This window comes from Poromitra crassiceps (assembly GCF_964638095.1).
Source record: "Poromitra crassiceps genome assembly, chromosome: 1".
NCBI lineage: Eukaryota > Metazoa > Chordata > Actinopteri > Beryciformes > Melamphaidae > Poromitra > Poromitra crassiceps.
The window spans coordinates 63,296,472-63,440,650 of record NC_139623.1 but is presented as its reverse complement, the minus strand read 5'-3'; the positions used below and the strand labels follow the sequence as shown (position 1 = coordinate 63,440,650).

At 43.9% G+C, this 144,179-nt stretch overlaps 2 protein-coding genes across 2 annotated transcripts in view; one reads left to right on the top strand and one right to left on the bottom strand.

Moving 5' to 3' along the window:
- LOC310789804 (cilia- and flagella-associated protein 70-like) overlaps positions 1-12,368 on the bottom strand; it is a gene marked incomplete at its 5' end in the record, with an annotated part of 125,897 nt that extends 113,529 nt beyond the window's left edge. Inside the window, 3 exons of the mRNA XM_083651483.1 lie at positions 711-809; positions 10,651-10,834; positions 12,297-12,368. Coding sequence (XP_083507609.1) covers positions 711-809; positions 10,651-10,834; positions 12,297-12,368 — 355 coding nt within the window. The remainder of the gene's footprint in view (positions 1-710; positions 810-10,650; positions 10,835-12,296) is intronic.
- An 18,239-nt stretch (positions 12,369-30,607) lies between these two features.
- On the top strand, positions 30,608-137,316 carry LOC310786409 (lymphocyte cytosolic protein 2-like). Its single transcript, XM_083647616.1, has 22 exons — positions 30,608-30,654; positions 30,809-31,171; positions 34,149-34,211; positions 44,539-44,585; positions 56,849-56,917; positions 57,046-57,074; positions 75,836-75,876; positions 76,066-76,264; positions 84,732-84,832; positions 86,265-86,322; positions 98,666-98,743; positions 98,940-98,965; positions 101,655-101,674; positions 111,623-111,748; positions 113,721-113,745; positions 113,843-113,858; positions 116,665-116,743; positions 119,080-119,129; positions 120,437-120,585; positions 124,372-124,446; positions 132,881-133,030; positions 133,335-137,316. The coding sequence occupies exons 2-22, from the start codon at positions 31,094-31,096 to the stop codon at positions 133,458-133,460; spliced, it is 1,605 nt and encodes a 534-aa protein (XP_083503742.1). The 5' UTR covers positions 30,608-30,654; positions 30,809-31,093; the 3' UTR covers positions 133,461-137,316.
- The last annotated feature ends 6,863 nt before the right edge of the window (positions 137,317-144,179 follow it).

Here is a 144,179-nt window from a genome sequence, read left to right as displayed (position 1 = left end):
GAAAACTAATGTTAAATAAAGTTTGACTGTGCTGCAGCTAAATGGTCAAATATGGCTGTCTGCTCGCTGCCCAGGCACTGGGCATACTGTAAGTATGTACTTAACTAACTTCACTTAACCTAACTAACTATCTTGTGTGCACAAGATTGTGAGACTAAACTCCGGCTGACACCCTAAAAACCTACAATCTGCTACAGAAAGATTTATATTAATATTTTATTAATTGGCCCCTGGCCTCCTGTCATTTTGCAAAAGTGGCCCCTGGGCAAAGCAAATTGAGTATCCCTGGTCTAGATTAAAGACAAATCACACTGCCGCTGTGCCGCAGGATCGATTGAATTTAGCAGTAGTTAGTGGAGCTCGCAGGCTAGCTAGCTGGCTAACAAGCTACCAACCAACTGCTAGGCCCAGGCCAGCTTGAACCCCTAATAAGTTATTTCATTCATCATGTCCGTATTGCAATCGATTGTGGGTAATTAAATCAGTCAAATGTGATGAAGTCTGCCCCCCATGTGGAGGAATTCCGCTTGAGGCCCCTTGTGGACTGATGGAGCCCTCAGCACTCAAGTTGGTGAAGTCCGGACATTTGGAGTCAGCACTGTCTGTGTGTGTGTGTGTGTGTGTGTGTGTGTGTGTGTGTGTGTGTGTGTGTGTGTGTGTGTGTGTGTGTGTGTGTGTGTGTGTGTGTGTGTGCGTGTGCGTTGTCTTACCATGCAGCAGAGGCAGCAGGTCGACAGCAGCTTGGCCCAACACGGCCATCTTCTCTTCCTTGTGTTTCTTCTCCTTGGGCAGTATCTCTGTCAGAGTCACTGAAGACAGGACCAGTCATACACATACATAAGAAGACAGTCACATTAACCATATAATATATACATACATACGTACATACATACATACATACATACATACATATACATACATAAGAAGACAGTCACATTAACCATATAATACATACATACATACATACATACATACATACATACATACATACATACATACATACATATACCATGGTCTGGGTGAATACTCGATTCTGATTGGCTGCAGGGTGTCCATTAAAAAGTGATAATGTACAGTTGGTAAAGTCATTCAGCCAAATGGTCTGTTCACCATTCATATCAATGCGCCATAGTTTCAAAAGTGTTATCAAGAGAGCAGTTTGAGCTCTATACCCCCGTTAAGGGTTAATATGACACTTTTGGAAGTTGAGAAAAAAAATTAGTCGGTCAAAGTAACTACCGTAAATTCCGGACTATAAGGCGCACCGGTGTATAAGCCGCACCTTCAAAGTTGACTATTTTTTTCTTATATAAGCCGCACCGGACTATAAGCCGCGGGTGTTTTAATGGTATTTTTTGTTTTTTTTACAGTGCACACAGTGTCCGCGGTGTGGTGAAAAGAGGGCAAGAGAGGAAATTAAAACAGAAGTGGATTTATAGTTAGAAAGAGTGCTAAAGAAGAGAGAATTCCGTTTTTTATTTTTTTATTTTAGTTACTCACAGTACTATTGACCAGTCCAACTCAAAAGATATTCGGCAGTTTCACTTTGAGCTCTTGTTCCGCCGCTGTCCATCAATGGTTATGACGAGTCTCGCTGGGTACAGTACGCCAAAGCGATATCCATTGACTTTAACCTTTTCGATGATGCTGTTGTATGTTGCGCGTTTCTGTTGCACCAACGCGGAGAGGTCCTGCCGGACGAAAAAGCGCGTACCCTCCCAGGTGAGGGGCTTCTTCCCCGCAGCCTGGAGGATGAGTTGACGGTCGGGCCAGCGGAGTAGGCAGATGAAGATGGCCCTCGGTGGCAGGCCGGGGTCTGGACGTGGCCGAGGCGCCCGGTGTGCCCTGTCCACCTCTGGTGGTTTCTCGCCTTCCTTCAGGTCCAGGATGTAACACAGGATTTTGCCACGAAAGCGTCCATGTCACCAATCTCAGCTCCCTCTTTTACATTGATCAGGCGAATGTTATTTCTTTTACTCCTGCTGATTAAGTCATCAACCTGCGTGTGCAGCGTTTCGATGTTTTTGCATTTTATCCACTTTCGGACTCACTGTGTTGTTTTTGTCCTCCAGTGCGCTGATGCGCTTTTCCGCATTAGAAACTCTGTTCACGGTTGCATTATTTTCTTTAGTGAGTGAGTGGATGGACTTCTGCACGTTTTCAAACTTGTTTTCAAGCTGCTCAAACCTCTGAGCGATGTCGGACTTAATCGATAGTGTTTCACGGAGTAAAAGTTTAGCCCAAGCCGTGTATCTCCAGCCTCCAGCAGGTGAGTCATTTCCTCATTCATGGCGGTGATTGCTTCGTCTTTTTCTTTCTGCTTACCTGTGTTGTGTTATGTTATGTTATGTTATGTTATGTTGTTAAAAGAGGGCAAGAGAGGAAATTAAAACAGAAGTGGATTTATAGTTAGAAAGAGTGCTAAAAAAGAGAGATTTTTTTTTTTTTTTTGGAAAAAATCCATAGATAAGCCGCACCGTTATATAAGCCGCAGGGGCCAAAAAAGGCCAAAAAACGGGAAAAAAGCCGCGGCTTATAGTCCGGAATTTACGGTATTTAAATCACCCGTGTGCTCAGTTTATCAAAAATAACTCTTATTTACAATTTTGATTTTCGTTTTGGAGATTCCCTCTCCTCCCTCTCCTGAGAGAAGCCGGCTCTGTTCTGGTCAGCTGACAGAAGCCGGGCTCTCAGCTGTCAACTGTCAAACCCTCTGTTCACAACTTGCAGCAAACAGCAGCCAGGTGCTCTGGGAGAGCGTGCGCTGCCTCTTATCACTGATACAAATCAAGTCAAAGAGGAAAAAGACGAGATCAACAAAAACAAAACAACGAAATGGGGAGTTAACAGCAACACACTGAGAGACGTCCTTGTACAAAACATACCTGGACTCCAACATACTGAAAGCAGATAGTTTTCACTCCTGCCTCGCGCCATTTACGTCTTATAAGACCCGCAGACGTAAACGCAATTCCCTGGAATGCGAGTTTAAACGACCCAGTTACATGGCGTTGCATTCTTAGACATTGACGTTTTATTTTGTATGTTGTTACATAGGCTACAATTGGCCAAATTATTAGTTAGCTTGATTCTAGAATTGTGCCAGGTGTAGAAACTAAGCAGCCATTTTATCCAATGATAGCCTAATCTTGAGGGGACTATTTTGTCTCGCCGGTTCTCAACTCATATTCAAGGTTATGAAAACTAGATTTTGATTGCAAAATCCATGGAAATATAAATGAATGGTCTTGTTTTGTTTCTTTGGCAAGTGACCATGGTATAAGCGGGTTAATGCACTTTGAGGTGTCCATTATCACTTTTTAAGGGACGACGTGGAGGCGTGAACCGTCCGAGGTGAAGCCGAGGATGGTTGCCTCCGCAACACCTCGTCGTGCATTAACCCTTACATACATACATACATACATAAGAAGACAAGTCACATTAACCATACATACATACATACATACATACCATTGACAGTAAATATATGGACCACCTTAGCTATATGTTTTTGACACAGCAAAATTAAGCTCATTTCCCGATATTGTTTGATTTCGTTTGATTGGATGAATGGATTTTCCTGTTGCATTGTGGGAAATCTGTTCAAACCTGGAGCCGGGAAAACAGGAAAGGGCAATGGACGGGACTCGGGGGAGGGTTTCCTCCGCCACGGCATCCATCTTGTTCATCTTGTTTTCCCTGCTAGCCGTTAGCTTGGCTAACAAATGTTGCTAACTTAATTGCTATTGCTAGCCTTGCTCCATTGCTCTCATAGTGAATACAGTAGCCCGAAGAAAAAACAGAGTATTATTTCCTCCAGACCTCGCGCGGCATCACCAGCCTGCCGCTTGCATCTTCCACAAAATCGAGGTAATCTTATTTTGTTTCTTTTTTTTTCAATAATATTTTTATTCAATTTTAAATTTTACAAGACAGGACAACGACAAAGACAAAGACAAAAAAAACAAAAACAAAAAGACAGGGCAGCTTAAACACTTCACAAAGACATAGATGTGGACAACAATAAAGAAAAGGATGGACAGATGAATGATAATACGATAAAATAAATTAAATTAGATGTACAAGGCAAAAGGCAGTGCTCAGGTGGCAGTATCACTTCGGTTGAGGTATCCAATAGTCAGTGTCTCTGCTAGGTTAGGGTCGATATATTTCAGGTAGGGCTCCCACACTTTATAAAAGACATCGGTTGTTGAGTGTAGCATACATGTCATGAACTCCAAAGGCATAAGCTGCATAATTATCTGGTGCCAGTTCCTCTTTGTTGGAGGTTTGTCTTTAATCCAAAATAAAAGAATATTTTTTCTAGCAGCAAAAGTTAATAAATTAAATAGCTGTTTGTGATGTTTATAAACGAGTTTCTTATGGGGAAGACCAAGAATAAGGCTGACAGGGTCTGGGTCCAACTCCACACCAAAGATGACACTCAACTGCTGCACTATGTCTGACCAGTATCGTTCTATCTTAGGACATGACCATATGCAGTGAGTGTAATCTCCGACCTCTATCTTACACTTAAGGCAGAGGGGAGACAGGCTAGCATTCATTTTATGACGAAGGCTGGGTGATATTTGCAATCTATGTATAATTCTTAGCTGCATCGACCACAGTCTGTTGCACAGAGATTCTTTTGGCATTATCAAATATATCACACCAGTCCTCGTCATCAATCTCCACCTCAAGGTCCCTCTCCCATATCTGCTTGGTGGCCAGGGTGTTCAGAGTAGAGGTAGACCTTAATAAGCTATAAAGAAAACCAATAAAACCTTTACTTGGACCAAGTGAGAGTACCCTTTCGACCTCAGAGGCTTCTATATTTGTTGTTAATGTTGTACGCCGGAGTATGAAGTCCCTCACCTGCAGAAACCGAAAGAAATTTTGGTGTGACAAATTATATTTTTGCTGTAACTGGTTAAAGGACATCAGGATAGGGCCATCAAATAAATCCCCTAAAACTAGTAGCCCCCTATCCTTCCAAATGTTAAAACCAAGGTCACTAAGACCTGGAGGGAAGTCAGGGTTCCCCTGAATTGAAGTAAGAGGTGATGTTAGTTTGGTTCGGCCCTCCATCGATCTAACCAATTTCCATGCCTTTAGAGCAGGGATGTCAGAGATACGGCCCGCGGGCCGGATCCCGCCTGCGGGCAGGTTTCATCCGGCCCGCGAGATGTTTTGGAATATTAAAAAAATATATATATATATATATATATTATTATTATTATTATTAAATTCGCACCCCATTATCATGAACTACGTGGGGCTAATAAGCAAGCTAAGAGTTCATTCATAAGTTAATTAACCTGCACTACAAGGAAGTATGTCAGTAGGTCATCAGGTGTAAACAAAGCCGCCATGATGCCACGTTGGAATTGAATCGCGCATTCAGCTACCTACCAAAAAACAAAAGAATCAACAAGATCAGGCGCGGACTGCATAATCCGGCACGTCGGGCAAATGCCCGGTGGCCTGGCCTGGCCACAGTCAGGCCACTCACTGAACAGCAGGCCAGGCGCCGCCTACTGGTTTACTAGTGGTTTTATTACTTTATTCAGGGTTAAAGTGGGTGCATCTCATTGTAAACTTGGACTTGGCCCAAATTGGGCTTCAAACGGCCCAAATTGGGCTTCAAACGGCCCAAATTGGGCTTCAAACGGCCCAAATCTGGCTTTAAACGACCCAAATTGGGCTTCAAATGGCCCAAATCTGGCTTCAAACGGCCCAAATTGAGCTTTAAACGGCCCAAATTGAGCTTTAAACGGCCCAAATTTTTCGACGCCGGCACGCGCGTCGGCCCGTATCGGCCTGGCCTGCTTGGTATCTAATGCCCGGCCTGAATTATGATCCCAGTCCACCCCTGAACAAGATGCTGTCGAAAAAGAGAAAGGTTGACACGGAATGCAGGCAGTTTCAAGAGAAATGGAAAGAGCAGTATTTCTTTTGTGAAGTAAATGGGTAAATGAGTCAAATTGATTTTTAGTAAAAAAAAAAATCCGGCCCCCATGAGGTCTCAGTTGAACAAATCCGGCCCTCTACCTAATATGAGTCTGACACCCCTGCTTTAGAGTATTAATAACAATTGGGTTTTTACACAGGCTTTTTACTGAAGCAAGGTTTCTAAGAAATAACAGGTTTCTGAGCGGACAATCACACTGAGCGGCTTCAACATCTAGCCATAGAGACTCTAAGAGGACTGGTCTCCCCTCAGCCACTCTTAATCTTATTTTCTAACTTAACGCTAATTGCATAGCATGACATTAACGCTAGCTACATGTCCATTTGTCATTACAGGAGGACGTTAGACTAGAGTAGCATAAGTTAACGTTATACAACGTTAAACAGTATTGCATGCTGCACAGATTCGGACGTAGACAGAAAACAAACGCAGTTCTGTTTACCTAGGTTACCTCTTTGAGATGAGGCAGACTCAAAGCATACTCATATGATCTACCAGCTATAGCGTTATATATCTAGCTAACGTTAGATGAGGGGGAACAAGGGGGTTCAACTCCTCTGGATAGTTTATCCACCTCTGCATTTACAGTATTTACCAATCGCACGTAGTGTTGGGTAAGCAAACGTTAACGTTATACAGTGATTAACAGTGTCTAATTCGTTTCTTCCAGGGGTAGCCGCCGTCCAGTACCAGATGGGACACACACAACAGAGGATCATGATTTGTGAAGATCAAAGCTATAATATTCTGTTCTCCTGAGATTAACGCTAAACTACACAACAGAGGATCATGATTTGTGAAGATCAAAGCTATACTATTCTGTTCTCCTGAGATTAACGCTAAACTACACAACAGAGGATCATGATTTGTGAAGATCAAAGCTATAATATTCTGTTCTCCTGAGATTAACGCTAAACTACACGTTACTGCTGATCAGTTGTTTCAACATAGGAAATTGCAATAACACACAAGCCAAATGCTGACATGAGAGATTTGCTTTGAACAATTGTAGCTAGTATCTGCCAGTGACCGGAGAATATTGTTATATTTGCTTGTTTTAATGCTTTTAACAAAGATAGCCTTGTTGTATATTATCATGTATAAGATTGTTGATGTCGAGTGAACACAAACCGAAGATTGGACCAGAGGACAGGACGACGGAGAAACTTAACCGACCAGCAGTCTGAGTCTGCTTCAATCAACGAATGCTTTATATTTATTGAAATGAAATATGGTGATATCTGGTGGTCTGAAATTACTCTCTCTAGCTAGGCTAACTGGCTCATATTATGTCATATTATTGTAACGTCTGAATCAGCGTTTCATAACTTTATAATAGCCTTACGTTTATAGCCTGGATGACGTTAGCTAATGCTACCCATCCTTCCATTGGTGTTACACGTTATATTTTTAACTGAGCTTTGCGGAATTACCTCAACACAATTGTGTATCAGCTTTAAATGTCCAATATATACAGCATTAAACAAACGACCAGCAGCATTCAAATGTGCAAAAACGTTATATTTATTGAAATGTGATAATGTCACAAGTCACATTACATAACGATATAGCGTTAGGTGTTCTTTTGATCAACAGACCTTTACTTTTAATCTCTGGCTACGTTGCTAGATAGTTAGCCGCAGATCAGCTCTGAAGCCCCAACTTGTATGGTCGCTGCCCGTCCACTAAAACCCGATTTCGATATAGCGTTTAGGTGTTCTTTTGATCAACAGACCTCATAACGGGGATCTATACTGTTACGTGTGTCTACTAAAATCATTAAAAGATCATAAAGGTAACGCTGTTATTGGTATTTTACTTTTAATCTCTGGCTACGTTGCTAGCTAGCTAGCTAGCCTGCCTTGGCAACTGTTTGGGATCATCTGGTTTCCTGTGGCTGGTGTCAATCAAGGAAAATCCCGCCCCCAAAGTTACAATTTTTATCGGCTCTTTTACTCGAAATGGGACCATAATTTAGAAAACGGAGCCCAGGAGAGCATGAAAAAGACTTGAAATTGTTTATTCAGACCATAAGATCATTCGGAAAATGTTTATTTAAGACACAGAACGAGAGAGAAGTCGGCTCATTTTTACATTGGAGCCAATGTACGTGTCGTCACTTCCGGACCTGACGTGCGCCCCCCTGCGGACTTTCGAATTGATGGAATTTCAGGACTGGCCTCATACATTCCCTAATTCTGTTGCCCACTGATAGATACATACATACATACATACATACATAAGAAGACAGTCACATTAACCATATAATATATACATACATACATACATACATACATAAGACAAGTCACATTAACCATACATAGATACATACTAGGGTTGGCACGATGGACGATGGCATCGACCATCGTGATGGGCCGACCCCCCATCGACCTCTGAGCCTTCTACATCGGATCATCGTAATAATTATCTGTTCGAATAACATTTTTGCCGTTTTAATAATAAAAAATACCAAGTCCACTTGACACACAACAACAACAACAAAACAACAAAACAACTGACTTCTCACGCGCGGGGGACGCCCGGGCGGCATTAAACGAGCGCACCCAGTTCAGACTCTGGGAAGCCCTACTCATTTCCCTGTGCGTTCAAACCGGGGGGGAGGGGCCTAGCCTAAATCTGGTCCACACAGCTCGGTGCACACAGCCCGTGCTCACATACACAGTCACTTAGAAAGTTCAAAAAGGAAGTGTAGTTCTAATGGTCCGAGTTAAAGCTACAATATGTTAGGTATGTGTGTGGACGAGATTCACCTTGGCCTCTCCCACAAGGAAGTGAGAGTGGAGACAGAAGGCGCCGTGGCTGTGGACGTGGCTCCTACGTCGGTTAAGACCACCAGTCTTCAGAGTGCACTTATGCCTGTTGCACCAACAGGGCTTACGTCTGAACACTACACCCGGTCGTAGCGATGCGCGTCCATGTGAAAGCATGGGAATGCCCACTGGAATGCGGCACGCGACCTGTTTAGAAGAGTGTGGTGACGTCAAATGACGCTGCGCTGATGGGTAATCGGCTGTAGTGTGGCTAATGTTAGCGGCTAACTGTTACTTGTCGTTACTTTAAATGGCAGTAAAACGCCACTGAATGACCAAATTGATTTAACTTTTAACCATTTCGATTTCCACTTTCCATACGGACCCCCAGCATTGGTTAGTTGTTTATAACGTGACTATATTTATAACGTTTATAACGTACTCCGGTTTCCAGTTTATAACTCGGGTCTGAATACAGCCAGAGTGACAGCACGGCTGTATTCAACCCTCAATTATAAACCGCAAACCGGAGTACATTATAACGTTATGAATATAGTCACGACGTTAACAACTAACCAATGCTGGGGGTCCGTATGGAAAGTGGAAATCGAAATGGTTAAAAGTTAAATCAATTTGGTCATTCAGTGGCGTTTTACTGCCATGTAAAGTAACGACAAGTAACAGTTAGCCGTATCAGGCGGAAATGACGACTAAATACATACAGTCCGGAAGTACAATCAATAATTTAATATAGGTCTATACAGGAAATGCGTACATGTGTAAGCCCACGGGTTAGAGAAGGACATGAAAATACTGTTACAAAATACATGTCATGTCATTGAGTTATTGATTGTACTTCCGGACTGTATGTATTTAGTCATCATTTCCGCCTTACACAACACAACGCTGATGAAGGCTTGACGCTGAAACGTTCGTTGTGTGCCGTCCCAGGTAGGGATGCAGCGGTATACCGTTTGAAGGTATACCGCGGTTTGAAAACGTCGCGGTATCAAAACCACTAAAATTTGCCGTCATACCTTCCCCACAGTATCAGCTGTTTCCCCAAAACAAAGTGCCCAGGTCGCTTGCAGAGTGCAGCTTACGTGGCCCCTCCCCCTGGCTGCATGCCTACCTAGACTAGAGCACAGTAGAGAGGAGCCGCAAGGACCCCCCTGAACTTTCCCCCATCTAAAAAGACGACGTCGGCTGTATGGGAATATTTCGGCTATTGTAAAAACACAAATGGTCTGCAATACCGCGATACCGTGAAACCGTGGTATTTTTGTCCAAGGTTATCATACCGTCAAAAACTCATACCGTTGCATCCCTAGTCCCAGGTGACTTACGGTATTCAATTTCTCAAAGGACATTTTTGAGTGCTGGCCTACTTCTTCTATAAACATGCTAACACAAAGCTGGTTGCGAGAGACCTGCAGAGCCAAGCTGAGTCGCCCGCCTCGACCCCAAGCAAGCAGCAAAAGCTTGCTTTTCACCAGGTATCAAAATCAGAGATGAACAGGCTTGTTGCCTCCTACATGGTAGAGGAAATGTTGCCAGTTTCAACAGTAGAATGAAATCGCCATTTTTCAGAAACATATTACAGATGGCAGGGAACGGACAGCTACCATCAGACAGGAAGAGTTTTGCAACCTACCTTATTACGATAGAGATTTGTGCTAATATATGGGCATATATGTAAGGTTTAATGTTGTATTGTTAACTGGCAAATTACGTGACAATGCATCTCAGGCGATGTTACGGAGTAACGCAAAAGTAATGTAACGAGTAGTGTAACAAATTACTTTCTCCAGGGAGTAATCAAGTAAAGTAAGGCATTACTTTTTTTGAAAGTAATGTGTAATGTGTAATACATTACTTTTTTGAGTAACGGACCCCAACTCTGCTTACGTATGACAGGCTTGTGGGCAAGATTGTCGAGGGCCTGAACGCCGTCTGAACAGAGGAAGCTGCAGGCAAAGTGGTAATCCACGCTCCTCTCGACAGACGCCTCCTGCTGCCGTGACTCTCCCAGCACCACACCATCCAACTCAGCCCGCACAAAGCTCTGCAGGCTGTCTGCTCTGTTGCCCCGCTGAGGAGAGGTTCAGATGAGAGGAGAGGAGAGGGGAGAGGAGAGGAGAGAGTAGAGAGAGAATGAAGTGAGAGAGAAGAGGAGAGGAGAGAGGAGAGGGAAGAGGAGAGGAGAGGAGAGAGGAGTAGAGAGAGAATGAAGTGAGAGAGAAGAGGAGAAGAGAGGAGGAGAGAGGAGTGTGTTAAGATGAGAGAAGAGAGGACAGAAGAGAGAAGAGGAGAGGAGGAAGTGAGAGAGAAGAGGGGGAGAGGAGAGGGGAGGAGGAGAGAGGAGAGGAGATGAGGAAACTTAACATCTATTGCAATTCTCAGTGCCATAAATCCTAACTCTGAATAAAGCGAGTAAATATACAGTAGCCTACTGTATAGTAGTATACTTTTATTTAGAGAGCATATATTCTAGTAGCTATCTTTTTATGACTTTGTAGGTTATAACTCTTGAGTGATCCTCTTTGTTTTTATTGGGGTATTATGTTTGTTTGTCCTGTAAGTTGAGGAGTGATATAATGGCCAGCCTCCCCTCCCTACCGTGAGAGGAGTCTGGCGCCACGGAAACAGGCAACTGGGATAAGCCCTCCCCTGCTCTACAGCTGCTCTCCATTGGAGCGACTGTTTCAGTGTCTGCCGGTCGTGCCGTATGTCCGCTCCCGGCTTATTACAAGCTCTGTCATTGGCTCCGACCATGTCAATCAGAGCGGCTTCCGCTCCCTCCTCCCTGTGTGTCGCTCACTGTAAATAGTGTCCTGCCGCCTCAGTGAAAACAGCTAATGCTAACTAGCTAGCAAGCTAACGGCAGAAACCTACACGCTAGCTCGTTGCTACACGCTGAAAACGGCAAGTTGGATTGTTGGAAACTATTTTCCAAGGGCACTGCCGCTAAGCGCCGCCCATCGCAATCCCACTATGGAGACCTGCGGTGCCAGAATCCTCTCCCGGTAGGGAGGGGAGGCTGGCCAGCGAGACTAGTAAAGTGGTGGTTGTCCGCCGTGTTTTGCTGATCCTGTCGCATAATAAACTAGAAAACTAGAAACTAGAAAACAGATCTGCGCCAGGACCGCGTTTTCCCCCAAGCTGACCCATAGACCATGTGTATGACGAGACATCGTCTGAATGCAATGTGTTAGTGAGTGTTGTCATACTGAGATGCTATTGTAAATCATATATTGTTATTGTTATTGTCTGCTTTTATTTTAGTGTTTTGTTTATGTATTCATGATGGGTTTATTGTATGTGTTGTAACCCACGTATTTATGTGTTTTTGTCAAGTTGTTTATTGTGCGTTTGTGTTAGAATAATTGTTTCGTTTTTTTGATTAGGGGATGCGGTTACGCGTAGAAAGGTGGGATTGGGGTTTCTCAAGGGCAGTCTGACTGAGTGTATGCCTGTGTATGTTTTCATAACACTGGGCCAAATAACCAGTCTCTATTTATGTATTACTAGTGCAGTGCCCGTTCCCCCCAAACCTTCCCCCCTTTCAACACCCTGTGGGCGTCCCCACCCCCCACTGCACTCCCGTCAGGTCCCCCTAAGTGCATTCCGGAAGTTTGAAGTCGATCCGACAAACGGTTCTCGAGATCCGCGAAGGACAGTCACAGACATACAGAAGTCGATCGGACACAGTCCTGGAGGTACGTGAAAGCTGTGGTGTTATAGGTTGAATTGCACAAAGTTTACCACTGAAATTTCTGGGGTTCCCAGCAACGCCCCCAGCAAGTTTGAAGTCGATCGGATGAATAGTTCTCGAGATACAGTAACCCGCTTTTTGTGTTGTAGTAGGTAGTAGTAGGTGGCACTATGACTATGCATAAGTCCAAATTGCATGAAATGCTGCACCGCACTCCATCCGGGTCCGAGCAGCACACCCAAGTTTGAAGTCAATCGGATGAATGTTTCTCGAGAGAAACAGCTTTTTGTGTTGCCAGTAGGTGGCGCTGTCAAATTGCAAGAAACTCAGCAGTGCAATACATTGAGTTCCCAGCAGCACACTCATCAAGTTTGAAGTCAATCGGATGAACGGTTCTCAAGATAAATCACTTTTTTTGTTGCCAGTAGGTGGCGCTGTGCCGAATTGTACGAAATTCTGCAGTGTACTGTGTGGAGTTCCCATCAGCGCACTCAGTGCATGGAAACAGGTAACTGCACTCCGTCACTTACTCCTTAGCACACAGTTTGAACACCAACGGTTCTCGAGATATGGAACGCACTAGCCCCATAACGTGACGCCAGCTACTGTACTCCGAGATATTCTCGTACAGCAGTCGGCGTCACACAGAGTTAGAATCCTCAATAGGTGGACAAGGCTGTTGAAAAAGCTCTCCTACCCGTAACCGACCTCCGATTGCAGATCCGAAGATAGGATCGCCAGCCTAGTGAAGCCAGTAAGTTCGCCGGGGCGGTTAAATGATACTGCTGCGTGAAACAACCGTTTAGAAGCAGTCTTTGCACAGCCTGCACTGAATTTACAGCAGGGTGTGTTTGATCTCACTATCATGGTGGAGCGCTTGCACGCGGCGAGCAAACAACACATGCGGCTGACGGCTGTCAGTGATCAACGCGAATCCAGCACACCTGGGAAACAAAACATGTCATGAAATACTCAAACTCCCAAGGTTCCTGTCGGCACTAGGAAGCTTCTCCAGTCCTCAATAAGGCACAGGCTGTGCAGCAGTATCATTTAACCGCCCCGGCGAACTTATTGGCTTCACTAGGCTGGCGATCATATCTTCGGATCTGCAATCGGAGGTCGGATACGGGTAGGAGAGCTTTTTGAACAGCCTTGTCCACCTATTGAGGATTCTAACACTGTGTGTGACGCCACTGCTGTACGAGAATATCTCGGAGTACAGTAGCTGGCGTCACGTTATGGGGCTAGGAACGCACAGACGTACAGACAGACGCGGCCGAAAACATGATCTCCTGGCGGAGATAAAGATTGTGACAAGTCCTTCCCTCTCGCTTGAGACCAACACGACACAAGTCCTAAAGGTCTACGTAACGTTCTCTCGGACTCTTTCTGCTAGCTATTAGCTAACAGTTTAACATAACCCTGACAGTTTTAACGCTTCTGAAAACTAAACAAGCTTACCAAGTTATTACCACGGACAACAGTTATCTTCACAGGTACGGTTTTATCTGCAGCAGTTAGTCCTGGCTCCATGTTGACAAACAGAGAAATAACGTGCTGTATGAAGAGTCGACTCTATAACACAGAGCCCGTTTCCATGGCAGCGGTGACACTGGTGCTGTCAAACATTTCCACACGAGGTGTGACAAACTAACTTGCTGGTACTGCTCGTCTTTGGCTGCTTCTGATTGGTCAGTCTAGAGGTACATCACGTTTCTCTAAAACACTATTGGCTAATGGGGTAGCTGGGCGGGACTGAAGTTTTTGGGGTCTGACCGGGTCTGACACAGTGCGCTGGAGAGTTTTGGGTCAGGTCGGTGTGGGCGCTTCTGTCTGCTGTGTTTTGTAGCGGCTAGCTACAAAAAGCAAGCCAAGTCTACAATATTATAGCACTTTATATTTAGCAAGACAAATGTGTAATAGGTGTGTATGTAAGGCTAAAAGTGGCATGCTATGCTGTCGTAGGAGAACATACGCCAATGCCTGTTGTAGCCTGTTGTAGTTGTAACCGGAGAGTAGGCTACATACAGGGAGCTCCATCCGTGTCCATTCATCGCCACACTGGGACAGTCGGCGCTGTTTTCATCCATCACCAGCACTGAGGGAGACACCTGTGGCAATGAGTGGTCATTGCAGGTGACATCCAAACAGTGTTGCATTATGTGACATTACTAATGTCACATAATGCCACTATACAGCAAAGGCTTCCATCAATGGACCATATCCTCAATCAACATTGTGAGTGACTCTTAATTTTATGTTTTTATTTAGATGAAAATCTTTGAGATTATAACAGGATTGTGAGAATAAAGTCAGAATTCTGAGATTAAAGTCAGAATTCCGAGTTACTGTCAGAATTTTGAGAAAAAAGTTTGAGTTTTGAGATAGTCAGAATTCTCAGAATAAAGTCTTTATTCTCAGATTATAGTCAGAATTCTCAGATTAAAGTCAGAATTCTGTATACTACTATGTGACATCACTGATGATGTCACTGATGACATTATCGATGGTGTACCGGAATTTGAATGTTGCGGGTCCCTAGATTTTTGCCACATCAAAGTAGGGTCACGAGCCAAAAAAGGTTGGGAACCCCTGGGCTACTGGGAAGCAAAACACAGTGGCGATTCTAGAGTCTGTAGGGGCCCTAGGCAAAAATTCCCTGGGGGCCCCTCCATCCTCATCACCATCATTTTATTAATAACCTGACACCAATGAAAAATACATCAATATTATCATTGGAATTCCTCAAGTTCCTAGGACATATTTTATTAGCCTATTCATAACTTTCATACATGGTGCAAAGTTAACTTTTTCGTCCACCGGCCAAATGTCAAGTGAATGTTCAAATGTTGCAGCCACTCAATGGATTAGCATTGTTTGTTTTTGGCTGGTGGTGAGTGAATCAAATCTACCTACCAGCCACTTGCAGATTTATATTTTATTACCAGCATTTGGCTGGTGAGTCGTGGTGCTAATTGTGTGCCCTGCTTTCATAGCAATTAATACCTTAACTATTAGCTTAGCCAGGTTTGTAAGTGCCAAATGTGTTTCTGTGCTGTCGTATTTTTATTTGTCCATGGGGTGTCGCTGTGCCATGTTACCTGGGCTCAGGTGATCTTATATAGGTGCTGCCTTCACCTCTGCTCACTAGGTGTTTTGACCCGGAAGGGCAAATGGTTTTTGACCGTGTCACTACCAGCAGCGGGAACATTTGTTTGGTGCGCTGTTTCTGCCTTTACTTTCTGTGGAGAATAACTTTGCTGTATTCACATCGGTGATTATGGAATAAATGGATGGGTTCCGAACATCAAGGACAAGCCTTCTTCGTTGTTCTTATGCAGCACTCAATGCAATGTTATCGTATTACATCAGCTGTAGCGAGCGCATCAGCCAGGTCATCCGCGGTCTAAGCACCTCAGTAGCCTACAGTATCAGACTGGGCTCCTTTAACAATAGTCAAAAACCTTGCACAAGTAAGAACTTTTGTTTTGTTTGTTTAATTTACCGTTTAGTAACGTACGCGAGAGGATTGGGAGAGCTGTCGGGACAGCGCCGAGTTAACGTTATGCTGCCGATAGTTGCTTGGACTTTTATCGGCTAAGTTATTAAACTTGAAGCTACATTGGAGGACGTCAGTCGGCCCGGGGGAGGACCAGGAGAGCTGTCCGCTGGGAGCTGCCTGGACTAGCCAACGGGGGAGGACGCCTGCAGCCATTCCATGGGGGGCGAGGACGCAGGAGCTACGGGGCTAGTGCCAAGCTAGCATGGAGCATCGTACCGATCGTACCACGATCGTACCAACCAGCATCATCATCCAACGGCGCCCAACGCATTGGTATGGATGTATGTGTAGCGCTACACTAATGGCCATTTAATGTGTGCACACAGGGGGAATATAAAATCCAATGCATTGGTTGCCTTTGCGGTCGGCATTTCGAGACTTTCAATTGACTTGCTCGTTGAGCGTGAACTTGTGACTTTTTCGTGACCGACTCGTTACTGCGTCAGCATGGCTGATGTGAACGCGCCCGCGGAAGGGGCTGTCGGGACTTGTGTGCGAGCCAAAGCTAGTAAACCTAGTGCTAGTGTGACTGGCGGTGTTGAGCCACAAAGGGAAAAGCGGGTGGTTACTAGGCCTGGGCGATATGGCAATTTTTTTTATCACGATATGGTTTCTTATATCGATCGATGTCGATATTTATCACGATATAAATTTATCAATAATACTAATTGCACATAAAAAGCCCATGAAGAATTTTAGGGGCACAATTAAAATTCAATGCAGAGCGATATAGAATGTATAAGATACGACTCTATTAATCTCTGACCGGTTACAATTAAGTTGAATTCAATTCAAAGTATTCTCATGAGAGAGGCTCAATGCAGCTCAATGGCTATTGTTGTCATTAAATGATAACCCTTTATTTAGTCATCTGTTTGTCCATACTATTCACTTATGGCTTTTTAACTCATTCACCGCCAGTTTAGGACTGCCAATATTTAGCACAGGCCAAAGATTTTCATAATTGTTGGTCATCTTTCAAGACCCACAGTAAATTATCTATTAGCACCAGAGTGATTTGCAATACCTCAAAATGAAGATGTACGTGTCTGGGTTCACCAGGAAAAAAAAAGTGAGCTTTTAGCATGTTCTGTACTCTACTTATAGCCATTTATATACACCCTGTTTTCAGCCAAAAAGTCTCTGTGAGAAAAGAAATTGCAGAAAATGGCATTTATGTACACAGCACACAATATCAGGCAGAACTCGCTCTCAATTCTTTTATTTTGAACTGTATTGACATCAGACATGTAAATATTATTCATTATGACACAAATGACAAAAAAATATATATATATATATATATATATATATATATATGAAGTGCTTTTTTTACATTCAACAATACAGTTTGCTCAGTGTGAGTGAGTGTACAGACAGACACACAGACAGACAGACAGACAGACAGACAGACAGACAGACAGACAGACACACCGACAGACAGACAGACAGACAGACAGACAGACAGACACACACACACACACACACACACACACACACACACACACACACACGATCCCCCTTTTAGATTTCTAACCCCACTTAGGATAAGCAATAACCACGCCCTGTGGCGCTGGGATTGGCCAGGAGCAACACTGGAGGGCACGCAGCCCAGCGATTTCATGAACCAACTGAATAGCTCTTGAGAAGGACAGCGGGCTGCTGTGACTGCCGCTTCTGCCTTGTTAGCTGTTTGTGTGTTTATTTTGTTTTCTTCTGGTCCACCCGTCCTCGTCCATGTCTCCCTGTCATATCCTCTCTGCTATTTGATCGTTCCCGTTTTCCCCTCGGCTATTCAACACGTCCTCACCGCCCTCGCAAACTGATCGATCATTTCCTCATTCCTCCGATGATCAAACACATCTCTTGATTACTTTCTCCCGTTTTCTCTCTGTGTGAAAGCCATTTATGTGGCGAGGCTGTGTGGAGGAGGAGAACAGCTTCTCCTCCTCCACACAGTTGTGACTCCGTCTCGTCTCTTTCGGGCTGGCACATAGGAACGGGGACCAGGATCGATCATGTTGGTCACGGGTTTGACTACTGCGGTTTCGATGTCCGCTGCTGTGCAGCAAGTCGATCAGCTCTGCAGCGCGGCGAGGGGGCATTTCAATGGCGTTTCTCCTCTGCAACAAGGAAGCGCGTTTCCTTTCCACCTTCTTCCTAATTTCAAACAACAGCTGCGGTATGTGTTTGATAACGTGCTGTCGGCTTGACTTTGAGGTTAGGGACCCGAAACTATGTCACAGGCTGGGTAAGTGTTTCAACTATGCGCTGCACTCATAAAAACAAAAACACGTCAAACACGTCATTGGCGGGGAGGGCTATTTCTGATAACACGTCAAAGACGTCATTGGCGGTGAATGAGTTAATGTAACTTGATCCATTTGCATTTTCATCTTATTATAATTGTTCTATGCTTGTTACTTGTTTTCCCTTATACCAGAGGTTCTCAAATGTTTTTCAGCCAAGGACCCCTTACAAGATAGAAAATATACCGGGGACCCCCTCATTCTGATTTGTGATTTTGGGCTAAGCTTAATTGTTTCCACGGTAACGTGCTTGACTTTTAATTTGATAGGTTTGTTATTAGAATGTAATCCATGAACCATTTTAGATTTAAAGCATAAACTATTTTCGTTGAACTATGAAGATTTTGCAAAAAAATATATATCTATATATATTTTTTTATTACATTACATTTACATTACGTCATTTAGCAGACGCTTTTGTTTTGTCCAAAGCGACTTGCAATATCACAATTTGTCAACAGTAGCCTACAGAAAACCACTATGCAACACAATCAATGACAGCCAAGATATTTTGATAGACTAGCACCATGTAGGAAGTAGTTTCAGAAGGAATAAGTAACATGTAGCATTTTTTTTTAATAAAAAAAACAAAACATTTTTTTTTAATAAAAAATAAAAAAATGTTTTACCTGAAAACTTTTCGCGGACCCCCTGGCAAAGTGCCACGGACCCCTGGGGGTCCGCGGACCCCCATTTGAGAACCACTGCCTTATACCACTGGTCTTTGGTGTGCTTATTCTGTTGTGTGTATTGCATTAAAACAACATAATGCAACGTTACGTTCATTGCATTAATTACATTCATTGCATTAAATTAATGCAATGAACGTCTTGGTCCAAGGCTAGGTGTTGATTATGCAGCTATAGTTAGCTGCTGTTGGTTTGATAAAGGAAGCAAAGACTGTTTAAACCATAGATGTGTAATGCTATTCGGATAGCTGCTATAGATGGTCTAACAGATAGCATAACGTTAGCAAGATTGTCAAGTATGAAGATATTAACGTTAGCGCGTAAGCTAACGTTAGCGTTAGCTAATGCGATGTAGATGCTAATTTGATAGCATTCATGACAGCCAGCTACCGCTACCCATAACCAGAACTACTGTCTGCTGCAGCTTTATCTCCCGTGTACAAATCAATTCCATCTGTTTATGTTACTCTTGCCAGGCCAGGCTCTAACTGGTTAGTAACAGCAACTCAACTCAGCCAGCCGACTGCGAGGCTCTGAGCAGAAGGGATTCTTCCGCAAACGCGTGCATCACATGGTTTATTTTCCATTGATGCCATTGGTTCCACTCAGTGTTGCCTTCAAATACCCCCCAAAAACGACACGTTATTCACAATAAGCATTGCTTTGCTAAGCTGCGGTCATGTTTCTGAGGGGTTTTGAACGCAACACTGAAAATATTTTTTATCGAAATTACAGCTCATAAATTTATCATCGTTATCGTGGCCGTTTTTTTTGTGAAAATTTTCGACATCGTTTTATCGCCCAGCCCTAGTGGTTACACTCACTGCAAAGGGGCTTGCTGACAAAATTGATAAGCTTCAAAAGGACAGAAAATCTAAGCTAAATAAAGCAAGCTCCACAAGAAACACAATTGATGGTCTTCTGTTGCATGATGATGATGATGATGATGGTAAAAGGCAGGTGCAAAATGCTCTTGGTGAATTGCTTGGTTTATGTGAAGATGCGAAATCTATTCATGACATTCTGTTGGGTTTATTGCCGCCTGATGAATGTGAAAGGCATGAAACATGGTTTAAGGCTAAAATGTATGCTATGGATGATTGTGTGTCGGGTGCAAAAACATGGCTTTTACACCATGAAGGTCACACAGGTGAACACGAAAGGTTCAATCACCAAGGGCCTGGGTGTGAAACCGTTCTAAAACCAGAGCATGCACATGAAACTGTTGATGATGGTGTTCAGGCTCATGACAGTGCCTCCAATCATAGCAGTCATAGCAGTAAGCGCTCCAGAACCAGCAAATATGGATCCTCCATATCCAAAATGCTCTTTCAGGCAAAGGCTGAGAGAGCGGCACTTCTGGTCCGGGCTGCAGCCTTAAAGGAAAGGCATGCTCTGGAGGAGAAAGCCCTGGAGCTAAAATGGAGACAGGAGGACGAGAGGAGGAGACAGGAAGAGCTGGATATTGCTGCTAAAATTGCAATACTAACACCAACTAAACAACAACGACAGCAACCACAGCAACCACCACAACAACAGCAGCAGCAGAGCAAAATAGCAATAACCACACAGCAGTTTCATCACCATTCAACAACTTCACAATCACAGCTTAAAGAAACATCCAACCACCAGCCTACTTCACCCACCACATATGCGCTTACAGGGGCCGGTAAGGAGGACCAGTGTGTTCTGTCCGTTTTCCCTGTAAAGGTGAACCCTGACTTTCATATTCTTCCAGATGTGATCACACAGAGAAAAATGCCAGTCACCGCTCCCAAGGAATGGGAGCCTTGGGAGATGAATGGCAGCGGGAATGGCCCGTGTGCCAGTAGGACGGTGCTGGGAGGGGTCGTGAATGGGCCGCTGAATGGAAACAGTGGTGCCTGGAAGGCGGCGCTTCCTTCTGTCATGACCAGCAGGATCTGTGTGTGTGACCTGGGAGACAGGCCGCCCAATCAACTTGGTCAGGAGAAGGTGAAAGAGCTGATGGAGAAACCTCTGGAGGCGGCTGAGTTCGATGTGGGATTAGAAACGAAGCTGTTGGAGCAGAAGGCTGCCGTGGAGGGGGAACAGAAAGGAACGATCAGCCTAAGCAAACAGTGACTGAGTGTGAACACCAGAGGATGGTGAAGCTGTGTGTCCAGCATGAGAAGCTCAGTCAGGCGAAGGCAGAACTCTCCCCTGAGGTGAGGGAGAGCATGGAGGCTGCACATCAGGCAGACCCGCAGCAGGAGCGGGAGGAGGCGGCTCTCGGTGAGGTCCAGGCCTCCATGAGGGAGGAGAAACCGCAGCAGGAGCGGGAGGAGGCGGCTCTCGGTGAGGTCCAGGCCTCCATGAGGGAGGAGAAACTGCAGCAGGAGCGGGAAGAGGCGGCTCTAGATGAGGTCAGGGGCTCCAAGAGGGCGAAGTGGTGCCAGGACCACGCAGTTCTTCAGGCCAAGCCACAGTTTGGACTACTGAAATACTGCAAGGTGCGAGTCATGCTGGAGGAGGAGCTAAGTGGAACCTGCCGTGACAGGGAGGCCGTTGGCCGTGCTGTGGAGCAGCTCATTTCCAGTCATAATGCAGTGCTGCAGTAGAAAGAGCAACATGCACGCCCCCCAGAAGGGAGAAAATGCAGCAAAGCATGTTGAGAAGAGGAGGTGGTGTCTCACTGAAGAGCTGCAGACAAGAATGACTGTCTTTGTTGAGTAAACATCACAATGCAAAACTGCACGGAATGCACAACATGATAACAGTAACAAAACACTTGGTACATGAGTGGAAACATGTATGTGCTATATTTGGCTGTGCCATACTCTAATTTGGTGTTTTGAAAACATTTGGCTCCTTTTTTGTTGAATTTTGTTTGAATTGTTATTGTCCTCCTGCCACTAACAATTAGGGGCCGGTGTGTAAGTGCCAAATGTGTTCTGGTCATATTTCTGGTGGATTTGTGTGCTGTCATATTTTTATTTGTCCATGGGGTGTCGCTGTGCCATGTTACCTGGGCTCAGGTGATCTTATATAGGTGCTGTCTTCACCTCTGCTCACTAGGTGTTTTGACCCGGAAGGGCAAATGGTTTTTGACCATGTCGCTACCAGCAGCGGGAACATTTGTTTGGTGCGCTGTTTCTGCCTTTACTTTCTGTGGAGAATAACTTTGCTGTATTCACATCGGTGATAATGGAATAAATGGATGGGTTCCGAACATCAAGGACAAGCCTTCTTCATTGTTCTTATGCAGCACTCAATGCAATGTTATCGTATTACATCAGCTGTAGCGAGCGCGTCAGCCAGGTCATCCGCGGTCTAAAGCACCTCAGTAGCCTACAGTATCAGACTGGGCTCCTTTAACAAGGTTAACTAATTTATTCAGTATCTCCACATAGGTTGCTATACTAAAATAACAGCTTTCAGTTATCTGCCTAATCAGTATCTGCTCCACTTGTTTTTTCCCCACATCCTCTTTTTTTGAAAGTGAAAGTGAATTCACACGTCATTCAAAATCATCCAGGCCAGGGGATGACATGGAGCCCCTTTAGGGAGGTTTCAATGCCATTGCAAATTTTTCATTGGTTCTTTTATGGATAGGGGTTTGTGGTCACTGCTGTGGAGTAAAGTTTGGCCCAATTCCAATCCGCCCCCTTACTGCCTCAAGCCCTTAGAGGCGCGTTCACGTGAAGGGAGTGAGGGTTTAGGGATGTCCCACAGTGAAATCGCAAAGTGAATGAGGGCTCGGAGTGAGCCCTTTCTGCCCCCTTACCGTAAGGGAGCAGCTATGGCCACTTACGGAAAGGGAATTGCCCACAATGCATAGCGTTGTGACGTATAAAACGGGGAAGGCTGCAAATATCTGTCAAAAAAATAAAACTACACGCGCGAAACGAACGCGGTGTTTGCGAGTGCGCTGGAATGCCTTAATTGACAATGAAACATTACATTAATAGGGATTTCAGATTAGACAAAAATATTATATCAGAGGAATGCAAGTAGTTATTTTACACAATCCTAGAATAATCATCGATCATTTCTATTAGGTCTACAATTGCAATCCACAACTATTTTGATGAATGAGAAATAGTTTTACCGAATCTGTATTGTACAGTATTGACATTGTGTATAATGTTGGGTGACATGTCATTATTATGCTTATTTTAATTATAATTACACATGTTGCAGATTGCAGATTTTGCAGTAGGCTACATTTATTTTTAAATGACCTGTTGTCCACTCGGAGCCAGAGCCTGGATGAGAACAGACTCATCAGGGAGTCTATTCCTCAAAGTGTCTTGACAATAAACAATATATAGCGAACCCCAAACGTGCCAGAGTCAACATCATCTTGTCAAGTGCAAAGGGCTTTGCTGTCCCAATCCTCTTATTTATCCAATGTGGATCCCTTCCACACTTGATGACTCAACCACTTTCAGATGGCGGCCATTAGAGGGACTGAGGGTTCAGGGCTTGAGTGTTTAGGGGGCGGATTGGAATTGGGCCTTTGTCAGGCCTCAGGGGGCCCTAACGGACTGGGGCCCCAAGCAGTTGCCTGCCTTGCCTGTTCACAAGCTGCCCCTCTGGCAAAACATGTCATGAAATACTCAAACTCCCAAGGTTCCTCTCTGCACTTGAACGCTTCTCCTCTCCTAAATTCGATTTAGTAAAAAAAAAAAACTATTTAGTCCTCAAAAACGTGTAACTTCTACTGAAGTTGTGAAACTTATCGGAAGAGCTCAGGCTGTCCAGACATGAACACTCATTCCACTCCTCCAGATGCCTGAATCTTCGTGTCTATCAACTGGAGCATCCCACCAGGGTTATAGAATGCACATCCAGCAAAAGTGGGTAAATATTGATATTGCAGGTTACTTTTATGTAGTTGGTTACTTTTTATTTATTTATTTATTTATTTCTTCTTCTTCTTCTTCTTCTTCTTCTTCTTCTTCTTCTTCTTCTTCTTCTTCTTCTTCTTCTTCTTCTTCTTCTTCTTCTTCTTCTTCTTCTTCTTCTTCTTCTTCTTAATAATAATAATTATTATTGTTATTGTTATTGTTGTTATTATTGCAGACAATTATTATGTCATGAGGATGTGATTTTGGAGCAGTTTTGCCATGAGACCTCAGTGCAGACAACATGGAGGGAAGTTAAACATTGTTAATTTGCATATACTACCGATTTTGATAAGCTGGTTGAAAATATTATTGGCAAAGTGGCCCTTTAGTACACTTGAGTAAATGTACTTAGTTGCTTTCCACCACTATTGTTATGTTAGTTTGTTTCATCGACCTGCTTGCCGGCAGCTTGTGTCTGCTCAAGGAAGCTGCTGTCAGCTGACTCCTCTGTGTAAATGAAGAGACATGTTCAAACGTCATTCTGATGTCTGGCAGAACAAACTTCCCCTCTGATCAACAGGAAATACAAGAGGAAGTTAGCTTTCTTTCCTCTGAATGCTTCTCTGGCTGCTGATCACTTCCTCTAAACCAGCTCTCAAACTTTTACACATCAAAGACCCGTAAACTGACAAATGAGACCACGGAACCCCATTTGATAAGATGTTTGCTTTTAGATGTTTGATTACAGAAAGTGTATGACAATAAGTGAAAAAGGAATAAAAAGCTCGCACACTGCAAGGGCTCCTAGTTTGTGTTTTTTATTTCAAACACCCAACAAAAAAGTAATTTTTTTGTTGGGTGTTTGAAATAAAAAACACAAACTAGGAGCCCTTGCAGTGTGCGAGCTTTTTATTCATTTTTCACTTATTGTTCACCTTTGAGCTCAGCACCTGCCCAACTTGGATTTTGGATGTGCGTGTATCCTCTCTGAGAAAGTGTATGACACTCATGACCAAAACGGTCATCCTTCGGTCATTGTGTTACTTATGGAGGGAACTATAGTGAAAATAAATTATTCCCTGTTTGCTGGGGTCCCCTTTCAAGGACCTCTGGTGGTCCCTGGACCAGAGTCCTGCACCGGGTCGGGGTTCCGCGGGGCCCCGCCGGGTACCCGCAAAAAAATGCCGGGGGCGGGTGTTATTTTGTCTTCATTTTATTTGCGGGTTCGGATCTGGGTAGAATAAACAACATGTGGCCCGGGTCGCGGGTGTTGTATAATATATGTATTTTTATTTACTTTTTATATAACGATAATAATTCAGTCAGTGTGTAACTTCATGTTTTGTCTCAGTCTGACCTGACGTCTTTGACCTCAATCATTTCCGCTGGTCCTTTCCTTCCGGGTCAGCTCTCCCTCGCTCCGGTCAGGTATAAACAGAAATGACCTAGACCTATGCTAGCTAGCTTGTTGCATTGCATGACAGCTAGCGCCAGCAAGGCTAGCATGTTTCCTTTAGCTGCTGCCTGGCCCTGGCTGGCCTGCTGGCACTGGCACCAGTGACAAAACACTGTCAATGTGCTTAATTGTAAATAACGTTATGCAATGCCTGCCGAGTCCGACTGCACTGACCACCGTTGTTGGCTCTCGTCAGTGACTCGGCCAGAAAAGACCGCTATTCGCTTCCTGTGTGAATTGTGAAACGATCGCAGTTACTTTGGTTATGTTCACTTCAAAAAAATATATATATGCGGAAGCGGAGCGGGCGCGGGTCTCATGTCTGCGGGGCGGGGTGGGTTGCGGTACTGATTGATCATATGAGCGGGTTCGCGGAGCGGGGCTGGGCGGAACCGGGTCTTGAAAATCAGGACTCTGCCCTGGACCCCACATTGAGAACCACAACCTTAAACTTAAGATCAGTAAAGTGTGGCACAATGCAAAGTCCAACTGTGACCTGCATCACTGTTTACATGCTGGAATCTGTTATCAGTAACACAATTTACTCCAACTCAGTGTAATCTGATTACTTTCCATCACAGTTTGTTACCAAATCAGTTGACTATGACAGGGATCCCCAACCTTTTTCATATCAAGGACCCTTGATTTAGTACACATTAGGCCCATGGAGCCCACATTCTTGATGAGATTGTATGTCAAATCTGAGAATTAGTTTTCTTAGATAGATTTTGTCCAGAATTCCATCTGTATTATAGGAAGATAACAGTGCAACTATGAAAACAGTCATTCTTATACATTTTCTAATTGTGTTAACTTCTTGTAAATGAAATACTTTACTTGACATCCTACATGGACTTTTACTGTACATGGTCAATTTACATGGACATTCTCCCACAGACACAATCTCCCTACCCCATTATACATCACGTAGGACTTACTGGACATTTTACATGTGTCTCTCTCCTCTCTCTATCTGGCTGGGTGTCTCTTAGGGATGCCGATGCACCGATGTGAAGATGTTGGCCGATATCGATAACATAACATTTGGAAAAGCCCGTAAATCATAGATGTATCACAATGTTTCCTCTCAATGGGAACATTTTGGCTCATATCGATAACCGATATTAACATAGCAACATCGGACCGATGCGATATGTTAAAAAATGACTAACATCTGCCGATATATCGTGCATCCCTAGTGTCTCTCCTCCTCTCTGGCTGGGTGTCTCTGTCTCTCTCTCCTCTCTCTCTCTCTCTGACTGGCTGGGTGTCTCTGTCTCTCTCTCTCTCCTCTCTCTCTCTGACTGGGTGTCTCTGTCTCTCTCTCCTCTCTCTCTCCCTGGCTGGGTGTATCTGTCTCTCTCTCCTCTCTCTCTCTGGCTGGGTGTCTCTGTCTCTCTCTCCTCTCTCTCTCTGGCTGGGTGTCTCTGTCTCTCTCTCCTCTCTCTCTCTGGCTGGGTGTCTGTCTCTCCTCCCTCTCTCTGGCTGGGTGTCTCTGTCTCTCTCTCCTCTCTCTCTGGCTGGGTGTCTCTGTCTCTCTCCTCTCTGGCTGGGTGTCTCTGTCTCTCTGGCTGGGTGTCTCTGTCTCTCTCTCCTCTCTCTCTCTGGCTGGGTGTATCTGTCTCTCTCTCCTCTCTCTGGCTGGGTGTCTCTGTCTCTCTCTCCTCTCTCTCTCTGGCTGGGTGTCTCTGTCTCTCCTCTCTCTCTCTGGCTGGGTGTCTCTGTCTCTCTCTCCTCTCTCTCTCTGGCTGGGTGTCTCTGTCTCTCTCTCTCTCCTCTCTCTCTGGCTGGGTGTCTCTGTCTCTCCTCTCTCTGGCTGGGTGTTTCTGTCTCTCTCTCCTCTTTCTCTCTGGCTGGGTGTCTGTGTCTCTCTCTCCTCTCTCTCTCTGGCTGGGTGTCTGTCTCTCTCTCCTCTCTCTCTCTGGCTGGGTGTCTCTGTCTCTCCTCTCTCTGGCTGGGTGTCTCTGTCTCTCTCTCTCCTCTCTCTCTGGCTGGGTGTCTCTGTCTCTCTCTCCTCTCTCTCTCTGGCTGGGTGTCTCTGTCTCTCCTCTCTCTGGCTGGGTGTCTATGTCTCTCTCTCCTCTCTCTCTATGGCTGGGTGTCTCTGTCTCTCTCTCTCTCCTCTCTCTCTGGCTGGGTGTCTCTGTCTCTCTCTCCTCTCTCTGGCTGGTTGTCTCTGTCTCTCTCTCCTCTCTCTCTCTGGCTGGGTGTCTCTGTCTCTCTCTCCTCTCTCTCTCTGGCTGGGTGTCTCTGTCTCTCCTCTCTCTGGCTGGGTGTCTCTGTCTCTCCTCTCTCTCTGGCTGGGTGTCTCTGTCTCTCTCTCCTCTCTCTCTGGCTGGGTGTCTCTGTCTCTCCTCTCTCTCTCTGGCTGGGTGTCTCTGTCTCTCTCTCCTCTCTCTCTCTCTGGCTGGGTGTCTCTGTCTCTCTCTCCTATCTCTGGCTGGGTGTCTCTGTCTCTCTCTCCTCTCTCTGGCTGGGTGTCTCTGTCTCTCTCTCCTCTCTCTCTCTGGCTGGGTATCTCTGTCTCTTTCTCCTATCTCTCTCTGGCTGGGTGTCTCTCTCTCCTCTCTCTGGCTGGGTGTCTCTGTCTCTCTCTCCTCTCTCTGGCTGGGTGTCTGTCTATCTCTCTCCTCTCTCTCTGGCTGGGTGCCTCTGTCTCTCTCTCTCTCTCCTCTCTCTCTCTGGCTGGGTGTCTCTCTCCTCTCTCTCTCTCTGGCTGGGTGTCTCTCTCCTCTCTCTGGCTGGGTGTCTCTGTCTCTCCTCTCTCTCTGGCTGGGTGTCTCTGTCTCTCTCTCTCCTCTCTCTGGCTGGGTGTCTCTGTCTCTCTCTCTCCTCTCTCTGGCTGGGTGTCTCTCTCCTCTCTCTCTCTGGCTGGGTGTCTCTCTCCTCTCTCTGGCTGGGTGTCTCTGTCTCTCTCTCTCCTCTCTCTCTGGCCAGAGCCAGATTAACACCCCCAGGGGCCCCGGGGCACTGAAGCTCCCAGGGGCCCCCCTACCCATCGTCCGGATGTTTGGATGTTTTTTCGCCATATTTAGAGGAATATCTCATTTTAAATTAACATTAGTATTATACTGTTATGTTATTATTCAGTTTCTGAGATTCAGTTTCTCACTCACTCATAGGCGATTCTAGGCTTTGCAAAGAGGTAGCACCAGCAGGATAAAGATATTAGCCTGACTGGGGGGTTTCTGCCCCCCCTGGACAAAGAAATTTTGTACATTTTAAAGTAAAATGCATGAATCTGATGCACTCTGAGAGCAAAAGGAAGAGGCTAATCTTCACATTAATATCCTCTTCACTGTGCTGTGGCTTTACAATGATGAAAAAATAATTTACATTACATTTCCAATACAAAACAGCAGAGGGTGCCGCAGCACCACAAGCACCCCCACTTCCCGCACCCCTGGTCACCACTTGCCCACAGGCATCCAATGAGACTAAATCATCAGACTTAATCTTCTTGGAAACACATTTTATTTGTCCTGATTGGTCTTAGATTTGTGTCAAAGTTCTGTGGAGCCCAACATGAGCCCGACCAAAAAAAATAAAAAAAATAAAATTTGGAGGGCCCCTTCACCCCGAGGGCCCCGGGGCACCTGCCCCGGTTGCCCTATGGTTAATCCGGCCTTGTCTCTGGCTGGGTGTCTCTGTCTCTCTCCTCTCTCTCTGGCTGGGTGTCTCTGTCTCTCTCTCTCTCCTCTCTCTCTGGCTGGGTGTCTCTCTCCTCTCTCTCTCTGGCTGGGTGTCTCTCTCCTCTCTCTGGCTGGGTGTCTCTGTCTCTCTCTCTCCTCTCTCTTTGGCTGGGTGTATCTGTCTCTCTCTCTCCTCTCTCTCTGGCTGGGTGTCTCTCTCTCCTCTCTCTGGCTGGGTGTCTCTGTCTCTCTCTCTCCTCTCTGGCTGGGTGTCTCTGTCTCTCTCTCTCCTCTCTCTCTGGCTGGGTGTCTCTCTCCTCTCTCTGGCTGGGTGTCTCTGTCTCTCTCTCTCTCTCTGGCTGGGTGTCTCTCTCTCCTCTCTCTGGCTGGGTGGGTGTCTCTGTCTCTCTCCTCTCTCTGGCTGGGTGTCTCTGTCTGTCTCTCCTCTCTCTGGCTGGGTGTCTCTGTCTCTCTCTCTCCTCTCTCTCTGGCTGGGTGTCTCTCTCTCCTCTCTCTGGCTGGGTGGGTGTCTCTGTGTCTCTCTCTCCTCTCTCTGGCTGGGTGTCTCTGTCTGTCTCTCCTCTCTCTGGCTGGGTGTCTGTCTCTCTCTCCTCTCTCTGGCTGGGTGTCTCTCTCTCTCCTCTCTCTGGCTGGGTGTCTCTCTCTCCTCTCTCTCTCTGGCTGGGTGTCTCTCTCCTCTCTCTCTGGCTGGGTGTCTCTCATCTCTCTCTGGCTGGGTGTCTCTCTCTCCTCTCTCTCTCTGGCTGGGTGTCTCTCTCCTCTCTCTGGCTGGGTGTCTCTCTCTCCTCTCTCTCTGGCTGGGTGTCTCTCTCCTCTCTCTGGCTGGGTGTCTCTCTCTCCTCTCTGGCTGGGTGTCTCTGTCTCTCTCTCTCTCTCTCTCCTCTCTCTGGCTGGGTGTCTCTGTGTCTCTCTCTCTCCTCTCTCTGGCTGGGTGTCTCTCTCTCCTCTCTCTGGCTGGGTGTCTCTGTCTGTCTCTCCTCTCTCTGGCTGGGTGTCTGTCTCTCTCTCTCCTCTCTCTGGCTGGGTGTCTGTCTCTCTCTCTCCTCTCTCTGGCTGGGTGTCTCTCTCTCCTCTCTCTCTCTGGCTGGGTGTCTCTCTCCTCTCTGGCTGGGTGTCTCTCTCTTCTCTCTCTGGCTGGGTGTCTCTGTCTCCTCTCTCTCTCTGGCTGGGTGTCTCTCTCCTCTCTCTCTGGCTGGGTGTCTCTCTCCTCTCTCTCTGGCTGGGTGTCTCTCTCTCCTCTCTCTCTCTGGCTGGGTGTCTGTCTCTATTCTCTCTCTGGCTGGGTGTCTCTCTCTCCTCTCTCTCTCTGGCTGGGTGTCTCTCTCTCCTCTCTCTCTGGCTGGGTGTCTCTCTCCTCTCTCTCTGGCTGGGTGTCTCTCTCTCCTCTCTCTCTCCTCTCTCTCTGGCTGCGTGTTTCCTGTATTGTTTCAACACAGTTTTGACTGTCAGAGTGCAGCAGCAGCAGCAGCAGTGCCGTTGAGCCACAGCAGAGTGGGTGCAGCTCTGTCTCTATTCCGCTCTGTGGTGAGACAGAGAGGGGGATGCTGCCTTCCTTCTGTCACCCTTCTCTTCTTCTCAGCACTGTCACAGCGTTCACTTCCTCTGAGTTAGAGAGAGAGAGAGAGAGAGAGAGACACACACACACACACACACACACACACACACAGATAGAGAGAGCGAGAGGGAAGCCATTTTCTTTCCAGTTTCTGAGAAACATGTATGCTTGTGCTTTTCTTTCTTTCTTCATTTTACTTGTGATTTCCTGAAACTAAAAGAATTCCAGGACCGAACACTTGAGGAATTACAAGCGGTTGAAGGCACCTCGACAGCGTTTTCTTTGCCTCATCAGAAGTTTGGTTTTGTGTTTGCAGGAGTGAGGTGAAAGCCAGGCCCGGCTGCCCCACATACAGCATCAGTCTGTGAAGAAAAGGCTCTCTATATGCCTGGAGATCTCAAACCTAAAAGAGCCAGACTACAGAAGTAGAGAAATCACCAGCTGCTCAAGCTTGGACTCCAGTCCCCGTCACTCAGATGGTGATCGCCTTCTGGAAGCAGACGGCTTGTGACAGGAACGTGACAGGAACGTGCTTCACCGGGCTGACTCGGAGTCTCCCTTGGTGTGTATGTGACAGAAGGAGAGACGAGGCGAAGGCAGGATGAGTTTTGGAGGAGTGCCGCCCAAGTCCGAGGTGATGGGCTGGAGTGTTGCCCAGCTGGCAGATTACCTGAAGAGGGTGAGAGCTTCCTTATTATTACACCAGAGGTTCAGAGTATTCAGCAGGGCGAGAGAGTACTCAATCATCCAAGTAGAAGTAGGCCTACCAGTGGTGGCAAGTACCTACTGTACTGTCTGTACATTTACTCTGTATTTAAGTACCATTTTGAGGTGCTTGTGTTGTACTTTACATTTAGTATTTACCATTTGATGCTACTTTATACTTCCACTCACTCCATTTCAGAGGGAAATATTGTACTTTCTACTCCACTGCATTTATTTGACAGCTTTTCAGATCAAGATTTAACACAACATAACCCTAACCCTAACCCAACACAACCCTAACATAACAAGCTTTTAAAATACAACCCAGTGTTAAAGATGAACCCAGTGGTTTAACACAACATAACAAGCTTTTAAAATACAACCCAGTGTTAAAGATGAAACCAGTGGTTTAACACAACATAACACGCTTTTAAAATACAACCCAGTGTTAAAGATGAAACCAGTGGTTTAACACAACATAACAAGCTTTTAAAATACATCCCAGTGTTAAAGATGAAACCAGTGGTTTCCAACCTTTTTGGCTTTTGACGTCTTACGCCCCTGAAAGCGTTAATTGACGTGCCTGTTTTGACGCACGTCAATTAACGCTCCTATAGCGCACTACAGAAATCACATACCAAATACCAACAGCACAGAATCAGCAGTGTTTTGGGAAAAGGTCACTATTTATACAGTAGGTAGGCAGGCACAAGTTTGTATGCTTTACAGGTAGGCTACTCCCATTCGTTTTCTATGCTCCCAAGTTTACTTGGCTTCTGGCTCATACTTATATTTCAATTAAAATATTTTTGTGGATACAAATTTCAATGACTGATGAATAAACAGTTGTTATCCTGTAGTTTTGAGCCCCTGTCAGTCAGAGGCTGTTGGAATCACCCTACCTGTCTGTTGTGCATTCAGAGGGGAGAGAAAAAAAGGCTGTACTGTAGGAGAAAATGAAGCAATCCAGTCCAAACTTTCGCCAATCTAATCTCATCATGCAAGTAATATGCTATATTTGCTAGCTGATGTGTTAAGAAGAACATTCTCACTTTGTTCAGACAGTCTTGCTATAGTGTATAGCCTCGACGCGAGATATAGTGTAGCATTATATTTTACATGCTTGCTATATTTTAAACTGCTGTGAGATTGTTTGAGGAGCATATGAGAGACAGGCGGTGATGAAAGTGGCCGCTGCACAGAGAGAGGCACACGCAGAGAGAGAGACAGAGAGAGAGACAGAGAGAGAGACAGAGAGAGAGAGAGAGAGAGAGAGAGACAGAGAGAGAGAGACAGAGAGACAGAGAGAGAGAGAGAGAGAGAGACAGAGAGAGAGAGAGAGAGAGACAGAGATAGAGACAGAGAGAGGCACACGCAGAGAGAGAGACAGAGAGAGAGACAGAGACAGAGAGAGAGAGACAGAGAGAGAGACAGAGAGACAGAGAGAGAGACAGAGAGAGAGACAGAGAGAGAGAGACAGAGAGAGACAGAGAGAGAGACAGAGAGAGAGACAGAGAGAGAGAGAGACAGAGAGAGAGAGACAGAGAGAGAGACAGAGAGAGAGACAGAGAGAGGCACACGCAGAGAGAGAGACAGAGAGAGAGAGACAGAGAGAGAGACAGAGAGAGAGACAGAGAGAGAGACAGACAGAGAGACAGAGAGAGAGACAGAGAGAGAGAGACAGAGAGAGAGACAGAGAGAGAGAGAGAGCGCTTTTGTCGGTGCTGGGTCCTCATTAGACGCTCCAAAATCGAAACAAGTTCAGAGTCGGCGTCAATGTAGTTTGCCGCGCCTCATAACACTTGTAGTGTGTTCAGCCATTTAAAACAACAGTCAGACACTTCCAGAGCGTTCAGGGCTTTACACAAAGCAGTGTGTAGTCGGGGTCACATTTCAGATGTCTATGAATTGTTAATAGTTGCATCAAATAGTAATTTTCCCCTCTAAAGCTCACATGGTTTCATTTCAATAAATGTTCAAATGATCCAATATTTCAGCCAAATACAATAATCCAGAAAAAGTTCTAAAGGGTGTGAGAGCATCAGAGGTCCACTCCAGAGCATTCAGCGGGGGAGAGAAAGAGTAGGCTACTAAACCATCCTCCTCAAGTAGAAGTAGGCTACTGTTACCATACTGATATTTTACTGCAGTAGAAGTAAAAGTACTGGTGTGAAAATCTACTGTACTTAAGAGTAAATGTTCCCGAGTACCACTTTAGAACAGAGAACGTTGGTAGCTGTGATCTTTTCCATGTGGGTCTAACAGGAGAGATATCTATATATCTGTCTTCATCAGCTAAGTCTTTAGTAGGACATAGGAATAAGTAGTATTTGTAGAATCAGAGAGGTTATTTTTGTTTTAAAGAAGGAGATTGTTACATGATAGGCAGGTTTATATATTTTATATTAAAATGTGAATATCGACTTTGAAGTAGTACATTTGCCCTGCTCATGCTCGTCTTGCCCTTCACATCTTTGTGAATCGTGACATCAGCAGGTTGAATCGTGACATCAGCAGGTTGAATCGTGACATCAGTAGGTTGAATCGTGACATCAGCACAGGTTGAATCGTGACATCAGCAGGTTGAATCGTGACATCAGCAGGTTGAATCGTGACATCAGCAGGTTGAATCGTGACATCAGCAGGTTGAATCGTGACATCAGCAGGTTGAATCATAGTTGTGTAGTTTCTGGATTTGGCAGAAAGTTGTTTAGATTCACAGATGTCGACTGTTAATGTGACCACCTGAACACAGTAACGGTGAATGCCTTTTGAGTCTGAACAAACAAACTGTGGCTCTGTGGATCTCAGTAGCCAGATCAAGGCACTAACACTGCCAGGGTCAGGGGTTCAATTCCCACTGGACCACCCATAATAAACATGTTACACTAGTGCTGTACAGTGCGTCCACTCCATATTAGACACTAACTGTCCTTTCTGTCTCTCTCCAGATGAACCTGTCTGGCTGTGACAAAGTGGTGATTAAATACTCCATGAATGGTTCCAGGTTTGTGGTAAGTCTGTCTGCATTCACCTCACATTAGTCTTTACCTGAACGTCGTCATCCAGTGTCTGAAATAGGGATGTACCGGAATCCGAATGTTATTTGGGAAAGCACAATTAATCAGATGGATATGGAGATTTCTTCTAGCTGAAATATTATTCAGGAAAAAAAACACAATGTTTCTTCAAATGGATTCACATCATTGTAGATGGCCACAAAATAGAAAAATGCCCATTCTGTTTGCAACATAGACCTTTGATTTGACTAACTAGTGGTTTCATTGACATTACTGACAAGTGATCTTTATTCTCTAGTCGCCCCCACCGAGTCAGGTGAGAGAGATGAGAAGAAGGCTACAGTATGAGCATGTGGAAATTTATTTCAAATTCATAATTAATTATATGCCAATATTAAATAAATTTGATGCTTTGAAGGAATTGCATTCACAATGACTATTAGGTTAGAAAATACATTTGCTGTTGCCTGCCTACCAACACGAGGGTTGCAGGTTCGAGCCCCCGTGTTGCCTCCAGCTTGGTCGGGGGCGTCCATACAGGCACAATTGACTGTCTGTGGGTGGGAAGCCGGATTAAGGGCATGCGTCCTGGTCACTGCACTAGTGCCTCCTCTGGTCGGTCGGGGCACCTGTTCGGGGGGGAGGGGAACTGGGGGGAATGTCTATTTATATGTATGATGGTCCCATGATTACAGTAAAGAACGTCCTCAAGTATAATCACTTTTAGGTGTCCTGTTTGAAAGGTTGTCTCCAAAACACAGTTTACACAAACAAGAAAATAATAATAATCACTATACCCTCGCCTACCACCGCGGAGACCTGGGTTCAGTCCCCGGCAGCGGTACTTCCAGCTTGGTCAGACGTTCCTACAGACACAATTGGCCCTGCCTGCGGGTGAGCCTGATCCTCCCACGTGCTACGTCCTGCTGGTGAAACTCCTCGCTGTCAGGTGAAAAGAAGTGGCTGGCGACTGCACATGTAATGGAGGAAGCATGTGCTAGTCTACAACTCTCCCCAGATCAGCAGAGGGGTGGAGCAACGACCGGGACAGCAGGGGGAATTGGCCAAGTACAATTGAGGAGAGAACATGGGGGAAATGTGAAAAACCAAAAAGAAAAAAGAAATTACATAATGTAGAAGTAAAATTACTGGTTTAAAAAAATATACTTAAAAAAGTAAGAAAGTATTTTTTTTAAATGTTCTCAGAGTAAAAGTTACTTAGTTTTTGTGGGTGGGGGTTATATAATCTCAAACTAGGTTATTTTTCAAATTTTCTTCAATTTCATCTTCAATTTCAACCAAATCTGATGGTTGGATTTCTGCAGAAGTGTTTTCTAACTCATCCATCTCATCTCCTTTGTGATTAAGTGCCAATGTATTATTGCTGTCTGTCTGTCTGTCTGTCCTGCTGTCTGTCTGTCTGTCTGTCTGTCTGTTCTGCTGTCTGTCTGTCTGTCTGTCTGCCTGTCTGTCTGTCTGTCCTGCTGTCTTTCTGTCTGTCTGTCTGTCTGTCTGTCTGTCTGTCTGTCCTGCTGTCTGTCTGTCTGACCTGCTGCCTTTCTGTCTGTCTGTCTGCCTGTCTGTCTGTCTGTCCTGCTGTCTGTCAGTCTGCCTGTCTGTCTGTCTGTCTGTCCTGCTGTCTGTCTGTCTGTCTGTCTGTCTGTCTGTCTGTCTGTCTTTCCTGCTGTCTGCCTGTCTGTCTCTGCCTGTCTGTCTGTCTGTCTGTCTGTCCTGCTGTCTGTCTGTCTGTCTCTCTGACTGATTGACCACCGTCCACCTTCTGGTGGAGTGTTGAATCCCAAAGCATTTGTTATGACTGATGTATGGTTTGCTCTATACTCACTTGTCATCCAGAGAGGTCTGATGATCACAGAGAGGTCTGATGATCACAGAGAGGTCTGATGATCACAGAGAGGTCTGATGATCACAGAGAGGTCTGATGATCACAGAGAGGTCTTAATGATCACAGAGAGGTCTGATGATCACAGAGAGGTCTGTGATCACAGAGAGGTCTGATGATCACAGAGAGGTCTGATGATCACAGAGAGGTCTTAATGATCACAGAGAGGTCTGATGATCACAGAGAGGTCTTAACTCATTCATGGCCAGTTTAGGACTGCCAATATTTAGCACAGGCCAAAGATTTTCATAATTGTTGGTCATCTTTCAAGACCCACAGTAAATTATCTATTAGCACCAGAGTGATTTGCAATACCTCAAAATGAAGATGTACGTCTCTGGGTTCACCAGGAAAAAAAAGTGAGCTTTTAGCATGTTCTGTACTCTACTTATATCCATTTATATACACCCTGTTTTCACCCAAAAGGTCTCTTTGAGAAGGCAAATAGGAGAAAAACGCCTTTTTGTAAAGAAGACAATCTCAGGCAGATCTCGCTCTCAATTCTTTTATTTTGAACTGTATTGACATCAGACATGTAAATACTATTCGTTATGATACAAATGACAAAAAAAATAATATATATATATATACACATGAAGTGCTTTTTTTACATTCAACAATGCAGTTTACTCAGTGTGAGTGAGCGTGAATGTGTGTGCGCGGGGCCCATGTGTGTCTCTTTAGATTACATTTCGTCATTTAGCACACTTTTATCCAAAGCGACTTACAATGTCACATTCTGTCAACATTAGTGGAATCAACTGTGGAACATCATGTACACAGATACACCCTTGCAGCAAGCAGTAGAGTAACATCAATGTTTTTTTTTTGTTTTTTTGTTTTTGTTTTTTTTGGAGGGGGGGGCGGTTTGGGGTGAAGAAGGGGGGGAAGATGCTAGATGGGGGGAGGGGGTTTGGGGTGGAGAGGGGGGGGGAAAGATGCTACATCAAAATGACAAAAAAAAAAATATATATATATATACACATGAAGTGCTTTTTTTACATTCAACAATGCAGTTTACTCAGTGTGAGTTAGCGTGAATGTGTGTGCGCGGGGCCCATGTGTGTCTCTTTAGATTACATTTCGTCATTTAGCACACTTTTATCCAAAGCGACTTACAATGTCACATTCTGTCAACATTAGTGGAATCAACTGTGGAACATCATCTACACAGATACACCCTTGCAGCAAGCAGTAGAGTAACATCAATGTTTTTTGTTTTTTGTTTTGTTTGTTTGTTTTTTTTGGGGGGGGGGGCGGTTTGGGGTGAAGAAGGGGGGGAAGATGCTAGATGGGGGGAGGGGGTTTGGGGTGGAGAGGGGGGGGAAAGATGCTACATCAAAAGGGTTAGTTCAGGAGGGACTCAAGTGGAGCTTGAAAAGGCGAGTTTTTTTTCCAAAAGGTGGACTCACTGAAAACTAATAAAAAGTTGAAAAAAAAGATGGGCAGGGATTCGGCCGTCCTGACCTCAGTGGGGAGTTCGTTCTACCACTGAGGGGAATTTACTCTTTATAGTTCAGGGTGTCATGGTAGACCTCAAAGCAGGGGACCCTGCACAAGGGGATGCGGCAGAAGTGGCACTGGAAACGTGTCTCCTTTCTCTTTTTGTTGCCCAGACACACCTTGCATTTCTTAGCTGGGTTGTCATTTTTGGGGGTGGGGTCATTCCTGACAGGGAAATGCTTTGCCAGGTTGGCAGACAGCCTACTCGGACGGTCAGCGTAGGGAACTCTATGGAGCTTTGTGGCAGTGGTCCACGCCTGTATCAGACTCTCCTGGAATGCATACATGGTCTGTACTGTGCCCTGTGGGTTTTTAGCTCTGTATAGGACGAAAGCGTTGTGGAGGCAGATTTGGAACATGTACAGAACAAATTTAGTTGTCCATTTATACGACTTCCTGATGAACGGGTAGTACGAAATCATTTGATCCAGCCTATCAACACCGTTCATAGACTGGTTGTACTCTACCACAGAGACAGGCTTCTCCTTCACCACCTTCCCCCTCACACCTTTCTTCCACGTCAAGACCTGTCTCATCTCGTTCTGGTGAAATGTGGATACCATTCTCACAACATTTGTGTCCCGCCATGCCAAGCACAGAACCCGGTCAGTGTGGAAGGCAATTCTGCCCCCTGGTTGCAGGGTGGCCTTCTCAGCATGGTGTACAGCTGGTGGTTCTCCTCTATGCTTTCGCAGTGTGCCACATACATGTGTCCCCAGATCTAGCAGGATATCACACATGTTTACAGAATTATAAAAGTTATCCATGTACAGTTTGTAGCCCTGCTGTTCCAGCCCCAACAGGAGACCACACACTGTATCTACAAGAGATTTACCGTCTCCACAATAAGGCATCAAATTATAACAAAATCCTGTCTGGGACTCACATAACACATAACTTTTGATCCCGTAACGCACAGGTTTCTGTGGGTTAAAAACTTTGAAGCTCAATCTGCCTCTCCACAGTAAAGTTCCTTCATCTATTGAGATGTTCTGGCCTGGCTGGTAGAGTTCCTGGAACTTGTTCACTAGCATGTCTAAGACTGGGCGGACTTTATGCAACCTGTCATCATTGTTTCTCACTGCTGTGTTGTCAGTAAAATGCAGGAAACGCAGTATGATCTGGAACCTGTTTCGGGACATTGTCTTTCCAAAATAGGGGGTCTCCAGCACCTCGTTCGTGGACCAGTAACTCTCCAGGTCAGGCTTTCCAATGAGCCCAGTCAGGAAGAGGAGCCCTAGGAAGGCCTTCAGTTCAGCAATGTCAACAGGATTCCATGCATCGAGCCTGACACTCGTTGCGCCAGCCTCAATTGTCTGCTGTGCATACAGGTTGGTCTGGTCCACAACATACTGCAGCAGCTCTTCAGTCAGGATGAGTTCCAGGAAATCGACCGGCTTGTCCGACTCCAGCGCAGCAGCACTGTTGAGCAGGCCAGGAACAGCAGTGAACGGGATGTCTTCTGGCTCCCACGGCACTTCATCCATGCAGTACCATTGCTGCTCTGGATACAGGATAGGTGTTATAAAAATATAGAAATACAAATACATTACTATAGCACACTCACACACACACAAGCTTGTAGATCAGCTATATTGGGCAAAGAGGGAAAATGAACATACCTTTGGTGTCTTTCTTTTTCCCCTTCTTGGGTTGCTGTCCCTCCATTGGCTCTCCATCTGCACCACGGCCTGTAAATAAAGAAATACATACATTACAATACAATTTACAACACACACACAACATGTATAATTGTGAGCTTGTAGATCAGCCATTTTGGACAAAGACACAAAAGAGGGAAACAAGATCTTACCTTTTGATCTAGGTTGTTTTTTCTTTGATGTGGGCTCACTGAGTTGTGCAACAATCGGCTCCTCAGGCTCCTCATCTGAAATAAAAGCAATATATCCTCAGTAAACTATATAATCACATTTAGTACAGAGAGACAGTGTATTGTACTAGTGTCTCAGTAAACTATATAATCACATTTAGTACAGAGAGACAGTGTAGTGTCTCAGTAAACTATATAATCACATTTAGTACAGAGACAGTGTAGTGTACTAGTGTCTCAGTAAACTATATAATCACATTTAGTACAGAGAGACAGTGTAGTGTCTCAGTAAACTATATAATCACATTTAGTACAGAGACAGTGTAGTGTACTAGTCTCAGTAAACTATACGATCATAGAATGCAGAGACAGTGTAGTCAGTAGTCACACACACACACACACACACTGATGACATCATCACTGGGACTTTGTGCGTGAAGCTGGTACTGGTACTGTCTGTACAATATGCATATATCAACAACAAAATTACTCCTTACCACGATCATCAGGGTCCTGTCGCATTGGATTCCAGTCTTCCTCCCCCTCGACATGGACAACTGGCAACGGTGTGACCATCTCCTCTTCAGATGAATGGGAGCTTGATGGCTGAGAGTCAAAGTCACTTTCCATGTAATCCCGGGGCGTCTTTGCACGGCGCAAATGCGCCCTGGAAAATGGCTCCTCCTGGGGAATCATGTCTGTTGTTGTGTTGCCCTCGATCTCCTCCTCGTCACTAAGTTCTGACTCCGTCTCGTCTCGCAAATGCGCCCTGGAAAATGGCTCCTCCTGGGGAATCATGTCTGTTGTGTTGCCCCCGATCTCCTCCTCGTCACTAAGTTCTGACTCAGTCTCGTCTCGTTCGGGCTGGGACACAGGAGGCTTGGGTTTGGGACCAGGCGCTGGAACCGGATCGATGGTGGTCACGGGTTTGACTACCAAGAACATATCATCCAGTGTCCGCTGCCCAGCAGCAAGGCCAGCAGCAAGGCGAACAGCTCGGGCACCGCCGCGCCGAGGGGCGATGCGGTGTTTGGTCTTTCCTTTTGCCTTCACCATGACTGACTAGACTATGACTACTACAACTAACTAACTAAACTATACTACAGACTATACTACAACTAACTAACGCTAACTAAACTGACGACTATAGGCTACTAGCTACTGTAATCTCTTCAACTTCAACTTCAACTCAACTCAGCACACTGTCACAACCGTACACAATGGCGTCTCTCTCCTACTCTGCAAAGAGGCAGCGTTTCTCACGGCTTTTGTCTTCTTGCCTCCTCCCCCATTTAAAAAAAACAGCTGCGGTATGTGTTTGATCGCGTGCTGTCGGCTACCCTTTGAAGGCAGGGACCTGTGTCTGTGTCACAGGCTGGGAAAGTGTTTGCTGCACGCGCTGCACTAATAAAACCAAAAACACGTCAAACACGTCTTTGGCGTGGATGGCTATTTCTGATAAGACGTCTTTGGCGGTGAATGAGTTAATGATCACAGAGAGGTCTTAATGATCACAGAGAGGTCTTAATGATCACAGAGAGGTCTGATGATCACAGAGAGGTCTTAATGATCACAGAGAGGTCTGATGATCACAGAGAGGTCTCATGATCACAGAGAGGTCTTAATGATCACAGAGAGGTCTGATGATCACAGAGAGGTCTTAATGATCACAGAGAGGTCTTAATGATCACAGAGAGGTCTGATGATCACAGAGAGGTCTTAATGATCACAGAGAGGTCTTAATGATCACAGAGAGGTCTGATGATCACAGAGAGGTCTGTGATCACAGAGAGGTCTGATGATCACAGAGAGGTCTGATGATCACAGAGAGGTCTGATGATCACAGAGAGGTCTGATGATCACAGAGAGGTCTTAATGATCACAGAGAGGTCTGATGATCACAGAGAGGTCTGATGATCACAGAGAGGTCTTAATGATCACAGAGAGGTCTGATGATCACAGAGAGGTCTTAATGATCACAGAGAGGTCTGATGATCACAGAGAGGTCTGATGATCACAGAGAGGTCTGATGATCACAGAGAGGTCTGATGATCACAGAGAGGTCTTAATGATCACAGAGAGGTCTGATGATCACAGAGAGGTCTGATGATCACAGAGAGGTCTTAATGATCACAGAGAGGTCTGATGATCACAGAGAGGTCTGATGATCACAGAGAGGTCTTAATGATCACAGAGAGGTCTGATGATCACAGAGAGGTCTGATGATCACAGAGAGGTCTGATGATCACAGAGAGGTCTGATGATCACAGCTCTTCCCACACACAGGATAGCCCCCCCCCCCCCCCCCCTCTGTTGCGAGTGGTGACTGTAGGTATACTGTAGGTTGATTGCAACCACGTGATTCCGATGATGACATTGCTGGGTGGCAGCTCTACTATGGAGAATTGAGAAAAGCTGCTGCATCATCATCAGCTCAATATGAATTAAATTCACAGTACACCAGCTGTGTATATATGTATACTATTTGGGGAACACATTTAAATTCAGACACTTGTGAACAATTGTTACCCATGTGGGGTGTTATGGCTGTTACACAACACACCACATCCCCTTCATGCTCATTGCCACAGGAAAAAAAGACGACCACAGCAGAATGTCGGCTAGCTGTTAGCTCGGTGGCCATAAGTGTCTATATGGGCTCTATCTGCCGACAGGCGCTATCCCCTAATAGCGCTTGCGCACCTGTTTGCGCGTGCCTTAAGTCACGGAAGATAGCAGTCCGCCTTGCGCCGTCCGCCAGGTGTTATGGCGAGTTTTGCACCCCCACGCCGGCAGCATCCCCACATCACAGGAGCATATTGTAATGATTTATACAGAAATGTAACTGTTTAAAAGTGATATGATTGTCTGGTAGACGTGACCTCCCTGATTCCTAAGTTAAAACAGCCCCGAAATATGTTGGGGATGCAATTCTCGGCTGGGATGCGGAAAGGTTCGTGTCGCAGACGCAAATTAGAGCTGTGCCAAAATCATCTGCACCCCAAAATGCTTACACAAACGGGATTTGGGCGGTCTTAACTACCAGAATTATTCACAGGCATGGCCAGGCAATGCTGGGCATTACATCAATCAAAACCAATCAGATTGCCGTCTTGCAATGGCTGTTTGCGCGAGGCAATATGCTGTAATTCTCTCCATGCGTAATAGAGTGTACTCACTCGTGCGAGGACAGAGAGCGCTTATTGAAAGATCGTCTGTGGTGCCAGCGACCCTCCGGCTTATGAAGGTAAATAGCCTATGTCCATTTTCCCACAAGTGTTCTCAATTCATTTCCCTCTTTGCAATGTGATAAAAGTTTCTCAGTGAGTTATAGTTGATTGCCTCACTGAATTATCTGCTAATACCCAATTTTAGCAGCATAATTTGATGTCTTGGCATGGCAAGGCTGTGCTTAATGACATATCCAAAAGGAATTCCACTTTCCACTCCGCAAATACCTCTCTGTGCTGGGAGCGCAGCCGTAATCTCCCTGCACCGCACTCAGCGCAGAGTGCAGAGGACATTGGCCCAAAAAAAAGGAATTCCTTTTGGATATGTCATTAAGCACAGCCTTGCCATGCCAAGACATCAAATTATGCTGCTAAAATTGGGTATTAGCAGATAATTCAGTGAGGCAATCAACTATAACTCACTGAGAAACTTTTTTTTTTTTTTTTTGATATTTCATTTGAGTTAAATTCAGATTATTGAAACTGGATTAGCCTGACCAGTTTTACTTGTTTAACAAGCTGAAGCATATGCTCTGCCTGTAATTCAAGAGAAGTCTGCCTTTTCATTTCATATTTAATTTTAGTTCAATTCAGATGATTGAAACTGGATTAGCATGGCCCCAGTTTAATTAAAAGTTATGACCAGTTTAACTAAAAAGCATATAGCCTGCCTGTGATTCCTTTTTATTTCATATTAGTTAAATTCAGACTATTGAAACTGGATTAGCATGACCAGGTTAACTTGTTTTATTATTATTATTATTATTATTATTATTATTATTATTATTATTATTATTATTATTATTATTATTATTATTATTATTAACTTGTTTAAAAACATATAGGCATGTAATTCAAGATAAGTCTGCCTTTTATTTCATACAGTTCAAATAAGACTTTCTGAGCATGACCAGTTTGACTTGTTTAAATTTAAAAACATATAGGCCTGTAATTCAAGTCTGCCTTATTTCAATTGGTTTTTAGCCCTAGTTCCACTTCTGTTGCACTTTTTTTTTTAACAGTGCATGAAGGCATTGTGTATTAAATTAATACGCTATTTTTTGTGCAATAAATTTGAGTGGTTTAAAAAAAAATCTGAAATTTGGGTCGCGACTTCATGACAAGGAAAATAGTGGGTCCTGAGGCTACACCAGTTGAGAACCACTGATTTAGGATATTCACATTTGTTTGTAACTGGGTTTGGGCCGAAATCACGTTCTAAGTTTTAAACGCGCTGTGTGACTGCTCACGGTGCGGCCACACTTGTGCGATGTTTGACGCAGGCTGTCGCTGCTGCCCATTCACTTTGTATTGGATCGCATAGCCAGGTATCCCAGCACGCTTTGCAAGGCATCGAGCGGTGGACGGCAGCGACGAGAGGAGGGGCCATCTTGAAATCGACCAAATACAGCAAGACAGCCAATCAACCTGCAAGCACCAAGCGATCAGCAGGCAACAGCAGGCGTCTACATGAGACAAACGTGGCAGTAGTCTGGCCCGGAGCGTTACTGTGGCTCCTCTGTGGTGCGGAGCTGCCCAACCCCGCCTCCCTGCACTGGTCTCTACAGAGCAACAGGGAACACACGCACAGACAGACAGCCTCACTAATGAGCGTAGGCTAGCTGTTAGCTCGCTGGCCATATGTCTATATGTATCTGTTAGCTCGCTGGCCATATGTCTATATGTATCTGTTAGCTCGCTGGCCATATGTCTATATGTATCTGTTAGCTCGCTGGCCATATGTCTATATGTATCTGTTAGCTCGGGGGCCATGTAGCTTGTGGTGAAATGTGATACAGACTAAATGCACTAATGTGATGTACGTTTGCTGAAAGTTTCTTCTTCTGCCACTTGTAGAATATGAGTGAGAACGACCTCCAGAAATTCCCCAAACTCCACGCTCCGTGAGTACTAACTACCTGCTGATTCAGATTTCTGAAAATTAGGGCTGGGCAATATATCGATATTATATCGATATTGTGATGTGAGGCTAGATATCGTCTTCGAGTTTGGATGTCGTAATATGGTAAATATGGCAAAAGTGTTGTCTTTTCCTGGTTTGGCTGCATTACAGTATGTCATTTTCTGAACTTAGCAGACTGTTCTAGCTGTTCTATTTTTTGCCTTTACCCACTTAGTCATTATATCCACATTACTGATGATTATTTATAAAACATCTCATTGGGTAAATATTTTGTGAAAGTATAGCTACAATAGCAAAATTCCATATTGAGGTATTTGGTCAAAAAAAATTGTGTAATTTGATTTTGTCCATATTGCCCAGCCCTACTGAAAGAGGTGTCAAATGTATTTTCACCTATTCTTGTTATATGGGTTGAGACGTAGATCCTAATCAAACAAGAGTGGTTAGGGTTAACCCAAGATGAAGAGTAAAACGCTGCAGACAAAGCGAGAGAGTGACAGTGAGCGAAAGAGAGAGAGAGAAAACAGAGAAACAGACAAATACATTGAGAAATAGAGAGGAACACATAATGTAGAGCAGGGCTATTCAACTGGCGGAACTATTCAACTGGCCGAATCCGGCCCACCATTCAAGTCAGACCAGCCCGCGGATGAGTTCTAAAAACAAAAAACAAAAACAAAAAAAAATAATTACAATTAAACCTCATTTACAGTACTTATTACACCCGACTGGTTGTTTTTCAGATGTGATCTAGCTAAAGTGAGCTAAACAAGTCAGATCCACTATAAATGTTTTTCAGGAGATGGCACTGTGATGTAGCGAATCAAGAAAGATGCATTATAAATGGTTTTTCAGGAGATGCGTGCTGTAGCTAGCTAGGTTCTAAACAAGAAATATGGTTAAAATGTTTACAGTAGTTTTCCTTTCTTGTTGCACTACAATGTTACAATGCTGTGAGACGTAGCTAAACACAAAAGATGCAATATTAAAGCAGCTACGAGCAAGATTTTCGATTGTTATTAAACATTCTAAATTGAATATCGATGGCTCACATCTGACCTCTAATAGTAGACGAGACCAACGCCAAGTAGTCTCGCTTGAACGCCGAGTGAATCGGCCAGTGTTGTCTTGATGATTAGTCTGTCTGCGGCCGGGGCAGATCAGGAAGTGAAATTAAATGGTGTGCGGCAGCCACTTCGGCCATAACCACAAAATTTCAAAATTACTTTCAAACAAACTGTTAGAATATAACGAGAGATGTTTGCGAGAGTAGAAAGCCCTTTGATCCTTCTTGTTTTGGGTCTGTTGCTAGGCAGAGCGAAACGGTTTACGGCAGCTGTAAACAGTTGCTAGGCAGAGCGAAATGGTTTTACGGCCATAGCAACAGACCCAAAACAGCTGTCCTGGCTACTTTCTGCTCTCGCGAACATCTCTCGTTTATATAACAGTTTGTTTGAAAGTAATTTAGTAATTTTGTGGTTATGGCCAAAGTGGCTGCCACAAACCGTTTAATTTCACTTCCTGATGACACCGGCCCGCAGACAGACTAATCGTCAAGACAACACTGGCTGATTCACTCTGCGTTCAAGCGAGAGTACTCGGCGTTGGTCTCGTCTACTATTAGAGGTAAGATGTGAGGCAACGATATTAAATTTAGACTGTTTAATAACAATCGAAAATCTTGCTCGTAGCTGCTTTAATAGTTTTTCATGAGATACCCAGTATTTAATACTGTGCTAGGTTCTAAACAAGAAATAATGTTTACAGTTGTTTTCCTTTCCTGATGCACTATACATTTTTACAATGCTGGGGTGTAGCTAAGAGAGGTCAGATTTTACCAAATTACAGTATATTTCAAATGGCTGACATGTAGAATACTTAGATTTGTTTCAAATGTGTTTACTTTTGGGGCTTTAACACGGCTTTTGTTGCACAGAAATTAACCACTTTTAAACGAAAATTTAGCTACTTTTGCAATATAGTGAAATACAAGTTTTGAAAATTGTGGTGGCGCGTCAAGTGTACATATAATGGGGAATGGTCCGGCCCCCAGCCCCTTAGGTTTCTGACAATGTGGCCCCCTGAACAATTTAGTTGAATAGCCCTGATGTAGGGAGATAAACGAGGGAGACAGAAAGGAGAGATAGATTGTACTCATACTCAATTGGGGAGAAAATGGGGGGGGGGGGGGACAGAGAAAAATGTGGTACTGAGACCGCAAACTCTTTATATTTGCACTTGAGCCATGGAGGAAGTGATGCAGGAGGAAATATAGAAGAGATGGATGACATGTGGAGCAGAGAACAGGACGAGAGAGAGAGTTGAGCTTAGGTGGTGGAGAGTCAAGTAACTGCAGTATAGCTGAATGCATTCTAAATATGAGGAAACATGTAAGGGGGCTTTGATTGATCCTCCGATGGCTATCGCTGCTCATTCTAACTGTTCAGTTCTTCTTTTGATTCCAAACAAATGTATAAAACGCATCACTTCCTGTGAGGCTGAGGGGTTTTTCCCAGTAAAGAGCGACCATGCAGACAACACAGAGTGGAAAAACTTTGATCAACTGGATACTGTAGGTGGAGTCAGTTGACTTATATCTAATCAGTGACAGATTACAACACTGACATTTAAATGAAAATGTCACAGATTATTTCCATGGAATATTTCAACACAATGTGTCTGAAGTAACAGTACTTTATTCAACCGTGATGCACCTTAGCACCACTGATAAAGGAAATTTAAAGTAACATTTATCCTCCAAACAAGAGTGCAGTGCCAGTATTTAGTTAACTTGGCATTAGAATGAAGCATCATAATAAACATTTTATGGCACTGCAACCTCCACTATAGCCACAACTGACACCAAATCAAGGACAAAATGTCAAACGAACCACCACTACAATATAAAAATGTATTGTTACAATAACAATAACGGTAACAACCCATTTTCTCTCCCAACTCGTCACTGACGTTTGGTCAGGAGCCCTTGACGTCACTTTTTTTTTACAAACTGGGTCATTTTTCAACTTGCAGGGCAGTCCAATAGACTTCTTTAGAACTCCCACAACATGCAGGGCAGTCCAATAGACTTCTATAGAACTCCCACAACATGCAGGGTAGTCCAATAGACTTCTTTAGATCTCCCACAACATGCAGGGCAGTCCAATAGACTTCTATAGAACTCCCACAACATGCAGGGTAGTCCAATAGGCTTCTTTAGAACTCCCACAACATGCAGGGCAGTCCAATAGACTTCTTTAGAACTCCCACAACATGCAGGGCAGTCCAATAGACTTCTATAGAACTCCCACAACATGCAGGGTAGTCCAATAGACTTCTATACAACTCCCACAACATGCAGGGTAGTCCAATAGGCTTCTTTAGAACTCCCACAACATGCAGGGTAGTCCAATAGGCTTCTTTAGAACTCCCACAACATGCAGGGCAGTCCAATAGACTTTTTTAGAACTCCCACAACATGCAGGGCAGTCCAATAGACTTCTATAGAACTCCCACACCATGCAGGGCAGTCCAATAGACTTCTATACAACTCCCACAACATGCAGGGTAGTCCAATAGGCTTCTTTAGAACTCCCACAACATGCAGGGTAGTCCAATAGACTTCTATATAACTCCCACAGCGTGCAGGGTAGTCCAATAGACTTCTATAGAACTCCCACAACATGCAGGGTAGTCCAATAGACTTCAATAGAACTCCCACAACGTGCAGGGTAGTCAAATTAGACTTCTATAGAACTCCCACAACGTGCAGGGTAGTCCAATAGACTTCTATAGAACTCTCACAACATGCAGGGTAGTCCAATAGACTTCTATAGAACTCCCACAATGTACAGGGTAGTCCAATAGACTTATATAGAACTCCCACAACATGCAGGGTAGTCCAATAGACATCTATAGAACTCCCACAATGTGCAGGGTAGTTCAACAGACTTCTATAGAACTCCCAAAACGTGCAGGGTAGTCCAATAGACTTATCTAGAACTCCCACAACATGCAGGGTAGTCCAATAGACTTATATAGAACTCCCACAATGTGCAGGGTAGTTCAATAGACTTCTATAGAACTCCCACAATGGGTAGTCCAATAGACTTCTATAGAACTCCCACAATGTGCAGGGTAGTCCAATAGACCTCTGTAGAACTCCCACAATGTGCAGGCTAGTTCAACAGACTTCTATAGAACTCCCACAACATGCAGGGTAGTCCAATAGACTTATCTAGAACTCCCACAACATGCAGGGTAGTCCAATAGACTTCCATATAACTCCCACAACATGCAGGGTAGTCCAATAGACTTCTATATAACTCCCACAACGTGCAGGGTAGTCCAATAGACTTCTATAGAACTCCCACAACGTGGAGGGTAGTCCCATAGACTTATATGGAACTCCCACAATGTACAGGGTAGTCCAATAGACTTCTATAGAACTATCACAAGGTGCAGGGTAGTCCAATAGACTTCTATGGAACCCCCACGACACGTGCAGGGTAGTCCAATAGACTTCTATGGAACTCCCACAACGTTCAGGGTAGTCCAATAGACTTCTATAGAACTCCCACAATGTACAGGGTAGTCCAATAGACTCATATAGAATTCCCACAACGTGCAGGGTGCTCCAATATACTTTTATAGAACTCCCACAACGTGCAGGGTAGTCAAATTAGACTTCTATAGAACTCCCACAACGTGCAGGCAGGGTAGTCCAATAGACTTCTATAGAACTCCCACAACATGCAGGGTAGTCCAATAAACTTCTATAGAACTCCCACAATGTACAGGGTAGTCCAATAGACTTATATAGAACTCCCACAACGTGCAGGGTAGTCCAATAGACTTCTATAGAACTCCCACAATGTGCAGGGTAGTCCAATAGACTTCTGTAGAACTCCCACAATGTACAGGGTAGTTCAACAGACTTCTATAGAACTCCCAAAACGTGCAGGATAGTCCAATAGTATCACCTAGAACTGCCACAACATGCAGGGTAGTCCAATAGACCTCTATAGAACTCCCACAACATGCAGGGTAGTCCAATAGACTTCTATAGAACTCCCACAATGTACAGGGTAGTCCAATAGACTTATATAGAACTCCCACAACGTGCAGGGTAGTCCAATAGACTTCTATAGAACTCCCACAATGTACAGGGTAGTCCAATTCACTGTATGTAGCCCCGCCCACTTGACACAGTTGTGTTATGACTTCCTGTTCAAAACACCGTCTGTTTTACCTGCTCGCTAGTACTGTACTGTCAGTGGAAGTGTAAACACAATAGGAAGTAACTGGCTGACCCCTGTGTTGGAACATAAGGTGAATAGACTTCTATAGAACTCCCACAACATGCAGGGTAGTCCAATAGACATCTATAGAACTCCCACAATGTGCAGGGTAGTCCAATAGACTTCTGTAGAACTCCCACAATGTACAGGGTATTTCAACAGACTTCTATAGAACTCCCAAAAGGTTCAGGGTAGTCCAATAGTCTCACCTAGAACTCCCACAACATGCAGGGTAGTCCAATAGACCTCTATAGAACTCCCACAACATGCAGGGTAGTCCAATAGACTTCTATAGAACTCCCACAACTTGCAGGGTAGTCCAATACACTTCTATACAACTCACACAATGTGCAGGGTAGTCCAATAGACTTCTAGACAACTCCCACAACTTGCAGGGTAGTCCAATATACTTCTGTAGAACTCCCACAATGTGCAGGGTAGTCCAATAGACTTCAATATCACTCCCACAACGTGCAGGGTAGTCAAATTAGACTTCTATAGAACTCCCACAATGTGCAGGGTAGTCCAATAGACTTCTATAGAACTCCCACAATGTACAGGGTAGTCCAATAGACTTATATAGAACTCCCACAACGTGCAGGGTAGTCCAATAGACTTCTATAGAACTCCCACAATGTACAGGGTAGTCCAATTCACTGTATGTAGCCCCGCCCACTTGACACAGTTGTGTTATGACTTCCTGTTCAAAACACCGTCTGTTTTACCTGCTCGCTAGTACTGTACTGTCAGTGGAAGTGTAAACACAATAGGAAGTAACTGGCTGACCCCTGTGTTGGAACATAAGGTGAATAGACTTCTATAGAACTCCCACAACATGCAGGGTAGTCCAATAGACATCTATAGAACTCCCACAATGTGCAGGGTAGTCCAATAGACTTCTGTAGAACTCCCACAATGTACAGGGTATTTCAACAGACTTCTATAGAACTCCCAAAAGGTTCAGGGTAGTCCAATAGTCTCACCTAGAACTCCCACAACATGCAGGGTAGTCCAATAGACCTCTATAGAACTCCCACAACATGCAGGGTAGTCCAATAGACTTCTATAGAACTCCCACAACTTGCAGGGTAGTCCAATACACTTCTATACAACTCACACAATGTGCAGGGTAGTCCAATAGACTTCTAGACAACTCCCACAACTTGCAGGGTAGTCCAATATACTTCTGTAGAACTCCCACAATGTGCAGGGTAGTCCAATAGACTTCAATATCACTCCCACAACGTGCAGGGTAGTCAAATTAGACTTCTATAGAACTCCCACAATGTGCAGGGTAGTCCAATAGACTTCAATATAACTCCCACAACGTGGAGGGTAGTCCAATATACTTATATGGAACTCCCACAATGTACAGGGTAGTCCAATAGACTTCCATAGAACTACCACAAGGCGCAGGGTAGTCCAATAGACTTCTATAGAACTCCCACAACGTTCAGGGTAGTCCAATATACATCTATAGAACTCCCACAATGTGCAGGGTAGTTCAACAGACTTCTATAGAACTCCCAAAACGTGCAGGGTAGTCCAATAGACTTATCTAGAACTCCCACAACATGCAGGGTAGTCCAATAGACTTCTATAGAACTCCCACAATGTGCAGGGTAGTCAAATAGACTTCTATAGAACTCCCACAATGGGTAGTCCAATAGACTTCTATAGAACTCCCACAATGTGGAGGGTAGTCCAATAGACCTATGTAGAACTCCCACAATGTGCAGGGTAGTTCAACAGACTTCTATAGAACTCCCACAACATGCAGGGTAGTCCAATAGACTTATCTAGAACTCCCACAACATGCAGGGTAGTCCAATAGACTTCTATAGAACTCCCACAACGTGCAGGGTAGTCCAATAGACTTCTATGGAACTCCCACAACGTGGAGGGTAGTCCCATAGACTTATATGGAACTCCCACAATGTACAGGTAGTCCAATAGACTTCTATAGAACTATCACAAGGTGCAGGGTAGTCCAATAGACTTCTATGGACCCCCACGACACGTGCAGGGTAGTCCAATAGACTTCTATGGAACTCCCACAACGTTCAGGGTAGTCCAATAGACTTCTATAGAACTCCCACAATGTACAGGGTAGTCCAATAGACGTATATAGAATTCCCACAACGTGCAGGATGCTCCAATATACTTTTATAGAACTCCCACAACGTGCAGGGTAGTCAAATTAGACTTCTATAGAACTCCCACAACGTGCAGGCAGGGTAGTCCAATAGACTTCTATAGAACTCCCACAACATGCAGGGTAGTCCAATAGACTTCTATAGAACTCCCACAATATACAGGGTAGTCCAATAGACTTATATAGAACTCCCACAACGTGCAGGGTAGTCCAATAGACTTCTATAGAACTCCCACAATGTACAGGGTAGTCCAATAGACTTATATAGAACTCCCACAACGTGCAGGGTAGTCCAATAGACTTCTATAGAACTCCCACAACGTTCAGGGTAGTCCAATAGACTTCTATAGAACTCCCACAATGTACAGGGTAGTCCAATAGACTTATATAGAATTCCCACAACATGCAGGGTGCTCCAATAGACTTCTATAGAACTCCCACAATGTGCATGGTAGTCCAATAGACTTCTATATAACTCCCACAATGTGCAGGGTAGCTCAATAGACTTCTATAGAACTCCCACAACATGCAGGATAGTCCAATAGGCTTCTATAGAACTCCCACAATGTGCATGGTAGTCCAATAGACTTCTATATAACTCCCACAATGTGCAGGGTAGCTCAATAGACTTCTATAGAACTCCCACAACATGCAGGGTAGTCCAATAGACTTCTATAGAACTCCCACAACATGCAGCGTTGTCGACTTCTATAGAACTCCCACAACGTGCAGGAGAGTCCAGTAGACTTCTATAGAACTCCCACAACGTGCAGGATAGTCCAATAGACTTCTAGCCTATAGAACTCCTATAACATGCAGGGTAGTCCAATAGACTTCTATAGAACTCCCATAACATGCAGGGTAGTCCAATACACTTCTCTCGAACTCCCACAACATGCAGGGTAGTCCAATACACTTCTATAGAACTCCCACAACATGCAGGGTAGTCCAATACACTTCTATAGAACTCCCACAATGTGCAGGGTAGTCCAATACACTTATATTAAACTCCCACAACATGCAGGGTAGTCCAATAGACTTCTATAGAACTCCCACAACATGCAGGGTAGTCCAATAGACTTCTATAGAACTCCCACAACGTGCAGGGTAGTCCAATACACTGCTATAGAACTCCCACAACGTGCAGGTAGTTCAATACACTTCTATAGAACTCCCACAACATGCAGGGTAGTCCAATAGACTTCTATCGAACTCCCACACCATGCAGGGTAGTCCAATAGACTTCTATAGAACTCCCACAACGTGCAGGGTAGTCCAATACACTTCTATCGAACTCCCACACCATGCAGGGTAGTCCAATACACTTCTATAGAACTCCCACAACGTGCAGGGTTGTCCAATAGACTTCTATCGTACTCCCACACCATGCAGGGTAGTCCAATACACTTCTATCGAACTCCCACACCATGCAGGGTAGTCCAATACACTTCTATAGAACTCCCACAATATACAGGGTAGTCCAATAGACTTATATAGAACTCCCACAACGTGCAGGGTAGTCCAATAGACTTCTATAGAACTCCCACAATGTACAGGGTAGTCCAATAGACTTATATAGAACTCCCACAACGTGCAGGGTAGTCCAATAGACTTCTATAGAACTCCCACAACGTTCAGGGTAGTCCAATAGACTTCTATAGAACTCCCACAATGTACAGGGTAGTCCAATAGACTTATATAGAACTCCCACAACGTGCAGGGTAGTCCAATAGACTTCTATAGAACTCCCACAACGTTCAGGGTAGTCCAATAGACTTCTATAGAACTCCCACAATGTACAGGGTAGTCCAATAGACTTATATAGAATTCCCACAACATGCAGGGTGCTCCAATAGACTTATATAGAACTCCCACAATGTGCATGGTAGTCCAATAGACTTCTATATAACTCCCACAATGTGCAGGGTAGCTCAATAGACTTCTATAGAACTCCCACAACATGCAGGATAGTCCAATAGGCTTCTATAGAACTCCCACAATGTGCATGGTAGTCCAATAGACTTCTATATAACTCCCACAATGTGCAGGGTAGCTCAATAGACTTCTATAGAACTCCCACAACATGCAGGGTAGTCCAATAGACTTCTATAGAACTCCCACAACATGCAGCGTTGTCGACTTCTATAGAACTCCCACAACGTGCAGGAGAGTCCAGTAGACTTCTATAGAACTCCCACAACGTGCAGGATAGTCCAATAGACTTCTAGCCTATAGAACTCCCATAACATGCAGGGTAGTCCAATACACTTCTCTCGAACTCCCACAACATGCAGGGTAGTCCAATACACTTCTATAGAACTCCCACAACATGCAGGGTAGTCCAATACACTTCTATAGAACTCCCACAACGTGCAGGGTAGTCCAATACACTTCTATTAAACTCCCACAACATGCAGGGTAGTCCAATAGACTTCTATAGAACTCCCACAACATGCAGGGTAGTCCAATAGACTTCTATAGAACTCCCACAACGTGCAGGGTAGTCCAATACACTGCTATAGAACTCCCACAACGTGCAGGTAGTTCAATACACTTCTATAGAACTCCCACAACATGCAGGGTAGTCCAATAGACTTCTATCGAACTCCCACACCATGCAGGGTAGTCCAATAGACTTCTATAGAACTCCCACAACGTGCAGGGTAGTCCAATACACTTCTATCGAACTCCCACACCATGCAGGGTAGTCCAATACACTTCTATAGAACTCCCACAACGTGCAGGGTTGTCCAATAGACTTCTATCGTACTCCCACACCATGCAGGGTAGTCCAATACACTTCTATCGAACTCCCACACCATGCAGGGTAGTCCAATACACTTCTATAGAACTCCCACAACGTGCAGGGTAGTCCAATAGACTTCTATCGTACTCCCACACCATGCAGGGTAGTCCAATACACTTCTATAGAACTCCCACAACGTGCAGGGTAGTCCAATATACTTTTATAGAACTCCCACAACGTGCAGGGTAGTCCAATAGGCTTCTATAGAACTCCCACAACATGCAGGGTAGTTCATTAGACTTCTATAGAACTCCCACAACATGCAGGGTAGTCCAATAGACTTCTATAGAACGCATACGAACGTTGTGGGCGGGGTGGTGGATGGACGTATAAGTTTGCCTTTGATGCCGACGACTGGGGTTTGATCCCCAGCATGTTCAAAGAACATTCAACCTTAACACATGTTGTTGGCTACAGTCTCATGGTGTTGAAAAATGATGAAGGGCAGCAGGGCAGATGCTTAGTATCAGAGTGATGTAGTGCTGTGTCAAGAGCGTAGAGCTTCATATCACTGGCGCCGGAACAAGGGGGACATGGGGACATTTTGTCCCCCTTAAAATTTGGTCCCCCTAAATTTTTTTTTTTTTTTTTTTTTTTTTTTTTTTTTTAAATCTGAGGGGGCAACTGCCCCTGACGCTTAGAGCCCACTTTACACTGTTTACACAGCCTGTGATGCTTGTTAAAGCCGTGATCGTTGTGGGATTATTACACCTGAGACAGACAGACCCAGGGATCAAGTTACAGAGAGCCCACTTTACACTGTTTACACAGCCTGTGACACTTGTTAAAGCCGTGATCATTGTGGGATTATTACACCTGAGAGACAGACAGACCTGGACTCTGTACTGCACTCACTGTCATTGGCTGCTGCTATAATCGTATACGGTTATTGTTATTTTATTTTTGTGTTGAGATGACAAGTTTTGCACTGTGTTTCGAAGTGATAATAATAATAATAATAATAATAATAATAATAATAATAATAATAATAATAATAATAATAAGTTCAGTGTTTCTGCCTGTGTTGCTGTCTGTTGTAGTGTAATTATAAAATGACCTAAAGGGAGAGCAGGTCACCAAGTGAGTGAGAAAAGGAAAAATACTGAATAATTACATTACTACAGTATAATCCTAATGTTAATTTAAAATGAGATATTCATCTAAATATGGCTAAAAATCATCCAAACGTCCATAAAAACGTCAATTTTTCGCCGCCGCCCTTATGGCGCCGAAAAAGCGGCGCCCTTTGGGCGCCATCAAAAAATAAATAAAAAATAAAAAATTGTGTCCCCCTTATTGCAAACTTGTTCCGGCGCCACTGCTTCATATACTGTAGTAATGTTAATTTTAGTCATGTGATTTGAAGTAATGTAAATTTAATTTGTCTCTGTTCCAGCTCTCATCCCCTCTCTCTTGGGGGCACGGTGGCGCAGTGGTAGCTGTCGCCTCACAGCTAGAAGGTCCTGGGTTCGATTCTCACCTGGGATGCTGTGAGCGCTGAAGGAGTGCGTGTCCCTCCGCATGTCCTCGAGTGCCCACCGCCCGGGTGGGGTCGTCAAAAGGGCCTTTCTGTGTGGATTTTGCATGTTCTCCCCGTGCCCCCTGGGGATTTCCTTCATATAGGAACCCCTCACCAAAAAAACATGCAATATCCTGGTCGCTGAAGTGGTGCCTCCTCTGGTCGTTCTGGGCACCTACTCGTTGGAATAGCGTGATACTCCCACGTGCTATGTCCTACCGCTACCGGTGAAGCTTCCCCTGTCAGGTGAAAAGAAGCAGCTGGCTACTGCCCATGTCTCGGAGGAAGCATGGAGCCAGTTTTGGCTCTCCCCAGATCGGCAGAGGGTGGAGCAGCAACCAGGATAAATAAATTAAAATTAGCACTAATGGGGGATAAAAATGGGATAAAAAAAATCTGGGGGAAAAAAAATACTTAACCTCCCTCTCTCTCTCTCTCTCTCTCTCTCTCTCTCTCTCTTCAGTATGGTCTCTAAGCTCTCCACTGAGATCAGGAAGAAGGAAGAGAGGAGAGGCCTCGGACTGTTTAAAAAGTAGGCCCCTCTTCACTTATCAGCTACTGCACTTTGACAACAGAAGAGATTTAGTCTCAGCTTGCAACTCTTGATTTCTCTCGCTCTTTGTGTTTGTTTGTTTTCCACCTCCCCCTCTCTCCACCCAGAAACACAGCGCCCAAGTATCACGAACCAGGTAGGAATGTTTCAAATGTTACAGTCTGCAATAGAGAGCCAAAGGCATGCCCCTTCCGGTAGGGTTAGGGTTAGGGTAGGGCCCTATGCGGGGCAGCGTCTGAAGAAATCTGAGTGGTGGTGAATGGCGAGAGTCAATAATTTGTTGATCCCTTTTGAATTGTGCCATGAGGAACACATATGATGTTTGTCAATTTAAACGATAACTTTGCAAGTCAAGAAAGTGGCAGTTTGTGGTAAAACAGTTGCACCATAGGTTATGAATCAGAAAAATTACACACAACCAGTCGCATAAGTGACGTCTCCCGAGTCCCGACGTATATTGTGTGAGACAAGCGATGTAGTCAATTGAGCGGTTTCATACAAAACTAAATGTTACATTTCAGTTTTGTCACGAACCGGATGTAGTCAGTGACAAAAGGGAGTCCACACATGAGTTTAAATACCAAAAAGTAATTTATTGTAAACTAAATAAGTCAAAATAACCCCAAAACCAACCCAAACAAAAGTATCAGTATTGGAAAATGGTAGGAATCAGTCATGTTTGCAGTGTATGCTGCCCTGCAAAGCTAAAAGGGGGTAACTAAATTTTTGTCAAAAATGAGTTTTTGTCATTTTTGGAACATTGAAGATCTGCTTTATCATGTGGAAAAATATCTTGAGTCAATTGTGTTGTTTTTTGGAGAAAATAGGGGGTCATATTTACAGTAACTTCCAAAAGCCCTAGAGAAGCCAAGCAAGACTGAGGTAACATCAGTTACGGTTGTTTGCTTTGGTTTGACTGCACTCTGAATGCTCTGCCCTGCAACGCAAAAAGGGGGTAACTCACCAGAATGCTCAGGTTGAGTTGAGGTATGAGTTACATTACTGGTCAGGCCTAATGTCATGATTGTGACATCGGACCAATACCACCCCCACCCACACAGACACCCACACCACCCACATTAACTCCCAAGGTTGTCAGCTCATACGGCATTAACCCCCTAACCCTTATACATTAACCCCCGAGGCACCTCATATGACATTAACCCCTGAGGCACCAGCTCATACCACATTTACCCCTGAGGCTCCAGCTCGTACAACATTATCCCCAGAGACGCCAACTCATATGACATTAACCCCCGAGGCGCCAGCTCATACGACATTAACCCCCGAGGCGCCAGCTCATACCACATTAACCCAGATGCGCCAGCTCATACAAATTTAACCCCCGTGGTGCCAGCTCATATGACATTAACCCCCGAGGCGCCAGCTCATACCACATTAACGCCGAGGCACCGCGCATATGAAATTAACCCCGGAGCTGCCAGCTTATACGACATTAACCCCCGAGGCGCCAGCTCATACCACATTAACCCCGAGGCACCGCGCATATGAAATTAACCCCGGAGCTGCCAGCTTATACGACATTAACCCCCGAGGCGCCAGCTCATACCACATTAATCCCGAGGCACCGCGCATATGAAATTAACCCCGGAGCTGCCAGCTTATACGACATTAACCCCCGAGGCGCCAGCTCATACCACATTAACCCCCGAGGCGTCGCTCATATGAAATTAAACCCAGAGGTGCCAGCTCATATGACATTAACCACTGAGCTATCAGCTCATACAACATTAACCCCCGAGGCGCCAGCTCATATGACATTAACCACTGAGCTACCAGCTCATACAACATTAACCCCCGAGGCGCCAGCTCATATGACATTAACCCCTGAGGTACCAGTTCATACAACATTAACCCCAGAGGTGCCGCTCATATGAAATTAACCCCAGATGTGCCAGCTCATACGACATGAACCCCCAAGGAGCCAGCTCATACGACATTAACCCCCGAGGCGCCAACACACAGACACACAACGGGCCAACAAGAGTCCCACCAAACTAGGCATGAAGGATGTGTAGAGGCCTGATAATCTAGTTATATTATATTTATACGTATATTATATTAAGCATAATTGTGCCATGAACATGAGACTTCATGTCTATGTTATCATTATTATCATATATACTGGTTTTATATAGTGATAAACAACCAAGTAAAGGATCAAATTGAAGTTACTGTGTTTTTGCTTGGCATCACCCCTTATTATTTTGCAGACAATGCAAAGGCAGAGTAAGGTAACTTCCAAATAAGGGTCAAAGGTCAAGTTTGAGCAAAAAAAATTATGTAGATAAATAACTACATTAAATAAACAAATAATTAACTCATTTCAAGTTTTCTTCCTACATTACATTTGGCTGGACAACAACAAAACTTTAAAGTCATTTTTCTCAGTTCTACACTGAGTTACCCCCTTTTAGCTTTGCAGGGCAGTATGGATGAGTGAAGTATAGTGTGTGTATGTGTATGGATGTATGAATGTAAAAGTAAAGTATAATATGGCAGGACCCTGAGACCTGGGACCAGCAGCTCAGATGAGGAGGAGAGAGAGAGAAATGTCAGGTAAGACATGTTAAGTCCTGCCTCTCTAACCAAACCCAGGTGAGGAATATTGGGCTGACGACCTGCCCCACTCTGCCAATCACCTCCACTGATGGGAGGTGTCAGCCACAAACAGGCAGAGGGGGCGGGTCGTCACACCCCCCTCCTAAAGAATGTGGTTCCACCAGATCCAATGCTTCGATACCAGTCTGGATTTCATACAGACGTAATACTTTCCCCTCAACACGATCTGTTTCTAAATCAGACTTAATCGCCATTCCCCTTGTGAAGCAAACGATACAAGTTCCAGGCTCTAAAAATATTAAAGCCGCACTCCTTAATGTTAGGTCGCTGTCAAATAAATCTCTCCTCATCAGTGATCTGATTACCAGTCATAATCTGGATTTAATGTTCCTCACCGAAACCTGGCTCGATATGAACAACAGAGTGGCTGTTCTGTCCGAATCAGCACAGCCCAATTATAGCTTCATTGACACTCCCAGAGCTGATAAGAGGGGGGGGGGGGAGTAGCGATTGTCTTTTCTGATATGTTTCAATGTAAGCAGGTAACATTTGGAGACTTTCCATCGTTTGAATACGTTGCTGCTATTCTGAAATGCTCAACCACTGTGTTACTGCTGAATATCTATAGACCACCAAAATACTCAGCCAGTTTTCTCGTTGAATTTGCTGATCTTCTCTCCTTAATTTTCATTGAACATGACTGTATATCTATTGCTGGGGATTTCAATATTCATATTGATAACCCGACGGATAATTTTGCCAAAGAACTGAATATCTTGCTTGATACTTTTGATCTGTCTCAACATGTTTCAGGGCCTACTCACAACCGAGGCCATACCCTGGATTTAGTTATTACTAGGGGCTTCAAGTCCTCTTCTGTGTCGACTATTGATGTTGCGTTGTCTGACCATCTCTGCGTCTTTTTTGAAATGGAAATCTCCCCTGAGATCATTAATAGGTCACAAACCGTTAAAAGACGAGACATTAATGCAGGCACCAGCGCGCTGTTTATGGAGACATTTTCTTTATCTCCTCCCACATCAGCTTCTGTCAATGAGATTCTTGATAACTTCAATTCGACAATTCTGAAAACTATTGATAGTGTGGCGCCTGTTAGATTAAAATTGCTGTCTGGCTAAATTAAAGCACCCTGGCGAAATTCTGCATCTGTTAGATGCAAAAAGAAAGATTGCAGGAAAGCTGAGCGTAAATGGCGGAAAACTAATCTTCACATTCACTATGATATTTACAAAGAAAGCCTTCACTCCTACAACCTCGAACTGAAAAGGTCGAGACAATCGTTCTTTTCCGAGATAATTAACAAAAATGTGAACAATGCACGCACTCTATTTGCCACAGTTGATAGACTGACTAATCCGCCTCTCTGTTTAGCACCTGAATTCCTCTCCACTGTCAAATGTAATGAGTTTGCTGCCTTTTTTACGGATAAAATTATTAATATCAGGCAGGCTATTAGTGGCTCCACACCAAGAAATGCTGTGACATCATCCTACCCGCAGATCTCCAGTTCGATAAATTTGTCCCAGTTCAGCGTTATCGACCACGACATCTTAGAGAAAACTGTGCAAGGCCTTAAATCATCTTCGTGCTGTCTCGATACCCTTCCAACAAGCTTTTTTAAAAGCGTTTATAACTGTCTGTCGTCGGACCTATTGCAAATAGTTAATAGATCCCTTGTGACCGGCACTTTTCCTGAGTCCCTGAAAACTGCAGTTATTAAACCCCTACTAAAAAAGCGCAGCCTTGATGCATCGGTAATCAGTAACTACAGACCAATATCTAATCTCCCCTTTATAGCCAAAATAATTGAAAAGGTTGTTTACCTACAACTCAATAGATTCCTAACCTCAAATGATCTCCTAGATAAACTCCAATCAGGCTTTCGCCCCCATCACAGCACTGAAACCGCGCTTACTAAAGTCATAAATGACATCAGAATGAACACAGACTCAGGCAAAAATTTGATTCTAGTGCTACTGGATCTTAGCGCTGCATTTGACACTGTTGACCACTCAATTTTATTGGACAGACTGGAAAACTGGGTTGGGCTATCGGGTACGGTCCTCCAGTGGTTCAAGTCCTATCTTCAAGACAGGAAGTACTTCGTCTCCATTGGCAATTACACATCTGACCTAACTAGGATGACCTGTGGGGTCCCTCAAGGATCCATTATGGGGCCCGTTCTCTTCAACCTTTATATGCTCCCTCTAGGCCTAATTATGCAAAAAAACAAAGTAGCCTATCATAACTATGCAGACGACACTCAGTTGTATATAACTCTTTCCTCAGCTGACTATGCCCCCATAGAATCATTGTGCCAGTGCATTGATCAAATAAATAACTGGATGTGCCAGAATTTCCTACAGCTAAACAAAGACAAAACTGAGGTCATCGTGTTTGGCCCCAAAGAACAAAGGCTTAAAATCACTGCATGCCTTGAGTCTCGATCCCTGAAGCCTAAGGATCAAGTCAAAAATCTTGGAGTTATTATTGATTCCGATCTCAACTTTAACTCCCACATTAAGTCAATTAGAAAATCTGCTTTTTATCATCTTAAAAATATAGCAAGAATTAGGGGATACATGTCCAGACAGGATCTAGAAAAACTAATTCACGCCTTCATTTATAGTAGGTTAGACTACTGCAATAGCCTTTTTTCTGGTCTCTCCAAAAAAGAACTTAGGCAACTTCAACTCATTCAGAATGCTGCTGCTAGAGTACTAACGAAGACTAAGAAAGCTGATCATATCACTCCAGTTCTTAAGTCCTTACATTGGTTGCCAGTGTGTCAGAGAATAGATTTTAAAATACTGTTATTAGTCTATAAATCACTCAATGGCCTAGGCCCAAAATACATAGCTGAATTGCTCCCACGCTACGAACCATCTAGAACTCTTAGGTCAACAGGGTCCAGCTTATTAACTGTCCCTAGGATCAAATCAAATCACGGGAAGGCTGCATTTACCCACTATGCTTCTGCTAGCTGGAACAAATTGCCTGAAGACCTCAGATCTGCCCCAACCTTACTTACTTTTAAAAATAGACTAAAGACTTTTATGTTTACCGTCGCCTTTAACTGCTGACAGCTACTATGCAAACCCAATGAGTCCTCTATAAGTTTTAGCTCTTTCTGCAACTGCTGCGCCTGCTGCCTATTGCACTTTTTTATACTCTTTTTTTTTAAGTTTTGTTGTGATGCTTTTAAATGTCCATTTTATTTCTTCTTTTGGTTTATTTTCCTGTAATACACTTTTTATACTCTTTTTTTTAAGTTTTGTTGTGATGCTTTTAAATGTCCGTTTTACTCTCTTCTTTTATTTTATTTTCCTGTCAACCATTTTATGTGAAGCACTTTGAATTGCCTCTGTGTATGAAATGTGCTATACAAATAAACTTGACTTGACTTGACTTGACATAATCTAAGAAAAAAGGAAAAACAAATCAATTAGACTTCATATTAAAAGTTAAGTCAATGTAATAAACATATTCAACTTCACACCAATTATTTTAGTGAACATGTTTAAATGTTGCCCCCTGCAGCTAAAAAGCTACACAACATTACACCCAATATTCTAATAAACAAAAAAAATACCATAATTAACTCCCAAAAACCAAAACGACTGCCCAGCATAACATTAGCAAGATCCCCAGTAATACCTCTAGTCTCCTCCACCACACCACCCCGCTGCCCCTCTATCAGCAACCTTGGATCCTAAGGAGCAAATTAAGAGAGAAGGAAGACAGGACAGATTAGCAGAGTAGAAAAGTAGACACACTCAGAACAAGCAAATAGAACTAGGGCATACGCGAAAGTGCATCCGCTATCACATTCTCTTTACCTTTGATATGACGGATATCTAAATGAAAAGGCTGCAAAAATAATGCCCACCTCATGAGTCTCTGATTGGGATTTTGGAGTGACCGCAAAAATGTAAGGGGATTGTGATCTGTGTACACAACTAATGGAGTCACTCCTGACCCCAAGTACACGTCGAAATGCTGCAAACCCCATATGAGTGCTAGGGCCTCCTTCTCGATAACAGAATAATTAAGTTGGTAAGTATTAAACTTTCTTGAGAAGAACGCAACCGGCTTTTCGACCCCCTGCTCCCCTGTCTGCAAGAGGACGGCACCTGCCCCCACATTGGAAGCATCCACCTGCAAGGTAAATGGATCATTCAATCTTGGAGCAGCCAACACTGGTGCCGAACACAAGAGAGCCTTTACATTTGCAAACGCCTGTTGACATCTGTCAGACCAGATGTACTTGGACTCTTTTTTCAATAGAGCAGTCAACGGTTCCACCACGGTTGAGAAATTTCTACAGAAGACTCGATAATATCCGACCATGCCCAAAAAGCTCAATAGCTCTTTTTTTGTGGCTGGACGTGGATATTTGAGGACTGCTTCAACCTTAGCCTGTGACATACGCACAGTACCCTGGCCGACCACTCTGCCCAAATATGTGACTGTGGCCCTCGCAAATTCACATTTTGCCAAATTAATGGTCAGCCGTGCCCAGATCAGTTTGTCAAACAGTGCTTGAATACGCTGAACGTGCTCAGACCATGTATCACTGTAAATGACGACGTCATCAAGGTAAACCGCGCATCCCTCCAGACCAGACACAACCCGGTTCATTAAGCGCTGAAATGTCACGGGCGCGTTTCGTAGGCCAAAAGGCATCACAGTATAGTTGTACAGACCAGATGGCGTAATGAATGCACAAATCTCCTGTGCTCTTTGAGACAGTGGGACCTGCCAGTAACCTTTTAGTAGGTCAAATTTACTGACAAACTTTGCCGATGCCCACTTGGTCTATACAGTCTTCCATGCGAGGAAGAGGATACGCATCTGGCTTCGTAACGTTATTAACTTTACACGGTCTATACGTATGGTCAGGTTTCTTGACCAACAGACAAGGTGACGCCCAGCTCGAGCAGGATGGTTCAGCAATGTGGTTATCCAACATGTAATTCACTTCTTGATCTAAATGTTTGCGCTTGTCAGGCGAAACACGATAAAAGCGCTGCTTTATCGGTGTCGCACCCTCCACATCCACGTCATGTTCAATAAGATGTGTGCGAGAGGGTACGTCCGAAAACAGTGAAGGATAACTTTTGACAAGAGCACTTAACTCTGCACGTTTAGAATCATCCAAATAAGATAATACCTGACTCAAATTTTCCAAGGTCTCTGAATTTTTCAACCGGCCTTGCAACACCCCATCAGGAATGGAGACCTCCATGGTACTGTCCTCAAACAGACCCTCCGGTGAGGAAGCCAATGAAACTGTAGCGGTGCAGAGAGAAGTATTAACATCACTCTCATTTCCCCCCTCATCATCTGTTAAACGTGAATAATAAGGTTTCAACAGATTTACATGACATAGCTTTGTCTTTTTTCTACTTTTTGGCGTTGCAATGCTGTAATTCTCACCAGACACCTGTCGCACCACAGTGTAAGGACCTGAGAATTTAGCTTCAAAAGGAGAAGTGACAATAGGTTTAAGAAGCAAAACCAGATCACCAGGCATAAACTGTCTAGGCTCTGCCCGCCTATCATACAGACTTTTCATTCTTTCCTGTGATTTACCCAACTTCTCTTTTGCCTTTTCAACAGCCAAAAACAGCCTCTGTCTGAAACAATTCACATAATCCAGAAGCTTTTGAGGGGGTACTGTCATTTCCCAACTGTCCTTTAAGACAGCCATGGGACCACGAACCTTGTGACCAAACACCAACTCATTTGGGCTGAAACCTTTCCTGCTTTCCTGCACCACCTCTCTGGCTGCCAATAGCAACCAGGGAAGTCCCTCCTCCCAGTCGCCGCCCAGCTCTGTACAATAAGAACGCAACAAGGACTTCAACGTTTGATGGAAACGTTCTAGCGCTCCCTGAGATTGTGCATGATACGCTGAAGCCTTGTTATGCTTAATTTTAAGCTGCTGGAGGATTTCCCGAACATTCGAGAGGTGAAATTAGACCCTTGGTCGCTCTGAAGTATTTTTGGAACCCCAAACACAGAAATAAACTGTGTCAAAGCTTTTACCACGGACTTGGTAGTTATTGTTCGGAGTGGATACGCCGCTGGGTACCTGGTTACTTGGCACATGACTGTAAGCAAATACTTGTGTCCCTGCTTTGAACAGGGCAACGGACCAACACAGTCAATAATCAAATGCTCGAACGGTTGATCAACCGCAGGAATTGGACAAAGTGGAGCTGGATTGATTGACTGGTTCGGCTTGCCGGTCAGCTGGCAAGTATGACACGTTTTGATGTATGCAGAAATGTCACGCTTTAAACGGGGCCAAAAACAATGGCGCAGCACACGATCGTATGTCTTTTTTACGCCCAAATGACCAGCCAGATTGTCATGACTAGTCTGCAAAACCAAGTCCCGAAACTTTGATGGCACAACAAATTGAAAAACAGGATCGCCGACAAACGTTTCTGCATGAGGCACCCACTTCCGAAATAACATACCATCATGGAGGAAATAACCATGCGCAGAGCTAGTTATTACACTAAGTGGCAACACTTTGTTAAACAGCTCTGTCAAACCAGAATCATTTTTCTGCTCCGCAACCAAATCAGCATGTGACATTGACTGGAACTGCTCAGGCAAAGTCAAATTTCCATGGGCAATCTCAGTATCTGCCCCCTGGGTGGTATTTAGCACAGCACTAGCCAGGGTCATGGCACGCGTAACTGCGCAGGCTGGATACACGATGACGCCATCGTCAACACTTTCCAACTGTAATGGACAAGGCAACTTTCTAATGACGACATTAGGCAGTGACCCATCACTCCTTCCCCGCAGCCCAGCAAGACTGTTACCCAAAATGATGTCGACGCCAGGAACAGGCAGCTCAGCGCGGACCCCCATCTGGACATCTCCAGTCACCAAATCTGATTTGAGAGACAATTTGTGAATAGGAACAGTGAAGACAACCATCCCCATCCCCCGGATTAGAATTGCATCTTCTGTGTCAGTGTCAGATGAAAACGGTAACACAGACTCACGCACAAATGAATCTAGTGAACCAGTGTCGCGCAAAATCTTTACTGGCACCCGTTTATCACTCCCAACCAAAGACACAGAACCGTCAGATATGTATGGGCCATACTCGTCCAGACATTTCTGTTGTAATGGCTCCACGTGTTGTGTGGACGCTGCCAGTGAACTTAGTGACTTGGCCAGTGCTACAGGTTTTACCTGTGCGTTGAATTTGGTCTTTGATTTAAGGATTAGACATTCGCTTTTCCAGTGCCCGCTGCCCTTACAGTAATTACACGTCTTGCCTGGTGCCGCTTTGTCCCGTACGCCATGATCATTTTTATAAAAATTTTGCTCTGAGACAAACTTTGGTCGCGGAGAAAACTGTGTTTTATCCGTACCTGACCCACCAAAGTTACCTTTGTGAATCAACACATACTCGTCCGCCAAGACCGCTGCAGCACCAGGACTCTTTGCCTTCTGCTCTGTAATGTAAGTGGCAACATGATTAGACACAGAGTTTTTAAACTGTTCCAAAATCAACATATCACATAGTTGATCAAATGTGTCAACATCCGACGCCGCGCACCAACGACCGAATTGAGCACACAAATCACGAACAAATTCCACATGAGATTGTTTATCTCCTCGCTTCCAATTTCGAAAACGCTGCCGATACGCTTCTGGTACCAATTCATAAACTCTAAGCACCGCCGTTTTAACCCGGTCATAGACTTTGCAGTCAGCGGGACTCAAAGCAGAGTACGCCTCTTGGACTTTACCAGTCAGAACGCATTGTAGCATTAATGTACGATCTTCGTCCGGCCAGTGTCTAGATTCAGCAATACGCTCAAATAATGAAAAGAATGTGTCCGGATCTTTTTCATTGAACTTTGGAATCAAACGTAAATTACCAATCACATCAAAAGATGAAGTTTGAGCAAACGACTGTCCACCGTCACTAATAGATGAACTTGATAGTTTACCCTCTCGAATTAAACTCAGCTTTGTACGCTGCAAGTCCAATTTGACTAACTCAGTTTTTTGTCTGAGCTCCTCTAAAGCCAATTCTTTGTCATGTTTAATTCTTTCACGTTCCAATTCCAACGAAAATTCATGTTTATGTTTTAACAACAAAAGCTCTTTTTGCTGCTCAAAAGTCAACCTAGCACCCGCTAAAGAAACTCCTCCAGACTGAACGTCAGCAGGCTGAAGAATCCCCTTTTCAAACAAAGCAGCTTTTAAACTGTTTTTAACAGACTCCTTTTTTTTATCAGTTATTTCTATATCATACTGCTCAGCAATTAACACCAACTGGTCCTTAGTGCACTGCTCCAACAGCTCTAATGAAGGAGAATCAACAAAATCAGAAACAATTGCAGCCATATTTCCACTATACGCAGCCTACAAAATGAACAAGTGTGATCACAAAATTAGTAAGCACAAGCAGTGTTGAAAACATGACAATAACCCAGATTGGGGTAGCCAAAACAAAATGGAACCTCCCCAGAAAACATCCTTTTTCATACAGTTTGGTGGCGGGCTTTTTAAACACTGCTCCAGTAAGTCCAAAATCAGACCACTAAGAGCCCTTTACGCAGAGCACGGAACTCTGCACAGAACAGCAGGAAGGCCCTCAGCTATGCTGATCACCCCCCTGGTGCTCTGGGTGTGTCCCCTAGACCCCCGTGGGTCTTTTTTACCGCCGTGCACAAAAAAGGGAAATGGCATTGGTTCCAACAAGTTACGCCATCCCAACCCACATTACCAATATCACACTTCAACACTTACCTTGCTTACCACAAACCACCAAAAACAAATCAAAACCCACCGTAATTTAAATGAACTCTGGGGACAAAACAAATGCTCCTCTCCTACCTCCAAATTGCCAATCAAACAAACCTGCTCCCAAAATCAAGAAACACAGGTCAAATCTCGCATGTGGTGCTCCCAACACTGGCAAACAATTAGTCTCCTACAAGCACACCAGGTGCTACCATGCAGTCAGACTACAAATATTTGTAACCAATTAGCTCATCTAAATAGATGAACCAAACAAATTCCTTACAGGAACTCAACAAATACCAGCAAGAGTTAACCAATAACTCAAGAGTCTGAGTTTAACCTGCACCCAAAACAAACCAAATAAGTCTCCAATGAATAAATTAAATTGTAACTTAGCATTAGAACCGACGAGCCCCCATTTGTCACGAACCGGGTGTAGTCAGTGACAAAAGGGAGTCCACACATGAGTTTAAATACCAAAAACTAATTTATTGTAAACTAAATAAGTCAAAATAACCCCAAAACCAACCCAAACAAAAGTATCAGTATTGGAAAATGGTAGGAATCAGTCATGTTTGCAGTGTATGGATGAGTGAAGTATAGTGTGTGTGAGTGTATGGATGTATGAATGTAAAAGTAAAGTATAATATGGCAGGACCCTGAGACCTGGGACCAGCAGCTCAGATGAGGAGGAGAGAGAGAGAAATGTCAGGTAAGACATGTTAAGTCCTGCCTCTAACCAAACCCAGGTGAGGAATATTGGGCTGATGACCTGCCCCACTCTGCCAATCACCTCCACTGATGGGAGGTGTCAGCCACAAAAAGGCAGAGGGGGAGGGTCGTCACAGTTTCACAACAAACTGTGACTTTCTTGACTTGCAAAGTTATTTTTTTAATTGGCAAACATATGTGTCCTTCATGGCACAATTCAAACGGGATCAAAAAAGTATTGTCTTTCGGCGTTAACGACCACTCATATTTTTTCAGATGCTGGTTCATATGCTGGAGCAGGAATAGGTGTGACTTTTGGCTGTTGATTATGAACACTCAACCAGTGTTGATGTTCTGCAGACTCAATTAGATCCACTCACTTTCATTTTCAAAAACTAGTTGTAATAAATAAAGCAGTGAGGCAATATATTATCCTGTTAGTGTTCATCTGCTGTTGAAGGTTGAAAACCCATGTGGTACATAGTGCTACATAGTGAAAAATTTCTATCAGTAAAGTATTCCTTTTAAAGCAATACAAAGCAATTTAATTGACCCTCTAAAAGGATATACCGTAATTCTTCCAATAAGATATAGATAGATAGATAGAGTACTTTATTCATCCCCGAGGGGAAATTCTGGCGTTACAGCAGCAGTAGCATCAATGACAGCAACAAGAGCATCAATGACAAGAGCATCAATGACAAGAGCATCAATGACATTAAACAATTAAACAATAAGAAAAACAAAGTTACACAAATAAAAAAAGTTACACAACTAAGGTAAGGTGCAGAAACAGCAGTATTAAAATATTGCAATAAGAAAAGAAACAAACCAATACGCGAAAATATACAATATACAATATATACCACTTTACTTCCACCGCCTTTACATCTTACGTTTCCCAGAAACTGTAGGTAAATTAAATCAAATCAACTAAATACTCCTAAATAGTATTGAATAATACTATTATTTATATTTCTATTATTTCTATAACTAAACTAAAGCTGTACAGTTTGTTATTTATATAATGATTGATATGACTATACATACTATACATAGTGAGTGTGCAATGTGGGCATGTGCACAGTGCATTGGATTCAATGTTCAGGAGGGCGGGAGGGGGCGGTAGGGAGAGGAGGGCCCTCCTCTCTCTGCGTGTCCAGGAGTTATTGTAAATTGTTATTGCGGTGGGTACGAAAGACCTCCTGTAACGCTCCTTGCTGCAGGGAAGCTGACGGAGCCTCTGACTGAAACCGCTCCGTTGTCCAGCCAGCAGGTCGTAAAGGGGGTGTGTCGTGTCATCCATGATTTTGAGTATTTTTTGTAGCATCCTTCCCTCCACAACCACCTCCAGGGGCTCCAGAGTGGTCCCCAGCACAGAGCCCGCTCTCCTAAAAAGTTTGTTCAGTTTGTTAGAGTCGCTGGCTCTGATGCAGTTGCCCCAGCAGGTGGCTGCAAAGAGAATTGCGCTTGCTACCACAGACTGATAAAAGATATGCAGCATCTTGCTGCACACGTTGAAGGATCTGAGCCTCCTCAGGAAATAGAGTCTGCTCTGCCCCTTCTTGTAGACAGCCTCGGTGTTGCATCTCCAGTCCAGTTTTTTGTCCAGGTGAACGCCCAAGTATTTATAGCTGTCCACACTCACCACCTCCTCACCCCCGATAAGGGCCTGGGCGCTTATTATGCTAAATAAACTCGGACCTCAGGCGGTAAAAGGAAGACAGGCGGCTATTAGAGACAGGCGGTTATTTTTATTTTCACAGAATTGAGCCAGGTGATTATTATTTTTTGAACAAAAATGCCTGCTCAGCACAAAATAAAGTGTAATTTGTAGACATTCAAAATGCTGTAGGCAGTGAGGCTAGGCTATACACACAGCTAAAACTGCAGTAGTAGTGCAACATACTTAGTAGTGCAACAACAACAAATAAAAATAAAATACCTACGGTACCCTACCATCGGCAAATAAAAATACTGTACAATAAAAACTCCAATCCCACAACAATAAAAGTACTGGTAAAACAAATACAAAACCCCACAACCACACCAAACACAAACAAATTTAAACTTCTCAACTATCCTCCTCTTCCTCCTGCTCCTCCTCCTCCAATATTGTGTGATCTATAGCCTAAGTGATGTTACCAATAGGCTACAACTTAAATATAGACTTGTATATATAGCCTATATAAATATTTTCGCCCCGCTGCTATGTGGAGTGTTTGGTGAAAAAAGGAAAAATCTAGCAGACGATGTCTCTTTAACTGTAGCCCGCCGCCATTCACCATCCGCTGCAGCAGCATCCCGCGGCGGCGGACGGCCGACAGCGCTTTGACGAGATCGAAATGGCAAAGCACACATTGCTGGGCAAGTTCTTTTTTAAACGTAATGATGGTGCAAGTAGGCTACTTCAGCCGAGGCCAGAAAGACGACAGAATAGCGTCACGCTCCTGCTACTCCTGAAGAAGAAGACACAGAAGAAACACTGCGGCCGCCGCCGCCGCCAAAGGCAAAAAAAGACAAAAGATGTAACCCAGAATGGCAGGAGAAGTTCCCATGGGTTAGACTGAAAATGTGGATGTAAAAGATAAAATGTTCTGCAGCATCTGTGAAAAGGTGTGTAAGAAAAACAGCTTCACCAAAGGCTCTATCAATCTGAAAGCATCTGCACGCACCACACATCCGCTGCTCATAAACGCGACAGCAAAGAGCCATAAAACAGAACACTGATAAAGCCACCAATTCGAGTAAAGAAGACGCCCTTATATCGATAAAATACATTTATTGGATGATTGCCTCATAGCCTTTGTTTTTGTGTTTTATTGCTGTTTAAATGTTATTTCTGAATGTAAATTCAAACTCGAACCGAATTAATTAATTAAATAACGAGCGGTGATGCTTGCCTCGCTCCCTTTGCAGTGCAAGCACCGCAGTGTATAGAAATAATAAACGTCAACAAAAATTTTAAAATGAAGATTTCGTTTGCTAAAAAGATGTTATGTATTTAAAACATGATTACATCAATCTTTTTTTGGCTGATTTAGCTGAACTCAAATGGCAGGTCGCAGTGTTTGGGGGTGTGTGTCAATATAACGAAAAAAAAACAACGTAACCAAAAATATTTCATTTACCGCCCCGGCGGCTAAAAGAGTTGGACCCCCGGCGGGAAATGGAAGACCGGCGGCAATTAGAGTACCGGCGCTTATTGGAAGAATTACGGTATTCACATAAATTTGTCCTGGAAGAATCTTGAGTTGTAGATGTTAATAAACTTTCTGGAAATTGTATAACTCATCCTATTGAAAATACAGCTCTGATTCACACTGATTACACACAGTAAAAATTTCAAAATGAAAATTTTTAAATGGTGGTGAGGGGTGAGGCAGATTGGAATTTACTTCTGCAAAAACAAATTGGGAGGAGAAATAATATCATTGGCTGTGTTAGACCTCAGCGTCTAAATAGACTGAAGCTCAGTGAAAAAGACAAGGTAAGCGAGGAGGACACTAATATTATGAACCCTAACTCAAAAAATACAATTTATCCATCCATAGTACTAAGTTATTTCGGTTAGCTAGCTGAACTACAAGTCCAAACTAGCCATACTAGCCTATAGCTATCGAGGTCATCTAGTTAGCTAGCTGCTTACCTTCAACATAATGATGCCGTGGTTATGAATGGAAAAAAAAGTAATTGCAATAATAATAATAATAATAAAGGTAATAATAATAATAATAATAATAATAGTAATAATATAATTTGCACCAGTTTCTTCTTTACCATTCTAGTCTAGCTAACTTACACACTGAAGAAACTGTTGTGATTGTCCTCACTACTGACTGCATTTAAACGGACATGAGTATCCTGTTATGATCGGGTTTTTGAAGTATCCCGTTTTTGTGTTTAGGCATGTAAACATCATATCCCAATTTCAGAAACCAGGATAAGCCCTTATCCCGGTTTTGAGAAACCCAATTATGCTGGCTGGAGTACTCTAGCTGGAGTAAAGAAACCGGGAGTGCATGTATACGCACAAACTGATTTCACCAAGACCAAAATTTCTTCCTAGTATGGGCTGGGAAAAGCCCGCCCGAACTCATTTGATTGGTTGCTGCAATTGCTTTTTCCTGAAAACGTGCGGCAAGTAAAAAAGATGTGGTTTAAGATTAGGGTTTCCTCATCTAACCATGACCATAACCAAATTGTTGTACTTGCCTAAACCTAATATCTAACCCAGGGGATCCCAAACGTTTCTGTCCAAGTATCACTACGTACCAAACCAAATTTCCCAGGGACCACTTCCACTGCATATACCAACCCCCCTCCCCACCCCACCCCGGCAATAAAATAAAATTTGCTGATTTAACCATGCAATAGCAGGAAAAATGCTAAATGACAATGTAAGGCTACTAGCTGGTTCAAAATGGACACACACCTGCCAACATTAGGCTGTGAAAAAGAGGACCCCTTTGAAAAAGTTTTTTTCCTTCGCCAAACTGTAGCCTAATTTGGAGTGTTATTTAGCTACCTTCCTGACAAGCTAGCATGACATGATTGGTATAAATCAATTCCTTAAGTCTTATAGTTTCATATAATACCAGAAATTTCACTCTGGCTTTAAAACTGAGCCTGCTGCAGCCTCTGAAAGTAAATGTTAAAAATTGTGATATTTCCCAAATATCGTGATATTTCTGAAATTCGGTCCAATCCAGCTACTCCTCAGGGTTAATGTATTATGTAAAAACTGTTTACTGTTCTTTTTTATTTTTGTAATTCACTGGCGGACCACCAGGCGGAGGCCCGCAGACCACTCCACAGTTTGGGAACCAATGGTTTAACCCTAATGTTTTCTAAAGATGTGTGTGGTTGAACCGGGAATCGAACCCCAGTCCTCAGATTAGAAGGCAAACACCTTACCCTTAGCCATAGGACCAAGGACACCCTGAGCTGTACTTTTTTCACACCCTAACCTTGTAACCAATCGTAACCAATTTCTTTTTTACTTGCCACACGTTTTCTTCAAGAAGAAGTAATTACGGTGACCAATCAAATGAGTTCGGGGGCGGGGTTTTCCTGACCCATACTAGTAAGAAATGTTGGTCCAGGAACAACTGTTACTTGGTGAAATCAGATCGTGTGCATGGATGCATGTATACATTTTATTCAAACACCTGTGGAGGCGTGGCTTCAGCCAAGTGACGTCATGCAACATAACATTTTAAACAAGGGCAGGCAACAAAAGCATCTCAGTGAGTTTTGTCTTTCGGTGATTAAATAATTAAATATACTTGGTAGTTTAGATGGGAGAAAGCATTGAAATGCTCACCTATTCAAGTCTGTAGGATACTAGTCTGACTGCCTGGAAACAGGCTGCAGGACTAAGCCCTCGTTCACACCATACACCGAAGCAACGCTCAAGCCACGCTGAAGCCATGCAGTTTCATTTCAGCATCCTTGTTAACAGGCGAGACCGTTCCCACCCACACACCTGCCACGCTCAAGCCACGCTGAAGCAATCATTCAGGATTCTGTTCTATTTTCCAAGCGTGAAGCGCAAAGCTGCCCGGCATGAAGTCAATACAAGTTGTGGGCAGGGCAAGGCAGCGCCGAGCGAGGCGCTGAGGAAAAGAGAGTGGTTCTTGTGTGACCGGTTTAGCGTGACACTCAGCTTCTGTTCAGCGCAGCTTCAGCTCTGCTTCTGAATAGAGCTCAGCTGAATATGAGAGATGATGAGATGAGATCAACTTTATTGTCCCCTGGGGGAAATTTGTCTTGGGCAAAAAGTGCATATAGCCACATCCCGACTTAACAAACAGACCACATACAAACAGTCAACAACAAAGAACATAGAGACACTCAACAAACAAAGGATTAGCTTTTGTTCACACCATACGCCACGCTGAAGCTACGCTGAAGCCCCACAACTTCATTTCGGCATCGTTGTTAACAGGTGAGACCATTCACACCAGCCGCATGCCACGCCATGCTGAAGCTGCGCTGAAGCGATCGTTCAGGATTCTGTTCTATTTTCCAAGCGTGAATCGTGAAGCTGCCAGGCATGAAGTCAATGCAAGTTGCGGGTGGGGGCAAGGCGCGCCGAGCGAGGTGCTGAGGAAAAGAGAGTGCTTCTTGTGTGACCGGTTTAGCGTGAGCTCAGCTTCAGCGTGGCTTTGGCGATATGGTGTGAACAAAGGCTATGCTCTGCCATTGGTGTGGACCGTTTGAGTACTTTTGGTGGATGGTTGTAAAGATAACAATAACAATAGCCTTTTTTCCCCGCTAGCCCAGAGTGGAGGTATGAGCAGCCAGACTCTCTCCCGGGGCAGGAAGATAGTCTGGCAAGCAAGACTAGTAGTATACAGACAGGACTGATTGATTGTGACTAAAATGGAAGATAGAAGTAGCGCGCTGCTGTGCATGAACAGGTACAGAGCACACACCACAGTGAAGAGGGAATTCCAGAGAATTTGTAAAGTGTTGTAAACATCACAGGTGCCTCTGCAAATAGCATGCAGTAATCAGTAACCGGGATACTAATATTTATCATATACAGGGATGTGAATAACCAGATGTCTCTGTGTAAACGCCATATCCCCAATATGATCAAAACCAGGGTAATCTCATACTGTAACTGGGATACTCAGGTCCATGTACTGTAAACACAGTGATTGAGGTATAATCAGATTATTTCTGTCTCCAGAATTGTTGATATAATTCAAACTGCAGTGTGGGAAAAGTTTGTTCAGGCAGTAGCAGGCTGGTTGGATGGTTTAACTGCTGCCATCTTCTCCGCAGACACTCCTACAGAGGACCACGGCTGGGGCGAAGACGAGTTTGTAAGTGTCATTCTTGGGATGTACCTCTCTCTCTGTCTGTCAGTCTGTCTTTCTTTATACAGTACTCATCCATATGTCTATTGCTCGTCTTTCTCTCTGTCTCTCTGCCTCACTTGTTGGTGTCTCCATGTCTCTCTCTCTCTCTGTCTTTCTGTCGTCCATCCCCGGTCTCTCCCTCGCTCCATACAGGAGAACTACAGTGATGATGACTACGAGGAGCCGGATGATCAGGGGAGTGAGGGAGACTACGAGCCCCCGACCGAGGAGATTATGGACAGAGAAGAGGCGGAGGACAACGACTACGAGCCCCCACCCACGGAACTTCCAGAGGACCTGGCTCACAAGTCGTGCGCCACCCTGCGAGACATGGGAGACAGCGAATACATAGGTAACCCTCGGGAGGGGTGGGACTGAAGTAGCACCCAAAATGGTAGAGAAGTGGGCTTGGGAGCAGAAGTTCTCGGTTTTGGCTGACAAACTGTGTGGAGAAAGACTCTTCCCTCCTTCAACAACTACTGCCACTGAGCCCATTACATTACATTATTTCATTTAGCAGATGCTTTTATCCAAAGCGACTAAGTACATTTTGTCAATTTTAAGACAGAGGATCTTTAAGTTCGTCTCCTTGTGTGAATGGAAAAAAGAGAAGTCCCATAGTATCAAAAATGGTGAACTTAAAGATGTCCCAGCCACACTGTTCAAGGTGAAAAATTTTAAAAGCCTTTATTGATAAGCCATAGCTAATCAACGCAATCAATCAGAGCAAATCAAGGCGTTTCAACTCAAAGAGCCTTTGTCAGGGTGTACACAAATACAGCCAACAACGCATTCCGCATTGTAGCTTCATCAGGTTTCGCCAACCTGATGAAGCTACAAGAAACCAGATGAAGCTACAAGAAACCGATGAAGCTACAATGCGAATCGAGTAACTGTTGGCTGTATTTTACTATACAGAACAAGTCAATCTAACAATCCTGGTGTGCGCTAGATCTCTCCATTGTTCCTGATTAGCAGGAGTGTGTTTATGGGTATGATGGTGAAACATCTGGTATAGAGCTCAACAGTGACAGCTCACCTTTTCTCAGCTCCTGTTCTATCAGATAATTCCCCATTCATTTTCTCCATAGATGTTTTGAAAAATCCTTATATAAGGAGTTTTAAGCCTGGAACCAGGCCAACCATAGTGACCATAACACTTTTGACTTGGAACAAAAAGAAAAAGCGTGAGCCCACAAACCCCCCTCCCCCTTTTATGCCTCCGCCGGCGATAGCCAGGCCGGAGGCATTATGGATCCGGGTTGTCCGTCCGTACGATGTTTGTTAACGCGATATCTGAGGAATGCCTTGACGGATTTTCATCAAATTTGCCTCAAACATCGACTTGGACTCGAGGATGAACTGATTAGATTTTGGTGGTCAAAGGTCAAAGGCCAAGGTCACTGTGACCTCTCGAACACCATTTTCAAGCTTGTTAGCGCAACATCTCAGAAATGCCTTGCCGAAGTTTCATCAAATTTGCCTCAAACATCGACTTGGACTCAAGGATGAACTGATTCGATTTTCGTGGTCAAAGGTCAAGGTCACTGTGACCTCACGAATGCCATTCCCAAGTTTGTTAAAGCGATATCTCAAGAATGGCTTGATGGAATTTCTGCCAATTTGGCTCAAACGTCGACTTGGGCGCAAGGATGAATGGATTACATTTTGGTGATCAAAGGTCAAGGTCACTGTGACCTCTCCAACGCCATTTTCAAGCTTGTTAACGCCATATCTCAGGAATGCCTTGACAGAATTTCATCAAATTTGCCTCAAACATTAACTTCGCCTCAAGGATGAACTGATTACATTTTGGTGGTCAAACTTCAAGGTCACTGTGACCTCACGAACGCCATTCCCAAGTTGGTTAACGCAATATCTCAAGAACCGCTTGATAGAATTTCTTTTGATTTGGCTCAAACATTAATTGACTTGGACGCAAGGATGAACTGATTCCATTTTGGTTATCAAAGGTCAAAGTCACTGTGACCTCTCGAATGCCATTTTCAAGCTTGTTAACGCGATATCTCAGGAATGTCTTGATGGAATTTCTTCGAATTTGCCTCAAGCGTCCACTTGGACTCAAGGATGAACTGATTACATTTTGGTTATCAAAGTTCAAGGTCACTGTGAGCTCACACACCCAATTTCCAAGCTCTGTAATGCAACATCACAGGAGCGCCTTGACGGAATTTCTTCCAATTTGCCTCAAATGGTGATTTGGACTCAAGAATGAGCTAATGGCAGAGGCATAAGTCCGCGTTGCAGTCGTTCTAGTTTATTTTTTGATTTTGCTCCAAGTGAAAATGAATGGGGAATTCTCTGGTGGACCAGGAGTTGAGATAAAGTGGGCGGTCACTGTTGAGCTCTATAGAGTCCCACAATTGACCTATCGCTAAGTCCCGCCCCAAATGCAGACGAGCCAATCACAGTGCGTACCAGCTCCACAATACACTCGGACAACCTGAGCCTAGAGTGCCATAGAGAAGCACTAGAAAGCGTGATTTTCCTCTGGTTTTATGGAGTTTTATACATTTATAAGTTTAAGAAAATGGTCAAACGATGTGCATGGGGTAAATGCAACACTGATATGAGCCGAGGTATCATAAGAGGATAGGCAATGGGGTATATTTTATCCCGTTTCCCAAATTTCAAAGCTAAGGCCGCACCCCTGCCGAGAACCTCTGACAATGGGAAACGGACTGGAATGTAGACCATTAGTAGAGACCATGGCTGTGGGGTTTGCGTATAGAACACGTATCATATCAATAAATCTTTTCCCCAGTCCAAATTTCTCCAAAACTGCCCACAAATACTGCCACTCGAGCCTGTCAAAATCCTTTTCGGCATCGAGTGACAGTATAGCCAGCACATGGGGTGTCTAGTTGTTGTGTTTCATTTATCACATGTAATAATCACCGAATGTTGTCTGCAGCAAGACACCCTTTCATGAAGCCCGTCTGATGTTTATGTATTAATTTCCCCATGTCTCTCCAAGCGTCGCGCTAATACTTTAGAATACAACTTTTTGTCTGCGTCAATCAAAGACACCCGTCTATAATTGGCACAGTCATTATGGTCTTTCCCTTTTTTGGGAATCAGAGAGATTAACGCGGCATTGATGTGTTCATGAAAAGAGCCCTTTTCAATAGCAGACAAGATTGATGCGAGTAAAACAGGTCCCAGAAGATCCCAGAAATGTAGCAGGAACTCTGGAGGAATGCCGTCCAGGCCCGGCGATTTACCCTTATTAGTTAGTCTCAATACAGCCTCCAGCTCCCTTAAGGATATGGGTCGGCTTAACTCTTCTGCTTCCTGTTCATCTAGAGTGGGTAAGTCCAGTTTATATAAGAAATTATTGCATTTATCCCGATCAAAGTTAAGTGTTGATTTGTACAAATCACTGTAAAAAGAGTGAAACGTGGCATTTATCTCTTTTGGATCAGATATACAAGTCCTTTTGTGGGTGATCGTATCATGTCTATTGAAGCTCTGGATTCATAAGCTGTTGTCTTCTGAAATCAAACCCACCCAACTGAAAATCATGAGCTTAGCTGTAACTCTGTCACAATGAAAGCACAGGCTGGCTGACATCAAGCAGAATACTTTATTTGCAACAGTGAAAATGCACGACTGAGAATCCATTTAATGACTGACAACAATGCTGGTCTTGGACGTTGTTATCTGCAATCGTGATGACAGCGAGATGAGGCTTCTCCCTCTTGCATTGTGACCTGTAAACACTCTCACCCACCATATCTAGCTTTACATTTTGTACATATCCCGCCATGTCATAATGAAGTCCTTTTTGATGGCTTTGAGGCGATATCAGGTCTTTCTGTCTCCAAAAGTGGTGTAGAGCCTCTTGAGGTATAGCATCACATTGACGGCTGCCATTGTTATTCTAGTGTCAGCGTGCTGTTTGTTTGTCTGAGTGAGCTAAGGGGGCGTGGCTTAGCGATAAGTGAATTACAGTAAAGAACGTCCTCAATTATAAAACAGCTCTCTCATATAAAGCAATCTGATTGTTTCACAGCCATGATATAATGAGCGTATATCACGGCTGGGGCCGCAATCACCGAATCACTCCGCCTCTGAGAAAACAAAATGGTAGCCTGTTAGCCTTGCAAACAGGCTGACTCTAGTAGCTAGTGTTTACTTTCGTCTCCTGGCTGCTAGTGACGTCATCATCAGTATACGACAGCTAGCTAACCGCAAGCTAGCTAACGGTGATAACAATGTGGAAACATTTAAGGTTAACTTCGACTTCTGGGGTGGCTTAACTATGGACGAGTGGATTGAGCAGTGCCTACCGGACACATTATCTCCAGAAAAAAAGCCACCTGCTAACATGCACAAGCATTAGCCAAAGTTAGCTAGCTAACGTTAGCTGTTTGTTACCAAGCTTGTGTTGCTAGCTGTAGTAGTTGACGTTAGGTTCAGCAACTGTGTCGGCTGGCAGGGAGCCAGGAGGGACTTTTATTACGCGGAACCATATAGTCCATGCGCGGAACATTATGGGCCTGTCTGATTCTCAAGTGAATATATGAAATATAGGTGGCATTTCTAGGTAAGAAGTTGTAATTAGACTGTCTGAACAGTTTGATACATAATTTCACTGAATTTGCAACCTTTCTAGGTACCTGGTTATGGATAATTTCCGAGGAACCATACCATGCACACTTTGGTGGGTTAGGGTATCCCATGATACCTTGCGACCCTTACAACCGACGAAGAAGAACGAAGCGAGTCCAAGCGAGCCCCTAATGGCGACGCCCACAAAGCCGACCACATCAGAAAAAAGTGAAACAATGTTGGCTAAATAACAAACATATTTCACTTTCTTTTCGTTTTTATTCTAGGATAGTCAATAACGTCAGCTTTTACTTAAATTTAGTGCCGTCAGGTGTTTGTACAGTGTCAGGAAAGTCACTTTTGAACAATAGTAGGAAGCATCTTACCTGACGGTGTTCTGGACAGCAGCTGCTAGTTAGGTTGCTAATATAATTAAGCAATATAGCATGAGAGCCAGTGTGTTGTGGCAAATATATCCCGCTGATCAGCTGTTATCCCACGAGGCCGCAGGCCGAGTGGGATAACTGCTGAGCAGCGGGATATATGCCACAACACACGCAGCTCGAGTGCTATATTGCTTTTATAAAACGGTTTCCAAGTATGATAATATAATAATAATAATAATAATACTATAAGTCCGACTGGCATGGCATTCTGATAGAGTCAGTTGAAACACTACTGTAAGGCGGGACCGCAAGAACGTGCGGGTGATTTGATTGGATCGTTCTGGAGACTGAAGTTGACATTGGCCAATCCTGGCGCTTGCTGAGAAGCTGAGAGCTTTCTGGAAAGCCCGACACGCAGCTCGAGCGCAGCGCTGCATTCTCAGCGCTTGCTGAGAAGCTGAGAGCTTTCTGCAAAGCCCGACACCAACTAACGTTACGGGGTTAAATGCGGGGTTAACAGCCTTTTTTTTGCAAAGAAGACATTAGCCCGCGTCTATTCTTGTACAAAACATAATTTTCTGCGAAGTATTAGTAAAGTTATAAGCGAAGATCGATTCACAAGGATCTGACAGCTGTCTCCGCCATTTGTTTTTTCTACATTGTCATTTGAGGTAACCAAAGCCTTTTAGTAAGAGAGTTGCCATGGCAACTCATAACCCATGGCCATGGGTTATTGGAGTGGGTTACGGGATTTATACAATGGCTGTGAACCAATCAGATTGCTTGATTTGAGAGAGCCGTTTTATAACTAACGTTAGAGAACTCGCTCCGCCCGCCCCAAAGCAGGACTACACAGCCAGGATGATAGCACCATTGCAAACCTTCAAGTGTAAGTGGAGTTCCTTTTAACTGTGCTTTATTAAATGATAAGCTGTCATTACTTCCCATTTGTAGCGTTTGTAACATTTTCGTTCGCTGGGTTTTAAGTTTTTAATTTGAAGGCGGAAAGGGGAAATGGTGTATTCGTTGATTGAATTGACACTGGTCTGTCAATTCTATCAGTTCATATGTACCATTTCCCTTTTTCACCTTCAAATTAAAAGTGTTCACGGTAGCCTGTGAAGCCTCGACCTTTCTGGATTATAAAAGTAGTATAACGTTAGAGAAAACAGCCCCCAGCCATGCCGTTTTATACAAATTTATTGCCAAATGCTTTGGGATTCAACTTTATCAATCTTGGTCAGAAAAAATCTTGTATATTCAATGGAAACAGCACCAGTGCGACCTGTCGCGTGCAATGCTACCTTCAAGCATGAGGACGTCTGAAATGAGTTATTTTTCATCCACCTATATTAAAATTAGTTACCTAGTTAATCAAGTATCTAGTTAGGTAGCTAGGTGATAGGAGCTGACTTGAGTTACAGACAGACCCATTGATTTATGAATAACAGCCATTTAAATTGGAGTTCTTTATTACTTTCATATTGCCATACTTGGTAACCATTTTATAAAAGCAATAGCTCACTTCAGGCCGTGGTATATGCTCATTATACAACACCTAAGGGTGACCCATAGGTGTTGTATAATGAGCATATACCACGGCCTGAAGTGAGCTATTGCTTAAGTATATTATGGCTTTTAGGTGTGTGAAAGGTTGTCTCCGGTGGGGTATGAGTCCTCGTCGCTGCACAAATGCCTCTTCTGGTCGGTCGGGGCACCTGTTCGGGGCGGAGGGGAACCGGGGGGAATAGTGTGATCCTCCCATGCACTACATACTGCCAGTGAAACCCCTCACTGTCAGGTGTAAAGAAGCGGCTGATGACTGCACATGTATCGGAGGAAGCATGTGCTAGTCTCCAACTCTCCCCAGATCAGCAGAGGGGATGGAGCAATGACCGGGACAGCAGTGGGGATTGGCTGAGTACAATTGGGGAGAAAAGGGGGAAGGGGGGACAAAACTTGAACATCAACAGTCGGTGTGTGTGTGTGTGTGTGTGTGTGTGTGTGTGTGTGTGTGTGTGTGTGTGTGTGTGTGTGTGTGACCTGAAAGGAACCTGTTGGCCTGGGGGGGGGGATTGATATTGCAATATTGTATTGATCTTTTAAAATCCTAATACCGTAATAACATAATTTATCATGACTTAAATATCTAGATCAGTGGTTCCCAACCTACGGTACGCGTACCGTAGGTGGTACTTGCGCCCCCTGCTGGTGGTACTTGGAAGGCTCTGTGAAAAAAAAAATATATATATAGTTTTTGTGCAAAATCCATGGTGGTCAGTAGTTTTCAAACATGTGAAAGTGAAATAATTATTATTATTATTAATATTATTGGCAGTGTTTCTCAAGGTAGGTGGTACATGTACTTGCGCCCCCCCCTGCTGGTGGTACTTGATCCCTGGAATCCCAATGTTTAAATTATGAAATAAACCCAACTTTAAAATCAATTGTAAAACATGTTTATCTATCAAAATAATACTACGAATGAAAATAAACTTGTGATCATTGAAATTGAGGTTTATTTTGTTGTCTTGAGATTTAGAAACAAATATTTGTTTCTGACGGACACTATACCTGTTGCGCATGCACAATTACCTGCCCGCCCCGCATGGTTACACAAGTGGTGAACAAAGACGAGGAGGGATGCTAAAGTGGATCAAAACGGGAGGGAATCGTAAAAGAGCTGTAGTAGAGGAGAGCAGCAATGATGAAGCACAAGGAGGTGAAGACAGCAGTCAACCCAGCACAAGTGCAGCTGCTGCAGGTTGCACATATGCTGCAGGTTGGAATAAATTTGCCTCCTGCGTGAACTGTGCATAGCTGAATAGACTGTATTTTAACGTCGGTCATAATGGTACTTGGAGAGCCAACTACTTTCTCAGGTGGTACTTGGTGTAAAAAGGTTGGGAACCACTGATCTAGATAATATCGTATCCTGGGGCCTCTGGTGATTCCCACCCCTACATCCTACCTGTAAGGAAGCTTGTGGGCTTGCCTCGGGTGAAGTGTGTAGTGTGCTGGATCGTAGTTGAGGGCTCACGGGCAGTGGTCGGTCAGAACCACAGAGATGTCGGTCCTCGGACGCGGTTGAAGGAAGGTAGGACATATGAAGTAGGATACCACTCGTGACCTGGCTGGTTGTAAGGCAGCCAGTCACCAGGACCTGGCTGGTTGTAAGGCAGCCAGTCACCAGGACCTGGCTGGTTGTAAGGCAGCCAGTGACCGGGACCTGGCTGGTTGTAAGGCAGCCAGTGACCAAGTGTGATCGGTCAGAACCACAGAGATGTCGGTCCTCGGATCCGGTTGAGGGAGAGGAAGACATTATGAAGAAGAGGAATACAGCGTCACAGAACACCTTGTTATATAACCCCCCACATTTGGTGTATGACATCGTTGGTGATGTCACAACGTCCAGGGAGCTATGACATCATCGGTGACCCCGTAAAGTCCCGTCTGCCATCACAGTCAGCCTAGACCGCCTGACATCGCCGATGACCTCACAGGTGAACTCTGACGTCATCATTGATGATGTCACGGCGGTGTCATCGTCATTACGTCGTTGGCGCGTTGGTTCATGGGCATCAATTGCCCCAAGAACGGGCCTGATGGTGGGCCATTACAGACCGTTTTCTACACTACCTATGAGTTTTCTTTTGGGGTTTGCAATTTGCAGTTTAAAAATAATATAATATATGCATATCGCAAAATGTTTAAAATCGCAATATTATCCTATCATGACTTAAATATGGTGATAATATCGTATTGTGGAGTCTCTGGTGATTCCCACCCCTATGTTAAAGTGCATGCTCTTATCTTTACCCTGTGTGTGCGTGTGCGTGTGCGTGTGTGTGTGTGTAGATAACAGGAACCACCACGTGTCGTGCAGAGATCCGCCCGGTCCGCCCCCTGCGGTGTGCCCCCGCCCCCCGGGCCTCACCCCCTCCACCACGGCCCGGCAGGTGAGTGAGCAGAAGACTCAAATCATCATTTTCTATTAAAGGAAGGCTTTGCCGATTTTCAACCCACTTTGTATCATTACAATGTCAGTAATATATGCAGATGGAAAGCCTTTACCTTGTCTTCATGTTTTCCTGTGCCGAGAGCTCTGCAGTTTATTCCAGGTCCTTCCGTATCAGAATGACGTGTTACACGTCATTCTGGACTCTGAAGGGAACAGATCTTGCTCGAGGCGGCTTATGTAGGAAATCCACTAGCCGACTTGAAATCTTAACTGTGATTCTGAAAAGACTGGGAGTTTACACTACACGACTGGTTCATTAAGACTTTTTATCACGACTGAAAAACTCACTGAAATACATGACACGACTGGAATCACAGATCAAAATACACTACCTGACTGTGCGCACAGCAAACTCACGTCTTTCATGTTATAAGACGGTATCGTCTTGAACCCACAACACAAATAACCAGCAAACTGACGTGACCATAGTAACTGTAGCCGAGCGTTAGGCTGTGCCTATACTTTGCTATAAAAAGCCAATAAACGGAGGCAACTCCACTCTTGTACAATCTCAGCATGAGACGTCAGCTTTATTTCCCATCCGCGTCTAGCATAACATAGCGTCAAGTGCCCCGACAACAACCACACACACTTCCGTTTCCTGTCTTCAACATAAGAGCCTACGGTGCATAGCTGTCTAGAACATAAACAAATTATATAGCACCTTCATAAAAAATAGCTTACACTAACCATACGGAAGCTAGACATCATTTTAGTTTCAAAATAAAAGCGCCAATGTATTACTGCATGACTCTTGTAGTGTATTTTAGGTATTACAGGGCGGCTGTTATTGTTTATTTTAATTGTTTTAAGTATGCGCACATCCACGGAGAATCACATTGAAAGACTTAACGAGCCTTAATGACTTGCAGCTGGCAGGGGTGGAGTTTCTGCAGGCAGACAAACTGAAGATATTTCTCCATATGGAAAACAATATAGAGAAGGTAAACACTGTCCATCTACTCATAGAGTACCGCAGGGATGACGTATTTTTGTAGGCAGAAATCAGAAATCGCTGCCATTTTGGTTCGTCAGTGGAAAAGTCTATGGGGTTTTAGAATGGGGATTTCATTTAAATGCGTCCAATAAGGTCTGTGGTTAACAAAAGTTTATGGGAACATGAATTTGCATTCAGCAGGATAATCTTCACAAACGTTAATCGCTTTTATGCCTTTTGAAGCGTATGTACATCACCTGAAGATCAGATGCAGTTTACATCAGGTCATGTTGTAGTCAAACAGTTCCCTCTCACTGCCATTTGGGGCTGCCAATGTGCAAAGTTACTTAGTGCAGCTTTAAGCCACAAATTCTAGTGTGTGTATGTGTGTGTGTGTGTGTGTGCGTGTTTGTGTGCGTGTGTGCGCGTGTAGCCAGCGGAGCCCTCGCCATCCAGAAGAGACCACTCCCCTCGGAGACCGCCAGGAAAGAGTAAGTACCTGCTCTGAATGACAACTACAAACTACCAACACCTTCTCATCCCAGGGCATCAAATTCCACCTCTTTGTCACGACCACTGACATCACTTTTTAACACACTGGGTACCCTTTCTCGACGTTTTTTGATGCCACCACCGGAGGCTATCTTTATGAGAGCGTAACGGTTATGTTTAGACACACAAAATAACTTGGTTAAAGTCCAATCTTATGTAAAACAATATTTTAATAAAACAGAGTCCCCACTAGGCTTGTCACGATACTAGAATTTCAACTTCGATATTGATACCCAGCAAAATATCGATACTTGATACCATTTTCTATACCACGGCGAAAGAATTACAACACATTTAGCTTTCATTTCTTTTTTATTATTAAAACATGAGAAAAATATGTTATGAATTTGTGCAAAATAAACCCTGCTGTAAAAGACAACAATATATAGCTATTTTTAATTGTCTTAAGTAGTGTGTATGTGTGGGGGGTCCATCTTCCATGTTTCATGTACAATTTCCCCCAAAGCCTCCATCAAGCTGGCCCTACCCCTCCTGCCCCGGAACCTTATGTGTTTGATCAATTTCGGGTAGCCCTAAGCCTATCAAATCAACACTATACTAAAAAAAATTCATTAAAACACTTTGAACACCACAATGTGTCAGTTCAATCGGTAAAAAACAAAACAAAAAACAGGGCTGGGCTAGCTAGTGATGTGAAAATCGGCCCTAGCCCGGCCCTAGGGTCAGGCTGGGCCCCGGGCCCCCTCGGGCTCGGGCCAGAATGCAAGGCCCTATTTGGCCAGGCGCGGACTGGCTAATCAGGCGCTTCGGGGAGATGGCCGGTGGCCTGGCCTGGCGTGGCCTGCAATTTTTTGTTGTTGTTGTTTTTTTTGTTGTTTTTTTGCAGGCCAGGCCACTCCCTGAACAGCAGGCCAGTATGTATAAGTGTTCCTAGTTGCACAGATTGCAGGCTGCAGGCAGGGAGGAATGAGTTAACTTTTCAGTCAGAAGCTGCTGAAAAAAGTTTTTTTCGACTGTAATTGCGTTGTATCACACCACTGAGTTCAGTGATTTTTTTTTTTTTATACTTTTTATTTTCATCTTTTCACAAACAGATAAATCCACATTTTTTTTTTTTTTTAGGAAAAGGAAACCAAAATATACATATAAACAAGAACACAAATAAGGAAAATAATATGAGTGCGCTGACAGGGGGGATAAACCACAGTTTCTCTCTCGATGGGGAAATCTTCTTAGACCAGTGACCTATATATTCCATACTCCACTTCCTCCTTGAGTCGAAGTGGGCATTTATTTATTTATTTTTACTTTGTTATTATTCAGTTATTCCTCTTTTTTCTTTTTAACTGATTTTTTTTTTTTTTTTTTTTTTTTTAACCATTTCAAGGACAGACAAGTTTTTTTTTTTTTTTTTTTTTTTTTTTTTTTTTTGGGGGGGGGAAAGGAGACCTGGATACTCATGTAAAACAAATAAAAGAAAATAATATGTGTGTGCTGACACTGACAGGGTGGGGGTGGACAACACCTGATGGGGGGGATCTTCTTAGACCAGTGACCTATATTTATTCCACTTCCTCCATAAGTCGAAGTGGGTATTTATTTTTATTCTTTTTTTTTTTTAATATATACTTTTTTTTTCTTTTTTTTCAATTTTTCAATTTTCCATTTTTTTTTTTTTTTTTTTAATTAAATTAGGTACTTATTATCTTCACCATTCCAAGGTCAAACACTTTTTCTTTTTTTTTTTTTTTTTTTTTTTAGGGAAAGGAGATCCGGATAGACATGTAAAGCAAATAGAGAAAATAATAAGTGCACCGACACTGGCAGGGGGAGTGGCCAATAGTTACTCTCTCGGTGGGGGAGCCTTTTTAGACCAGTGTCCTATAAGTATTCCACTTCCTCCATGAGTCGAAGTGGGCATTTATTTTAGTCCTCAGACGTGCAGTAAGTTCCTCCATTGTTTTGATTTCCTCCACAATACTGATCCACTCCCCCACTTCGGGGGGTTCCTCCTTCAGCCATCTCCTTGTGATCGCCTTCTTCCCTGCCAGTGTCAGTATCCGGAACAAACAAAGGTCTCCCATCGCAATGTGTTCCTCAATTTTTCCCAAATAAATAATCTGTGGCTCTTTTGGAAAGTCATACCCCATAACCCTCTGCATAACTTGAGTGATGTCCAACCAGAACCCCTGAATCTTTTCACATTCCCAGAATATATGAAGATGATTGGCATTTATCTGTCCACAGTTTCTCCAACATATCTGTTGTTCGTGTGTCTGTCTGCTTTTGATCTGTGGTGTAATAAAAAATCTCATTATATTTTTCCATCCGAATTCTCTCCATCCTCTGGATCGAGTAGACTTATGTTGTGTGTCACACATAGAATGCCAATCATCTTCTGTTATATCAATATTCATTTCTTTCTTCCATCTCTCCATGACATATAGTGTGTTGTCCCCAGTCATTTTTTGAATAATTCTATACAATTTGGAGACAATTTTTGTTGGTGTGTGTTTGTGGGCCTCCATCAAAAAATTAACCAGCCCATTTCCCTCTTCAGATAGGTGTTTCTTCACCCCTTGATCATAAAAGTGTTTCAGCTGTATATATCTATATCTATCCGACTCCCCTAATTCTAGTTCCCTCTTGATTGAAATAAAAGAACAAAACTCCTTTTCAGTTAACATGGTCCCAATCGTAGTCATACCCTTCACTTCCCACCTTTTAAAATTCGCATCCCATTTGCCCGGTGTAAAACCATATGATTGTGAGGGCCAAATTAAAAGTTTGATGTCTCCCTCCATCCTAAATTTTCTCACCACTTCCCTCCACACATCTATAGTATTATCCAGGACCATATTCTCTCCCTTTCTCACCATCCCTTCTCTCTCTCCCAGCCTAGTCTGAGGTTTGCCCTTACCCACTTTCATCTCTATCTCTTTCCACCTTGCTTCATAATCAGGTGTACACCAGTATACCACATACCTTAACTGTGCAGCATAGTAATATTTTCTCAGGTCAGGCAGAGCCAAACCTCCCCTTTCCTTATTGATCTGTAATGTTTTGTACTTCACTCTAGGTCTGGCGCCCGCCCATATGAAACGAGAAATCTGTTTATCCCAGGCCTTGAATTGGTCTTCAGGTATCTTAACTGGGAGAGAAAGGAATAAATATAGCAGTCTGGGTAGTATGTTCATTTTGATGGTCTCTATCCTTGAACTAAAATCTAAAATCAAAGTTGACCACTTGGACCAGTCTCTCTTCAGTTTTTCATTGATTATTGTGTAATTCCTGTCATATAAATCTGTCAGGTCTCTAGTCATAGTCACCCCCAAGTATTTAATTGCATCTGCCCCCCATTCCAGTCTAAACCTTTGTTTAATCATTCTACTGGGCGTGTAGTTTATGGAGAGGATTTGCGTTTTGGAAACATTTAACTTATATCCTGACATTTGACTAAAGTTCTCTAGTATCTTCATCAAGCTGGGGAACGTTTTATCTGGGTCTTCGAGGAAAACAATAACGTCATCAGCAAATAGTCCTATCTTGTGTTCCCGATTCGACACCGTAATGCCCCTTAATTCACTGCTATCTCTAATCAGTTGTGCTAATGGTTCTATGTAAATCGCGAAGAGGGCGGGGCTAGTGCAACATCCCTGGCGTGTCCCTCTAGTCAGTTTAAACCTGCCCGTTAGGTGCCCGTTAATCTTTATTCTAGCATATGGACCGTCATACAGTGCCTGTAGACACTTAATAAACTTATCGTCAAAGCCAAGTCTCCCCATTGTCTTGAATAAGAACCTCCAGCTGACCCTGTCAAACGCCTTCTCCGCGTCGAGACTAATTAGAGCTGCTTCCAGTTGGTGTCTATCTATATGGTCGATGATATGAATTGAGCGTCTAATGTTGTCCTGAGTCTGTCTGCCTTTTATAAAACCCGTTTGGTCTTCGTCTATTAATCTAGGGAGGAATTGTTCCATTCTCTTCGACATTATAGAAGTAAACAGCTTATAGTCTACGTTTAGTATAGATATGGGTCGGTATGATTCACAGTATTCTTTATTCTTACCCTCCTTAGGAATAACTGAAATTATTGCTTCTTTCCACGAGGGAGGGGCCTCCGCCTTTTCGAGTGTCCAGTTAAATGAATCCACCATAATCGGGACGAGGTCTTCTCTAAAGGTCTTATACCATTCGTTTGGGAATCCGTCACTACCTGGGCTCTTGCTAGCTTTAAGACGTGCTATGGCTGCGTATATTTCTTTAGCTGATATGGGGGCTGTTAAAACTTCATTTTGTTCCTTCCCCAAGGACGGGAGATCTAATCCTGCTAAAAACTGATTTACGTATTCCCCCTCTACCTCTTCCGGCTGGGCATATAGTTTCTCGTAGTATTCTCTGAATACTCTTTGGATCTCCTCGGGTCCGAATACTGTTGTGTCCGTCCTAGGGTCTCTAATCTTATGTATTGTCCGTCTAGTCTGTTGGTCCCTCAGTCGCCCTGCTAATATCTTCGTCGCCCTAGGTCCCGCCTCGTAAAATGTCTGTTTGGTAAATCTAAGCTTTTTCTCTAAGTCCTCCCTCCCTAGCTCCTCTAGTTGTTTTCTAATCTCCCTAGTCCCCTCCAATGCCCCCTCATTCCCCTCCAATAGCCTCCCCTCCCACTTTTTAAGTTGCCCCTGTAGTTCATCATATTTCTTTCTTCTACTTTTATTTATAAATGCTGTCCTCGAAATCAATTTTCCCCTCATTATAGCTTTTATCGTATCCCATAGAATGGTCGGACTAACCTCCCCGTTATTATTATCTCCAATACATTCTTTAATCTCTTCTCTAATTTGTTTCTTGTCTTCCACCCTGTTTAAAATCCCCACATTCAACCTCCACAAAGTTTCCCTCTTCCCAATGTTTAATTGTATAGTCATGTATATCACGTTATGGTCCGAAATGTCTGCTGTCCCCACCTCACATTCTAGCACCCTGTATCTGTCCTCCTTATTCATAAAAAAAATGTCTAGTCTCGCATGAACCCGGTGAGTCAATGAGAAATGAGTGTACCCCCTCTCCCCTTTGTGCATTTCCCTCCACACGTCTACTAGCCCCGCCCCTTTAATTAGAACCTTCAAATCCTTTGATCGCTGACGATTATGTCTCCCTGCGCTCGTTGTATCTAGAGAATAGTCCAGTATTGTGTTCCAGTCTCCTCCACAAACCAGGATACCTTCTGCTTCAGACTTTATAATATCAAACAAAACCCTTAAAAATGTTCTATCGTTCTCAGGTGGGGTGTATGTGTTGACCAGTGTAACTAAAACATTTTCGATCCTACCCACTATTAAAATGTATCTACCCTCTTTATCACTAATCTCCCTTATTAACTCAAAAGAAACCGAATTTGAAATCAACGTCGCCACCCCCCTCCTTCTGCTGTTCGTACATGAACTAAAGAATGCATTCCTAAAACCATATTTTTTCAATTTTACATGTTCTTCAAGTGGCATGTGCGTCTCCTGCAAAAACATTACCTGTGTTTTATCTTTCCGTATTTTGGCTAGAGCCCTGCTTCGTTTCACTTTGTTACTTAGGCCATTCACATTTAATGAAGCAATTTTCAATTTAAGAGACCCCATCTAACTTCAGAAAAAGAAAACAGATAGAACTTGTCCCCCTAATCACGCACTTCAAAACTTCAAACATCATAACTGTATCTAAACAGAACAATAACAATGTCATAAGGACTCTGACGAACAAACAAAACTGATTTAAAGAAAACAGAATCAAACCAAAAATGGACTTCCAAATGAGAAGGATATGACTCCCTCTCTACCTTGACCTCGCCGGTAGGTCTGTGGGGAAAGGCTCCTCGAAGAAGGTCCCCGCGTGTAGGTCGGCTATCCAGGTAAGACGCCCGAACAATACCGACCTCTCAGTCCAGCGATAAGCGCTCCTCCTCTCTCCTCTCTGCGATCAAAAGAAACAAGCCCCTCGGGCCCTGATTATCTCAAGCGACTCTTCATTCAGTCTATTTTCTCTGCTGCTCCCAGGCGCGACGGTACTCCTCCAGCCTCTTCTCCACTCTTCCGGCCGCCCCTCTCTCCTCTCCTCCGCTCCCTGTCACTCCGCGCCCTTCCCTTCTGTTGGGACGATTTGGCGCCACCGTCTTCTCCACCGTTATGCTCCTGGCCCCCAGGTCCTCCTCCGCCTCCCGTGCACTGGCGTAATATTTTGGGTTTCTCCCCTCGTCCCACATGATCTTCATACCTGACATTGGCGTTTGAAAGCGTATTTTCGCTTTCATTAGGGCTCTCTTGATGGGATTGTACATCATCCTCTTCTGGACCACCTCGACTGGGAAATCGTGGTCAAAATACACCTTTCTTCCCCTCATCTCAATGTTCCCTTTCTTCCACGCCTCCCTTATCACCTTGTCCTTGACTCTGTCCTCCTGGAAGGCTACCACAAATGCTCTTGGGCGTTCTCCGTCGGCTGGCTTCGTTGCAAATGTGCGGTGGGCCCTCTGTATATTGAGGGTTACGTCAACCAGTGCTGGTATTTCCTTTTTCAGAAAATCCTCCATAAACTTCAGCACTTCCTCCTTGTCGGATCCTTCCCCCCCTTCCGCTATTCCACTTATTCTAATGTTGGTCCTCCTATTTCGGGTCTCAATGTCTATCAACTTTCGCCGCATAGCGTCACGTTCTTCTCGAGCCTCACGTAGTTCTTCAGCCATGTCCGCCGTCCACCCCTCTGTTTTCTCGGCCTGAGCCTCCACTACTCCGACGCGGTTCGCTAGGCCTCGGATTTCTCCCATTGCCTCTTCATGCATGCCCGTCATTTTACGCCCCAATTGTTCGTGCATCCGTTCATTCTGCTCACCCTGTATTTTAATCGCCTCCAGCATATTCTTCTCCATTTCTTTCATCGCCTTCTCCATATTCGCCCCGTCTTCCTCCTCGTTAGTTAGGTCCGTGGGTTGGCCGGTAGCTCGGGAGCTAGCTTGTATGTTTGCGCAGCTCTGTGTAGCAGCTAGGTTAGCTCCTGGGTTGGCTAACGTCTTCTTATTTTTATTTACTTTGGGCGCGGGCGATTCAGTTTTATTTCCTTTCCGCAATCGACTCCTCCTCAGTCCTTCTGCCATCCGCCCCTCTATTCACTTTATATAATTCGCATTTGAGTCTATTAATCGCCAAATTATGGGTCTGGCCCGGGAGCTGTCTCTCTCACACAGCCATCTCTACTGCGCTCATACCGGAAGTCCCTGAGTTCAGTGATTTTTAAACTTTTTCATATTAAGGACCCCTAATTTAGAGCCACAGACCACCATTTGATTTTGTCTCTCAGACCCAAATCTTATTGTCAGATCTCTATTGTCAGATTTGATTTTGTCCAGAATTCCATGACTATCTGTATTGTAGATAGAGATAACAGAGAAACTACTGTAGGATCAGAACAGTCATTCTTCTACATTATTTAATAAAGTTAACTTCTTGTAAATGAAATAATGGTGCAATTTTAACAATTTATCAGTTAACTGTGGATCCTGGAACCCTCTCTAGGACCCCTGGGGGTCCCCGGACCAGATGTTGAGAACCACTGGCTTAGTTCATGTTTTGAATAGCTGACAGCAGGCTGCTAGATTTGGGTCAGATGTTTTAGCTCAGGAGAACTTGGCAGTGTTGATATGTTTTGTTTTTTTATATTTTATTTTAAATTTGTAGAGAACAATATACAAACAAGACAAACAGGCTCAGACACAGGAAAGGAAAGGAAAAAAACAAAACAAACATACATCAACATTGCAACATGGCGCTATCAGCCGCATAAGGTGCTTATATGTGCTTATATATATTTAAAAAGTGCATGGGGTCCCGCGCAAAGGGTCCATGAGACACCAGCTGGGCGAGCCATCCGTCACCTCTAACCTCAGTTACTGGTCATTCTTAACCTCATCAAAGTAGGCCAAAAACGGGTCCCAGATAGTTGAGAACCTTCCAAGCGTGTTGGTTCTCAGGGACCTGAGTTTCTCCATCTGAACAACAGAGATCATGTCCATCAGCCACACCTGAAAAGAAGGTGAAGAGGAGGACTTCCATTCCTTCAGAATGAGTCTTTTGGCGACTTTTGTTGTCTTTTGGCGTCTTTTGTTGTCCCCAATGTCAGAGATTGTTGCACAGCTGTACGGAAGTTCAGTGAGGACTCCGAGCAGCCGAAGATGGCAAGTTCTGCCTCCAGTTGTAGGGTTATTTTGTAGGCTTTAGAGTACCAGTCAAATATTTTGGCCCAGAATCCTGTTAGTGAAGGGCAGAACCAGAAGGCATGAGATAATGTGCCCTCTGATACCTGGCAGTGTTGATATGTTAACACATTGAGTGCCAGCCATTTTTTCAATCCTGTAGGTAAGTTGTGCCAGGGGTGTTTTTGACGATTCTGGCTCATTTTACAACAGCCGAGGATTCATTTCTGTTAAGACTTCGTGAACACCAATCATCTAAAAAGAACTACGGTAATAGAATGTGTGCTTTCTCTGTCTAAAAGAGTTAGTTTGTAGAGTTAGTAGTTATGTAGATATTAGCCGTTGAATACAGCATGGTTTTGGCCTCTGGGAAGGAAAGCTGAGAAAAATGCAGTTTTGTGCAATTCAATCAAACAGCCAGAACAGTCACTTTAACCATTTATTTTTGGCATCAGTGAGACATCAGACATCTGAACAATAGTTGTTTTCAATAATGGAGGAATAATACAAATAATAAAATAAATAAATGTCAAAATAAATACAAAACAAGAGCAGACCACAGGTCACTCAGCTTTTTTTTTTTTTTATAGGTTTTTTTTTTTTATAGGTTTTTTCGGTTAGTGATCAAACCGGTTTGGGCTCGTACACCGAATCCAGAACTGCTCCAAAATGTAATGGGTACTTCCTTGGCCCATGTTACACCCATCCATAAAGTTACATGAAAATCAGCAGGTACTTTTTATGTATTCCTGCTAGCTAGCAAACAATCAAACAAAGAGCAAAAACAATCCCTGGCAGGTTTTTTTTTTTACGACCCATGCCTACTCAGCGCCAGCGCCGCTGAGCAAGGTTCTTGTCTGAGTGGTACTCCTCATAGCAGCTACCCCTGTGTAATGAGACCCCACATTTGACACACATGTAGCGTGACTCTCTTCTAAGATTTTTCTTTGCACACATGCTACACCTCCTCGTTGGGGCATCTTTTTTGGGTGTGGCTGGTATGAGGACCATTACATGGCCCGCTAGATTGACCTCCAGCCTGCATTGAGGGTCCAGGTATGGTCGCCGGCGTGGTTGGTCACTGCCCCCCGCCCCCACCTCCTCCCTGCCACCCCCCACCTCCTCCCCGCCAGCCCCCACCTCCTCCCCGCCACCCCCCACCACAGGTCTGGTCCATGCACCGACAACACTCAGGATGAAATCCAGCAATGTTTCACACTTTCTCTGGCGTTTAGCTGGGTGTTTAGCTTTGTACAGAACAAAGGCGTTATAAAAAGAGATCTGAAACATGTACATGACAAATTTGAAGGGCCACCTGGATGTCTTCCTGGCAAACGGATAGTATGCAATGTTCTGATCCAATCTGTCGACCCCATTCATGTACTTGTTGTAGTCTGCCACACACTTGGGTTTTGTGTGTGCGACCCTCTCTCTGCTGCCTTTCTGCCTGACCTGCACCGTCTCCATCGTGTCGTCGTGCAGCGTGGAAACCATTTTCACGATTATTTTATCTCGCCAGGCCAGAACCATGGTGCCACCATTGTGGCGCATGACCGTTTCCCCCAGCTTCACGGTGTGGTTGGTGACCATGGTAGCAGGTGGCTCGCCCCTGTTCTTCCTCAGAGTGCCACAGACATGTGTCTGACACTCCAGCAGCTGTGCACACATTCCAACAGAGTTGTAGTAGTTGTCCATGTACAAATGGTACCCCTGCCCTGCCAAGTCCCCGAGGAGGAACTCCACCGTCTCGCCTAGGGTGGACCGCTCACCACAGTACGGCTTCATGTTGTAGCAGTAACCTGTCTGGGAGTCACAGAGGATGTAGGACTTTATCCCATACTTTATGGGTTTCTGTGGGTTGTACACTTTGAAGGCCAACCGCCCACGCCACAGGAGCATCCCCTCATCAATACTAATGTTTTGACTCGGTGTGAACATGTCTCTGAACTTTTCTAACAGGTCGTTCAAAACTGGCCGGACCTTGAACAACTTGTCTGCACCATCAACATCAAAATTGTTACTGAAATGGAGGAATCTTGTTAGCAGTTGAAAGCGGTTGCGAGACATGGTTTTGTTGAAGTGGGGGGTAGCAGTCAGTTCATTTGTGGACCAGTACATGGCCAGTTTAGGCTTCTGGACGATCCCAGTGAGGAAGTATAGTCCCAAGAAGCTCTTGAGTTCTGCCACTGTAGTGTCCTTCCACCTCCCAAGCCTTGAATGTGGCAGAGCCTCACTGACCTGACTGATGCACTGGTGTGCATACAAGTTAGTTTGGACTACAATAGCCTGGAGCAGCTCATCGTCCAGGAAGAGCTGGAAGAAGTCAACTGGTTCAGCAGCACCACCACTATGAGGACCCGGTTGTGCTGTGAAGGGGATGTGGGTTGGCTCCCAGTCAACGTCACTCCAGCCTGGACCTGCAGGCCGTTTCCCACTTCCAGCTCCACTGCCACAATCTGCAAATTATAGAAATACATAATTACCATAAAATAGTGTTTTTTATATGTGTGGTACTGAATGCTGGCTGGAACCTGTGATGTGAAAATAAACCTGATTCTGAAGTGTGCTCTTACCCATTTTCCTGGCACCAGAGGCTGTAGCACCAGTACCGCTACAGCTGGCTGCCTCAGGCTCATCTTCAGACTGTTCAGAGTCTGAAATAAAGTAAAATGAATTGACTGACTGCTGGCTTTTGTATAGTCATAGTAATTACATTTCCACAAGTTACACAAGTCATCTCAAACATCGTCTTACCACTGCTCTCTGGAGCTTCGCTCCTCGACGGGGCCCACTCCTCCTCAGAATCCTCCGCGTCTGGAGAAGACTGGAGGTCACTCGACTCGGACTCAGTCGTGAGCCCTGCAGCCGCAGCCGCGACATGCAGAGGCTCACCCCGTTCATCATCCGAGACCTCGGAATCGGTCTCCGGCACAAGCTCGTTTCGGACGGAAAAGAAATCAAGCAGTGATCTCTGATCGGCCGATCGCTTGCGTGCAGCCGCCGAAGACCGCTTGCGTTTGGCCGGCATGGCACAAACACGCCACCCGCTCCCAACTAAACTGAAATAAAACAACTACTGCTACGACTAGATCAAACTGAACTGAAATAAGGCTAATCTACCGGCTACCAACTCGATCAAACTGAACTAGAATAAACTGAACTAGAATAAAGGCTAAATACTAAAATGAACTGACGCTAACGCTAAATGTGCTAAGCTAACTACAATGAACACTAACTGTAACTACCCGCTAACTAAGTATCTAAACTAAGTCTACTATAAAGACTATACTAAACACTACTACTGTACTAACAACTAACAAACTAAATCAACTACGCTAACCAACTCGCTCTAAATCTGACTCTAAATTGCTAAATTGCTGAAATTCTCTATATATAAATCGCTATGTAATTCTGTCTCTGTCTTTCTCGCTCAAATTTACCTACTACCCACGCTGATCAAAGAGCCCGCCTTCCTTATATAGAAATCTTTGTTAGAGTACTTCCGGGGCAGCGGGAGAGGTCGGATCCACATTCACATATTGCCCAAGGGCGCCAGCTAGTGGAAACCACTGAAAAAGATGTAAGACGAGATATCTCGGCTTTGGCACTCAAGCGTTGGATTATGTAAGACGAGATATCTCGGCTATGGCACTCAACGTGTTAAGTAACATTATGTGATGTGATGTCATCATGTCATTTCATGTGATGTCGTGATATATAAGTATATAAGTAAGTAAGTACAATTTTATTTGTATAGCACCCTTCTCAGCACGGATGCACAGTGCTTCACAGTGATTTAAAAGCAGATATAAAAAAACAGAAAATATGACATACGTAGCTTAAATACAAATTAAGAGATAAAAAATCAGCAGTTCAAATTACGAAAGTCTAAACGCCTGTCTGAAAAGATGGGTTTTCAGCTGCCCCTCAAAGATCTCCACGGAAGCAGAGGCTTCCCAGATATATGGGATGGTGGCCTCCAGTGTGTCCCTTGTTAACCGTGTGTGTGTGTGTGTGTGTGTGTGCGTGTGTGTGTGTGTGTGTGTGTGTGTGTGTGTGTGTACGCACGCACGTGTGTGCGTGTCCAGATCCTGCTGAGCCACCGCGGGTCTTCCGTGACAAGAAGCCAACCAGAGACAGAGAGTCCAACCAGTCTCCTATACGAGGTATAACTCTTGTCTGTCTGTCTGTCTGACTGACTTACTGACTGTCTGTCTGTTTGACTGTCTGTCTGTCTGTCTGTCTGTCTGACTGTCTGTCTGTCTTTCTATGTCTGTCTGTCTGACTGTCTGTGAGGGAGAGCTTTCTCTCCTGGCGTTCATGTTGTCTCGCTCATAAACATTTTCTTTTTCATCTCTGCAGCGCAAACCGTCAACACTGCGGACAAGGTGAGCGGTCACACTACCTTTCAATTTAAATTTGAATTTGAATTTATTTTATTTGATATAGAGGGACGGTGTACATTCATGAACACAGTATAGCGTAAAAGTACCCAATTGTAGCCAGAGGCTAGTTTACATTGGCAGTCCCCCTGCCAGAATTTAAAAAGACAACCGGAGAATAAAAGTGCAATTACACAGGTACAGTTTAAGATACAAAAATCGAAAAGTTAAATACATATAGATATAGTTATACAATAGCTATACTAGGGGCTGAGAGCAGTACAGTACTACACAGCAGTACATTCAGCAGTACAATCATCAGTGGAAATTTAAATAAATAAAGGTGCCTAAAGGAAACTCAATCATAAAGTACGTCAACATAAAGTGCGTTATGGAGCAGAGCAGTCACACAAACAGAGCACAGTCAGAAAACAACATGAACCAAAACACATGGGATGCAGACTGAACTAGCTATGCGTGCAGATTTGAGAGGACAAGAGAGAGCATAAAAAGTGCATTAAGCGACAGGCGCAGCAGTTAAAAATGTCCATAACCTTTATAATAGTTGGACTCAAACCTTTATAGGCCACACACATCTCCTAAAAAACAGCTGTCAGCAGACGGTAAACATACAAGTCTTTAGTCTATTTTTAAAAGTAAGTAAAGTTGGGGCAGATCTGAGGTCTTCAGGCAGTTTGTTCCAGCTAGCAGAAGCATAGTGGGTGAATGCGGCCTTCCCATGATTTGATTTGATCCTAGGGACAGTTAGTAAGCCGGACCCTGCTGACCTGAGAGGTCTAGACGGTTCGTAGCGTAGTTATGATAAGCTATTTTGTTTTTTTGCATAATTAGGCCTAGAGGGAGCATATAAAGGTTGAATAGAACAGGCCCTATAATGGATCCTTGAGGCACCCCACATGTCATAGTAGTTACGTCAGATGAGTAATTGCCAATGGAAACGAAGTACTTCCTGTCTTGGATATAGGACCTGAACCACTGGAGGACCATACCCGATAGTCCAACCCAGTTTTCCAGCCTGTCCAATAATATTGAGTTGTCAACAGTGTCAAACGCAGCGCTAAGATCCAGTAGCCCTAGAATCAAATTTGTTCCTGAGTCTGTGTTCATTCTGATGTAATTTATGACTTTAGTAAGCGTGGTTTCGGTGCTGTGATGGGGGCGAAAGCCTGATTGGAGTTTATCTAGGAGATCGTTTGAGGTTAGGAATCTATTGAGTTGCAGGTAAACAACCTTTTCAATTATTTTCCCTATAAAGGGGAGATTAGATATTGGTCTGTACTGTAGTTACTGATTACCGATGTATCAAGGCTACACTTTTTTAGTAAGGGTTTAATAACTGCAGTTTTCAGGGACTCAGGAAAGGTGCCGGTCAGAAGGGAGCTATTAACTATTTGCAGTAAGTCAGACGACAAGCAGCTATAAATGCTTTAAAAAAAACTTGTTGGAAGGGTGTCGAGACAACACGAAGATGATTTAAGGCCTTGCACAGTTTCCTCTAAAATGTTGTAGTCAATAGCGCTGAACTGGGACAAATTTATCGAGCTAGGGTTCTGTGGGTAGGGTGATCTCGCATCATTACTTAGTGTGGAGCCACTAATAGCCTGCCTGATATTAATAATTTTGTCCGTAAAAAAGGCAGCAAACTCATTACATTTGACAGTGGAGAGAAACTCAGGTGTTACCCAAAGCGGCGGGTTAGTCAGTCTATCAACTGTGGCAAATAGGATGCGTGCATTATTCACATTTTTGTTAATGAGAGAGAGGCGGGGGGAAAGAAAAGAAAAGGTGGAGCTGAAACGCACTCCACGCGTTATGCATTAGCCATACAATAAAGGCTTTTTAACTTTTTTCACCTACAAGAGTGCCTTGGTTACTTCTTTTTAGTCTCAACTGTTATTCATATTTAAATGGAAATGATTTTGATTCATCAATTAGCACTGTTGAATTCTTGAAAAAGTGGCTTTTTTCTATACATGTATTGAGCTGGCTTGTCTCTGGTTTGTTATTTTTCTATTTTACAATGAATTGTACAGGGTTCCTATGCAGGTCTGGAAAGTCTGGGAAAGTATTAAAAATGAATTTGATCATGCATTTCCAAGTCTGGAAAATGTTGGTTCAGGTCTGATACACATAATTCCTCTTATGTTATTGTAGACCCACTTTGTTGTTGTTGTTGTTGTTGTTGTTGTTGTTGTTGTTGTTGTTGTTGTTGTTGTTGTTGTTGTTGTTCTTGTGAAGAACAATCTTCAGTCACCTAGTTAGCAGGGGCAAAATATATACATGTAAAATTTAAATCATATTGAGCACCAGACAAAATCTTCAAAACAAATCAAGGTATGGGAAAAATATGAAATTTCTCAGTTGAAAATGTGTAGGAACCCTGATTATAGCCTTGCATTTTGGTTATCTGCCTTTAGGTAACAGTTACAGTATGCAGTAAACAACTTACTCTTGATAATAACTGAATGGGTAATATTTGAACAATTGCAGACTGTAGCGATGCTTCAGGTGTGTTCTTCTGTTTTTCACAGCTGGGAAACGTCTGAGAGTGTATCTGGGTTACTGTAGTGTAAACAATACTTTGAAGTTTACATTAAGTTACAATGTATAACTTGTTAAATGAGGAAGGAACTTATGTGGCAGCTTGTTGATGTGATCTCTGTGTTTATTACAGCCGGGCACACCAACTTGGAGGTAGGTTTGAAACACACACACCACACACACACACACACACACACACACACACACACTTGGCTAGCTTGGCTGTAGCTTCCATGCGTAGCATCCTGACACTCGGCCAAATCTTGGATGCGTGAGGTTCCAGGAGATCCTCTCAGTAGTTCAGAATCCCATGAAGATGGGACAAAAGGAAAATGTTCCACACAGACATATAACTAACATAGACTGTCATCATACTACTGCTAACATCAACACGGGTGTGGCTCAACCCACCATCTTCTGTCTGGGCACACTGAGAGAATCCCAGAAGATGAGAGAAGACTGAAGCGGAAAAAGCCATATATGGACAAAAGGCTCCCTCTATACGAGCAGACAATCCCCCATTTGATAAACAGCCAAGAAAATATGGAAATAAGCATCTATCATATCTAAGCTGAAAAGAGTGACATTTAAATTTACATTTATCGCCTAACCCCAGGCAGGGGCGGACTGGGACCATAATTCAGGCCGCTCATTAGATACCATGCAGGCCAGGCCAACACACGCGGACACACATGAAAAATCTGGGCCGTTTGAAGCAAGATTTGGTGAATATAATGCTAACGTGATGTTACATGTTACCTATTTGTTCACTAATAGAATTCAACATTGCCTAGATCAGTGGTTCTCAACTGGTGTAGCCTCAGGACCCACTATTTTCCTTGTCATGAAGTCGCGACCCAAATTTCAGATTTTTTTTTAAACCACTCAAATTTATTGCACAAAAAATAGCGCATTAATTTAATACACAATGCCTTCATGCACTGTTATAAACCTCAAATGAACAAAAAAGTGCAACAGAAGTGCAACTAGGGCTAAAAACCAATTGAAATAAGGCAGACTTGAATTACAGGCAAGTCAAACTGGTCATGCTCAGAAAGTCTTATTTGAACTGTATGAAATATGAAATAAAAGGCAGACTTATCTTGAATTACATGCCTATATGTTTTTAAACAAGTTAAAGCAGCTACGAGCAACTTTTTCGATTGTTATTAAACAGTCTAAATTTAATATCAATGCATCACATCTTACCTCTAATAGTAGACGAGACCAATGCAGAGTAGTCTCGTTTGAACCCCGAGTGAATCGGCCAGTGTTAGTCTCTCTGTGGCCAGGGAAGATCAGGAAGTGAAATGAAACGGTTTGCAGCAGCCACTTCGGCCATAACCACAAAATAACTTCCAAAAAACCTGTTAGAATATAACGAGAGATGTTCGCGAGAGTATGCATGGCGTTCACATTGTTTATGCTATGTTGCTAGGCAGCGCGAACAGGGTAGGCAGGCAGCTGCGTTTCACTTCCGGGTTTCACTTCCGCGTTTATCCGGTCCGGCGGTAAGGAGAGAGAGAGGGAGAGCCCCCTGTTGACGCGAGTTTAGACAGACACAGACTTAATAATCATCTAAGGGAGCAATCTCCGATTCACACGGCTTTGGTCTCAGCTACTATTATAGGTAAGATGTGATGCATCAATATTGTAATTATACTGTTTAATAACAATCGAAAAAGTTGCTCGTAGCTGCTTTAATAATAATAATAATAATAAAACAAGTTAACCTGGTCATGCTAATCCAGTTTCAATAGTCTGAATTTAACTAATATGAAATAAAAAGGCAGACTTTTCTTGAATCACAGGCAGGCTATATGCTTTTTAGTTAAACTGGTCATAACTTTTAATTAAACTGGGGCCATGCTAATCCAGTTTCAATCATCTGAATTGAACTAAAATTAAATATGAAATGAAAAGGCAGACTTCTCTTGAATTACAGGCAGAGCATATGCTTCAGCTTGTTAAACAAGTAAAACTGGTCAGGCTAATCCAGTTTCAATCATCTGAATTTAACTCAAATGAAATATGGAAAAAAAAAAAAAAATTGGCCCAATGTCTGCGACCCAATCAAAACCGCCCCGCGACCCACCAGTTGAGAAACGCTGGCCTAGATAACTGCAAGTATAATATGAAGACGTAAAAACAAAAACAGGCCTCTGTACAAAAGCTTCACAGCAAACTTAATTTAAGGAAGACTGCAGTGTCCTGTCTTGTCTCGTCTGAGGTTAAATGACAAAAAATCAAACTGCTTCATCTCCACTTTAAACTGTATTGTGCAGTCCTACTGATAATCCCATAAAGCACATTAATGTGAAAGCAATAAGCATATAGCCTACATGTTTCACTTTATGCTCTGAAATTGTAGCCTACCTGAAGGTTCCTGATTCTGATAAGTTCAACACCACCTCCAGCTCTGCAGGAGCACCTGCTGCAGTGCTAGTGCTGCTTCTGCCTCCTCCACTTTTGTGAAGAAAACCCCAAAAGCAATCCAACCCATACTTTCAGTTTAGCCACTACTGTTTACATTTGACCAATGGGATTTTTTTTATAGCCTAATATAAATAAATACAAATTAGTGGTAATTGAATTTCTCTTGAATATTCTAGAGGCAATAGACAATTGTCTATGACTGATATTGTAGTTTAGGCCAAGACACAACATAGGCTCCTTGTGTTCCACCTCTCTGCACCTTTTTTCTTCTCCATTTTGGCACCATTGAACAGCAAGCCCCGCCCACCCGCGCTGGGGTCTCAGCAGCTTCTGACTGAAAAGTTAACTCATTCCTCCCTGCCTGGCTGCCTGCAACCTGCCTGCCTGCAATCTGCACAACTAGGAACACTTATACATACTGGCCTGCTGTTCAGTGAGTGGCCTGGCCTGCATTTTTTTTTCTTTTTTTGCAGGCCAGGCCACCGGGCATCTGCCCGAAGCGCCCGATTAGCCAGTCCGCGCCTGACCCCAGGGCATACAGCAGTTACTCAATCCGCCTGGCCATCTCGCTGCGGCGCCCGAGGTAGCAGACAATCTGACTACTCTAGCCATCAACCGCAACTAAAGCACACAAGGAATCTAGCTAATCTACAGCCTAGTCTGCCCTGTCCTACTCTACTCTAGTCTGATCTTAGCCTGAACACTATAACACTCCAGTTCAGAGGATTCCAAAGTGGGAGGTGGGCCTCCCCAGCGGCGCGCAACAATTTGAGGGGAGGGTCATTGAGTGAATTATTTTAGTTATTTCAGTAATAGTTAATTTAATAATTTGAATAAGAGTGAAGGCTGCTTTTTCTTGGAGCTTTTTCCATGCTATTTCTGAGAGAAGGCCCATGGTCTCAGACTTTGGAATCCTCTGGTCTACAGCCTACGGGTCTACAGCCTACAGTTAGGCTGTAGCTAATCTATATCCTAACCTAAGCTATTCTGACCTACCGGCATCCCTTGACCAGTGATGGAGAGCACCAATGCACCCACCCCGGCCCCCACACCCATAAGGCGTGAGAGTGAAGGCCGGGCCGGGAAACACCAAAACACCCCTCCACCCTCAGTTTCCACCCGCAGAATTATATCCCCAGGATTGCCTCAGTGACTAGCTGAGGAGGAAACTTGTGAGGGCCGATGCACCGAAGGGGCCCAACTATGGACCCCAATTGAGGACCCCCCTCTGGGATAGGCCGAGATGTAGTGGATGCCGGGCTAAACATTTTACAGAGTTTCAGATAAAGAAATGAAATTTACAAAAAGAAACAGAAAGTTGAAAATGTAAATAAGGAAGAGTCCAAAAAAGAAAATGTAGACTTTAAATGTACATAAGTTCAGGGAAGAAAGTTGAAAATGTAAATAAGGAAGAGTCCAAAAAATAAAAAGAAATTTGAGTCTTTAAGTGTTCATAGGTTCAGGGAAGGGAGGTAATTAGCTTGGTGAAAAGGGGAAAATGTGTCTCTATTGATCTGAGAGTTCCACGAGGGCAATCTGAGAGTTCCACGAGTCCGCATTGGTGGCATTGACCGAGAAGAGAGGAGGGGAGGAGGGGTCAGTGGTGATGATGAGGCCGGAGGGAGGGGGGGGGGGGGGGGGAGTAGCGGGTATTGGGCCAGGGGGACGACGAATGGCCGTGGTGATGAAGAATGACTGGATGCACCAGCAACGAGATACAGCAGCCGTGGTGATGAAGAATGACTGGATGCACCAGCAACGAGATACAGCAGCCGTGGTGAGGGTCGGCGAATAGGCAGGGACTCGAGTCAGGACAGCAAAGGACACCTGAGCAAGAGAAAGAGAAGAGGGGGGAAGCCAGTATGGAGGAATCTGCGCAGAGGTGGAACTAGGTTTCGCAGCTATTAATTTTCTGCCTATACTGCTAGGACAGCTGACACTATGCTACTAAATCATACTAAATCAAGTCTAGATTTTTTTTCACTCATTGATTTTCACATAGGTATAAACAAAACAATATCAGCCGCACATCGGCATTAAAAAAACACACAAATTCAACTCACACATATAACCAGAAAGAAAATAAAATCACAATAGTTGTCCAGAGATAATGACACATTCATTCAAAGTTATTTTAGTTAGGTACTCATTTGGTCGGTGTCCTGTCTCATATAGATGTTCCATTTTATCCAATTCTTTTCAAAAATATCCTCTTTGACTCTCAAAAGATATGTCAGTTTTTCCATAACAAAGATCTCCTGAACAATTTCCAACCACTGCTCCTGTTTTGGTGTGTCTGCATTTAGCCAGTTTCTGGTAATGGCTTTCTTACTTGCTGCGAGTAAGACTTTGGTCAAGTAGAGATCTTCTCTCATCACAACATGTTCGATGTTACCAAGATACATCACAGGGCATTTATTTGGAATGTCATAGCCCAAAATATGGTTAACCTCCACATTGACATTTTCCCAATACAGCCTCTTTGTACAGTTCCAGAAAATATGCGACTGCTCAGCCTCCACATAACCACACAGCCTCCAACATTGTTGATGTGCGGCGAGTTGCTTGCTTTTTATTTTGGGTGTTATAAAAAAGCGAGTTAAATTTTTCCAGCAGATTTCCCTCCATACAAGTGACTTTGTGGATGTGCATTGTATCTCACACACTTTATACCCTTCCTCTTCTGTTATTTGAATCTGTAGCTCTTTTTCCCATTTTTCTTTTATGTAGAGGGTTGTGTCACCCCTGCTCCCCCCAGAGCTTGATAGAAAGCAGAGATGACCCGGGTCCCCTTTTTTTCATACGCATCCACAATTACTTATTATTATCTCAGCTGTAAATACTTAAAGTCGAAGTGAACCGAAGGCGAATGCAATAGCTTGAGCGTCGGAGACTCAAACAAATCTTGTCTGAGGTGACAGGGTTGAGAGGCGGACCACAAGCTGCACAATGCCGGGTGTCGATGATTTGATTTGACAATTCTGGGGACTGGCTTTGGTGCTGCCCGCCCGCCTGGAATCTCAGAGGGGCGACCCCTGACAACCAGGCTCTCAAGTGCGCGCCTTTATCGCTATTGCTGTAAATACAATATTCCTGGAATGCGCGTTTTAACGAGCCAGTTACATTTCTTTGCATTCTTAGACATTACCGTTCATGTTCATGTTTCATACAATTGGCCAAGTTAGTAGTTAGTTTATGGGGTAGGAATTCTGCCAGATGACAGGCACTAGGCACCATTTTCTCTTTCCTTTGGAAGAGAAAATTATCCTGAAATGAAGATTTGATTGGAGTTCGCCCTGCGCCTCAGGGAGGAGGGATCCAGTGTGTACGTGCACTGTAAAGCCGGGCGCTCCCGCAGCGCCACGCTGGCTGCTGCCTACCTCATCCGGGTCAGTCGACATCAGCCTTCACTGTGTTGACGCCACCATATAGAGAGGCAACGTGAAACGTCAGACAGCTGCCATGTCGTGATATGATTGGTTGAAATGGGGTAGAAATTTGATAGTACTAGGTGACGTCAGCAAACTGTAGATTACTGTTATCAATGAAATCTTGAAAAATTATAAATTATATTATATATATATATATAATTATATTATAAATAAAAACTAAAGAGATTTTATTTTTGTGATAAATAGGTGCACTGCATTCCCAGGTATTTGAACTAAAAGAAAAGAAAAGTCATTTTTGGGTTCAGCTTGACTTTAAAGAAGTCTTTGTTCTCAAGATCATACTTGCCTTCAAATCGTCAAAACTCATGAATTCACCATTTTCTGAAACTGTACAAATTGCAGTTAACGTAAATGCGTTTTTTTTTACACACGATTTTCAGTAAACGTTTCAACAGTCATAAAAGTGGCCCACGTGTGTGATCGATCTTCTGAACACAAATTACTACACCCATAAACTTCTGTTAACCACAGACCTTATTTGATGCATATAAGCAAAATCCCCATCTTAAATTCTCACAGAATTTTCCCCTGATGAACCCAAGTGCTACTTCCGGACTCATTCTTGCGGTGATATAGAGACACTGCGTAACGCGTCATCATTCAGAAACCACGCCCAAGATGGGGGAAAACACAAACTCCTGTCCAATCCTGGCGTTCTCCTATGTCACATGCATGGTTGCGTGTTGCACCAAAAGATCGTATATACGGAAGATGAACACTCCAACTTACTTCTTGACAGCTAGATCCACATTTTTCTTCTCGCCAATTCTCAATGGCTTCCTTGTTTTGCTTGTTTTTGAGTACAAAAAAACTTTAACTGGCGATTTTTTACATTTGTTTTCTGCGCAGCCCCACCACACAACAGCTTTTAGCTATGTTTAATTCAAGGAAAATGACGCTGGTGTGTGGAAATGAACGGAGCTCTTCCCCCGTGATGGGCGTGGCCTATTACATGCAGTGTCTCTATATACTTGGGTGGTCCGCCCAAGTAAAGTCTGGAAACATGGGACTTAAAGGTCCTATCCGTAGGTTCTAACTATTACTGACAGCGGTGGCCGTTCGAGTAACTGCAGGCAGCGTGTGAACGAGCTGACACGCGGGCACAATACTCGCACGCGCACATTTAGCTGCCTGGCAACAGCAGACTGTTGGTTGCTTTGTAACGTTAACTCATAAAAGTAACTTGAAAACGGCAACCTGGACAATTTATCAGTCAGATAAGCCCAGGAAGGATGCCCAGGAAGGATTCTGGATGAATTATCCGACGTTATTGTGGCATGTTTGGCCGTGTTTTGGCTTGCATTGGCTGCGGGGAAATGGATGGGATATTCACATTACCGTGAGCCAGGAACTACCCTGCTTCCCCTGTATGTACGGTACCGTGTAATGCCTGGAGTTGACCAAACTGAACAATCAAACAATGTTTCATAAGCATAACAGTAACGTTAGGCATATTTACGACTGTTACATTCATTATCCACACAAGACGGTAACATTATTAGTGGAGCTCGGTGGTCATTTCTATAAATGTCAATCAATATTAGTTAGCCGCGATTAGCATCAAGCTAACGTTATACTAATGTGCAGTCCCACTGCAGCTAACTAGTCAGAGGCAGAGCCTTCTCCCCCGCTACCGTCTAATAGTTGACCAAACTGAACAATGTACCATAATAAGCATAACAGACAGTAACGTTAGGCATATTTACGACTGTTACATTCATTATCAACACAAGACGGTAACGTTATTAGTGGGGCTGGTGGTAATTTCTATAAATATAGCTAAATCTATTAGTTAAGCATCAAGCTAACGTTATAACTGGCAGTCTCACCACCGCAGCTAACTGCAGTCAAACAATAATGTTCCATGACCATAAGCATAACTGTAGTAACGTTAGGCATATTTGCGACTGTTGCATTACTTCACACAAGACGGTAATGTTAGCAGAGTTTCTGACCAGGTGGTAAATCCATTAGCAAGCAGCTAACGTTATCTGTCAAAACCACATTACAGTAGCTACAAGCAGCAAGGTCCCTCCATGAAGTGAAAACACGGCCCCGACTCTAGTTTCCCCCCGATGTCAGTCACATTGCTGCTGTCTGGCCAGACGGGCTTCACTAGATAAATATTTATTTATTTTGTGTGGACTTTTTTCTGGAGTCTGTGTTGTTGTTGTTTGCTTTTGGTGGCAGCTAGCAACGAACGTAACGATAGCCACTTCCTGTTAGCCGTCTTCTTCGTTGGTATTTCCGCCAGAGCCATGAGGACAAGAGGCAGGCTCGTAAACGCGCAGAACATCACATCCGCCCAATTTGCTGGGAAAGTATAACCCGTGACAAGCATGAAAATCCTGCAATATCTTTGCAATGGGTGAACGCAGAGAGACGCGCCTAGGCTCGTTTTTTAACTTAAGGAACGGCGCATTCACTCATTGGTAATAGAAAACACTTTGTGAACGTTTATTTTCCGGACAAACTTACGGATAGGACCTTTAACTTGTCCAGTGGGGCAAGTAAATTTCTCTTCCACTTAATGTGGATATCCACTTAATGTGGAGCCCTGGGGGACCCCGTAAACAGCTGTGTTGCGAGTGTAGGTTGCCATGCAAAACTCTCATGTCTCTGTGCTGGAGACCAGAGAAAGACGTTTTTAAAAGCCTCTGTGTGTTCAGCTCTCAGGACTTTTGTAGCTTCCAACTAAATCTTTGTGGTGTGAGGTTTAGTTTCTCTCCTGTGTTTCTGTTTGTACTTCCAGATAGCTGCTTTATTTGACCATTTCCTGATTGCTTTGAGCCATATCGGAGCGTTATGTTACTGCTGAGCTGGTGAAAACATTTCCTGCTGCTTAATAATAAAAGCTTTTGCACTGATACTGTAAACTGATTGAAGGCTTTTATTGTGAAGAACTTATAGGATATGCAATGTTTATCCACCCTTTTAGCCACAACTTTTGACCGTTAGTGACTAGTTACAGTCACACAGGCATATGGATTAGAGAGCTGCGCGGGCCTGAAATCTCGGCCCGTGACATGCAGGCCCGTGCCCGACCCGGCCCGGATGAGTCATGAAATTAATTGGCCCGAGCCCGTTGCGAGGCCCGACATCAATATCACGATATGACGACACATCTCTCTCTCCCTCTCTGTGCATGCTGCCGCGCCGCTGAACTCGTTAGTCCAAAACGTTGCTAGACTGTGTTGCCTATGAAGACAAACACTGCAGCTTTCTCTCTGTCTCTCTCTCCCCCTCTCACACATGCTACCGTGGCCTATCAAAATCCACACGTCTCGAGAAAGAGAACGTTAGATCGTTTAATTGCCAACAGCAACAATGCCCACAAACTGAAACATTATGTCACTCAAGCATATCGAAATTAAAACAGCAGACTTACCGTTTATAGCTGCATTGAATAACGTCACATTAGTGTCCTCACAATGTATGGTAGATGGGTTCATTTTGAACAGGTTGAAATGAGCTTTCCCTACTGCAGTGGGGACTGTTTAACTCTCCCCTCGCAAACTTTGTTTTATGTCCATCGATCTTATTTCTCTCTCACGACACGGACACGGACACACGCGGCTTGTTTTGTTGTTGTTTTTTACGCTGACGGAGTGGCAGACTAACGTCACGGTGAGGGTGTGTGTGTGTCTGTGTGTGTGTGGCTGTGGCTAGGCGAGTGTCTGTGCAGTGTGCGCTCCTCCTCTTTGTGTGACTGCTCTGCTGTGTAAAATCAAGCGAGTAATACAACGTTATTTTATTTAATTATTGAAAAACGGCCCGACCCCGGCCCGGCCCGGACCTATTAATTAAAAAAAAAGAAAAAACGAGCCCGGCCTTGGCCCGTATTGGCAGGCCCGAGGGGCCCGCGAGGGTACCCTCGGGTTTGCAGCTCTCTAATATGGATGCTGCCGGTGCTTTGCGACTTGAGACAGGTGTGACAGGTGTCACCAGTTAAAGATCACACGTTCAAGCATTAAGCCCCGTTGTATGGAAACGCAAATCTGAGATCAGCTTTTTCTATGGGAAAAACCCCATTGCTGTTGTCGAAAGGCATTCTGGGAAATGTAGTAAATCACTAACTGCAGTAGAAGTAAATGAGGCAGCATGAGGGAAAATGCATCCAACAGAATAGTAAATTGTGTGTGTGTGTGTGTGTGTGTGTGTGTGTGTGTGTGTGTGTGTGTGTGTGTGAGTGCGTGCGTGCGTGCGCGTGCAGGCCCCAGCCAGAGAGTCCACATCTGCCCAGTTGGACCAAGCCTCCTGCACCTGCTCTGACTCCCTCTTCCTCCATCTCTGTTAGCAGGAGCAACTCCTCAGCCAGACTTACCCCTGGGCCCCCCAGGTCAGTAGCACGCACACACACACACAGTTTTGTCTAATTTTGTTTAGATTTGTTAAATGGAGTTCCCAATTGTCCCATACATATATAAATATTAGGGCTGTCAGCGTTAACGTGTTAATCGCGATGCGATTAAGGGCCGACCATAACGCGTTTTTTTTTTATCGCGTTAATCGCATGCCGCTATTTTGTCCCTTCGACACACCCGTACTTGTAGTCAAGCCGGTCGCAGCGGTGGCACAGTGGGCAAGTCAACAGTAGTTTGCACCTTGTGTAAAACGGAATTAAAATATCACCTAAGTACATCGAGTTTGAGCTAAGCATACCGGAGCAGCTAGCGTCGCCGTAGCCTCAACGCGAGACTCAGTCATTCTTCCTTCAGAGTCTCGGATGCGCGGGTCCTCTAGCCACTGGGAGGTCGGCTGGGCAGTTATCCAATACTACGGCGCCAATGTACTCCAAAATCTTCCGTAGTTTCCAATACCGAGCCATTATTCACATGGAAGTGCCAAAGTTTTTAGCTCAGACACAGCCTTCTTCGGCTGTGTCATTTTGGGTTTCGACTGCTCCACAGCGCCGCCGCCGGAAGTATCGGTTCTGGAGCGTGTACTGCACTGTTTACAATTGTGCATTTATTTTCTGTTCAAGATATATTTTGTAGACATTGTTACCTCCTATCTACATTGCACTTCTATTGAATTGAAAATAAATCTAAAATTCAAGATCACAAAGTACATTTATTTGCATTCATTTGATTCCCAATCACGACACACTGGTAAGAATTATTAATATCGAATTAAAAATGCTTTGAAATGCAAAATAATGGCATTTTAAACACGGGATACAAAGATGCGATTAATCGCGATTAACTATAGTTAATCGCAAGATTAATCGCGATTAAGAAAATGTATCGTTTGACAGCCCTAATAAATATCAAAATAATTTTAATTCAGTTTTATGTCAAATTCACAATACGTCAACAACAACAGCACTTCATGGCACCTACAGGTGAGTCATGTACAGCTTCCTGTTAGTTGTGAACTTGTGGCTGTAGAGGAACATTCTGTGAAATGACTGAACAAACTAGACGGCAATCAAAGAGTTCAAACCTACGCCGGTGCTGAAAAAAGGGTCAAACACGTCATTCCTATCTCTTGATTCTGATTGATCGACTATTTCTTGGCCCTGCAAATATACTATTAGAATTTGAAATCAAGTATATCTCTTTCAGTTTCATAGTTATGTCTAGTTCAGTTTGTTTGAAGTGGGGTCCTATGAGCTCCTCCCATACAGTCACTGTACTATGCAAAGCGATCTGGACGCTGACCGCACGGTGTAGGAGATCCTGACCGCACGGTGTAGGAGATCCACCACTCCAAAGCAGCAGCCTCAGAGAGCTGTCTCTGCAGCTCTGGGGGCCATGAACTAAAACGTAACCTAGCCACCTAAAAGAACGGCCACCTAAACAAATCAATATCTGTATACATGTACGCTCTATTTTGACAATTTTCAGCGCTTTACTTTACCGTCAAAACAGTCCTCTCATTTGGCACTATTTCCTCCCAACCGTAGAACTACCGTATTCCTCCGCTAAACGCCTGCACAGCACCGCGGTGCTGCTGGATCACAGGTTATCTCAGGTCACAAAGTCCAGATAGATTTCGACAGCAAGACTGGATTGGGATAAACTGCTGACAACCTCAGTCAAATTCCAAATGAAAAAATATGTTTTAAAAGTTGGTGTAAACTTGGTTGTCTGGTTAATATACATTGTGTGCATCAGCAGCATCAGAATCAGAATCAGAATCAGAAAGACTTTAATGATCCCCGGGGGGAAATTGGGACAAGTTACAATACAATACTAAAGCATACAATACTAAAGAAATAAATATTGAACACATGGAGACCAAACGGCTCCCGGCACTCAGAGTATTATTTGATAATGACACGTTTTCATTGTTGTGACTTTTTACAGATTTGTGCCGGATGCAAGAAATGAGGTAAGTTTTTTGATTGGACGGAGTGTGTTGTGATGTCATCATGTGATATCATCATGTTAGTCGAAGTTGAAATCCATCTCCTCTGCTCTCATCTCAGCAGGCACACGACGAAGGTAAGCTCTCTCTCTACTCTACTCTATCCCTTCCTGCTGTTTTTCTTTCCGTCTTTCTCCTTTTCTCTCCATGTTTACCTTTATGTTGACTAGTCTCGGCTCCCAGACGTTTGGTGAGCTGCGCCACCAAACGTCTGGGAATTTCACTGTCAGAAACTGTCTCTTCGAGCCCGCCGAGAATAGCCGGCAGCAGACACGCCTACATTTATTATTAGAATTTTATTTGCTAGCGGCAATGCCATTTATCATAGTCCTAACACAGAGCATGAAGCTGATATGCTCCAAACAAAATTTATAGCTGTGGTTTATTTTACAATAGTTTTTCCGACACGGAAGTGGTCCGCTTGCTACTGTGAAGTGCTGTGAAGTCAGGAGGAGTCAGCAGGCTCTGTAACGTTAGCCTCGGGAGTCGGGTTTATCGCTGGGAGAAAGACCTCTAGCCGCCGGGGCCGGATGAAACACGTCCTATTAACAGGTTATGTTTGTTTCTAAGTGATTAATATGTTTCTCCGCAAATGCGACGATGTTTTGCGAGACACCGGTTCTGCATGAGAACTGCCCCCAGAAAGCAGGCCCGCCCACAGCACTCATGATTGGTTCTCCGATGCAAGGCTTCCAACAGTGCCACCTAACGTTATGCAAAGATTTAAATAGTAATATTCTCAGTCTTACAGTAGTGAAACGGATTAAGACTGAGGGCTGAGTCTATATGTTGACTGACATTTCAGTTTTACCCACACAAGTGTGAAGTAATACCAGCATGTTTAAGAGACTGTCAAGGTTTGGCATGTGCCTTTTTTTGCTGAATTAATGGAACAAATGTGTAGTTAGAACTATTAGATATTAAAATAATCCATCTATAAATTGGGGATAGACTGATATATCAGCCCAATAGAGACACTGCGGAGCGGGTCACCATTCAGAAACCATGCCCAAAACAGGGGAAAACAGAAACCCCCCTCCAATCCTGGCATTCTCCTATGTCGCGTGCATGGTCGCGTGTTGCACACAAAGATCGTATATACGGAAGATGAACACTCCAACTCACTTCCTTGACAGCTAGATCCACATTTTTCTTCTCGCCAATTCTCAATGGCTTCCTTATTTTGCTCAGGAGTACAAAAAAAACTTTAACTGGCGATTTTTTACATTTGTTGTCTGCGCAGCCCACCACACAACAGCTTTTAGCTATGTTAACTTCAAGAAAAATGTATGTGTGTGGGAATGAAAAACGTAGTGATTTCCCCCGTGATGGGCGTGGCCTATTTCATGCAGTGTCTCTATATGAGCTCTTAACTCATTCTCTGCCAAAGACGTACCCGGACGTACTTTTAACAATGGCATTCTGTGCCAAAGACGTACTCAGACGTACTTTCATGTTTTGGGTGTTTACATTACATCAGACACTTTCCCAGCCTGTGACATTGTTTCAAGTCAAACTGATAAAAGGAACCCGCTAGTTTAGTATTTATGGGTGGAGCCTGTGGTCGAAACAGAGTCCGACCCAGTCGTTCTCGGATGCCGACGATGGCGAGGAAGACGCCAGCGTTTTTGTTGTTGCGCCATGGTGACTTGGCCAAGGCTCCCCTTCACAGCGTTCTGATCCGTCTGACACAGATGAATCGGAGGAGGAGAAATGGGTGCCACTTGGAGAGAGCGATGACGATGGTAAAAAGTAGCCTATTTTTTGTATCGCGTTTGAGATTAAATGATCACACACACAACATTCGACTATAATTGTCACGCATTGTTTATAACTTATGCCGCCGGCATGACTCGCTTCACGTTTCCTCTTGCCAGTTCTCCCTCTCAAGGGAGAGCTCTGTCACACTCAAGGGAGGGGGAATCACATGGATACGTCAAACGCATCAAACCGCGTCACACACCCGTCCCCAGCAACCAAGGCGAAACATGTGTCACATAAACATTTCAAAGTTTACAGCACTAACGTAGCTATTGTGTGATCTTCTGTGCTAACGTTAGTTATGAGAGGTAACGTGACAGCAGGTAACGTTACAGCACTCGTTATTCCTGTGTGTGTGTGTGTGTGTGTGTGTGTGTGTGTGTGTGAGAGTGTGAGAGAGAGAGAGAGAGAGTGTGAGTGTGACCACATAAGGGTTCGTTCCATTTGTTTATGCTTTTATCAAGCTAAGACCGACACAGCTCCCTCAAATACATTCTCTTATTTTTTATTTATTTATTTGGGAAAACAAATACTGTATATGTCTGATGTGTCACTGAGGCAAAAAATAAAAGGCTCAAAAGAGAGTTCTGCTTGAAACGGTGTCCTTCACTAAAAACCTCTTTTTCTCATATTTATCTCCCAAGGAGGGCATTTTTAGTGAAAACAAGCTAACTTCCACTGCTTGTAACTAAACAAGGAAACATGGGAGAGTTTCAGTTTTTTACAAGGGGTAAGAAGAGAGTCTCTGCTTTATTGTGAGATATGTTGTGTAATTTTATTCCTAGCACAGAATATTCTGTGGGTCCTGGAAGATCAGGAAATATGCTCAAAATCCTGGCACTGGGAGCACACAGACCGAAATGACCCTGGCAGAGAATGAGTTAATCAAAACTCAATATCACCTAGTCATTGTCATTCAACTCCAATATGATGGACATGAGTTGGATTATATAGAGACTGTATATACAATTATGGGGGAACCACTAAATACTGTATTTGGGCTTGTTTTTCGCAAGAGCATGGTCAAGGCAGCTTCAATGCAAAAATATTGCTGTCAGCCTTCAAAAGCTCATATCGCTGGAGCCCGACTTGCATGCATGTGCTAAAATCTGCCCTTCCCAGGTCCAGCTCCCAGACACCACACATTCCCCCTCCCCAGTAAGCTTCCCCGAGCGGGACCCCCTCCACGACAGAGCGACAGGTACGGACACACACAGTAATGTTATTTTATTCTAATATACATCAATCGTCAGTAATGGACCCCCAGGGTTCGATTTAAGGCCAACTTTTGTTTTAAATCATCCTTAAAATCACAATGAAATGAATTTACATGTGCTTAAAGGATGGCTTTACCGGTAATCAACCCACTTTGTATCTATCTATATCTATACTATAATTGCGATAGCGTCTGTCTCTCTCTCTCTCTCTCTCTGTCTATCTCTCTGTCCTTCGCGTATCTCGAGAACCGTTGGTCGGATTGACTTGAAACTCGGGGAGTGCGCTGATGGCGACCCGACGGAGTGCAGTGCCCTGTTTCCGTGCGATTCGGACACGAAACACGTTCAATATTTGTCTTCAGTTCTGCTCCTTTGAGCCCTAAGCCCCAGCTTTAAGTAGGGTCGTTGACACTAACTGAGAAAGTAAACACAGGAACGCCCCTGTCAACGACCCTGTGTTTAGGGGGGGCAGCTAGCTGATTGTAGTTTTTTGGGGTATCAGCCGGAGTTTAGTCTGACAATGTTGTGCACACCGGATAGTTAGTTAGGTTAAGTTAAGTACATACATAAGTGCCTGGGTAGCAAGCAGACGGCGGTATTTGACAATTTAACTGGAGCTCAGCCAAACTTTATTTCACATTAGTTATTATTGTGAATTAGATTCTAATTCACAATGAAAACTAACGTGACATTATTAGGAAATGGTCGGGGGGCCACTCTGCACCCTGTCGCGGGCCACATCTGGCCCCCGTGCCGCAAGTTGAGTATCACTGATCTAGGGCCACACCACTTCCGGGAACCCCCATCCTGTGTAAGTAGGGTTCCCAGAGTAAAACCTGGCTATTTCCACCACTGCTTATGGATGAGCATCATCTGCTGCATGCCATCGAGAACCATTGGTCGGATCGATTTCAAACTTTGGGAGTGTGCCCTATTGTGCAGTGCAGTGCCCTATTTTCGTGCAATTGGGCATAGCGCCACCTACTGGCAACACAAATACCGCTTTATCTTGATAGCCATTCATCTGATCGACTTCAAACTTCAAACTCGGGGAGTGCGCTTAGAGGGACTCAACGGAGTGCAGGGAGCTGAATTCCGTGCAATCTGGCATAGCACCACCTACTGGCAACACAAAAAGCAGTTTATCTCGATAGCCATTCATCTGATCGACTTCAAACTTGGGGAGTGCGCTGCTGGGAAGCTGACATAGAACAGTGCCGAATTTTGTGCAATTTGGCACAGCGCCACCTACTGGCAACACAAAAAGTGGTTTATCTTGAGAACGGTTTATCCGACCGATTGACTTCCAACTTGGGGAGTGTGCTCCTGGGAACTCGAAGTAGTGCACTGCTGACTTTCTTGCAATTTGACATAGCACCACCTACTGGCAACACAAAAAGCAGTTTATCTCGAGAAACATTTGCCCGATTGACTTCAAACTTGGGGAGTGCGCTGCTCAGACCCCGCTGGAGTGCGGTGCCGCATTTCATGCAATTTGGACTTATTCCAGGACTGTCTGTATGTCTGTCCTTCGCGTATCTCCAGAACCGTTTGTCGGATCGACTTCAAACTTGCGCTTAGGGGGACCTGACAGAGTGCAGTGTGTGTGTGCGGGGGAGAAGCGCCCACGAGGTGGTGCATGGGGGACTAGTCATATATAATCTCTGTCAAATAAGCACATGGACAGTGTTTTGCCTTCTCTCTGTGTTTACCTCATGGTGAATTTGCTCCTGCTCCTGTCGGCAGAAACTCCGCCCCCACCAGCTGCAAGTCATTAGGGCTCATAATGCTCTCCATGCGATGGATGTGCGCATACTTAAAAAATAAAAATAAACAATAAGAGCAGATTCTGCCTCTCCAGCACAACTCTCGCAGCTCCGTTGTGACACGTAACGCATCAGAACGGAGCGCTTTGACAGAGGAGGAAATGGGAGACCTCCATGAGGAAAACACAGAGAGAGGTAAACAATGCGCATGTGCTTATATTACTGAGATTATTAATGATACAAAGTGGGTTGATTAGCGGTAAAGCCATCCTTTAACGTGAAGACAGATCATTCAAAAGTGTAAACCAATGCAAGATCAGTTAGGGAGAGAAAGGCAGTTTGAGTTGATGGGACTGGCAGAGGGACGGCACTGTTAAAAAATCTGTGATGTTTTATAGGTTGGAATTTTTATCTCGCCTCCTAGTACACAATGAAGTCAACACTTTAAGTTTTCCAGGAAGTAAAAGTAATGAGATTTTGATATGAAAATACAAAAAAAAACATTCCAGCATGTGGCAGCCTACTGAATACTGGCTCTGTTCTTCTTCATCCAGTCTCCCACCCAGCATTCCTATTCCTGGCTCTCTGCAACACAAACTGTCTGGTAAGAACACTTTAAGAGTCAGTCCTAAATTGAAATATCACTATTATTAAACTCCTCCAGAACATGTCCTTACCTGCTGTGCTGTTATGTGTTTATCTGCGAGCTTTTCTGCTTTATGTTGTAATTTTCTCCTCCCTCAGCAATTTACTTTATTTATTTATTTGTTTGTTTGTTTTGAAAATTCTTCACAAATAAAAATGTATTATTAGTACATTAGTTGTAGAACTAGTAGTAGTAGCAGTGGTTGTACAACCCAGTATCACGGCAAAGCGTGTAATAGACCCACTGGTCCAGCTTCTCACTGTCACGTTTAGCCTTGTCTAGGTGTGAAAAGTACATGTGTATTGTGGTACTGCACCAGCAGGGGGCGATAGAGGCACTAGATCCCTAAAATAAACTGGCAGCCAGTAGGGTGTTGTAGTCAAGGTGGATGGTAAGTGTTTGCCTTCCACACTGGAGAGCCGTGATTGAGTCCCAGTGTGAGTCACATTTAATTTTTAATCAACATTTTTCTTATTTAACTCGAACCCAAACCCTAACCTTAACCTTAACCCAAACCCTAAACCCTAACCTTAACATTAACCCAAACCCTAACCCTAACCCTAACCTTAACCCTAACCAAGTTGCTTTACTTGCCTAAACATAACCGTAAAATTTGAGGCAAAGCGTGACACTGACACGCTAGAAAAATGTGACACAGAGACCCTGTACTGATGCAAAAGGTGACAGTGAGACCCTGTACTGATGCAAAATGTGACACAGAGACCCTGTACTGATGCAAAAGGTGACAGTGAGACCCTGTACTGATGCAAAAGGTGACAGTGAGACCCTGTACTGATGCAAAGGTGACAGTGAGACCCTGTACTGATGCAAAATGTGACACAGAGACCCTGTACTGATGCAAAGGTGACAGTGAGACCCTGTACTGATGCAAAATGTGACACAGAGACCCTGTACTGATGCAAAAGGTGACAGTGAGACCCTGTACTGATGCAAAGGTGACAGTGAGACCCTGTACTGATGCAAAAGGTGACAGTGAGACCCTGTACTGATGCAAAAGGTGACAGTGAGACCCTGTACTGATGCAAAAGGTGACAGTGTTGTACCGGAGGGTCTTATTACACACTTTGGTGTGATACACAGTTGGGCTGTAGTATCAGTGCTTTGATTGCTACTGTCCGAACAGGTCGCACTTGTAAATGAGTGCCTGGGCCTCAATGTGATTTTACCTGTTTAAATAAAGGCTAAATACAAAAAAAAAAAAAAAATCAGTATTATAGTATGAACTGTCTGTCTCGTGTATGAAGTCATCAGTGTGAACAGAAGCAGCTCCAGAGTGGGAGCAGACAGACAGTCGATCCGCCCTCCTGCAGTCTCTCTGCCCCCTGCGTCTCTGCCCCTGCCACCCACTGCAGCCCCTCTGCCCCCCCCACCGCTCAACCCACAGCACAACAAGGTAACCCCTCCTCTACATTAGGCACCTCCTCTACATTAGACCCCTCCTCTACATTAGGCCCCTCCTCTACATTAGACCTGGGCCCATTTGAGATCTAATCAAATATTGCGATATTTCCCGGAAATCTCAATTCGGGGGGGGGGGGGGGGGGGTAGAGTACATTTTCTATATACTTTTTTTTTGGACAGGGTGTCGGCCCTGATGCTGAGGATATTTGGGCAGGACTATATCGCATTATTTAAATTAAGATATGGCTCAAGCCTGCTCTACATACCGTGTCATTACAGCGGTGCTTCAAACAGCATCAGCAGCATTAAGGCAAGCAGGCTCTTCACTGTGCTGCAGCTGCTCACATTGACCACCAGGGAGCGGTGTTGTATCAGTGTGTCTGTCATTCATTATTTTTGAAAACAACCTGAATTGAAAGTCTGTAGTGTATAGTGCCTTTTAAACATGGACTCTGGATCATGTCAGGCTACAGAGAACAGGATATTTTCAGGTTTTGCCTTTCTAAACATGAGGGGTCTTTGTTAAGAAACAACTGGATATGAGCCGTTTTTTCTGCCAGTGGGGGGTGCGGGGGGCGGCGCGGTAGCATGTATCAAACACAAGAAATGTGATAGGAAACAGCTTTAGCTATGAGGCAGTCAAAATAGTGGTCGCACCGTCGTCAATCACTGTGGGTGATTTATTTTACAACTGGCAACTAGTCATATCTGACTAGTTTTAAATGTATTTCTCCCCACAAAAGTTTGACAGCCTATGTTTCCTAAATAAACGTTTTGAATCCATTTATTTCTCTATAGTCCATTCTTTATAGCCTCTATAGTCGTAGTCGATCTTATTTATTCCAGTGTTGTCATTAACTCATTCTCTGCCAGGGTCATTTCGGTCTGTGTGCTCCCAGTGCCAGGATTTTGAGCATATTTCCTGATCTTCCAGGACCCACAGAATATTCTGTGCTAGGAATAAAATTACACAACATATCTCACAATAAAGCAGAGACTCTCTTCTTACCCCTTGTAAAAAACTGAAACTCTACCATGTTTCCTTGTTTAGTTACAAGCAGTGGAAGTTAGCTTGTTTTCACTAAAAATGCCCTCCTTGGGAGAGAAATATGAGAAAAAGAGGTTTTTAGTGAAGGACACCGTTTCAAGCAGAACTCTCTTTTGAGCCTTTTATTTTTTGCCTCAGTGACACATCAGACATATACAGTATTTGTTTTCCCAAATAAATAAATAAAAAATAAAAATAAGAGAATGTATTTGAGGGAGCTGTGTCGGTCCATCCCGCCCAGTGAGCGGCTAGAGAGAGAGAGAGAGAGTCTGGCCCCTGGGGTTTCTTGACAGATGAGGCTTGGCCGCAGCCTCCTTGCTACAGTATTGTCAGTAAAATGGAAGAACCTCAGAATAAGTTGGAACCTATTTCAAGACATGGTCTTTCCGAAATAGGTGGTGTAGGACTACACACAGGACTGGGACTAGGACTGGACTGCGCCTCCATCGACTCAGAGTCTGAAAACACAAAATATCAAAGTATGATAAATATGTGCACAAAATCAAATAAATAATTTACTTTTACAGTTGCCATGTGGATTTTTAGCTTAGCTTGATAAAAGCATAAACAAATGGAACGAACCCTTATGTGGTCACACTCACACACTCTCTCTCTCTCACACACACACACACACACACACACACACACACACACACCGGAATAACGAGTGCTGTAACGTTACCTGCTGTCACGTTACCTCTCATAACTAACGTTAGCACAGAAGATCACACAATAGCTACGTTAGTGCTGTAAACTTTGAAATGTTTATGTGACACAGACGGCTGTGTGTGATCATTTCATCTCAAACGCGATACAAAAAATAGGCTACTTTTTACCCATTTCTCCTCCTCCGATTCATCTGTGTCAGACGGATCAGAACGCTGTGAAGGGGAGCCTTCGTCGCCCTGGCGCTCCGTCGTGGAGCAACAACAAAAACGCTGGCGTCTTCCTCGCCATCGTCGCCATCCGAGAACGCCATTGTTTAAAAGTACGCCCGGGTACGTCTTTGGCAGAGAATGAGTTAAGAGGCCGATTTCGCAGCAAGAACATTTAATTGGTCGGCACATCGTTCTCGGTCATTCTAGCCCCCACTTAACAATTCAAGCCGTTTTTGCAACACTTGAGGAAACCGTGAGTTTGCTCGTTGATATAAGCGATTGAACGAACGATTCATTAATTAATAAACTAGCGAACGTGAAGTGAGTCACGAAGAGCCACACCTGCCCACTACGGATATGCGGATAATGACCTGCCAGCTGTTAAACATGAGCTGCGATTGCGTGGAAGCGGATCTTATACCGGCGGTCGAGGTAGATAAGATACGGAGTCGTGGGAGTGCGCGTAGGCCAGCTAATTGTTGTTTAACATGCAGGCCAACCGGCTAGGTGCAGGTTATAATACGGATTCCACTGCATGTTAAGAAGTGGCTTTAATGTTTCAAAAAATTTGAATCAAACACAAAAAAATTATGACACTGAATTAAATTAGATCAAAGTTTAACAATCTTACAACTTAACATGTGCAAAAGTAGAATTCTTTATGATTCCTGGAACACATACCAGTACTTTATATTTTATTTTAATTAAAAGTTCTACCTTCAGATGAGGAAACAGTTCAGACAGAAGGGGGTGCCATTACCTCACTGTACTGCAGCTTTCTTCCTTTACTTTTAGCAGACATCCAGAGAGACTACAAGACAAATGGGGCATTGCTTTTGTATAGGAGGACTAGGGATATCCCAGTTGAGTGATTTCACACCCGAGTTCAGTGCGTTCCATTTAAACTGTCGGGAACCAGCCAGGGTTAGCTCTAGCCAGGCTAGCCATTGTTAGCAATAACAGTTGATGACAATGCATTTCACGGTATTTTGTGCATACAAACACTGTAGCAACATGTCCACAGATAGAAGTTAAACAGTACTGTGTGTATGACTGATTTAATGAGACACAAATATGACTTGGATTTTGAGGTCGGGGCTGGTGAAGCTCCCCCAAGATCAGCAGAGGAAATCCGAGGGCAGGTGATGTCCCTGACCTTTGAACCATGAAATCCCCAGTTCCTAGTACAAATGGAATGGCCCAAAAGCAGGGAGCTTGATAGTAAGAAAAAACTAGACCAGTGATTCTCAACCATTTTTATATCAAGGACCCCTAATTTAGTCCACATAAGCCACAGACCCCCATTTAATGAGATTTTGACTCTTGGACCTAAATCAGAGAATATAATTTGTCAGATATAATTTTGTGCAGACTTCCATGACTATCTGTATTATAGGTAGATAGATAACGGTGGGATAACCGATAACTATTATCAAAATATATTTTTTTGTACATTATCTAATTGTGTTAACTTCTTGGAAATGAAAGTTTAAAAGTTTAAAAAAATCAGCAATTTGCTCAGGACTCCGCTTTAAGAACCACTGAGCTAGACAGGGTAAAGATATGGAGCTGAGCAAATGTCCCTGACAGACCATGCATTGATATGGAGCTGAGCAAATGTCCCTGACAGACCATGCATTCATACTTTGTGTTGTGGTGCTTAGTCAAAAAAGTAAAGTCAGAACTTAGTGTTTCATCAAATTATGAATGTTTTGCGCAAAATAATCAGCATTCAGTAACATATTTATGAGACTGAGGAATTATGTGATGTATGTCTAATTTGTGTGTGTGTGTGTGTGTGTGTGTGTGTGTGTGTGTGTGTGTGTGTGTGTGTGTGTGTGTGTGTGTGTAGGGCATGGACCCTCGCTGGTATGTGGGCAAGGTGACAAGAGGCCAGGCAGAGGGCTGTTTGAGACAAGTCAAGAAGGTGACACACACACACACACACACACACACACACACACACACACAAGTCAAGTCAAGTCAAGTTTATTTGTATAGCACATTTCATACACAGAGGCAATTCAAAGTGCTTCACATAAAATGGTTGACAGGAAAAGAAAAGAAAAGAAGAGAGTAAAACGGACATTTAAAAGCATCACAACAAAACTTAAAAAAAAGAGTATAAAAAGTGCATTAAGCAACTTCATTAAGAAATAAAATGGACATTTAAAAGCATCACAACAAAACTTAAAAAAAAAGAGTATAAAAAGTGCAATAAGCAACAGGCGCGGCAGTTGCAGAAAGAGCTAAAACTTATAGAGGACTCATTGGGTTTGCATAGTAGCTGTCAGCAGTTAAAAGCGACGGTAAACATAAAAGTCTTTAGTCTATTTTTAAAAGTAAGTAAGGTTGGGGCAGATCTGAGGTCTTCAGGCAATTTGTTCCAGCTAGCAGAAGCATAGTGGGTAAATGCAGCCTTCCCGTGATTTGATTTGATCCTAGGGACAGTTAATAAGCTGGACCCTGTTGACCTAAGAGTTCTAGACGGTTCGTAGCGTGGGAGCAATTCAGCTATGTATTTTGGGCCTAGGCCATTAAGTGTTTTATAGACTAATAACAGTATTTTAAAATCTATTCTCTGACACACTGGCAACCAGTGTAAGGACTTAAGAACTGGAGTGATATGATCAGCTTTCTTAGTCTTCGTTAGAACTCTAGCAGCAGCATTCTGAATGAGTTGAAGTTGCCTAAGTTCTTTTTTGGAGAGACCAGAAAAAAGGCTATTGCAGTAGTCTAACCTACTATAAATGAAGGCGTGATCCTGTCTGGACATGTATCCCCTAATTCTTGCTATATTTTTAAGATGATAAAAAGCAGATTTTCTAATTGACTTAATGTGGGAGTTAAAGTTGAGATCGGAATCAATAATAACTCCAAGATTTTTGACTTGATCCTTAGGCTTCAGGGATCGAGACTCAAGGCGTGCAGTGATTTTAAGCCTTTGTTCTTTGGGGCCAAACACGATCACCTCAGTTTTGTCTTTGTTTAGCTGTAGGAAATTCTGGCACATCCAGTTATTTATTTGATCAATGCACTGGCACAATGATTCTATGGGGGCATAGTCAGCTGAGGAAAGAGTTATATACAACTGAGTGTCGTCTGCATAGTTATGATAGGCTACTTTGTTTTTTGCATAATTAGGCCTAGAGGGAGCATATAAAGGTTGAAGAGAACGGGCCCCATAATGGATCCTTGAGGCACCCCACAGGTCATCCTAGTTAGGTCAGATGTGTAATTGCCAATGGAGACGAAGTACTTCCTGTCTTGAAGATAGGACTTGAACCACTGGAGGACCGTACCCGATAGCCCAACCCAGTTTTCCAGTCTGTCCAATAAAATTGAGTGGTCAACAGTGTCAAATGCAGCGCTAAGATCCAGTAGCACTAGAATCAAATTTTTGCCTGAGTCTGTGTTCATTCTGATGTCATTTATGACTTAGTAAGCGCGGTTTCAGTGCTGTGATGGGGGCGAAAGCCTGATTGGAGTTTATCTAGGAGATCATTTGAGGTTAGGAATCTATTGAGTTGTAGGTAAACAACCTTTTCAATTATTTTGGCTATAAAGGGGAGATTAGATATTGGTCTGTAGTTACTGATTACTGATGCATCAAGGCTACGCTTTTTTAGTAGGGGTTTAATAACTGCAGTTTTCAGGGACTCAGGAAAAGTGCCGGTCACAAGGGATCTATTAACTATTTGCAATAGGTCCGACGACAGACAGTTATAAACGCTTTTAAAAAAGCTTGTTGGAAGGGTATCGAGACAGCACAAAGATGATTTAAGGCCTTGCACAGTTTCCTCTAAGATGTCGTGGTCGATAACGCTGAACTGGGACAAATTTATCGAACTAGGGATCTGCGGGTAGGATGATGTCACAGCATTTCTTGGTGTGGAGCCACTAATAGCCTGCCTGATATTAATAATTTTATCCGTAAAAAAGGCAGCAAACTCATTACATTTGACAGTAGAGAGGAATTCAGGTGCTACACAGAGAGGTGGATTAGTCAGTCTATCAACTGTGGCAAATAGAGTGCGTGCATTGTTCACATTTTTGTTAATTATCTCAGAAAAGAACGATTGTCTCAACCTTTTCAGTTCGAGGTTGTAGGAGTGAAGGCTTTCTTTGTAAATATCATAGTGAATGTGAAGATTAGTGTTCCGCCATTTACGCTCAGCTTTCCTGCAATCTTTCTTTTTGCATCTAACGGATGCAGAATTTCGCCAGGGTGCTTTAATTTTGCCAGACAGCAATTTTAATCTAACAGGCGCCACACTATCAATAGTATTCAGAATTGTTGAATTGAAGTTATCAAGAATCTCATTGACAGAAGCTGATGTGGGAGGAGATAAAGAAAATGTCTCCATAAACAGCGCGCTGGTGCCTGCATTAATGTCTCGTCTTTTAACGGTTTGTGACCTATTAATGATCTCAGGGGAGATTTCCATTTAAAAAAAGATGCAAAGATGGTCAGACAACGCAACATCAATAGTCGACACAGAAGAGGACTTGAAGCCCCTAGTAATAACTAAATCCAGGGTATGGCCTCGGTTGTGAGTAGGCCCTGAAACATGTTGAGACAGATCAAAAGTATCAAGTAAGATATTCAGTTCTTTGGCAAAATTATCCGTCGGATTATCAATATGAATATTGAAATCCCCAGCAATAGATATACAGTCATGTTCAATGAAAATTAAGGAGAGAAGATCAGCAAATTCAACGAGAAAGCTGGCTGAGTATTTTGGTGGTCTATATATATTCAGCAGTAACACAGTGGTTGAGCATTTCAGAATAGCAGCAAGGTATTCAAACGATGGAAAGTCTCCAAATGTTACCTGCTTACATTGAAACATATCAGAAAAGACAATCGCTACTCCCCCCCCCCTCTTATCAGCTCTGGGAGTGTCAATGAAGCTATAATTGGGCGGTGCTGATTCGGACAGAACAGCCACTCTGTTGTTCATATCGAGCCAGGTTTCGGTGAGGAACATTAAATCCAGATTATGACTGGTAATCAGATCACTGATGAGGAGAGATTTATTTGACAGCGACCTAACATTAAGGAGTGCGGCTTTAATATTTTTAGAGCCTGGAACTTGTATCATTTGCTTCACAACGGGAATGGCGATTAAGTCTGATTTAGAAACAGATCGTGTTGGGGGGAAAGTATTACGTCTGTATGAAATCAAGACTGGTATCGAAGCATTGGATCGATAGACCAATAGTGGTTTATCGCAGCCAGTTGCACTTCTAGTGTGGGCTGGCGCAGTTGCAGTTCCTTTATAAGGCTGTGGGACCTTGTTTCTATGGGGACAGGCCGGGATGGAGGGGTCTGGCGTCGGGCTGGTCGACGCTTGGGGACTTGGACCACAGAGGGGGGGGCAGATTGGGGGGGGTCTTGGACGGGCGGGGGTGGGGCGCGTCGACTCTTGGGGGACTGCAACCACAGCCGACTCTGCCGACTCGGGGTCGGTGGGTCGGGGGTGGGTCGAGGGGGTGTGGGGGATGGCGGAGAGAGGGTGGGTGGGGGGGGCGGGGAGCAGGTAGGTTGAGGGGGATGTCAAGTCAAGTCAAGTCAAGTCAAATTTATTTATATAGCACCTTTCATACACAAAGGCAATTCAAGGTGCTTTACAAAAAAAAAAAAAATGAAAAAATTGAAAAAACAAGCAGCAAAGCAATGCATATATAAAAAACACAGCCGACAGTTTTAGTTAGAATATACAGTATACTCAAATTAACAAACATGAAACATTATTTCTGTTTTAAATAAGTTACAAGGCATTCTTCAGTCTTATTTTTGGTTGTTTGTTTGTTACATGTTGTGGGAATTTCAAAAATGCATCAAACATTTTGAGCTTTACCAGTTACAATCGGCTAACTTGGTTCTGCTCCAATTTGGTCTTGATACAATGTGCCTAACATGGACCTTACTTTTGAACATAATGAGCTTTACCAGTTACAATCGGCTAACTTGGTCCTGCTGCAAAAGTGGTATAGCTTTACCAGTTACAATCGGCTAACTTGGTTCTGGCTACAATTTTACCACTGATTATCCACATGTCATTTTTGACACACCCACAAATACATGTTGTGGGAATTTCAAAAATGCATCAAACATTTTGAGCTTTACCAGTTACAATCGGCTAACTTGGTTCTGCTCCAATTTGGTCTTGTTACAATGTGCCTAACATGGACCTTACTTTTGAACATAATGAGCTTTACCAGTTACAATCGGCTAACTTGGTCCTGCTGCAAAAGTGGTATAGCTTTACCAGTTACAATCGGCTAACTTGGTTCTGGCTACAATTTTACCACTGATTATCCACATGTCATTTTTGACACATCCACAACATGCAAACATTTCAGATTATTATTATTACATGTACAGTCCATTTGTTGGAAATGTACAGGAAAAAAATTAAAAATTACAGGCCGAATACAGGTTTATTCTGCCGGGCTGGAGAGAGGCAGTAGTTTAGTAGCAGTTAAAGGCAAGAGTAAACATAAAGGTCTTTAGCTTGGATTTAAAAATAGGCAGAGTAGGGGCAGATCTAATGTGTTCAGGGAGTTTGTTCCAGTTATGAGAGGCATAGTGGGAGAACGCGGCTTCACCATGTTTTGATTTGGTCCTCGGGACAATTAGTAGACCAGTGCCTGAAGATCTCAGGGATCTGGATGGTTCATAGTGTAGAAGCATTTCAGAGATGTAGTGTGGGCCTGACCTGTTGAGAGATTTGTAAACTATTAGCAGAATTTTAAAGTCTATTCTAAGATTTACTGGCAGCCAATGCAGGGATTTGAGAACTGGTGTAATGTGTTCAGCTTTCTTGGTTCTTGTTAGAACTCTAGCAGCCGCATTCTGAATGAGCTGTAGTTGTTTAATAGCTTTTTTGGGAAGACCATTGAAAAGACTGTTGCAGTAGTCTAGCCTGCTAGAAATGAAAGCATGAATTAGTTTTTCAAGATCTTGTTTGGACATATAGCCTCTAATCCTTGCTATATTTTTTAGATGATAGAAGGCAGATTTTCTTATAAGCTTGATGTGGGAGTTGAAGTTTAGATCAGAGTCAATAATAATGCCAAGATTTTTTACCTGGTCCTTTGGCTTCAAAGATAGGGATTCGAGGTGAGCAGTAACTTTGAGCCTATCTTCTTTTTTGCCGAAGACAATTATCTCTGTTTTGTCTTTATTAAGTTGGAGAAAATTCTGGCACATCCAATCATTAATTTGCGCAAGGCACTGACACAGTGTCTCTATGGGGGCATAGTCATCCGATGAGAGGGCTATGTAAAGTTGGGTGTCATCTGCATAGCTATGGTAAGCTATTTTGTTTTTTTGCATAATTAGGCCTAGAGAGAGCATATAAAGGTTAAATAGGACAGGACCTAAAATTGATCCTTGGGGTACCCCACATGTCATTTTGGTTTGGTCAGATGTGTAGTTGCCAATGGAGACAAAGTAGTTCCTGTCTTGCAGATAAGATCTGAACCACTCTAGGACCGTGCCGGAAAGCCCGACCCAGTTTTCCAGTCTGTCCAGTAGAATTTCGTGGTCAACCGTATCAAAGGCAGCGCTGAGGTCTAGTAACACTAAGATTGAGATTTTACCTGAATCAGTGTTCATTCGGATGTCATTTATAACTCTGATAAGCGCATGTGGATGTGAGGGAGGGGATAAGCGCATGCGGATGTGAGGGAGGGGACTGTGGGGGGGCCAGGTTCGGGGTCGGGGGTGGTGGGTCGGGGCGGCGTGGGGCATGGCAGTATGGGAGAGGGCTGGAGGGCATGTGAGGGAGGGGACGGTGGCAGTATGGGAGAGGGCATGTGAGGGCGTGAGGGGTGTGGGGGATGGCGGAGAGAGGGTGGGTGGGGGGGGCGGGGAGCAGGTAGGTTGAGGGGGATGTGAGGGAGGGGACTGTGGGGGGGCCAGGTTCGGGGTCGGGAGTGCTGGGTCGGTGGTGGGTCGGGGGGCGTGGGGCATGGCAGTATGGGAGAGGGCTGGAGGGCATGTGAGGGCGGGGACGGTCGGGGGGCCAGGTTTCGGGGTCGGCAGTGGTGGGTCGGGGGTGGGTCGAGGGGGTGTGGGGGATGGCAGAGAGAGGGTGGGCGGGGAGCAGGTAGGTTGAGGGGGATGTAAGGAAGGGGGCTGTGGGGGGGCCAGGTTCGGGGTCAGGAGTGGTGGGTCGGGGGTAGGTCGGGGGGGGCGTGGGGCATGGCAGTATGGGAGAGGGCTGGAGGGCATGTGAGGGAGGGGACGGTCGAGGGGCCAGGTTCAGGGTCGGGAGGGTAGAACGAGGGGGCTTAGATGGACAGGGGGACTGGGGGGTCATAGACAGTCCAAAGCTTATCAGTTCGTTCATCCTGCTGGAGAATGGAATGGGGGAGGGGGGTGGGGAGAGGTGGAGGAGCAAAGAGGTAGAGGAAAGGGCAGCGTCCTCCGCTTCATCCTGGAAGGAAGATGTAACTGGGAGTTCGCGGAGGGGTGTAGAGGCCCGGAAGGGGGGGGGAGAGAAGAGGCGAGGAGAGGGGGGGGCAGTGCCCTCCTCTTCATCCTGGAAGCAGAGAGGAGGAGAGGAGGGGGAGGAGGCAGCGTCCTCCGCTTCCTGTAAGGAAGACGTCATGGTTGGTAGTTGATGAACTGGGAGGTCGCGGAGGGGTGTAGGGGCCGCGAAGGGGGGGGGGGGGGGGGGGGATGGGATAAGATAGAGCAGAGGGCAGGAGAGGGGGAGGGGGGGCAGCGTCCTCCACTTCATCCCGGAAGGACGTCATGGTTGGTTGTTGATGAGCTGGGAGTTGGCGGGGGGGAGTAGAGGCTCCGAAGGGGGGGGGGGGGGGGGGGGGGGGGGGCTGATATCGCCTGCATGGCAGAGGATATTTCGTCTAGTCGGCTGGCCTTGAGTTGTGGCAACAGGGATTGTTGTTGATGAGACGTGTCGACTGGCAATGTGACCTCGCGGCGAGGGTTGGAGATAGTGGAGAGGATGGGGGGCTCATTCCTGGCCGTGGAGTAATCAGATTTTGGGTGATTGATGTTGAAGATAAGATTGGCAGTGAACAGCCTTGTGCCATCTCTGTTGAGTCGACCATTACGATTGTAGAGATGGCTTCGATCCCAGAAGAGATCGAAGTTGTCAATATAATTCACATTATACTGAGGGCAGACATTTGAAAGCCACGTGCTTAGGTTAGGGACCTGGTGAACTTATTGACTTTGTATCCATTGGGGGGCAGGGGACCACTAATAAATGCCTCAATATTGAGTGAGGCTAGGAGCTTCAGTAGGTCAAGGAAGTCACGTTTTAGTGTTTCTGATTGCTGTTTCAGAATGTCGTTGGCTCCGATATGCAGGGTAATCTTGTTTAGGGAGCTGTGAGTAGACAGGATTTCAGGAATTTTCTCTGTTATGTCACAGATCATCTCATCAGGGAAACAGAGTGTAGCGGTATTGTTTTTAATCCCAATGTGTTTAATATCCGAGTCTCCGATGAGCAAGGATGTTATAGGGGGCTGCGGCCTGCTAGCTCTTGATAGCCTTTGAGGCTGTGGCCTGCTAGCTCTTGATATCCTCCTAGCTTTGGGGCTACCTAGGTTGTCAGATAGCCGATGGGCCAGTCCAATATCCATATCGGCAGTCGATACAGGGCTACCCAATAGTAGTGGTGGAGGAGCAAAACTCTTCTTTCCACTTCTCACAACAATCCATGGTTGATCAGTGCTAGTGCTAACAGGGGCTATAGTAGCTAATGCAGGCCAGCCCGTGGCTGAGCTAATTTCCGGGTGATAAGAGGCAGTCTCTGAGGGACCAGGGATCACTAATCTTTTCGGCTTCGCTCCCTGGACATTCCAGAGGACAGTATCAGTTTGTTTCCCCGAGATAGGACAGGCTTGGGAGGCAATGTTTTCGGGAACATGAGTGGGCAGTTTACCCAAGGATGTGGGAGCTAGCAGACTGTTAGCATTCGTGGTATCTGTGATGGAAGATACATTACCCGATGAGGGAGTAGCTAACGCTAAGTTAGCATTCGGCATCGTAGCTTCTGTGAATCCATTGGAAAGGGAGCTCTGAGGCTGTGTAGAGGTAATCCCAGTGTCTTTCAAACAATAGATGGTAGTTTCCAGTATTGCAATTTTTTGAAGGTGGCCAGTACATCGTTTACAGGGCGACATGCCCTTAGCGGGGACAGGGTCCCAAATCCACACCAGGCAGGCTGGTAGATAGAGGCCGCAGGAGATAGCAAAAGCAGGCATGCGATAGATAGCAGCGGAGCACAGCTTGTACACGACCGTACACGCTGAAGGCTCCACACACACACACACACACACACACACACAGCTATCTGACCCCTCTCTGTCTTTAGGATGGGGCGTACCTGGTGCGGGACAGCAACCGGCAGCAGCCCGGGCAGCCCTACACCCTGATGGTCCTCTACCAGGATAAGGTGTTCAACATCCAGATCAGACACCAGCAGCAGCACTACCTGCTGGGCACCGGGCTCAAGGCCCAGGAGGTAACAGCCTCTGAGCAAGGCACTAACACTACCTGCTAAGCACCGGGCTCAAGGCCCAGCAGATAACCCCTGCCTCTGAGCAAGGCACTAACTACCTGCTAAGCACCGGGCATAAAACCAAAGATTTGCGGTTTAGTTACTCTTTAACTGGCATGAGGAGCAGAGAAGACAAATTACTTTTATTTCATTATATATTGTATATTACTTTATATTTACATAAATATGATTGTGTTTGTGTGTGTGTGTGTGTGTGTGTGTGTGTGTGTGTGTGTGTGTGTGTGTGTGTGTGTGTGTGTGTGTGCAGACCTTCCCAACAGTGAGTGACATCATCGGGCATTACTCCCACTATCCTCTGCTCCTCATTGATGGAAAGAACCGCGTTCCGGGCTCTCAGAACCAGTGCCTGCTGTCCGACCCCGCTGGGTACTAGCTGGGTGGGCAGAAGTAGTCCTGACCGGGTCAAACCGGGGCAGACCGGAACAAATGCCAAACCAATCCTTCCTTCACAAACTAGATGGGTATTTCCAGAAGCAGGACTACGCAGTTATCCAGATACTTTTGAAAAATAAATTCTGTGTAATATTTGATGTTTTGAATAATTATTACAAAGTCAAATTGTGATTAATTATCACATTTGGAAATCCTGATAATAATCACAATTTGACGCTTTAGGAATGAGGCTGGAGCCTGTCCTCATACCTAACTTCCCAGCTTTGTCAAGTCCCGCGGTGCGCTATACGGACATATACCGATATACAGTATATATATATATATATATATATAGAGAGAGATTTTCTATCATTTTATTTTATATATTGATGTATTTATACTGTAATTAATTTATTTGGGGGAATTTTTTATTATCAATCATAACTAAAACATATTCATCTGATAATTTTCACATAAATCACCTCAATAATGTTTTCTATGTGCACGGAGTATCAAACGTTTACCTGTTTTTGCAAATGAACTCTTCATATATATATATATATATACCCAAAGCTTCGGAATGTGACCCTGGGATGAGAACGGGTTCAATCGATGCAACCTCCATTGTGTCCATCTTTTCCTCTAACCCCCTTGGTCAAGTGTGTGTGTGTTTGTGCGCGCATCTCAGGGAGATCTGCCAAAAAAGCAAATCATTATTGCACTGTGTGTGATATGATGATGGATGGTATCACTCTGAGGAAACTAAGCTAAGACGTTGGCTCCTGCAGCCAAACTCTCTTTTTAAACAAGACGACAGATTTCTGCTAGTCGAGCGCTTCCACAGACTTGAGTCCAGCACTGTTCAACTATAATGTTAATTTCTGCATCACAGCCACCAAGTGTGCACTGTGCAACTGACCTACGGAAGCCCTGAGAGGCAAGTGAGAGAGAAAAAAAGGGGAATTCAGGGTGTCTTGTTTGTTTTTCGGCCACAAGAATGCACCGCTACCCCATGTTCTTAAAGCATTCATGTTTTCTTCCACATTTAGCTAGCCAAAAGAAAGACAGGACAGTAATGTAACATAACTTGCTAACACACAATGATGTACCTTGTGTTTAGAGTGCATGGAGAAATTAAAACTCACCTGAAAGAAAACATTAATGGTTTTAGTCCTATTAAATGGGGTAGTGGTGCACTCTTGTGACCCAAATGAGTATTCCAACAACAAACAGAAAAATTAGCCTGGGGAAAAGAAAAAATAATAATAATAACTCACCTGCCAAAACTTTTTCTCCTGTTTTCACAGGTGAAAAATAAATAAATAATAGTAAAAATAACGGACAATCCCCCCCACCAGCTGCCAAACCCCTCTTTCCCCAACTGTTTTCTCAGTTGAAAAAATAATGAACTCAGAAAGATTATCCTGGCAAAACCATTTTCACTTCTTAAAGGAGAATGTTTGTATTTTTCAACCTGGACCCTATTTTCATATCTGTGTATAACTAAGTCACGTGAGCGGAATTGTTTTGAAATTTGTGTATTGGCCAAGATTGCTTCAGTCGCTTTGCCCACATGCCCCTCGTGCCGCGGCAGCCTGCACGTATGTCAGCTGACACAGGCTCAGATCAGCCTGCACGTACAGTATGTCCACTAAACAAGCTTCTTTTTGCAGCTGACACAGGCTCAGATCAGCCTGCACGTATGTCAGCTGACACAGGCTCAGATTGCTATTATAAAAGAGAGATTAAATGAAGGCTTTTGCTGTGCAGCAGCGTGTCACCCTGTCTCTGTCTGCTGTCCGTCACATTGGTAGAGATAGAAGCTCCCCTTGTCCCCGCTCTTCAGTTTGTAATGCTCAAATAAATGCTCAAATAAATATGTTGTATGTTGTATATTGTAATGCTCAAATAAATATGGGCAGCCATCGAATTCAAATGCCAAATTCAAATCCGTCCATATTCTCAAAATCAGATAAATATTAAGCCATAACTTACAAATTCATTCAGCTCCGCTATCTGTTAGCCCAATTAAACATGGCAGCTCCCGGTCCCAGTTTTCCACCCCACCACAGCCAGTCTCGCAGTAGCCAGCCATTGCTGGAAGCTTGCTGACGTAAAACATTGGGTCTGACCACGTGAGACTACACCACGGCTTACTTCTATCTCTACCAACATGAACTCAATACCCAGAGTACCTTGCGACCCGAAGAAAGCCAGTCGGAAATTATATCTCTACTATAATCATAATAAATAGTAATAATATAAAAGTCATGATGGAATAATCGGATCCTGTCAGTGGTAAAAACAAGCTTGTTTAGTGCAGGAGGGGCATGTGGGAAAAGAGGCTGTCAACTGAAGCGATCTTGGCAAGATGGTAGTTCATGACTTAGTTAAACATAAACGGATACAGTATGAAAATGCGGTCCAGTTTGAAAAATACTGAAATTCTCCTTTTAAGTCACAGGAGAAAACAATTTAGATCAGACTTAGAAAATGGATCACCAGATTTCTCTCTCTCACGTACCTCTTAGGGCTTCCATAAGAACCAGAACCAGACAGAAACCAAGCTGAAAAGTGGGCCTATAGCCCATTAACTGAGCTCTTTGAATGTTCATACTTTCTCTTCAAGAGGTCATTTTTAATGCAGAAACCAAGTAATTCATCCAGATGATGGCTTCCCTACTTTGTAGGCAAACTTTATTTATATAACATATTTCATACACAAAGCATTCACAATTCAATATGCATCACAGAAAACATTCATCTGCTCAAATGACATTATAAAGAAGAGAGTATGAATGTTTTTGAGCTTGCTTTATTTTACTGTGTGTGTGTGTGTGTGTTTTTCTTAACTGTACATGTGTGAGATGTCTCCTGCTTGTCTCTGACTTGTTTCCATTAAAACAGCTAAAACATGTCAGCAGCAGTCCACCATGTGAGGACAGTCTCTCTGAATGGCAAAGGGGCCGGCCGACAACTGAGAACCGATATATTTAAATCAGTAAGATATTGGAAATTTGATAGATAGATAGATAGATTCCATTAGAATACTCAAGTTAAGTAAGCTATTCCGAATATTTAGGATTACCTTTGGAATAAAGTCTTGCTGAGGTCACAAATGTAGTTAAAGGAGAATTTATGATTTTTTTTAACAACCTGGACCTTATTTTCAGCTTAGTTTGTTAACCTAGTCATCTACAACAGACATTTCTCAGATTGATGCAGTATTGAGCTAGAACGCACCATGCAACAGCTTGGAACAGAGGCCGATAGGGCATATGACAACCGTGCATGTACCTCCTGTAAAAAGTAAAAAGCTTTTCTGCCACGCAGCAGCTCATATCCTTATTATATCATAGAGACAATGAGAAAATGAACGCTCCATTGACCTTGCTGCAGCCAGCGTGTTCACCCTGTGTCTGTCTGCTGTCCGTCACATTGGTAGAGATAGAAGCTCCCGTTGCCCCGGCTCCTCAGTTTGTAATCCGGATAACGTTAGTCCGGCTCAAATAAATATGGGTGGCTATCGAATTCAATTGCATCGTCCATATTCTCGAAATCAGGTACTGTAAATATCCAACCATCCTACACTGTTACTCCAAGTGAAACATGGCAGCTTGATCCACTACAGCTGAACTCTCAACTCTTGTGAGACTCTGGCGAGACTCAGGTCCCACACACAGTCTTGATCTGGGATGAGCAAGCAGATGGAGGTCAATAGAGTTCCAGTTCTGTCTCTATGATATAATAAGGATATGAGCCGGTGCATGGCAGAAAATAAGCTTTTTACAGGACGTAGATGCACGGTTGCAACATGCCCTATCACCCTCTTTTCCAGGCCACTGCATGGTGCGGACCGCGCGGTCTACACTGCATGGTGCGGACCGTGCGGCCTACACTGCATGGTGCGGACCGCGCGGTCTACACTGCATGGTGCGGACCGCGCGGTCTACACTGCATGGTGCGGACCGCGCGGTCTACACTGCATGGTGCGGACCGCGCGGTCTAGCTCATCACTGGATCAATCTGAGACATTTCTGTTCAGGTTGTAAAACAAACACGAAATTCTCCTTTAACACTTGCTTAGTTAGGAATGACCTTGTTACTGTCTTCAGAGGAAAGGTTATGCAAGTCTGTAAACACAAATGTGGTATGTTTTGTCTTGCAACTGATGCTGTGTAGAGAAAAATGAGTAACACTTTACAATAAGTTACACAAGTTTTCTAGTAGTTACTAGTAAACTAATGAGAAACGAACTATTATTTAATGAATATTTAATGATTAGCTAATGGCCTTTAATAATTAGTTAATCATTAATTAAGGATTAGTTAAAGCTGCATTCAGCAATGTTTTTGTGTTCAAATAAGTGTTAAATGGCTCTATATTCTGACAGAAATCACTGAAATAGAGTCAGTGACTTGAAAACCCCCAACCCCCCGCTGTCCTCTATCTCTCTCCTGTAGTCGTTGCAGGCAGGGGGGACGTATCTCCGCAACCGTAACAGAGACTCAAGGATTCGGGGGGGGGGGAAAACATATATAGACCTTAAGAGGCATCGCAATCTGACCTTTTGTTTCCAAGAAAATGACAACTTTTCTCTGATTGGATAGTTTGAGGTCGCCGCCAATTTTGATCCAGAAAGTAGAAAGTAGTATTTGGTTGGAATATACCTTCAAAACTACACTATACTATACTATACTTGGTCTCCGGCTCTACAGATCCATAGTATGGCTCTACCGACTAACCTGATTAAACAGGCTGGTTAGCTCTGTTGGTAGAGAACCTGACTAACAACCTTTCAACAAGTCTTGAATTTATTCGTTAGGTAGAAGTATGATGTTTCACTTTACATTAGGGTACACAAAAAGAGTATCTAATGGACAGGTAATAATTAAGTAATGATTCAGTACTCGTAAACTACTGAGTATGATGCATCACTTTACAATAGGGTACACAAAAATAGTAACTAATGGACAGGTAATAATTAAGTAATGCTTAACTAGCGATGAACTACTATACTCACAAACTGACCATTAACTAACGAGTAATTATTCTACTAAGGATCTGACAACTAATGATTAACTACTATACTCAGAACTGATTTTAACTAATCATTAATTAATGATTAAAGGGCATTAGCTAATCATTAACTAATCATTAACTAATAGTTAGTTTCTCATTATACTAGTACCTACTAACATTTGTGGACCTTATTGTAAAGTGTTACTGAAAAATGCAATCCACCAGAGAATAAAGTCGGGAGGCAGGTACACTGCATGCACACAACTTGTTTGCTTCATATGAATTTTGAGCAAATAAAACAAAACAAACAAAAGTATTCAAGTGTTCTATTTTTAAAGAAAGTAACTATTCAGAATACCACCAATTTAAAGTGTAACTGTAATGGAATACAGTTACTCATGTTTTGTATTTTAAATACTGTATTCTGAAGAAATGTATTCCGTTACTCCCCAACCCTGGCCAAGTCATCCCTGAGTCAGCAGTCGCAAATATATTCTGGTCATTAATATCTTACTCCACCTTTAATCAAACCTGGGCCTCCATCTGATGCATCACAGTGGGAGAGGTGTGTGCATGTAAACGCACCTGATGCCTTCAGGGGACCAAAGGAAGAATGAAACAGACCAAACCGTTACAGTCTGGAGCTCCGGTTGTTCTGCTGAGTGGGCCGAACTGGAGCCAGCAGAGCAGGTCTCCTCCTCATCACATTCATGTGGTTGGTGAGGAACAGAGGAACCAGCTGAGAAGGATTATGAAACAACACTGTTGGTCTTAGTTGTTAAGAAAACTGCCATCTAAAGCAGTTGTCAAACTTTTTCACGCCAAGGACCCTAAACTGACACAAATTAGACCATGGACCCCCATTTGATAAGAATTGGTGGTGTTGGTAGTGAGAATGTGTTGTCAGTGCGCTGTGCTGCTGCCAGATATCACTGTCTGTCTGCCTGACTGTCTGACTGATGGACTCTCTGCCTGACTGTCTGATGGACTGTCTGTCTGCCTGACTGTGACTGATGGACTCTCTGTCTGTCTGATGGACTGTCTGTCTGACTGATGTACTCTCTGTCTGACTGTCTGATGGACTGTGTCTGCTTGACTGACTGTCTGATGGACTGTCTGCTTGATGGACTGTCTGATGGACTGTGTCTGCTTGACTGACTGTCTGATGGACTGTGTCTGCTTGACTGACTGTCTGATGGACTGTGTCTGCTTGACTGACTGTCTGATGGACTGTGTCTGCTTGACTGACTGATGGACTGTGTCTGCTTGTTTGTCTGATGGACTGACTGATGGACTGACTGTCTGATGGACTGTGTCTGTCTGATGGACTGTGTCTGTCTGTCTGCCTGACAGAGTGGAGAGCTTAATGTGTGTCATCTGTCAGTAGTCCGTTATAAGTCTTCTGACACGGGGAGATAAACGGCACCGAAGACTGTGTGTGTGTGTGTGTGTGTGTGTGTGTGTGTGTGCGTGTGCGTGTATTGTTATGACTATAGGCACCATGGTGCGAGGATTAATTTGGTCGCGCCAACTGTCATTGTTGGCAGGAGAGCTGAAAGAAGGCCCCATCACCTACACACACACACACACACACACACACACACACACACTTGTGAATCAGGTTGAAGAACTTGTCCTTGCAGGCAGCTTTGTGAACAGATAAGGATGCAGGTCTGTCTGTAAGCTTGTATCTGTCTGTCTGTCTGTCTGACTGACTGTCTGTCTTTCTGACTGTGTCTGTCTGTCTGACTGACTGTAAGCCTGTCTGTCTGTTCCTGTGCCTCCAACCCATATAGCCCTTTCAGACCTAGGTCCAACCAGGGTTATTCTCAGGTTTTGGATATGAAAGGGTTAACCCGGTTTCCCTGCTCGGCTTGGTGACCCGTGGTCGGCATGTTGATTTCAGTGTGAACAACCGGGGCGGGACAAACAAATCTCACTGGTTTACAACTGCGGGTGCACGCTACCTGCTAGCCATTAGCTACAGATCGCTACTGACCGGAGTCTCAAGACACACACACACTGCACACACACTTTTCACAGACAGAAACGTTACACCACATGGTGAAACGCTGCCTCGTGTCATGACAACAAAGCAACACACACACACACTTGTGTGTGTCTTGAGACTCCGGTCAGTAGCGATCTGTAGCTAATGGCTAGCAGGTAGCGGTAGCCTTGCTGTGCACCCGCAGTTGTAAACCAATGAGAAATGGTCCCATGTGGGACCATTTCCAGCAGAGCGGGAAATGGTCAATTCACTCTGCTTCACTATGAAGCAGAGTGAATTGTTATTCATCTCTCCTGGTCCTATCTGAGGCCCTGTTTAGACGAGAAGGATTTCTGGATGTTAGGGTTAAATAGGCCTGAAAACACAAATCCCCTGAAAAAAGGTTCCTGAGTATAATCTTTTAAAACACAATGTCGCCGTGTAAACTGGCAATACAAAAACTCTGACGACACGGCTCCACTTCGCACATGGAAGACAATGAACAACAATAGCATTTACAGTACCTAGTCTGGGGCCAAAAGTGTAGCACCATGGTCATCCGGTTATGGGCAGAAACACACCACAGTGTTCCGGGAAACTATAGGGTTGCTGTACTCCAGAAAACAATTCTGCTCTAACCTTGTGTTCCGCTCAGAAAACATGGGCGATGCGAGTTATCTAGCTATCCAAAAAGGAAACTAAAACTAAAACCAAATGGTGTAATGACAGCGCCACCTGACACACCGGTCAAAACGGTTAGAAAAAGATGCGACAAGACGCATGTCTTGTAATTTGTTCATTTTCTATGGAGGAACGAAATGACTGCCGCACACAAAGTGGAAACACCACTGGGGGGCGGGTCTTAAGGCTGTTACACACCAAGAGTGATGCGAATATACAGCAAGAAATTGCCATGCCAATTTTGACCCACCTGTCAATCACAGCCACAGATGTGTACACGTCGGAAGCGAACTTCAGAAAAATCGACCGTGGTCCGAAAAAATAAACGCCGCAATAACGCTCAGCGAAGCTTCGCCATTGGTATGCACGGTTGCATCGCATGAAAAAAATGGTCCCGATGTGTAAGGACCTTTTAGGTTGGATGATCATGCCCTGTCAGTAATGGGCACCACGCGAGGTTAGCATTCATCTGAATAAAAGCAAAGGGCATTCATCTATCAATAATAAAAGTGAATTGCATTGGCATTCAACAAACTATTATGACATCAGTGTCTGATAACGAACCAAAAGAGGTGCTAAAACTATAATGGGCGATATTAGTGCCCCTATTAACGTTTACGTGTATTAATTACCCTACATTAACGTTAGAGCAAAATACAGACCCTCTGCGGCCAGATTTCCTCTGCTAAGTGCTGCAAAGAAAATGGGTCTTTTATAAAAGCTTTCCTGGGTTTTTATTAATGCAACCAAGTAGTCTAACAATCTGCAACAGTTTATCAATGAAAGTAGTCGAGTGTTTTGTCTGTTTGCTCTACACCTGTAGCACTGTAGAAGGAAGCCACGCATGGTGTTATTCTATACTATAGTGTTGAGTTGCAAAGTTAGAGCGCCACCTAACTGGCATGTGTACTACAACGTTTTCAAGCACTTTTGCAGATCCGTCTGTACGAGGATTGGGTAACCCTTTATTTTACAGGTACCCTAGTTACATATAAACTATTTGTAATTACACAGTAATTACCAATAGTTCTAAATGACGTTCATATGTAGTTACATTGTAACAGACCTGTAAAGTGGAGTGAGACTGTTCGACTGTAGTTCATATGTAGTTACATGTTACCGGACCTGTAAAGTGGAGTGAGTCAGTTCGACTGTAGTTCATATGTAGTTACATGGTACCGGACCTCTAAAGTGGAGTGAGACTGTTCAACTGTAGTTCATATGTAGTTGCATGTTACCGGACCTGTAAAGTGGAGTGAGTCTGTTCAACTGTAGTTCATATGTAGTTACATGGTACCATACCTGTAAAGTGGAGTGAGTCTATTCAACTGTAGGTCATATGTAGTTACATGGTACCGGACCTGTAAAGAAGCTCCGGGCTGGGACAGAGATTGCTAAAACCCAGTGGTGGATTCGAACCACTGAACTTCTGATTGCAAAGCAGGCAGCTTTAACCACTCAGCCACGAGGGCTTTCCAAATCTCATGGTGGAGTTTGAGAGGATAACTGTATGTCAGTCAGATGTAGTTGCTGTCACTTCATAGCTTTGTTATTATACACAGAGACTTGGGGGGAAATATTGATACTTTTGTTAGTTGTAGGTATGATTTTGTCCAGAATTCCCATACAAAAATTCTAATAAAAGTATTGTAGGTTTAGAAGTAACAGTGAAACTATAATCAAAATAGCCATTCTTCTACATTCTAATTGTTAGCTTATTGTAAATGAGTAATTTCCCCATCAATTTCCCAATTTCTCAATTTGTTGGGGACGCAGTCGAAGCCCCTCAAAGACCCCTTTGGTCACCAGACCCCCGGATCATCGCTCCCCAAAGTCTATACCCCCCCCCCCCCCAGTCTATAAATCCCCCCGATGTGAAGCATAACAGGGGAACTCCCCCCAATTTGCTAAATAAATTGTATGCACTGTGCTCTAGAAACATTTAGTTATATTTAAAATTTTAAAATAAAAAAATACATTCTAATAATTTTCTGAATTGTGGTGTAAATAGTCACATGAGCCATTTACAGCTCATGGGGGGGGGGGGTGGCACAGTCACACTGCAGAAATGCATTCACATTAATCAATATTGCCTGTCTTTCAAGCTAACAAAGTATCAACATTTTCCCCCAAGTCTCTGTTTATAATAACAAAGCTAGGAAGTGACAACTAAATCTGACTGACATACAGTTATCCTCCCAAACTCCACTAAGAAAGTTGGAAAGCCCTCGTGGCTGAGTGGGTAAAGCCGCTTGCTTTGCAATCAGAAGTTCAGTGGTTCGAATCCACCACTGGATTTTAGCAATCTCTGTCCCAGGCCAGAGCTTCTTTACAGGTCCGGTACCATGTAACTACATATGAACTACAGTTGAATAGACTCACTCCACTTTACAGGTCCGGTAACATGTAACTACATATGAACTACAGTTGAACAGACTCACTCCACTTTACAGGTCCGGTACCATGTAACTACATATGAACTACAGTTGAACAGACTCACTCCATTTTACAGGTCCGTTACAATGTAACTACATATGAACATCATTTATAACTATTGGTAATTACTGTGTAATTACATTTGGTGTTCATGTGTAATTGCAAATAGTTCATATGTAACTAGGGTACCTGTAAAATAAAGGGTTACCGAGGATTGTTATCACAACGTTGTCATATGGACGGACGCATCACATTGGGCGGCTCAGTGGTTAGCAATGTCGCTTCACAAGAAGAAGTTTGTGGGTTCGAATCTCCACCTCCTCCTTTCTGTGTGGGGTTTGCATGTTCTCCCCCTGTTTGCGTGGATTTCCTCCGGGTGCTCCGGTTTCCTCCCACAGTCCAAAGACATGCTGTGTTTGTGTAGTATCTTAATAACTCATTAACTCAAATCAACTCTCAATAACTGTCAAACTATTCATCATTCATCTAGTTTGACAGTTATTGAGAGTTGATTTGAGTTAATGAGTTATTCATTTGAGTTAGTTACACTTTAACACTCAATAACTGTCAAATTAAATGACAGACTTCAAA

What these genes read in the sequence shown, in the direction of transcription:
- LOC310786409 (XM_083647616.1), top strand. Translation starts at nt 31,094, where the DNA reads ATGAGTTTTGGAGGAGTGCCGCCCAAGTCCGAGGTGATGGGCTGGAGT. An exon ending in GGCCTCGGACTGTTTAAAAA is followed by an intron (nt 56,918 to 57,045) that starts GTAGGCCCCTCT and finishes CTCTCCACCCAG; the next exon opens with AAACACAGCGCCCAAGTATC. An exon ending in CCGTCAACACTGCGGACAAG is followed by an intron (nt 98,966 to 101,654) that starts GTGAGCGGTCAC and finishes TGTTTATTACAG; the next exon opens with CCGGGCACACCAACTTGGAG.